The sequence below is a fragment of the Phaseolus vulgaris genome, chromosome 3, assembly GCF_000499845.2.
Source record: "Phaseolus vulgaris cultivar G19833 chromosome 3, P. vulgaris v2.0, whole genome shotgun sequence".
Lineage (NCBI taxonomy): Eukaryota > Viridiplantae > Streptophyta > Magnoliopsida > Fabales > Fabaceae > Phaseolus > Phaseolus vulgaris.
Genome location: NC_023757.2, coordinates 1,834,334 through 1,946,878, shown reverse-complemented (window position 1 = coordinate 1,946,878; position 112,545 = coordinate 1,834,334). Strand labels below are relative to the sequence as shown.

Here is a 112,545-nt window from a genome sequence, read left to right as displayed (position 1 = left end):
AAATTTATGCTTTATATCAAATATCAAAGAGTGGAACAATAAAGAGAGTGAGAATCTAGAGTGAATGTAATGAATACAAGTGATGATTAAGTCTTCAAGAACTTGCTTTAAAATTTGCAAAGACCATAGCCATATTAAATGAACTATTCTTTATAGATTTTCAAGTTAAAATAATGTTAATTTCAAGATTAATTGATAAAAAAAATTATCAATTAAAATATACCTAAACATTTCAATAAAGATTCATATTGATTACAATCCTTAAAACATTAAAATTATAACTAAAAACTAAAATTAACTTAAAGATTAATTCTTCACCTTATCTATCATCAAATTGGTTAGAAATATCAAATCAATTAGCACAAATTTAGTTGAATCTTCAATTTCAACAAAATTTCCCATATTTAAAGAAGAGGGTTTGTTGAATTTTCAATTTCAACCAACTTTCCCATATTTAAAGAAGAGAGTTGTTGAATCTTCAGTTTCAACAAAGTTCCCATATTTAAGGAAGAGAGTAAAAGAAGAAAAAATATTTTTACTAATATTTATTAAGCACATGGATGAAAATAAAATTAACTCTAGTAACAAGATAAAAAATAAACTGATTATTGATGTGAAAAGATATTATGTTAAATATTTTTTAACATGTTAATAGAGTTAACAAATGAAAATAATAAATTCTTAAATTGTTTGTAATTCTTGATAATTTTGTCAATTAAAGATAAGTTTTGTCAGTTAAATGTGCCAGAAAAAAATAGAAGAAAAATTTATTTTTTATTTTAAGTTGTAAAATCACGAATTAAAGCACTGAAAAATATTCCGGTCAACTATCTAATATATCTTAACTGATTAAAAACTCTTTAACAGGGTAAAATAACTAAAACATAACTAATTGAAAATTCATTTTAATTGATTAAAATTTGTAAAAAAATAACTTAAACGTGAAATACCATTTTAATTAATAAAATATGAATTATGTGTTCAGTGCTTTTAATTTAATTTTGTATCACTACATTGAGAATTTAATTTTAATGTATTGTTAATATAAATAATTGAAATATCAAATAATATTAATAATTAAGGTTTGTAATATAATCATTACTACTTATAAATACTAATTGTACTAATTAAATCGAGACGTCGAGAGATAAAAAAAAATGTTAATATATTAAAAAAAAACAATGAAACTAAAATAATATAAGTTAACACTATTACAACTAATAAGCTAAAAACATTAAAATTAAAAATAGATTTAATAAGTGAACAAAATAAAAGTTTAATTAAATTAATAAAACTCGGTGATGAATATTATAAGGCAGTTTCTTCCTTCACTTCCAGATTCAAAAATCCATAATTGAAAAAAATCATTCAAGATCCACCAATCCGTAATAGAAATTAGGCTTATGAATTCAATAATCCGAAAATCAACAATTTATGGAAACTTTGCTTCCGGAACACCCCTCATCCGGAAAGAAACATGATTCACTTTTGGATGGATGAATCCGTAGCATACTCCCATATCTCAAATTCAAATAACAGGTGGAGGTCAATTTTGGGATTTACAAAATTATGGGAGTGCATGAAAATAGGTGATATGTTTGTTTAAAAGGTAAGTAGAGTATTTTTTTTATAATTTAATTAAATTCTAACTTTGTTATTGGAACACATTGGAGGTACATCCACACAATCGGTAATGAGTCTAAATTCAGTAACCGAGAGTAAGCTCATGTCTAGTAAATTATAATCAATATTACTTATTGTATTTTGTAAAAAGTTACCATGTGTAATTTTTGTGTCAAGAAAAATAAAATTCATATATTTACATAATCCAAACGATATTTCAATTTTATTATATGAAATAACAACTTGGAATAAAAAAAAATTACGATAAGTTGTTTGGCTAATTGTTTTTACAAAATTAAAATATCAACAAATTAACAGATACTATAAAAATATATTTTCTTAAAAAAATTGTTTCCCAATTACTCTCATCAAACTCAATCACTTGTCATGTCACATCATTATAAGAATCATAAGATCTCAATGAGTATGCAGAAAGGCTTTTAATTTAGGGTTCTTTTCAAAATTTATCATCTTATTCATATCTCCAACAAAATTTAAAGGTATTATATTTAATTATTTAAAGGTATGTATGATATATATTATTCATTCAATTTGAAATACCTTACTCATCTTTATTATTGTTGTTATTGTAATTTGTTTTTTTGTTTTTTTTTTTCTAAAAAGGTGTCAAAGTTCAGTATATATAAAACTTAATGAACTGCAGCATTTGAAAACGAAGTTTTAAGTAATTAATGTATTTGTATTCCTATACTTTTATTGTTTAAATTCTTATAAAAAAATCAATAATAACTTAGGTATTTATTTTCTGAATAATACTAGCCTAATATTAATATATTATTTAATTATTAATTTGAACAGATGACATAGTGATTAGATATTATGTACTCATGTTATATATAAAAATTCATCGTACAAAAAAACCCTCACAACATTACAAACTAACTTAATTTTTGACTTTCTATAGAAAAAAAACTCGTGAAAAAAATAATTATCATCTTATTATTAAAAAAATCTAACATATTCAAGGATAAAGAGTTAAAACTTGTTTTTAAAAATAGAAAAATTAGAAAAAAAAAGTAATTTTATCATAAAAAGCTAATTTATCCATAACTTATTTGACAAAAAATGTTCATATAACGTTTTAAAAAATGATATTTTTGTAGGTTGTATATAAATTACTTTAATTTATAAATATTTGATTTCATGTTTTAAGTTATTTTAAAAATATTCGCGCAAATAGACTTAATCGTAGTATAACAAAATTGATTGAATTTGAAAATTAATTTTTTAATTAATTTTTCGTAAGAAGTAGAAATAAATAATATATTGACGAAATTAAAATAAATAAATAAAATATGAATTTAAACTATATTTTAATTATTTTTTTTATAGAGAAAGATGAGGCCTCACTCCGGCGTAACGTGTGGGAACCTCCAGTTTCAACTCTTGGCTCAGAGCCTGCCACGTCAATGCAAAACAAGACACAAAAAGTTGCGTGTTCTTTTCTTTCACGATTTGTTTATTTATTATTTTTGAACGTTTTGAAGAATTTTATCCTTATTTCTTATTTTCTAATCTTAATTTCGTAATATAATATAAGTTTAATTAAGGTTTTAATACTTTATAAATTTGTATATTTTTAATTAAAATATTCTTTAATTTTTTTGTTTTAATGAGTATTTAAAATATTTTGTATTTTTATTTATTTAGTCTGTTATTTAATTTGTATGACATGATTGGTATTTGATATTGTTTCTCCAAAATTATGAATATAAATTTTATTACACTGTTAGTTAATAAAACATAGTTTTAAAGACCATTATCACGAAAGTTAAGAAATGAGAAAATCGAAAATTACACTTTTCTTTTCCCTTTTTCTTTTCAAGTTTATAGTTTTGAATTCACTTTACACTGAATTTGAACTTTCTACACCCAAACAACGATTCCTATTCTCGCTTCTTCCCAATGTCATCGCCGGTGGCCACCGCGGTCAGCGCCGCCGCGCCGTACGACCGCGCGAAAGCGCTGAAGGAGTTCGACGAAACCAGGGTCGGAGTCAAAGGTTTGGTCGATTCGGGAATCAAGGCTGTCCCCCCTATCTTCGTTCACCCGCCCGAAACCTTAGCGGAGCTAAAGCGCGGGTCCGAATCCGAATCAGCGCCGGAGATTCCCACGGTGGACCTGGCCGCCATGCAGGAGTCGCGCGCCGCCGTGGTGGAGCAGGTTCGGCAGGCGGCGAGCACGGTGGGGTTCTTCCAGGTGATCAACCACGGTGTCCCGGAGCAGGTACTCCGGCGAACTCTGGCGGCGGTGAAGGCGTTCCACGAGCAGCCGGCGGAGGCCAGGGTGCCGGTGTATCGTAGGGAGGTGGGGAAGGTATCATACCTTTCCAACGTGGATCTCTTCCAATCAAAAGCTGCCAGCTGGCGTGACACAATTCAGGTAACTAATACTTGATCTTTGGTATCATATGCTATTAAAAAATTAATATTAATATACAATAAATTAATATTAAAGAGATTTTTCTATTTTTGTAAATTTAAAGTGAATTAAAGATTTGTGTAAGATTAATATTTTTAATTACTACAAAAACTGAAATATCAAGAATTTTAATTTCTGGATGACTCTTACCATCGCGTCTAAACGGGAAAAGCCTTCTGATCATAATTCACCGTAAATAATAAGTCTACGATATTTAGTAATAATTATCTTAAATATTTATCAAAATTATTTTTTAATAGTTAGCAATATATTGGTATTCATTAATGCAAAATTTGTAATTAAAATTAATTTAAATCGGTTGGCACAAGTATTAGGCTCGTGTTTTTTGGACCACTTGGTTGAAATTTTAATTATGTTCTTTTATTCATAAAATAAATCATGTTGAGGGAAGATTAAATGTATATTTAATTAATAATTTATATTTAAATAATTAATTTCTGAAACAAGAGAAATTAAATTATAGTTTATGAAACACAATTTTAGATTCATGCAATTTTTTATAGGCTAAATTACAATTTATTTTTTAATAAACACCTTTTTTTTTATTTAATCTTCATATATTTAAAACTTGCAATTTTTAAAAAATTGATAATAATTGAATTAAAGTTACAAACTTTTTAATAATGTCACAACAAATATTGTGTGACCGAAATCACTTTTAATAAATAAAATAAGAACCAAAAGTAAAATTTAACCTTTTTACAAGCCTCGAAAGTTTATTATTTAAACTTTCTGTCTAAAAAGGCACACAAAATATTTATTTTTTACATAATATAATATTTTTTGGAAAACATTTAAAATTAATCGGCATTGAAAATAAATAAATTGTATGAAATGATAAAATAAATGAGTTTTTATTTTTATTTTGCAGATGAGAATGGGGCCCATAGCCGTTGATCACAGCGAGATTCCCGAGGTGTGCAGAGAAGAGGTGGTGGAGTGGGATAAGGAGGTGGTGCGTGTGTCACGTGTGTTGTATGAGTTGCTGAGTGAGGGGCTGGGATTGGGTGCGGAGAGGTTCAGGGAGATGGGTTTGGGTGAAGGAAGAGTTATGGTGGGACATTATTACCCGTTTTGCCCTCAGCCTGATCTAACGGTGGGTCTTAATTCGCATGCTGATCCAGGGGCTCTTACGGTGTTGCTGCAGGACCATATTGGGGGCTTGCAGGTTGAGACCCCACAGGGTTGGATCCATGTCAAGCCTCAGCCTCAAGCTTTGGTTATTAACATTGGAGATTTCCTTCAGGTTTCATATTTAATTTTATTTAATTAATATATAATAATAATAGTTTAATTAATTAAAGCCTTGTGTCACTTAATTCTTGTGCTTGTGCTTATGATGATGATGATGGATGTTTCATGTGGGTCAATAATAATTTGAAACATCTTAAAATTTGGGAATCACATTATTTTTAATCCTTCCAAGATTATTTATCTAAAGTATTTATTTTAAAATCGTCAAAGATCACTCTATTTGAGGTTTCAGACACACATTTGAGTTCCTTAGTTGTGAAGGGGGATAATATCGTTAGGATCAATCATTATATTTGAGGTTCCAAAGACACATCCTCGACCTCGTTCCCTTAGTCCTCGAGGATCATTCTCACATCATTTAAGTATTGAAGTCAATGACACTTTAAACACACTTTTCTTTCTTAACCCATTGAGACACCTTTTTAAGGACAAAATCATGAAGGAGTATCGAATTTCAAAGCGGACAATACCTCAGATGGAGCAGACAATGTTTCGAATGGAGTTTGATCTAGCAATGTCTCAGTAGATTTAAAATCGAAACAAATGGTATTTTAAGACTGGGTGTAATATTTTTGAGAATAAAAATAATAGATTATTAGTGGTTTTAATTTTGAAGAGTATGCATTTGACAGACAAAGGGAAATAAAGTAATTAGAATTTAGATTTTGAAGCAAGGTCATGAAATGATCTTGTTAACTTAGCATCAACTTGACTTTTATAATTTTGTGAACATATTATTAGAACCATTTATAACTGCAAGAATAATTTTGGTTAAATTTGAAGGTTTACAAGGTTATATATGCAGGAATTATTGTATGACATTCCTTGTTTTGATCTCTCCCATTCATCATTTTGTGTGTCAGATAATTTCTAACGAGACATATAAGAGTGCTCATCACCGAGTGTTAGCCAATCATTGTAATGAGGCTAGAGTCTCAATTGCTGTTTTCCTCAACCCAAGTGACAGAGAGAGACTTTTTGGACCATTGCCAGAGCTAACATCAACAAAGAAACCAGCCCTTTACAGGAACTTCACTCTCCATGAATTTATGATCAGGTTCTCCAAGAAAGAGTTGGATGGTAAATCACTCACAAATTTCTTCAGACAATGATGAACACACACTTAGCACACCTATTAATTTCTGGTTGTATATTCTATGTTAAAAATATTTTAAGTACTTATTTAAAAAGGTTGATGTGATATGATGATATTTTATGCTAATTAGGTGGTTGATGAATTGAAGCAATAATTGTTCCTCCCCCATTTCATGATATGCTCTAGTTTTAGTAACTCATATAAGACATTTTCCAACTCAAATGAATTTATGGGTTCTTTTTATATGATGTCTAACTTTTCATTCTTACTTATGGACTGAAATTGGTACTTGGATTTCTAACTAAATGTTGTCATCTTGTTCATACTTCTCTTAAGATAGGTAAGGAATTCTAATGGCTATTGTAATCCTGTTGCATGTTGCAAGCCAAGTGTATATGCTTCAGTGTTGGCAACAAACTTGCTAATTTATGTAACTTTTTTTAGCACTTTTACAAGACAAGAAAGTGCTTTTCTATAGATTAAAATTATTTAATGTATAAATTATAAACTTTAATGATGTTGTAGAATGTTTTAATATTTCGGAAAATGTTAGAATGTTTCAGAGGGTTCTAGAAAAAACAATGATGTGGTTGTAACTATTTTCTGATATACTTTAGGAGATATTGTAACTTCTTTTACATATTTTGGGTAAGAGTCATTTAAAAGATATTGTAACTTTTTTTACATATCTTGGGTAAGAGTGAACATTGAGATACTTAAAAAAGTACTTGAAAATGACGAATCTCTATACATCTGGAAATTTGTAGACAAAGTTTTCTATAAATATTTGTTGGTGAACATTTTTCTAAATTAAAATTAATTAATTTTCAATTAATAAGAGACTATAAATGTCATTTCGAGTGAGAAATTTAATTTTTTTGGGACTGGTGGTCAAATATAAAACATCTTTATAACTTTCTCTTTTTTATAACTCTCTCCTTTTGGATTGCAGTTTTTTCTATTTACATATTTTGGGTTGTAAAATTTCCAGTTTTGCAATGTGAAATATTTTTCTAAAAAAATATATTTTAAATTATAGAATTTGAAATATTTTTCATTTTTAGATTCAAAATACCTTTTTAAAATCTATAATGTATTTTTTTTTAATTTACACATTATGATTCTATGGACTCTGTAGAGTACAAAATATTTTTCAAATTCTACAATTTAAAATGTATTTATTTTAGAAAAAACACATTTTGGTTTTTATAATCTGAAATGTATTTTTTTGGAAAAAATATATTTTGGTTTATAAAATTTGAAAGGTGTTTGGATTTGGAAATATCTCATAAATTTTATAATTTAAAGTAAAAAACTTCAATAGAATAAAAAATATTTTTGATATTTAAAAAAATATGTAATTGAAGGTAGGAAGAAGCTATGAAGGTACCAGAAGAAACAGTTCAAAAGTCATGGCACCTCAAATATTCAATAATGTATGTAGCATTGATTGAATAAAATTGATTAAAAGTCATAATCACAAAGTTGAATATACTCTAACCTTTCCATGCCTTCACCAACCCCTTCTTCCCTTGTTAATACATTCTTTTATTCTATGGTCAAAATTCTATCACCCAAATAGGAAATTCTATATTTTTAAAAAAGTTTAAATATATTCCATTTCACTTACTTTTATTTTTAATTTTTAATATTCAAATATTTTGTTTGAACAAGAAAATTCTAGTTTATTATTTTTTTGAATTGAGTATTTTAATTATTACTAAATAAAAAATATTAAATACAAAAATTATCATCAAATAATATTGGAAATATTGTTCATAAAATATGAAAAGTAGCTACTAAAAATTCCAATAGAAGTTTTTTGGCTAACATCTAAATAAAACCCCACTAACATCAAACATCTATGGATAAATAGTTATAACTTGATTTGATGATAAATCATTTTAATAATATTAATTTGAAACTAATCCTTGTCAATAAAGCTAAAAATCTTGACTTACATTGACTATAAAAAATCTTATTTTCATTGATAGTCATTTTAATATTAGCTATAATTGACATTAGTAAAAAAAATAATCATAAATTACATCCACATCAACTACATCAATCCTAACTAAGATCTATTCAAAATAATTCTAATTGATGTTAATAAAAAAAATCGTATTTAACATCACTTGCAAAACACCACTTTATAAGAAAAGTAAACACAAAGATATAAAACTAGCATGCATCAGTCAAACCAATGATGTGCCACACCACAGATTAAAAAAAAAAAGAAGAAACTTGGAAACCTCAGAAACAGATGCTAACGCAAACCCTCGCTGCTTCGTCTTTTGCGCCACCAATACCTCCATTTTAGTGAATCACATAAAATATTAGTGAAACTAAGTGTGTAAAACTCACATGAGAGAAGTACCTATGTCAGTTAAAACTTCAGATGATATAGTGAATAAGTTTCTATAACGATTTTATAATAAACATGTACGAGTCCGATCCAATACATGAATTAATAATATAACATACGTGGCAAGAAAACTGTTATATAGTTTGCGTTGAATGAGTTGTACTTCGAATACACTCTCATGATTTTAAGAAGTCACTACACACGACCTACACACGTCTTAATAAACTGATTATCTGACCCACACGAAGGAGGTCCAGGTCAACCTATAAATAAGACTTCTGAAGAGGGAAAATGTACGTTTTTCATATCCTAAGATAACAAACTAATCACTAGCACTGACTTGAACGACGAAGTGCAATCGCAGATACCCATCCACCGACCAACGGAGCACACACGTAGGAGAAGAACAACTTTAAAAAATTCAGAAACTACCGACACAACAGCAAATTGTATATCAAGTGAATAAACATTACTTAGGTTCCCACATCCACACATAGAAAACAAATATAACATATACTTATTATATCAGTTATATTTTAAAATTTATATTTATTAAAAAATGCCATTGTGTAACATTTTATGATAGGTGGAATACGTAAGCTGTCATTGTTTCCAGCGAAAGATGAGACCTCACTCCAGCGTAGCGTGTGGGAACTTCCGGTTTCAACTTTTGGCTCAAAGCCTGCCACGTCAATGCAAAACAATAGTTGCGTGATCTTTTCTTTCACCATTTCTTTATTTTTTTTATTTATTATTTTTTAACGTTTTAAAGAATTTGATCCTTATTTCTTATTTTCTAATCTTAATTTCGTAATATAATATAAGTTTAACTGAGGTTTTACTACTTTATAAATTTGTATATTTTTAATTAAAATGTTCTTTAAATTTTTTGTTTTCATGAGTATTTAAACTATTTTGTTTTTGTATTTATTTAGCCTGTTGTTTAATTTGTATGACATGGTTGGTATTTGATATTGTTCCTCCAAATTATGAATATAAATTTTATTACACTGTTAGTTAATAAAACATAGTTTTTAAGAATTTCAAATCCTAACTCCAAATAAAATAATAATATTATTGGTATTAAGACTCGTAGTGGGAAAGTTCTTCATCCTCTTTCAGTTAGATGGGAATTTCCTTCACCAGGCTGGGTTAAAATTAACACTGATGGGGCTGCTAGGGGTATCCTGGACTTGCTACTTGTGGAGGTATTTTCCGTGGGAGTATGGGAGAATTTATTGGTGCTTTTTCAGGGTTTCTTGAAATTCAAACTGCTTTGGTTGCTGAGTTTTATGGAGTTATACATGCTATGGAGGAAGCTCAGAAGATGGGACTTACTAATGTTTGGCTTGAATGTGATTCTGTCTTGGTTTGTGCTGCGTTTACTGCTAGGACTACTGTTCCGTGGATGCTTCGTAATCGATGGAATACTTGTCTTAATTTCTGTAGGACAATCAGGTTTAGGGTTACTCGTATTTTTCGTGAGGGAAATGCATGTGCTGATAAGTTGGCTAATTTAGGGTTCATTCATAGACAATCATTTCATTGGTATAATAGACTTCCATCTAGTCTGTTCTTAGAATTCTTTATGAATAGGTATAGTCTACCTATGTATCGTTTTTGTTAACATGTGGGTTTTGGTCTAGTCCCCCCATATTTTTGTATTTTCTTTTTTTTTCCTTTTTTTTAATAATACTTTTTTCATGTGATGGCAGATGATTGTTGTTACTTGAGATGTCAGCCTAGCTGAGATGTCAAGTTGCATAGGGATGCCTAACATGAAAATTTTCATTAAAAAAAAAAAAAACATAGTTTTTAAGACCATTACCACGAAAGTTAACAAATGAGAAAATCGAAAATTACACTTTTCTTTTCAAGTTTTAAATAGATATATTACTTTATTTATAACCACTACTAAGTTGAATTAATTTCCATGACTGTTTTTTATACACTTTTTTTTATTAATTTATTCTTTCTGTTTTTATATTCATTATCTAACTTTTTTAGGACAATTACTTTTCATTATAATAATAATAATAATTATATTAATTATCTTTTATTTTCATAAAAGAAGATAAACATATAAGCATGCCTCTGTTTTCCATAGTTTCCAAGAAAGTGGACTCACATATCTTATTTTATTTAATAATTATAATATTGATTAAAATTTAAATAAAAATTTAAAAGTTAAAGTTTAAAAATACAAAAAAATTGAAACATTTAATTAATTCATATTAAAAATATGAAAATGTTATATTATAAATAATTATATGTAAACAAATTATGAAATTATATTTTAATAGATTTAAGTACAATAAATTTAATAAATCTGATTTTCTAAAGTTGATATCAGAAGTCAATATCTTTGAATGGTTAAATTCAAATATTCTTATCACTTACGTTACATAACTACAATTTCATTTTCTATTAAGATATTATGTTTTCTTTGTTAAATACTTGTATTTATAAGGTTTTCAACCTCAAGTGAAAAAAAATCAACTTATTAGTTAAACGATATAGTTAAATTGTTCAATACTAAACTCAAGTAAAAAAAAATAAACTTATTAGTTAAACGATATAGTTAAATTGTTCAATACTAAACTCTATTAATAATATTTTTAGTTTGAGAAGTTTCATAATATATACGTATAAGAGTATTTTTTAACTTAAATTTATATAAATTTTATATCGAATTTATGGAACACTTGGAAGTCTCATCACTAACCGACTAAATTCGTTATGTTTATATAAATAAGAGCGCAAAAACCATTTAAAAAACCATTTAAAAAAAAGAAAAAAAAAACACAATCTTTCCCTTAATTTCAACCCATTTAAAAAAAAATCTATTATAATCTTTTTCTATTGGTATTTTTTTTTCACCTTATAAAAAATTCAACACTCCAAAAATATCATATAAGACAAAATTTATATTTTTGTAGTGTTAGGTAACCAATAATAGTTTATCATTTTAATTAAATATAATTTGTTATTTCATATTTTAATTTTGAGTCGTGTAAATAAAGAAATATAATTGGAATAAAAAAAAGACCAGAACTAGTGAAGTTTCTTGACTAATCTATTTTTGTTATTTATTTGTTGAACCGCATCAGAAAACTGCACTTTATAGTTTTCAATTCACTTTACACTGAATTTGAACTTTCTACACACAAACAACGATTCCTATTCTCGCTTCTTCCCAATGTCATCGCCGGTGGCCACCGCGCTCAGCGCCGCCCCGCCATACGACCGCGCGAAAGCGGTGAAGGAATTCGACGAAACCAAGGTCGGAGTCAAAGGTTTGGTCGATTCGGGAATCAAGGCTATCCCCCCTATCTTCGTTCACCCGCCCGAAACCTTAGCGGAGCTGAAGCGCGGGTCCGAATCCGAATCAGCGCCGGAGATTCCCACGGTAGACCTGGCCGCCGTGCAGGGGTCGCGCGCCGCCGTGGTGGAGCAGATTCGACAGGCGGCCAGCACGGTGGGGTTCTTCCAGGTGATCAACCACGGCGTCCCGGAGCAGGTACTCCGGCGAACTCTGGCGGCGGTGAAGGCGTTCCACGAGCAGCCCGCGGAGGCCAGGGTGCCGGTGTACCGTAGGGAGGTGGGGAAGGGCGTATCTTACATTTCCAACGTGGATCTCTTCCAATCAAAAGCTGCCAGCTGGCGTGACACAATTCAGGTAACTAATACTTGATCTTTGGTATCATATGCTATTAAAAAAATTAATATTAATATACAATTAATTAATATTAAAGAGATTTTTTTATTTTTGTAAATTTAAAGTGAATTAAAAATTTGTGCAAGATTAATATTTTTTATTACTACCAAAACTGAAATATACCATGAATTTTAATTTCTCGGTGGGAATAGCCTTCTGATCATAATTCACCATAAATAATAAATTTACGATATTTAGTAATAACTATTTTAAATATTAATACGAATTTTATAATTAAAATTAATATTAAAATAAATATTTTCATTGTTGTCTTGGCTTGAGCACCTTAATTAAGTGATTCTATAGTATTTTTATCTGGATTCAGTAGGCATATTTTGAAGTTTGTTTAGTAAGAACACCTCTCTACTCTGAATCATATTTAATTCGTTTTTCATTGCCGATAAAAATAAAAAATAAAAAATAAAATAAATATGAATTTTTTATTTTATTTTGCAGTTAAGAATGGGGCCCACAGCCGTTGATCCTATCGAGATTCCCGAGGTGTGCAGAGAAGAGGTGGTGGAGTGGGATAAGGAAGTGGTGCGTGTTTCGAGTGTGTTGTATGAGTTGCTGAGTGAGGGGCTGGGATTGGGTGCGGAGAGGTTCAGGGAGATGGGTTTGGGAGAAGGAAGAATTATGGTGGGCCATTATTACCCGTTTTGCCCTCAGCCTGATCTAACGGTGGGTCTTAATTCGCATGCTGATCCAGGGGCTCTTACGGTGTTGCTGCAGGACCATATTGGGGGCTTGCAGGTTGAGACCCCACAGGGTTGGATCCATGTGAAGCCTCAGCCTCAAGCTTTGGTTATTAACATTGGAGATTTCCTTCAGGTTCATATTTTATTTTATTTTGTTCATATATAATAATAATTGTTTAATTAAATAAACCCTTGTGTCACTTAATTTTTGTGCTTATCATGATGTATCTTTCATGTGGGTCAATAATTTGAAACAAACACTTTGAGAATTACATTATTTTTAATCCTTTCAAGATTATTTATTTAAAATATTTACTTTAAAATATTATGGTCTCCTTGCTATATGTTAATTATTTTCACATTGCTTATTCTCGTATCGTTTAAGAGTCAAAATTAATGATACTCACACAAGACATAAATGGTATGATATTTTAAGATAAGATAATATTTTTGAAAATGAAAATAATAGATTATTAGTGATCTTAATTTTGAAGAGAATGCATTTGACAGACAAAAAGAAGGAAAGTAATTTAATTAAATTTTACATTTTGAAGCAAGGTTATGAAATTAATTTGTTAACTTAGCACCAACTTGACTTTTATAATTTTGTAAACATATTATTAGAACCATTTATAACTTCAAGAAAAACTTTGGTTAAATTTGAAGGTCTACCAGGTTATATATGTAGGAATTGTTTTATGACATCCCTTTTTCTGATCTTTCATATTCATTATTTTGTGTTTCAGATAATTTCTAACGAAGCATATAAGAGTGCTCATCATCGAGTGTTAGCTAATCATTGTAATGAGGCTAGAGTCTCAGTAGCTGTTTTCCTCAACCCAAGTGACAGGGAGAGACTCTTTGGACCATTGCCAGAGTTAACATCAACTGAGAAACCCGCCCTTTACAGGAACTTCACTTTCCATGAATTTATGACCAGATTCTTCAAGAAAGAGTTGGATGGAAAATCACTCACAAATTTCTTCAGGCAGTGATGAACACACACTTAGCACCTATAATTTCTGGTTGTATATGTCAATGTTAAAAACATTTTAAGTATTGATTTAAAAAGGTTGATGTGATATGATGATATTTTAAACTAATTAGTTTGTGAATAAAAGGTTAAAGGTGGTTGATGAATTGAAACAATAATGGTTCCTCCCTCACTTATGATATACTCTAGTTTTAGTAACACATATTAGACATTTTTCAACTCAAATGAATTTATGATTTTTTTTTGTTTTTTTTTTAAATAAAAATTTTTATTTTAGTTATTATTATGTAATTTGACATTTCAGCTATGTTGACACCTCAAGTGACAATAATCATTTGTCATGAAAAAAAATATTATTAAAAAAGATTGGAAAATTAGACCAAAACTCATATGTTAACAAAAACGATACATAGATAGACTATACCTATTCATAAAGAATTTTTGTTTTTTTTATATGATGTCTAACTTTTTCATTCTTATTTTGACTTAAATTGGTATTGGATTTCTAACTAAACATTGTGTCATCTTGTTCATACTTCTGGTTATTGTGATCCTATATTGCATGTTGCAAGCCAAGTGTATATGTTTCAGTGTTGGTAACAAACTAGTTAATTTATAAAACTTCTTTTAGAATTTTTACAAGACAAGAAAGTGCTTTTCTATAGATTAAAATTATTTAAGGTATAAATTAGAAACTTTATTGAGGTTGTAGAATGCTTTAATATTTTGGAAAGCCTTAGAATGTTTCATAAGGTTCTAGAAAAAACAATGATGTGGTTGTAACTATTTTCTTATGTACTTTAGAAGATATTGAAACTTCTTTTTACATATTTTGGTAAGAGTGAACATTCAAATACTTAAAAAAGTACTTGAAAATGATGAATCTCTATACAATTGGAAATTTGTTAGGCAAAATTTTCTATAAATATTTTTGGGAGAACATTTTTTTAAAATTTAAATTAATTGATGTATAAATTAATTTATAATTTTTTAATAAGAGACTATAAATGTCTTTCGAGTGAGAAATTTAATTTTTCATCTTTAATGTGTGGTGTCAAATATAAAACATCTTTATAACTTTCTCTTCTTTTATTGGGTTAATAATTTTCATGAAACATGGTGATGAGACTCTTTCTTCTTAAACCTCCATAGCTTCTTCTAACATTGTTATATTTCAGACGAAAAAATTATTTTATTTTTAAAATTTTTGGAATGTATTTTCTAAATTTTATAATTTAGAATGTAATTTTTCTTATTTACTCTGGATTATAAGAAATCCAAAAATATTTATTTTAAATATATTATGAATTATAGAATTTAAAATATATTTTCAAATATAAAAATACTTTCTAGATTTTATAATTTCTGAATGAATTTTTTTTTAATTTATATATCTGGATTGTAGTTATGGACTACAATTCAGAATATATTTTTTCTTAAATAAAATAAATTCAAATTCAAGATTATGGAATTTAAAATGTATTTTTTAATTTAAAAATACCTTTCATATTTAATAATTTGGAATATTCTTTTAAAAAAAACACATTTTAGTTTATAGAATTATGAAAGTTTTTTTTTTAAAATAAAACCTTTCATGTTTAATGTATTTTTTCGTAATCATTATGCAACTTAGACATATATCAGTTATGCTTACACTAAGTAACAACAATTATTTTTCATCACATGAAAAAAATATTATTAAAAAAGAAAAAGAAAGAAAATATGATAAATTAGATCAAAACGCATATATTAACAAAAACGATACATATTCATAAATAATTCTAAGAATATACTAGATGTATTATACCAATGAAAAAATTCTCTATGAATAAATTATATTGTCAACTTATCAACACACGCATTCCTTTCACGAAAAATATGAGTAACCCTAAATCTGATTTTTCCACAGTAATTAAGACAAGTATTTCATCGATTACGAAACATCCAAAGAACATTGGTCATAACCATAAACGCAACACAAACCAAAGCAAAATCACATTCTAGTCAGACATTAGAAAGCCCCATCTTTTGAGTTTTCTCCATAGCATGTATAACCCCATAAAACTCAGCAACCAGAGCAGTCTGAACTTCAAGAAACGCAGAGAAAGTTTCAATAAATTTCCCTATACTTCCATGAAAAATACCTTAACAAGTAACCAGACCGGGATATTTAAAAATATTTTATAAATTCTATAATTCAGAGTTTTTTCAAATTATTATTTAGAAATTAAATATTTTAATAAAATATAACATATTTTTGATATTTTAAAGAATGAGATTGATATTATTTAAAAAAAAACATTAATAAAATAAAATATATTTTTGATATTTTAAGAATTATGAGATTGAAGGTAGGAAGAAGCTTTGAAGAAACTATGATGGTAGAAGAAGAAGCAGTCCAAAAGTCATGTCAACTCAAATATATTCAATAATGTATGTTGTAGCATTGATTGAATAAAATTGCTTAAAAGTCATATATTCAGAAAGTTGAATATACTCTAACCTTTCCATGCCTTCACCAAAACGTTCTTCCCTTGTTAACACATTCTTTTATTCTATGCTCAAAATTCTATCACCCAAATAGAAAATTCAAGTTTATTATTTTTTTGAATTGAGTATTTTAATTATTACTTAATAAAAAATATTAAATACAAAAATTATCGTCAAATAATATTAGAAATATTGTTCATAAAATAATTCTAGCAGATTAAAAATAGCTACTAAAAATTTCAATAGAAGTTTTTTTGGCTAACATCTAAATAAAACCCCACTAAATATCAAACATCTATGAATAAATAGTTATAACTTGATTTGATGATAAATCATTTTAATAATATTAATTTGAAACTAATCCTTGTCAATAAAGCTAAAAATCTTGACTTACATTGACTATAAAAAAATCTTATTTTCATTGATCGTCATTTTAATATTAGCTATGAATTAGTTTTCATGACTATTTTTTATACACTATTTTTATTAATTTATTCTCTCTGTTTTTATATTCATTAGTTAACTTTTTTAGGATAATTACATTTCATTGTAATAACAATAATTATATTAATTATCTTTTATTATCATAAAAAAATAAACATATAGGCACGCCTTTTATTTCCCTAGTTTCTAACAAAGTGGACTAACTTATTATTTTATTTACTAATTATAATATTGATTAAAATTTAAAGAATTAAATTTTAAAATACAAAAAAATTGAAACCTTTAATTAATACATAATAAAAACATGAACAAATTATTCTATGAATTAGTATATATAAATAAATTATGAAATTATAGTTTAGTAGATTTAAGTACGATAAATTTGATAGATATAAAGTCAATATCTTTAACTGGTTGAATTCAAATATTTTTATCACTCACGTTACAGAACTACAATTTTATTTTCTAGTAAGATATTATGTTTTCTTTGATAAGTATTTATATTTATAGAGCTTTCAACCTCCATAAATAAGGTTAAGGTTAAGTAAAAAAATCAACTTATTATTAGTTATACATGATATAGTTAAATTGTTAAATATTAAACTCTATTAATAATATTCTTACTTCGAGAAGTTCATAATGGATATACTTATAAAAGTGCTTTTAGCTTAATTTCATATAAACTCTATTATAAAAATTATTTTTCTATTGGTATTTTCTTTCTCACCTTATAAAAAATTCAACATTCTAAAAACATCCTATAAGGCCAAATTTATATTATTTTAGTGTTAGGTAACTGATAACATCACTGTAATTTGAATATTCTTCTGAAGAAATATAGTATTATTAAAATTAATTATTACATTTGAAATATTATTTGTTTTAAAGGTTAGTGTTGTTCGATAAATTAAAGAAAAATATATATTTAAATTCTTATTAACCTTTAATCTGATTTAAGATTTTTTATAAATATGTATAATTTATTTATATATTATTTTATTTAATATAAAGATTTTGATCTAATCATTTCATATTTTTTATTTTTATATATATATTTTTTAATAATATATTTTTTATGTAATAATAAATAATTATGGTTACTTGATATATTTTAATAAGAAAAAAAACCTGTTGAATAAAAAAATGACTAGAATTAGTGAAGTTTCTTGACTAATATATTTTTGTTATTTAATTTTTGTGCCAAATCAGAAAACTGCACTTTATAGTTTTCAATTCACTTTGCACTGAATTTGAACTTTCTACACTCAAACAACGATTCCTATTCTCGCCTCTTCCCAATGTCATCGCCGGTGGCCACCGCTGTCAGCGCCGCCGCGCCGTACAACCGCGCGAAAGCGGTGAAGGAGTTCGAAGAAACCAAGGTCGGAGTCAAAGGTTTGGTCGATTCTGGGATCAAGGCCATCCCCCCTATCTTCGTTCACCCGCCCAAAACCTTAGCGGAGCTGAAGCGCGGGTTCGAATCCGAATCTGCGCCGGAGATTCCCACGGTTGACCTGGCCGCCGTGCAGGGGTCGCGCGCCGCCGTGGTGGAGCGGGTTCGGCAGGCGGCGAGCACGGTGGGGTTCTTCCAGGTGATCAACCACGGCGTCCCGGAGCAGGTACTCCGGCGAACTCTGGCGGCGGTGAAGGCGTTCCACGAGCAGCCCGCGGAGGACAGAGTGCCTGTGTACCGTAGAGAGATGGGGAAGGGCGTATCGTACATTTCCAACGTGGATCTCTTCCAATCAAAAGCTGCCAGCTGGCGTGACACAATACGAGTAACTAACGAAATTTTAATTCTATTAATACTTGAAATTAATATTAATATACAATTAATTATTATGAAAGAGATTTTTATTTTATTTTTGTAAATTTAAAGTGAATTAATTTTTTTTGTGTAAGATTAATATTTTTTATTACTTCTAAAAACTGAAATATATGAAGAATTTTAATTTCTCGGTGACTTTCAGCATAGCGTCAAAAACGGGAAACGCCTTCTAATCACTATTCACCATAAATAATAAATCTACGATATTTAGTAATAATTATCTTAAATATTATATCAAAACTATTTTTTATTAGTTAATAATATATTGGTATTCTGTATTCATTAATCTTCACCAAAGATTAAGTAATACAAAATTTGTAATTAAAAATAATTTAAATCGGTTGACGCATTAGGACTCGTGTTCCTGGGACCACTTGGTTCAAGTTTTAATTATGTTCTTTTATTCATAAAATAAATCATGTTGAGGAAAGATTAAATGTATATTTAATTAATAATTTTAATTTAAATAATTAATTTTTGAAACAAGAGAAATTAGGTTATAGTTTATAAAACAAAATTTTAGATTCATGCAATTTTCGATAGGCTAAATTGCAATTTATTTTTTAATTTTTTATTTGTGATTTAGTCTCTTTAATATTTAGTTACCGAAATCACGTATAAAAAATAAAATAACAACTAAAACTAAAATTTAACCTTTTTACAAGCCTCGAAAGTACTAATTAATATTTGGTGTTTATTATTTAAAATTTCTGTCTAAAAAGGCACACAGACTATTTTTTTAACTTTAAATAATATAAATTTTTGGAAAACATTTAAACTTAATCGGCATTGAAAATAAATAAATTGTATGAAATCATAAAATAAATATGAGTTTTAATTTTGATTTTGCAGATAAGAATGGGGCCCACAGCCGTTGATCCCAGGGAGATTCCCGAGATGTGCAGAGAAGAGGTGGTGGAGTGGAATAAGGAGGTGGTGCGTGTTTCGAGTGTGTTGTTTGAGTTGCTGAGTGAGGGGCTGGGATTGGGTGCGGAGAGGTTCAGGGAGATGGGTTTGGGGGAAGGAAGAGGTATGGTGGGGCACTATTACCCGTTTTGCCCTCAGCCTGATCTAACGGTGGGTCTCAATTCACATACTGATCCAGGGGCTCTTACGGTGTTGCTGCAGGACCATATTGGGGGCTTGCAGGTTGAGACTCCAGATGGTTGGATCCATGTGAAGCCTCAGCCTCAAGCTTTGGTTATTAACATTGGAGATTTCCTTCAGGTTCATATTTTATTTTATTTTGTTCATATATAATAATAATTGTTTAATTAAATAAAGCCTTGTTTCACTTAATTTTTGTGCTTATGATGATGGATGTTTCATGTGGGTCAATAATTTGAAACATCTTAAAACACTTGAGAATTACATTATTTTTAATCCTTTCATCATTATTTATCTAAAATATTTACTTTAAAATGTTATGGTCAAGTTGGTGAAGTTGGTGGTTAGTTGGTTTAATAGAATGAAAATAATAGATTATTAGTGGTCTTAATTTTGAAGAGAATGCATTTGACAAACAAAAAGAACGGAATTAAATTAATTAGAATTAAGATTTTGAAGCAAAGTTATGAAATCAATTTGTTAACTTAGCATCAACGTGACTTTTATGATTTTGTAAACATATTATTTGAACCATTTATAACTTCAAGAAAAACTTTGGTTAAATTTGAAGGTCTACCAGGTTATATATGTAGGAATTGTTTTATGACATCCCTTTTTCTGATCTTTCATATTCATTATTTTGTGTTTCAGATAATTTCTAACGAAGCATATAAGAGTGCTCATCATCGAGTGTTAGCTAATCATTGTAATGAGGCTAGAGTCTCAGTTGCTGTTTTCCTCAATCCAAGTGACAGGGAGAAACTCTTTGGACCATTGCCAGAGCTAACATCAACCGAGAAACCAGCCCTTTACAGGAACTTCACTTTCCATGAATTTATGACCAGATTCTTCAAGAAAGAGTTGGATGGTAAATCACTCACAAATTTCTTCAGGCAGTGATGAACACACACTTAGCACCTATAGTTTCTGATTGTATATGTTAAAAACTTTTTAAGTATTGATTTAAAAAGGTTGATGTGATATGATGATATTTTAAACTAATTAGTTTATATTGTGAATAAAAGGTTAAAGGTGGTTGATGAATTGAAACAATAATGGTTCCTCCCTCACTTATGATATACTCTAGTTTTAGTAACACATATTAGACATTTTTCAACTCAAATGAATTTATGATTTTTTTTTAAATAAAAGTTTTTATTTTAGGCATTATTATGCAATTTGACATTTCAGCTATGCTGACACCTCAAGTGACAATAATCATTTGTTATCGTATGAAAAAAATATTATTAAAAAAAAATAAAATTAGACCAAAACTCATATGTTAACAAAAACGATACATAAGTAGATTATATCAATTCATAAAATTTTTCTAAGAATTTATGTTTTTTTTATTTGATGTCTAACTTTTTCATTCTTATTATGACTTAAATTGGTATTGGATCTCTAACTAAACATTGTGTCATCCTATATTGCATGTATATTTTTCAGTGTTGGTAACAAACTAGTTAATTTATAAAACTTCTTTTAGAACTTTTACAAGACAAGAAAGCGCTTTTCTATAGATTAAAATTATTTAAGGTATAAATTAGAAACTTTAATGAGGTTGTAGAATGTTTTAATATTTTGGAAAGCCTTAGAATGTTTCAGAAGGTTCTAGAAAAAACAATGATGTGGTTGTAACTATTTTCTTATGTACTATTTAGAATATATTGAAACTTCTTTTTACATATTTTGGGTAAGAGTGAACATTCAAATACTTAAAAAAGTACTTGAAAATGATGAATCTCTATACACTTAGAATTTTTTTAGACAAAATTTTGTATAAATATTTTTGGGAGAATATTTTTTAAAAATTTAAATTAATTGTTGTATAAATTAATTTATAATTTTTTAATAAGAGATTATAAATATCTTTCGGGTGAGAAAATTAATTTTTTCATCTTTAATGTGTGGAGACTGGTGGTCAAATATAAAACATCTTTATAACTTTCTCTTCTTTTATTGAGTTAATAATTTTCATGAAACATGGTGAGACTCTTTCTTCTTAAACCTTCATAGCTTCTTCTAATCTCTATAGCTTCTTCTAACATTGTTATATTTCAGACGAAAATATTATTTTATTTTTAAAAAATTTGGAATGTATTTTCTAAATTTTACAATTTAAAATGTAATTTTTCTTATTTAGTCTGGAATATAAGTAATCCAAAAATATTGTATTCTTTAAAAAATATATTATGAATTAAAGAATTTAAAATATATTTTCAAATCTAAAAATAATTTATAGATTTTATAATTTTTGAATGTATTTTTTTTTAATTTATATATCTGGATTGTAGTTATGGATTCTACAATTCAGAATATATTTTTTCTAAAATAAAATAAATTCAAGATTATGGAATTCAAAATTTATTCTTTGATTTAGAAATACCTTTCAAATTTAATAATTTGAAATATTTTTTTAAAAAAACACATTTTAGTTTATAAAATTATGAAGATTTTTTTTTTAAATAAAAGTTTTTATGTTAGGCATCCATCTTAGTTATGTTGACATCTCAAGTAATAACAATCATTTGCCATCACATAAAAAAAAATATTATTAAAAAAAAATAAAAAAATATAGGGTGACTAAACTAAAATCTATATATTAACAAAAACGATACATATGTAAACTATATTTATTTATAAAGAATTTTAAAAACATACTAGATAGTAGCTTATTATAACAATGAAAAGATTTTCTATGAATAAATTCTAAATTAGTTAACTTATCAGCCTACGCATTCCCTTCGCGAAAAATATGAGTAAACCTAAATCTAATTTTTTCACAATAATTAAGACAAATATTTCATCGATTAAATCAAAGTAGAATCACATTCTAGCTAAACAAAAGTAAGCCACATCTTTTAAGCTTCCTCCATAGCATGTATAACCCCATAAAACACAACAGGAAGAGCAGTTTGAACTTCAAGAAACTCAGTAAAGCTCCAATAAATTCTCCCATACTCCACGAAAAATACCTCCACAAGTTATTTTATAAATTCTATAATTCAAAGTTTTTTCAAATTATTATTTAGAAATTAAAAAAATTAATAAAATAGAAAATATTTTTGATATTTTAAAAAATGAGATTGATATTATTTAAAAAAAAAACATTAATAGAATAAAATATATTTTTGATATTTTAAGAATTATGAGATTGAAGGTAGGAAGAAACTATGATGGTAGAAGAAGAAACAGTCCAAAATTCAAGGCACCTCAAATATTCAATAATGTATATTGTAGCATTGATTGAATAAAATTGTTTAAAAGTCATATTCAGAAAGTTGAATATACTCTAACCTTTCCATGCCTTCACCAACCCCTTCTTCCCTTGTTAATACATTTTTTTATTCTATGGTCAAAATTCTATATTTTTTAAAAAGTTTAAATATATTCCATTTCACTTACTTTTATTTTTAATTTTTAATATTCAAATATTTTGTTTGAACAAGAAAATTCAAATTTATTACTTTTTGAATTGAGTATTTTAATTATTACTAAATAAAAAATTTAAATACAAAAATTATCGTCAAATAATATTAGAAATATTGTTCATAAAATAATTTTAGCAGATGAAAAATAGCTACTAAAAATTTCAATAGAAGTCTTTTGGCTAACATCTAAATAAAACCCCATTAACATCAAACATCTATGGATAAATAATTTTTAATAATATTAATTTGAAACTAATCATTGTCAATAAAGCTAAAAATCTTGACTTATAAAAAATCTTATTTTCATTGATCGTCATTTTAATATTAGCTATGAATTAGTTTTCATGACTATTTTTTATACACTATTTTTATTAATTTATTCTCTCTGTTTTTATATTCATTAGCTAACTTTTTTAGGATAATTACATTTCATTGTAATAACAATAATTATATTAATTATCTTTTATTATTATCATAAAAAAATATAAACATATAGGCACGCCTTTTATTTCCCTAGTTTCTAACAAAGTGGACTAACATATTATTTTATTTACTAATTATAATATTGATTAAAATTTAAAGAATTAAAGTTTAAAATACAAAAAAATCGAAACCTTTAATTAATACATAATAAAAACACGAACAAATTATTCTATGAATTAGTATATATAAATAAATTATGAAATTATATTTTAGTAGATTTAAGTACGATAAATTTGATAGATATAAAGTCAATATCTTTGACTGGTTGAGTTCAAATATTCTTATCACTCACATTACAGAACTAGAATTTTATTTTCTAGTAAGATATTATGTTTTAGTGTTATTTTATTTTAGTGTTTCAAATAAATTTTATTTTATTTTATTTTCTAGTAAAAATTCAACATTCTAAAAACATCCTATAAGGCCAAATTTATATTATTTTAGTGTTAGGTAACTGATAACATCACTATAATTTGAATATTCTTATGAAGAAATATAGTATTATTAAAATTAATTATTATATTTAAAATATTATTTGTTCTAAAAGTGAGTGTTTTCGATAAATTAAGGAAAAAATATGTATTTAATTTTAATTTGATTTTAGAATTTTTTATGAATATGTTAATTTATTTATATATTATTTTTATTAATATAAAGATTTTGTTCTAATCATTTTATATTTTTATATTTTTTTAATAATATATATTTTTTATGTAATAACAAATAATTATGGTTACTTGACATATTATTTCAAAATGAATATGTAACGCTTTTATATAAGAAAAAAAAACCTGTTGAATAAAAAAATGACTAGAATTAGTGAAGTTTCTTGAGTAATATATTTTTGTTATTTATTTTTTGTGCCGAATCAGAAAAGTGCACTTTATAGTTTTCAATTCACTTTACACTGAATTTGAACTCTCTACACTCAAACAACGATTCCTATTCTCGCCTCTTCCCAATGTCATCACCGGTGGCAACCGCTGTCAGCGCCGCCGCGCCGTACAACCGCGCCAAAGCGGTGAAGGAGTTCGAAGAAACCAAGGTCGGAGTCAAAGGTTTGGTCGATTCGGGAATCAAGGCTATCCCCGCTATCTTCGTTCACCCGCCCGAAACCTTAGCGGAGCTGAAGCGCGGGTTCGAATCCGAATCTGCGCCGGTGATTCCCACGGTGGACCTGGCCGCCGTGCAGGGGTCGCGCGCCGCCGTGGTGGAGCAGGTTCGGCAGGCGGCGAGCACGGTGGGGTTCTTCCAGGTGATCAACCACGGCGTCCCGGAGCAGGTACTCCGGCGAACTCTGGCGGCGGTGAAGGCGTTCCACGAGCAGCCCGCGGAGGACAGGGTGCCGGTGTACCGTAGAGAGATGGGAAAGGGCGTATCGTACTTTTCTAACGTGGATCTCTTCCAATCAAAAGCTGCCAGCTGGCGTGACACAATACTAGTAACTAACGAAATTTTAATTCTATTAATACTTCATCTTTAGTATCACATGTTATTAAAAAAATTAATAGTAATATATAATTAATTATGATGAAAGAGATTTTTTATTTTATTTTTGTAAATTTAAAGTGAATGATTTTTGTGTGTGTAAGATTAAATTTTTTATTACTACTAAAAACTGAAATATATGAGAATTTTAATTTCTCGGTGACTTTCAGCATAGCGTAAGCCTTCTAATCACTATTCACCATAAATAATAAATCTACGATATTTAGTAATAATTATCTTAAATATTATATCAAAACTATTTGTATTAGTTAACAATATATTGGTCTCTTTAATTTTAGTTTCTTTTTTTTATATTTAATCTTCAGATATTTAAAACTTGTTCTAATTTTAAAGTTACAAAATTGATAATAATTGAATTAAAGTTACAAACGTTTTATAACACGTCACAAAAAAAAATTGTTTACCCAAATCGCGTATAAAAAATAAAATAAGAACCAAAACTAAAATTTAACCTTTTTACAAGCCTCGAAAGTGCTAACTAATATTTGGTGTTTATTATTTAAAATTTCTTTCTAAAAAGGCACACAAACTATTTTTTTAACTTTAAATAATATAAATTTTTGGAAAACATTTAAACTTAATCGGCATTGAAAATAAATAAATTGTATTACATCATAAAACAAATATGAGTTTTAATTTTGATTTTGCAGATAAGAATGGGGCCCATAGCCGTTGATCCCAGCGAGATTCCCGAGATGTGCAGAGAAGAGGTGGTGGAGTGGAATAAGGAGGTGGCGCGTGTGTCACGTGTGTTGTTTGAGTTGCTGAGTGAGGGGCTGGGATTGGGTGCGGAGAGGTTCAGGGAGATGGGTTTGGGGGAAGGAAGAGGTATGCTGGGCCATTATTACCCGTTTTGCCCTCAGCCTGATCTAACGGTGGGTCTTAATTCGCATGCTGATCCAGGGGCTCTTACGGTGTTGCTGCAGGACCATATTGGGGGCTTGCAGGTTGAGACCCCACAGGGTTGGATCCATGTCAAGCCTCATCCTCATGCTTTGGTTATTAACATTGGAGATTTCCTTCAGGTCTCATATTTTATTTTATTTAATTCATATATAATAATAATTGTTTAATTAAATAAAGCCCTGTGTCACTTAATTTTTGTGTTTATGATGCCAATAATTTGAAACATCTTTTGAGAATTACATTATTTTTAATCCTTCCAAGATTATTTATCTAAAATATTTACTTTAAAAAGTAGTGTTTTGAGCTTAGGTATAGTTAGAATCAATCTTCAAATTTAAGGATAAAAAACGAATTCTTGTTTTCTTAGTTTTTCAGGGATTTACGTTTATTAATCTCACATTGCTTAGGAGTCGCTTAGGAGTCGAGGTTAATGACGCTTTAAACGCATCTTCCTTTTTTAATCTATTAAGACGACAAAATTGTGAAAGAACACCATGTTTTAATCAGACAATATCTCGAATACGGAGTGTTTCAAGATGTTATCTCTTTGAGTCAAAAAAAATAATATTTTAAGATTGAGTGTAATATTTTTTATGATGAAACAATAGTTTATTAGTGGTCTTAATTTTGAAGAGTATGTATTTGACAGACAAAAAGGAGGGAAATAAGTTGATTATAATTTAGATTATGAAGCAAGTTATGAAATCAACTTGTTAACTTAGCACCAACTTGAGTTTTATGATTTTGTGAACATATTATTAGAATCATTTATAATTGCAAGAAGAATTTTGGTTAAATTTGAAGGTCTAAGGTTATATATGCAGGAATTGTTATATGACATCCCTTCTTGTGATCTCTCATATTCATCATTTTGTGTGTCAGATAATTTCTAACGAAGCATATAAGAGTGTTCATCATCGAGTGTTAGCCAATCATTGTAATGAGGCTAGAGTCTCAGTTGCTGTTTTCTTCAACCCAAGTGACACGGAAAGACTTTTTGGACCATTGCCAGAGCTAACATCAACACAGAAACCAGCCCTTTACAGAAACTTCACTTTCCATGAATTTATGACCAGGTTCTCCAAGAAAGAGTTGGATGGTAAATCACTCACAAATTTCTTCCGGCAGTGATAAACACACACTTAGCACACCTATTAATTTCTGGTTGTATATGCAATGTTAAAAACTTTTTAAGTACTTATTTAAAAAGGTTGATGTGATATGATGATATTTTATGCTAATTATAGTTTGTGAATAAAAGGTTAAAGGTGGTTGATGAATTGAAACAATAATTGTTCCTCCCTCACTTCATGATATGCTTTAGTTTTAGTAAACTCATACCAGACATTTTCCAACTCAAATGAATTTATGGGTTTTTTTATATCATGTCTAACTTTTTCATTCTTAGTCATGGAGTACTTGGATTTCTAACTAAATATGGTTTCTTCTTCCACCTCTATAAATTTTAATATTTTAAAAATATTACTTTGTAATATTTTGGATTATGTAATTTGGAAGTCTTTTTTCAAATTTGTAATTAGCTTCTGGATTATATAATTTAGAAGTCTTTTTTTTTTTTTTTCAAATGTATAATTAATTTATGGATTACATAATCCGAAAGTATAAATTAGCTTCTAAATTATGTAATCGGAAAGCCTTTTTCAAATGCGTGACTGAATTACATAATCTGAAAACTACTCTCAAATTCAGACTTTCGGATTATATAATCTGAAATATCATTTTTTAAAAATATATTTTGGATTATATAATCCATAATTTATTTTCGAATCCAAAATTAACGTTTGGAATATGTAATCCAGAATATGGGATGACACAAGAAAGATAAAAAAAATATTTTTATATATTGTATGAGAATGACAAAATAGGATAGAGATATGCTAGATTAAACAGTCTTGTTCATACTTCTGTTAAGATAGGCAACAAATTGTAATGGTTATTGTAATCCTGTTGCATGTTGCAAGCCAAGTGTATATGCTTCAGTGTTGGCAACAAACTTGCTAATTTATGTAACTTCTTTTAGCACTTTTACAAGACAAGAAAGTGCTTTTCTATAGATTAAAAGTATTTAATGTATAAATTAGAAACTTTAATGAGGTTGTAGATTTTTTAATATTTTAGAAAACCTTAGAATGTTATTTTCTGATATACTTTAGAAGATATTGTAACTTCTTTTTACATATTTTGGGTAAGAGTGAACATTCAAAAACTTAAAAAGGTACTTGAAAATGATGAATCTCTATACACTTGGAAATTTGTTAGACAAAATTTTCTATAAATATTTTTGGGAGAACATTTTTAAAAATTTAAATTAATTGATGTATAAATTAATTTATAATTTTTTAATAAGAGACTATAAATGTCATTCGAGTGAGAAATATAATTTTTTTTTTATCTTTAATGTGTGGGGACTAATATAAAACATCTTTATAACTTTCTCTTCTTTTATAGTGTTAATAATTTTCATGAAACAAGGTCAGACTCTTTCTTCCTGCACCTCCATAGCTGCTCTTAACATTTTTATATAACAAGCGAAGAGTTAAAAATTTTGGAATGTATTTTATATTTTCTTCTTAATTTTATTCTTGAATTTTACAATTTAGAAGGCAGTTTTTACTATTTACACATTCTGGATTGTAAAATTTTCAGATTCTACAATCCCATTTTTTTAATCTAAAAAACATATTTGGATTATAAAATTTAAAATACATTTTCAAATCCAAAAATACCTTCTAAATTTTATAATCTAAAATGTATTTTTTTTAATTTATACAGAATTGTAGAATTTATGGATTCTAAAATCCAAAATATATAATTTTTAAAATAAAAGAAATTTTATATTATAGGATTCAAAATTTATTCCTCATATAGAAATACCTTTCGAATTCTTTTATCTGGAATCTGAAATTTATTTTGTTAAAAAAGAGAGTATATTTTGGTTTATAAAATTTGGAAGGTTTTTGGAATTGAAAATATTTTATAAAATTTTATAATCCAAAGTTTTTCGGATCATTTACTTTAAAATAAAGTTTTAATAAAATAAAGGATATTTTTTATATTTAAAAAAAATATGTGATTTTCGGAGAAACTATGAATGTAGCAGAAGAAGAAGTCCAAAAGTCATGTCAAATCAAATATTCAATAATCTATGTTGTTGATTGAATAAAATTGCTTAAAAGTCATAATCATAAAGTTCAATATATTCTAACCTTTCCATGCCTTCACCAAAACGTTCTTCCCTTGTTAACACATTCTATTATTCTATGGTCAAAATTCTATCACCCAAATAGGAAATTCTATATTTTTAAAAAGTTTAAATATATTCCATTTCACTTACTTTTATTTTTAATTTTTAATATTCAAATATTTTGTTTGAACAAGAAAATTCAAGTTTATTATTTTTTTGAATTGAGTATTTTAATTATTACTAAATAAAAAATATTAAATACAAAAATTATCATCAAATAATATTAGAAATATTGTTCATAAAATAATTTTAGCAGATGAAAAATAGCTACTAAAAATTCCAATAGAAGTTTTTTGGCTAATATCTAAATAAAACCCCACTAACATCAAACATGTATGGATAAATAGTTATAACTTGATTTGATGATAAATAATTTTAATAATATTAATTTGAAACTAATCATTGTCAATAAAGCTAAAAATCTTGACTTACATTGACTATAAAAAATCTTATTTTCATTGATCGTCATTTTAATATTAGCTATGATTGACATTAATAAAAAAATAATCCTAACTTACATCCACATCAACTACATGAATCCTAGCTAAGATCTATTCAAAATAATTCTAATTGATGTTAATAAAAAAATGGTATTTAATATCACTTGGAAAACACCACTTTATAAAAAAAAGTAAACACTAAGATATAAAACTAGCATGCATCAATCAAACCAATGATGTGCCACACCACAGCACAGATTAAAAAAAAAAAGAACACGAACAACTTCAAATTTTAAATAATTAAATTCTTCTCACAGATTCTTAAAATTTCAATTTATTTAACATATTTCTATCCACACAATATATTTTATGAAAATACATTTCATTTTTTTATAAAAATAAATTACAGTTTGAAACTTCTGCATCTAAACATTCTAGTATAAAAAATAAATCTGACATTCTAACCTTATATCAACCTATCCTTTCAGCACAAAAATTATAAAATTCCTCTGAAATATTTTACATATTTTCTTGAACTTAAAACTTTCATGCTTCTTTCAAATATCAAAACTTAGTATTAAAGTTAGTCTTTCTAAATGAATAAATAAAGGGTGGTGATATATTCTACAATACACAATAATAAATATGTACTTGATAAACAAATAAATTAATATTTTAATTATATTTAATTTATTTTTTAATGTAAAATATTATTATATTATTAGAATGGTTTGTCAAATGTATCTTATTTTTTGGTGTAACAATTTTTTTCATAAATAAATGAGTGTGTTATATTGACAACTCTGATTCGGATTATAACTAAAAAGAAAAATTACTTTTCACTGAAATTGAGAATTTTGAGATTGTACTGGTCAAATTAGAGTTGTAAACTGATTTCATTCAATTTATAATTCTTAAACTAACATTTTTCTAAATAAATAGTGTATGTCAATTGTCATATAATTACAATTACAAGCTGTTATTTGAAGTATTGGTTGACAAAAAAACACTTCTACATTGATAATAGTGTAAGGAAATTTAGACTATTCTACAATCCTACCTTCCAATCTTGCCTTTTCCGAACCATTCGTCCATTTCTTCATCATCAGCACTCTGATTATTGGCAGAACAAAACTCATCATCAGTGTCCTGGTTATCTGAAGAACAAAACTCATCATCAGTTTCACTTTGCCATGGAGGCCTTCTCCACTCATTTGGCAACTCACTCTTATATGCCTCTCTCCTTTGTACCTCAGCCAAGTGAGTCTTGCCTCCAACAATAGGAAAATCTATAGGATCATTTGATTTATTTAAGGTCTTGTGATTTTCACTCTTGTCCTCAACAAATCTCCACATATGTGAATCTTTGTTCCTTTTCTTTCTTTCAAAACCCATATGTGTTTCACCACTTCTTTCACCCTGATACGCACCAAAACCAAATTTGCCAATCTTATGGTGGTTTATATCTTCTTGCTGAGGTTGAAGAGAAGAGTTTGAAGCCCTTGATACTATAAGCCGTCTATGGTCACATTTCAGGCAAACCATGTTTCTTCTGAAATTGAGGTAATTGCACCTACACCAACAAGATATCAGTAAGCACGGACACTATACGACATGGACACGGAGATATATATAATATCTAAAATGTAGAACACGTGAATATAAATCTATATATTATATAATTATGAATTATATAAATTGATAATAAAGATTTATGTGCACAAATATGTTTAAGATTTTTTTTTGTAACAGAAAGATGTTTTTCATGACTGGTTCAAAAGAATTTGTTCCTTATTTTTATAATTATAATAAAAATTTATACAATAAGTTGTGTTCTACAAGTGTCGGTATCTGATACATGTGTCCGACACTGACACGCCATTCAAGAAGAGTGTTCGAGCCTCATAGAACAAGTAAATAATAATAAAAAAAACCTGTTCATTTGGCACAGGAACTGAAACAAAATAACAGTATGGTTAAGAAGAACCCACGAGTCACATTGCCATTCACCAGGATTAAGGTGACGATTGGAAGGCCTCTCTTTGCATTGCAAACATTTTGTATTCTTTGCAAAATTCAGGAAATTGCATCTGCAGAAATAAAAAACTGATTTTAATTTAAAATGGAAAATATTAGTGCTATATATACAAACAAACCTACATGATATTAACAGCCATTACATATTGCATATCCAGTCTCCCTTCTTCAAAGGTAAGTGATTGTTTTCCTGCTTCAATTGCTTGATTTTTTCCTCAAAGAGGCTGTCACAGCCCAAGCACCTGATGTTTCTAGCAAAGTTCATGAAATTGCATCTGCCCAATGAAAGATGAAAAGGGAAACATAAACAAGTGCATAAGAAACTGGTACATGATTTAATACAATGAATAATTAGTAGATGGAAACAAAGCTCTACTTGGGGCAAAGCCAGTCCCCTTGCTTCATCATTGCAACATCTATTTTGCCCTTGCCTTGCTGATTGGAATGAACATTTCCCATGACAACCTCTGTGCTGTCTGGAAAATTAGAATTTTCCTCTTTGGTACTGTGCTCTACTATTTCTTTCAGCAGTCTTCTCACTGAATCTTCTACCTTTTTAGTAAGACACGGTTTGTTATCCACTGAACCAGTAATCGGGTCAAGCCCATACGTCAACATAATACGCATAACATCCACTGTTCTTCCACCTTCATCTTCGCGCGCCTTAACGAAAGCCCTTTCACAGTCCCCCCTCAAATTGCAGGAACTGCATACCTGATTGAAGCACCAGTCCATACAAATTATAGTTATTGGTTAAATGTAAAGAACATGTTTTGGATATAGAAGAAAAGAAAGTAGTATAGCATACTCCAAACAAAAGCAAATGATAGTAGAAACTAAGTCACTACTTACATTTCCCTCATCAATACCCACATATGCTCTGAGACGCTTTCCTGAGTTGACCACTTTCCTATCTAAGCTCGGGCATCCAAGTGCCACAGTAACTCCTATATCTTTTCGTGATAGGAATCTGAGTAAAAGCATTAGCAAAATAAGTTCTAGTGAAATTTTCCATTACATGAAGAAGGAATTAAAAACAAAATCCTGATTGACATTAATCCATCAGCAAGGAAGTTACATAAATCCTTAGTCCACACTGGACTTGATATGGTATTACTAAAACCTAGGCTCTATTTTTGGCTACATTATACAGCTTATAAAATCAATTCCAGATATGAGATCTCCATCTGTGGCTATCTAATCCTAAACCATGCTCTATAATAGCTAGCAAGGATGGAAGAAAACCCTCTCATCTTTTCTCATGACTTGAACCAACTCTTTTAGACATGGCATGATCCAACGACTCCTTTAAACAGATTCATGTATCTGATATAATAATGTTTTTCGAAAATTGCCCATGGCATCAAATATGTAATACAAAAAAAGATTTAAATCATGCCTAGGTTCATATTCATTTGGATGTTGTAGATGATATTGAAGTGCTCGTCAACAATAAATGCCCATATGCTTCCCACTCTCCCTTCCAAACAAAGATAAAAAAGCATCAATTCAGCGATGCAGTTTTCTGCAGTAAGAAAAACTACCTACCACATCAATTTCACTCGATACCTACTTCTACATGATTTCTTGTTTTCATGTTATGTTTTTTGTTTGAGTGAGGAGGGAAACCTAGCATTTGCAAAAAATTACGTCCTCATAGCATTAACAATAACCAAGTTTATCCAAAGGGCATCCTAACCTTGCTTGTTTTTTCCTCATTTAACTCACAGACACATAGGGATGGATTCAGAAATAAGTCACTTCCCTTGTAACATTCAATAAACTATAAAAACAATAATGTGCCATCGACAACCTTATCAGCACCGGCTGAAATTTTCAAGAATTGGGTATGAAAATGGTTCAATACACCCTTCTGCACTCCCACTTCATATGTACCAAAAAAATAGTAACATCACAGTGATGAAGGTTATTTAAAGCGTGATCAGAAGGGGCAAGGGGGGAAGTCCAATCTGTTATGACAACAACAAAAGCCTTATTCCACCAGTTGAAATCTGCTACATGAATTGAAGATGCCATTAAACTCGGTTAGAGACCAAGGTCCGAGATTTGTTAACTGAAACTAATTAGTTAGCAGCATTCAGTCTATCAGAATTTTAAACTCAAACACCTTGCATGCATAACCTAAATATCACAGCAAAACTTTTCCCAAACACAACAGATTATAATTAAACACCCAAAAGAAAAATAAAGATTATATTACATTTTGTTTCCTTTTGTGCAAACCCCAAGTATCTTTCACCAAATGGGTCAACCATAATCACTATCCTGAGAAAGTTCTTCTGAGTATGTGTCGATTAACCATGTCATTAGTTAGAATTATCCAAATTATATGAAACAATCAATCCAAAGAACACTACTTTACCTTAAAATATGAAAGTGGTCTCTACCAAAATTGAGGCACGCGGTTCTAATGGCATTGCAATCTTTGGCGTCCAAAGCAGTGTTGCGAAACATGTTTCCCTCTTCGTGAAGAAAGTGTCCCTTGTGGAGCAAGCACTTGATGAGTTGGACCCATTCGGGCCAAGGATGAGAAATCTGAAGCGAGGGTTCTTCTTCGATTCTCCATCTCCACCCAGGGTTTCCCTCCACGCAGGTGGCACTGTGAAACAGCGAAGTGGGCGAGGAACAGAGAAACGTGGGACCCCAACGTCGGCGACAACAACGTTTCCAAAGGTTTCGGAGCATACTGTGGTGGTTCTCACAGTCACAGCAGCTTCACTTCGGCTCCATATACTCTTCCCCGTGCTATCCCAGGTACCTCTATCACTGTATTTCAAAACTCGGGTTTTATTCTAACTATCAAAATTTTAGAAAAGGTTTTAATATTTTTTTTTCATATAATATATGCATTTTACTTCTATTCTTTATAAATTTTGTTTTGTAAATACAAATTTTACTAAATTTTTTTTATAAAAACTATCATGTTAAACATTATTATGAAAACTTTACATCTCAACTAGATGGATAAATCATCAAACTTTTTTCACATCATTTTGGAAGTATTTATGAGGTTTGAGTGCAATCACTTTTTTAAAATCATAACTTTCATTTTTCACCCCTCAGGTAACTAATTATCTACCACCACATAAAACAATATTATTAAAGAAAAAAAAATACAAGTAAATATGAAGACTTGACTAAAACTCATATTAATAAAATTGATACATTACATAGATAACCTATACCTATTCATACAAAAAAAAATAGATGAAAATCTATTATACCAAATGAAATTGATCTCTGTGAATAAATTCTAAGTTAACAAGTTTATCCACGTATAAATTTTACTATTTTAATTCTTGTATGATTCATCAAATAATAATATGATACACCAAATGTGCAGGGAGTTCATAAAGGTATAAATACGGAAAACTTAACTTTACCTAATTAATCTAAATTTATCTGTTTTCTGCCATAGTAATTGTTTTAAATAAATTTATTATAATAATTTTATACATTTTATATGTATATAGTGAGTAGCATAGTATATATTCTTTTTATTTATTCCCATATTTTTTATTCAACAATAGAGAAATATGTTTCAACATATTAAAGGAGAGAAATTACAAAGAAATGTGTTTTCTTTCTCAATAAATGTGTAGGGTTGAAAATCTTTCAGAAAATTTCAAAGGCAAAAACTTCAAATTTAGCTTGCAAGATTTCAAGAAGGCTTAATGTAAAGTTGACAAAACTAAGAAAGTAAGATTGCAATTCCTTCGAAAGCCGTATGAATTTGTTATAATATTTGAACAAGAATCTATTTTTGAGTATTTCAATAGCTATTGATAAACAAAATGAAAGCTCCTGGACAAGTTTGGATGAAAACATTGTTTAAAAGAAATTCTTAAAGAAAATTTCTCCTTGCATCATATCATTAAAGACATGCATCTAATATAAATTTTAAAATCCAACATTCTCTTTGGCTTCATATTTGCTTGTGGTTGTTATATACTCCAGATTTAGATATTCGAAAGGTCATTTTCGTACTTTATTTAAGCTTTCGGATGATCGTATCCATACGTGAGTTATGAGTTATGGATTTCCCTGTCCACAATGGTGTGCTGTAAATGCTATTAAGGATTGAAATCTGAAACTCATTTATGTTTGCTTACGGATCTTGATATCCAGAAGATCATTTATGCAGTTCAGATAAGTTTATGAATGGTTAAATTCGAAAGGGACATATTAGTTCTGGATTTGCATATCCAAAACTTTATGATTTGACTTATGGATAAAATATCCAGAAGACAAAATCTTTTAAATCATTAAAGACAAAATAGATATTTCAGGTAAGTGTGCAAGATATAAATTTATATTAATTTGAATTAATATGGTGCAGGAAAGATCAACCATCCTTAAAACCTTACCTTATCGATTTGATCACATTATTGTTTTGATTAAGGGAATTAAAAATCACTAAAGATAAAGAAGCACATAATTCTTTTTGAACACATAAAAGAGTTGGTACAAGAGAACAACACACTTAAGACTCAAGTCACCAAGAAAGGTGATAAAGAAAGAAATGAAAAATAAAATAAAAGAAAAGATAAAGGGAGGTGATAATGGTGTCTGTTTCTCGAATTTATTTTATATTACATCTGAATTTTAGTTTTTTTTAAGATTCAATATAAAAAAATTATGTCTGAATTTTAGTTTTTTTTTTCAAGATTCAATATAAAAAATTATGTATTACCTTTATTTAAAGAATTCTTATAATTTATTTTATATAAAAAATGAGGAAATATTAATAATTATTATGTTTTATTTTATTTATAAATGAAAAAAATAAGAAGTGAAAAAAAAATGAAGGAAACATAGTTGTTTATATAAATAAAAAATAAAGAGGAAACATAAACTTTCCCACTTGTTTTGATAAGTGAAAAGATAAAAAAAATAAGAATCATATTAATTAAAATGCATTTTTTAATACAACATATTTTCCTAGTATAAACCTATTATTATTTTTTAAAAAAATTATATTATAAAAACTTAGTCAAACGATGAAAAAGAGAGTTTGTTTCCTTTCTATTTTCTTCCAATATGAAAAGAATAAATTATTTTTTTTATGGTGGGATCACATGAAAATAATTAAGTTTTCTCTTTTGTATGTCCCTACTTTTTCAACCAAATTATGAACATTTATTGTTTGTTTCTTATCTCTTTCCTTCCCATCTAAATCAAGAAGTGATTAGATCTATCATTTGGATTGATTGGTTAATTAAAATGTCAACTAATCCCTACGAGAAATAAAAATTAAAAAAAATTTGATTTCTAAATTAATTTCTATTATTTTTTATTGTTTTTAAATAGTTTCTAAATTGGTATTTAATTAGCAACCAAGGTTTTTGCTACCAAATTTAGAAACTAAATAATTGGTAGTTAAAACTTTAGTTGCTAATTAGATACCAATTTAGAAACTATTTAACAATAATAGAAAATAATAGAAACTAATTTAGAAACCAATTTTTTTTTAGTTTCTAAAATGGTCTCTATTTTAGTTCCTATTGTAACTAATTATTTTGGTTTCTAAAAATTGATTTCTATTTCATGATTTTCTTATACTAATTTTCAAATCATAAAAAAAATGGAAAAGTCTATTAAACTCACCATGGGTTGTTGCTGAGTTGTGCAAATTGACTCATATATAGTTTTAAAAACAAAAAATATGGAAAAATAAAATTAAGGTGATAAAAATTCTAGCTGCTAAATAAAAATTAAAGCATTAACTAACAAGATTATCATACCATGTAGTATATTTAACCCAACTATACATAAATCATTTGGAGAATCACTTTCCCTTAAAAGAGAAATTGCTAATGTAGTTCTTCTCACTATTAAGTTTAAATTTAAATATATACACCACAACAACAAAAATTAAATAAAAATTAATTACTCATTATATTAATTAAATTAAATATTATCTTAGAGATTAAAAAAATATAAATATCTAAATTAGTTTTTATTATTAATATATCAACACTTTAACTACCAACTATTTAGATTTTAAAATTGGTACCTAAAGATAGATAATTAAAATATTAATAATAAAAAATAAATTAGACACCAATCATTTTTAATCTCTAAAATAATATCTAATTGACTCACTATAACAATTAATTATTTTTATCTTTACAATTAATTTCTATCTAATGATTTTATACTAATAATATATAGCAAAATATTTGAAAACAATCACTCAATTATTCTCTTTTGGTAAATTTATTTATGTATAACATATATGCATAAATAAATAAATAAAATGTGTGATGGAAATCCCACATCGACTAAAGATTAGAGCCTTTCATTGTATATAACTGAGTGCAAACCTCAACTTCATTAGCTGGTTTTATGGGATTGAGTTAGGCGTAAAGTCCACTTCGTATTAAATTAAATTTAAAATTTATCGTAACAAGATTTATTATTTCTTTTAAACTCTTTCAAAATGTAATTCAATTTTTTGAAATTGAGTTAAATTTATAGTTTACATCAAATATATTTTAGAAGAAATTTCTCACCAAATTGTGTGCATCCAAGAAGAAGAAGAAAAAGAAAGGAATTAATCAAATATTCTAGAGTGTATTATACGAAATACACAATCCATGCAAATGGTAATGCATGAACATTCCAAAAGTCAACTTAACTCGTGTTGACTCTCTCTCTCTATCATACTAGTATTCTATATATACATGGACTTGGTAGTAACTTCTTCCATCGTCACATTCTTCTTCCCCCACTCATTGACTCGGCAAATAATATTTAATAATTAATATCTCTCTATTATTACTACTTTTATTATTTATTTTTTTCATTTCCTTCCACCAATATGCGACAATTACGCGCTTTACAAACGCTTCCACAAGCACCCTTATTACCTATATATATTCTAAACCCTCTAATCTTCATCTTATTCTTCGATTAACGTGTATACAAACCCTAAACCTTAAATCCTAAACATATATACACTTTCTCGTACCTTTCGTATACAATATTCTTATCAGACATACATAGAATACTGTTCTGTGTTTTGCTTTTTCGAGGTTTCTGAAAGTGGAAGTGTTGAAGTTAAGTATGGTTTGCTTGGTGTCTCGAACGGGAAGGGAGATGCAGAGGTACAACAGTAGTGGTGGAAGACAAGTTGTGGGGTGAGTTCATCATTTCAGTTCTTGGTCCTGTTTTTTTTGACGTCTGTTTCTTAATTTTGGGTTTGTTTCTGAAGGTGTTTTGTCGTGAGACTTCATCTGAAGCTGGCATGTGTTTTGGAAGTTTCTCTTTTCCTGAAAAGGAAAGGTGGAAGGGAATGAAACACAAATCAAGCTTTCTAGAGTAGAAAACAAAAGGGTTGTTTTTTATGAATAAAAGCTCAATTTTTTTAGCTTTTTTCCTGGAGTTTTTAGAGGTTTAATAGTTGAATATCTGCATGATACTCTTATTTCTCATTTATCTTTTGTTTTCTTCTACCTGGGTATCTACTAGCTATATGCATGAAGAAACTTTCATTTTAAAGAGAAACTTTAAATGTGGTGAAGTTGTAGGATTTTAGCTTTCTATTTTGTAAAAGTAGGATTTTAGTTTTCTATTTTGTAAATGTTATAAAAATGAACTTTAAACTTAATTCAATTTTATTGTAAAAGTTGCAGAGTGAACTTTAAGTCTAACTCAATTTTACTGTAAAAGTTACGAAGTGAATTTTAACCCTAGTTCAATTTTATAAATTTGGTTATAAGATGAGGTTTACACTCTACCGACCGAGACTACTAATTTTATCCAACAAACTCTTGTTAAAATAACTTTTTAGTATCTTAAACTTATTCCAATGTCTACTTCTGCAGGTGCATACCTTACAGATATAAAGAAGAGAGTGATGGCAATGTGAGCAATGAGTTGGAGGTGCTTTTGGTTAGTTCACAAAAAGGCCAAGCATTAATGTTCCCCAAGGTACTTTTGTCGTTTCTTCCACAAATATACAAATAAATACATTTCATTCACAAACCAATAATATACTTTAATTAACATGATACCCAACAATTTAATCGTTTTATTTCATTTATACTTTTATAGATCGTTAACTTGGGTGACTAATGATTTTTTTTTTTAAAAAGGTTAATTTGACACACGATATTTTTGTAATAGTATGCTAAAAAGTTGAAGGAAAATAATAAACATGTTTTTTGAAAGTATAATTCATATATTTTCAAATTCTAAAACATAAACAATTAATGAGAAATGATTAGTTATTTTTTTTCAAGCCAATTGAGATGTCTCTTTACTAAAACATGTATTTTAGTCCTAAATAGTGATTTCCAGTCCTAAAAAGTATTGTGTTTTTTTTTTTCCTTTCTCTATTGTCTTTTATTTCTATTTTTCTGTTTTTCGTTTTCTAATCACATTTAATCATAATAGTTCTAATCCCGCATATATACCAATTAGCATGATCTCCGCCCCCATCTCTCCTATCTAGGAGTAAATATGAGATCTCTTGTAAAAGCTCAATTCAGAAATAATCCACTCGAGTATGCTAGCGGACTCGACCCATGATCATACAACTTTAAAAGTATGAATACTTTTTTTTCTCTCCAATTGGGTGGTGATTTTTGTTTACATGCATGAATAAAGTTGGTGTTTACTATAACTGAATTTTTTTGCCTCATCTTAATTAATTCATGCATAGTAATATTTAACATAAAATATTTGTGCATTTTAGGGAGGATGGGAGCTCGATGAATCTATAGAAGAAGCAGCTTACAGGGAGTCCTTAGAAGAAGCAGGAGTTACTGGAATAGTTGAGGTACTTTTGAATGTATTTGGAAGATATTTAAATAATTTTTTTCATAGTTTAATTTATAAAAATTATCTCAAATATACTCTTAATTATTTTTTATAAAGTGAAATTAGTTTCTTCTATTAGGTTTAAATATAATTTTAAAGGAAAAAGTGAAAAATTGGTTTGTTTTGATATTGCAGCATGAATTGGGTGAATGGAGCTTCATGAGCAAAAGACATGGCACATACTATGAAGGTCACATGTTTCCTTTGCTAGTCAAAGAAGAACTTGACTTGTGGCCTGAGAAAGATCTAAGAAGAAGAACATGGGTATGTCCAAGAGTTAACTAATAAATATTTCTTTTATTTTTTCTTTTATTTTTTCTTATATTTTTTTTAATAATATTTTTTATATCAGAGTTTTTATAAAAAAAAGTTGTTCAATTTCACTTTCAAAAAATGTATATATAATAGTGAAACACTTATTTTAATATAATGATTATGGTTGCATCATTTTCTAAGATGTTAGTTTAGGTTCTTTGTGACCATGACATGAGTCACCCTCTAAAATGTGTATATTATGCATGGCTTATTAAATAAAACACTTGTTATTCTTTTAAGAAAAATGTATGCATGTATATAATTTTTTTTTATGTGTTTGTTATCACTTTATGCAGATGAGTGTTGATGAAGCTGGAGAAGTTTGTCAGCATTGGTGGATGAAGGAAGCATTAGACATTCTTGTTGAACGACTCACTTTACAGAAGAACAAGAACATATAACTTTAATTATCAGTGAAAATGGATTTAGGGAATTTTCATGTAAAAAAGAGAAGACTGTGTATTTCTACAGAGTTAGTTTGTAATGTTGATCGATTAATAAAAGAATGGAAGTTTCATTTACAAAAGAAAATCTGACACTTGCATGATGTTTGTGAGTATAGAAAAGTACCAAAAATTGAATGTAATTTCTCATAATGTTATCACTTATCTATAATTTTTGTTTGAATTTATTTAGTTAAAAAAACATAATAAATTATTATGAAATATAAATAAATTTTATATTAGTAATTTATAACTAAGAACTTATAATTGAGTTGTGGGCTGATTTATATATCTTAAATATTACATTAAATAAATAGATTAATTATGGTATGATTTATGTATCTTAATGTCATTTGATTTATGTATTTTAAATATTATATTAAATAAATGATTATTGATCTGAATGTTTTTTTATAGCAAGAAATAATAAATAAATATAGATCATTTAATGGGTGATCCAAACTTTATATAAGAAATAAATAAGAAGAAAAATAAGATAGAGTCTGACATCCCAACCTATTTGAACCTCTTAACAAAAGCTATCAACTATCCCTAGACCTTAAAAACAACACAACCAAAGAAGTTCATCATTGACAACATCTAAAGTGCAACAACACATCAAATACCGAAAAACATAAAAACATAGTCAGACTACCAACATTAACCTTCAAAATTAGAGCAACTTCCTGGATTTACCACGAACTCAACAAAAAACCTTAGATATCATTTTTCACATCATTATTGTTGCTGCTTAGAGTCTTTTTATTCTAATGTAAGAGACAAATGTTCCTATTGCATAACCCATTCAAGGGAACAAACTGCTTAAAATCAATCTATAAAACACACAACTTCTTCCTTCTTAAAACAAAGAGTTAGCACTACATACCAAAATAAAAGGAGCAAATATATTTAACAAATTTCATACATATAAAAGGTTTCAAACACCAATCAAAATAAATAAACTTGACATCTTTTTCTTTACTAATAATCTAAATCTGAATTTTTCTTTATGCGGCAAAAAGTAAAATGAGTGTACATACCATCAATTTATTTTTTTTACTTTTTAGATAGAAATTTGTGGGTGCATTCATTAGTTTGGAAGTTGTTTCAGTCATGCCATCATGTTCCTTTTGTGTTTTGAAACCTGAAAATAACCTAATTTATAAATGGGTTATGTTTTAGGTAATTCATTTTATATGTTTTACTTATTTGTTTATTACTATATTGACTATTACACTTTTCAACGCTAAGCTAACTTATCTTAGCTTTTGCGCCAACCAAAACTTGTGCAATGATTGATGAATCACGGAAATGGTCAAATTATTCAAACCTTATTTATTATGTGAACCACATATAATTAATTATAATAGCTTCATATTTTGGTCGGTAAAACAATTTTTTTTTTAATTTATTAAGGTTCATTGAAATCTAATTAATGTTGATCTATATATCCTTACAACACTTTAAAATTTAGTAAGAGAAAATCTTTTTATAATGGCATAATTTATAAGAAATAAGTGTTTCTTTTTGTGCTTTAAAAAATTCTTCAGAAATTGGTAAAAAAAGGTTATCTTTTATTAAAATAAATTAAAAATTCAGTAGTATAAGAGAAATTTTATTGTGAAAATTAACTTTAATTTACTTTTTAAGATCTTAAACCAATTTCTTTTAATGAAAAATTTAATCAACAATAAAAATTTAATCAAGTTAAATCACAAATGTCCAACACTTATAAAAAAATAGAATAAAACTTAACCAATGTAAAAAAAACGCATCCATACATATTATTTTTAAAATCTTATATCTCTATCTTCATATTTATTTAATGATTTTTATTCATAAGTGTGAAATCTTAAATCCTAAATCCTAAATTTTAAACTACAACTTTTATAAAATCTAGATCTTAATCTTATTTTTCTAAAAAAATATCTTTGTATTGTAGAAATGGAGAAAAAATATATATTTTTTCACTTGTTCAGTGGCAGTTGGTTTATGGAAGTGGTTTAAAGGAATAAGTGATATGCTAGTTTTAACTGTAAACTTCTTGTTTTAAACACATTTAAATAAATTCATTTCTAATTGATATTATTTTAATTTTTAAATTAGATAATCAAATTTATTAAATTTTATTTTTTAATAAAGTATTTTAATGATCACAAAATTTAAAAATATTAAATATTAAACAATTAGTAATAATTAAGAAAATATTAATATTGATTTTCTTAATTCATCCAGTTGATTTTATTTTTTAGTTAAAATTTGTTAAGATTTTTTCAAATACCATTTACAAAGTTTTTTATATTTTAATATCGGTTGAAGTTATTTTCAATTAATATCAACTATAAATAATAGAAACAAAAAAATCCTAGCAAACTATTGTTGGTATCAATGATAAAAAATAATAACTATAGTCATAAAAAAATATAAGAACAACAGAATGTCAAAAAAATTAAATTAGTTTACACAAAGAAAAAAAAAGTCTCTTTCACGTTGACCCGAGAGAAGCCTAATATTTTAATTGAGGAAGAACACTATATAATATAAAAATAAGTTCTAACAATATAAATAGAAGTCTAATCGTCATCAATTCAAAAGTGATACTTTTAATGTTAACAAAATTAAACTGAAAAGAAAACATAAAAAAGAAAAAAAAAATATTTCAAAAGAAATTTAATATTAAATAATTCAATTACTTTCATACAATTTTAAAATTTTGTAATAAAATAACATATTTGATTATAAATCATTTCAAATTCTCTATAAATTAATAATTCATTCTCTTTAAGACATTATTAATATTCTTTCATTATTTTAACGCACTATTAATATTCTTTATTCATATATATTATCATGGAAATTAATAAATAATAATTTCTACAATTTTTTTCATTTAATTTTCTATCTTTCTTTATTTTTTTAATAATATAATTTTTTATGTAATCGTTTCGTGTCAGCCTGAATAAGATATAAGTTTTATAATAATATTTAATATAAAAGTTTTTATAAAAAAAATAAAAAAAATAAAATAAGCAGTAACTGCCAATTTTTGTATAGAATGTGTCAACATGCACTAATTATAACCAATGGAATCTGTGGTCAATTTGGTCAACATCTGTCAACCGTGTAAAAAGTGGTGTTTATAAACGCGTAAAATTATAATTAGAAAATTAATTTTAATTATAATTTTGTGTCAGAAATTATACTTAATTCATATAAATATGTTTCGATTTTTTTACTTTCTTTTAAAAAATTTATAAATGAGATAAATTTTGATGTATCTGTGTTGGAGATTCTATATTGACTAGAGATTAGAGTTTTTCATCTTTCACAAAATCGACTCATAGGTTTGAGATTGCACCCACTTATATACAATGAAATGTCTTTATCTCTAGTCGATGTGGAATCTCCAACAATCTGAAAAATGAATTAGAAATAATGACTGGTACCCACTCAATTTGACTCTACATAAGAATATTCTTGGAAATTTTTAAACATAAAATTTTCCAAGGTTGTCTCATTGTGTTTTCTGAATTCAATTATGTGAATTTTTCAAAGGTAATCTTCATCTATTGGATCCTTCTTATTTTAGGAAAGTTCCAAGAAAAAAATACACATAATTTTTGGAGGCTATCTTGGTTAATTAGGGTTCATGAGTCAAAGTACATGAACAGTTCTTCAAATTTATAACTCCTTCAAATTGCAGATATTTTAGTTTAATCAATTAAACTTACAACTTAAATGAGTTCTATAGCAGGTTAATTCTCTGGAAATTTTACAATTTTATGTAAAAATATATAAGACTAACTCTACAATAAAATTATTAATTTTAAAGAAAAATAATAATTTAATTAACTCTATTTTAAAGTTAGATTCATGTACATATACCATATTTAATTGAATTTTTTTTATATATTTAAAACGTCAAAGTGAAAGATATTTAAGGTTAAAAATAATTCCAGTTAATAATTTGATTGAAAAGTTTAATAGCATTCAATGTATTTTATTAATTTACAATTTAATAAAATTATGTAATATAATCTGCTTTTAAATTTAATTTTATAAGGAATGAAAATGACTTTAATGAATGTGACATCATTCTTTTTAGTGTTCATACAAAGTTCATTTCTGTCTATAAATTGAAATCATGAAACATGTTTGAAGAAACATAAAACCTTCTTCTCTTTCTCTTTTTATATATCAAAATATTGCAATTTAGGAGATATGTCAAATCCCTCATTCACATTTGCATTTTTGTTTGTCTTTCTTGCAATAGCAGCTTCTCAAGGTATTTGTTACAATTGATATTATATTTAGTATTAAACTAACATTAATTTAGTGAAGTTTCTTAGTCCATTTTTGTCACTTCATTTTGTATGTGCAGGGTAATTCATTTTGTATGTGTAGGGCAAGTAATATTTTTTTTTTCAATTAAAGGTTTGATCTACTGCTAAATATCTTTTTACTTGATTTTTTTTTCAGTTTGGTGTCTGAATTTTTTTTTTTTTAATTCGAAAGTCTGGAATCCGTCATTTGTCTGATTTCAATCTAGTTGGTGTTTGTTTGATTGTGTGTTGTTTATACCCCTTTATGAGTTTGGGTTTGTTGGATGAGAAGTAGGGGTGGCAATGCGGGTTGGCCCGTCCCGCATAGGCCTGCTCCGCATAGAATTTGTGAGCTGATTTTTGTAGTCTGTTCCGCATGAGGGTTGGTCCGCATAAGAAATATTTATTAAAAAATTATTTTTTTAAATAAAAATTTTGAATTTTTTTATTTATTTAGATGCATTAGGTAAATGGTTTCATAATATTATTTTCATGAAACATGCGTAGTAAGATGCTATTAAAAATTTCAGAATGTAAAATATGAGGCTACATGAAGAAAATATGAGGGTGTAGAAAAAAAATTATACATTTTAAAGTTATGCGGGTCAACCCGCCCCGCACTTGACCCGCGCAAGCTGCGGGTTATGTGGGGGGATTAAGCGGGCCAGCAGGTTGAAATGAGCAACCTGCCTCGCGTTTTTTTCAGTGGGCCAGCCTGCATGACTTGTCCCACTTTGCCACCTCCTAGTGAGAAGTGTTTGTGTTTATGTTTTGTGTAAGGGTTAGATCACTCTTGAAGTGGTTCTTATTTGTTTTTTTTTATAAAGAAAAATTCTTATTTTTTTTGCAAATATAAGGAAAAAATTCTTAATTTTTTTGCTGATAAAGGAAAAAATCTTAATTTTTTTTTGCTGATAAAGGAAAGATTCGTAATTTTTTTTGCTGATAAAGGAAAGATTTGTAATTTTTTTCTGATAAAGGAAAAATTCGTAACATTTTTGCTGATAAAGGAAAAATTCTTAATTTTTTTCCTGATGAAGAAAAAAATCTTAATTTTTTTTCTGATAAAGGAAAATTCTTAATTATTTGCTGATAAAAAGAATCTAACTCATTAGTCTGACCTAAATCACCTTAGAGTATAATTTAAATTATTATATAATATTTAAAAAATATAAATACACAATTATATTTAATTTAAATTATAAATATTTAAAAATTGATGTAAAAGTAACCACATTATCATTTATCATTTGATCTAATTACAAAATTAATTAATCAATTAGAACTAAAATATATTCATTTACGACCATATATATATATATATATATATATTAGTGATATTCACAAGTTTTAAAAGTATAGATGTAAGATTTCAGGTGTTTCACCTTCAAAGACAACAAGAACAGACACAATAGCTGTTGATCAGGATCAATGTTTTGTTGATAAAGATTGCATCCAAATCCTTCCCCTTTTGGGTTGTCCTAGAGAATCAGTTCGTTGTGTTGCTATCAATGGAGAAAGAAAGTGTCAATGCAATTTCAGAAAAGGAGGATCAGGTATAACAATTCAAATTTAACAAAATACACATCTTCTTAATGAAGTAGTTTTTCTTCAACATTCTTTCATTCAAGCTTCTTATTGTATTTATTTTCCAGTTAACTTTCTAATATTGTAGGTGATATTTTGCGAATTTTATTAACTAAATTTAAAAGTTGAGTTAGAGATAACCTTATTTATTGAGATGATATTATACCTGTGTGGAAAGAGGGTCCCGGGTAGTAGATGCCGCCAGGTGTACAATTGTTAATGTGTCGATGGTTTTAAGATTCCTTTGAGTCTCCTTCTCATCATGTTGGTATTAGGTCGATCATGCTAGTATTCGGGTGGTAGGGATACTTGCGATTGCACTCCGACGCTTAAGAGTCAGTGCTAGGATTTTAAATGTGTTATCGTAGAATATAAAAAAAACACATATCTAATTCTTCTTTTGATAGTTCTATTTATATTATTGTTTATCTTAATAATATGTTATAGATCAACTATTAACTGATGTGTAACGATTCCTTAATGTTTTATCCGTTACCCACTAAATAAAAACACTCATTAAATAAAAACAAAGTTGTTAAGATGAATAGTAGAAAAAATGTTTATATATTAAATATTGAATTATAATAGTTGTAACACATTTAATTTTGCAGGTGTTTCATCTAGGAATAAACCAAGATATCCATGTTCTATCCATGTTCAAAAACCCAAGATTGCATTGCTTACCCTCCGGAACTTTGTCATGGATTAGCAGGAGCTTTTTGTTATCGGGGTAATTGTGTTTGTGGATAAGAACGAACAACCAACAACTCAAACATTTTCAACATGTATTTTGAGGTTGTAATAAATAAAAACTCAATAAGATTGAACGTGTCTCAATAATAATGATCATGCATTGAATTAATGTACGAAAGTGAAGAACAAATGCGTCTCTTGTTATTTTTAATTATAATTTTTAATTCTGTGCTAGTCTTGCAAAGTTATAATGCATGAAAACTCATGAAAATCCTCTTTCTCTGATTTAAAAAAGTTTTTAAGAAAAAGGTAACAGTAGATTAAGATTAATGCCACAATTTCATGCAATATTAACAAATAATTAAAAATTAATTTCACTAAAAAAAATCAGTTTTACACCCAAACAAAAGAGAATTGAAGTTGAAGATTTCCAACTCGACTCAAGATTAAAATATATTAATATTTTATAATATAAGAAATTAATATATAAATAAGTACAAACTTGACTTATAATCACTGAATCAGTTTTATGAGATTGAATTATAGTTCAGTTTTATGAGATTGAATTATAGTATTGAATTATAGTTAAGTTATAGTTAAAGTCCACCTCTTAAGTAGTTTTAAGAAGTTTTATGAAAAGAAACCCAAATTTATTTGGCCATGAAATGGACATTACATTAGACAAGAAGATAAACACAGGTAACGAAATCAAACGTCACACGTTATCCACAATGGTTCTGCAAACTCAGCCTTCAACTTATCCCAATTCTCACCTTCACCATCACCATCCACGTGGCACAACACCAAATCTCCATTGTGCCACGTGGGCGTTCCATTCTCATAGGCATTACACGTCAGCCTCCTCAACCCACTCCCATCAACCCTCACCACGTACAGATCCCCGTACGGCTGAAACTGGTTCGGCAACCCTATCGGCTCCGCCGTCACGCCGCCCAAGTTCGCCGTGAAAACCAGCCACTCTCCGTCGCCGCTGAAGCTCACGTGATTTAACCTCTCCCTCCCACCCTCCACCCCCATCGCCACCTCCACCCTCCGCAACCCACTCCCGTCGGGCCTCACCAAATAAATCCCAAACACCTCGCTGTTCTTCGGCTCATGCCTGTTCGACGAAAACGCTATCAAATCCCCTTTCGGGGACCAGCACGGCATCGTATCGATCCACGCCCCCTCCGTCAACCTCCGTATCCCGCCGTTAAACTCCCCCTCAACGCCGTCCACTATGTACAAATTCTTGTGCCCCGACCTCCCTGACCGGAACACCACGCTCTTCCCGTCAGGGGAACACGCCGGAAAAGCGTTGTTCCCGGTCTCCTCTCTCGTCAGAATCGTCAGCTTAAACGGAACCTCTTCACGGTCGTCTGTGAAATGAACCGGGTCGAATTCAATACGACCGATTTGCACCGTTTTGGAAACGGACTCGAAGATTGGACCGATGGAGGTGTATATCACGTTTTCCGTTGGGCTCCACGCGTTGTGAAAGCACGTCCTTCCTTTGAGTAAAGTCCATCGTTGAGAACCGTTTGATCGAACGACTTTCACTCCGCCGGTGGCCTCTAAGGTGTGGTTGAAAGCGATGAAATCGCCGTCGGGGGAGAAGCTAGGAAACGAACCGTTAAGCCTGAGTAACTGTAAGTCGCGAACCGGAGAGTGAACTTTATCGAGGTGTGGATATTTCGACTCGCCCTGAGTTGACTCGCCTCTGAATCGGTGGTACCCGAGTTGGCTGGAGTCCAGTGAGACGAACGGGTTGTAGTGGTGGAAATTAGGGTTTATATCTTCGGTAATTCGTTGGAACGTTTGCGATTCCAGATCGAAAATCTCCACGTGGCGGAAACCGCTCTCTTTGCGGCGAGTTGCGACGGCGATGCGCTTTCCGTCGTGGAAAGCTGCCGGAGTGAAACAGTGCAACCCCGGCGGCGTCACGCGAATCGGCGAGCACGAGTTTTCCGATATAGGTACCTCATCCGAATCGTTTAAATTGACGCGGAAGATGCTCCACCATCCATCGTCGGCGATTTTGTGGAAGAATACCGTTGAATCTCGCGACCACGTTGGCCAGCCCCCGCGTTCGCTCACAGTGACTCGTTTTCCAGGGTCAGCCTCGGGGAAAACGACAATCTCCGTTTGTAGTTCGCGGAAATCGTTGGTCTGCCAACGGCGGGAGCGGTAAGACGCGACGGCAAGGAATTTCCCGGTGAGGGACACGGCGGGGCTGTAGTCCACCTCGCCAGGCGGGGTGAGTCTAGTAACTGTGGCGGCGGTGGCGCCCTCCTCAACGGCGGAGGAGTAAACGGCGCTCCAGCTGGTGAAAACCTCATCAGGTTGGTGGTGAGTGGAAACGAAGTAGAGGTTTCCATTTCTGATGATGGGGCGATCGAGGAAGAGAGCGTTGGGGAGAAACGATAGAGGCTGGGGTTTGTTATCGGGTCGGGTAATGTAGAAGCGGGGCGAGCCGGTTCGTTCGGAGACGAAGACGACGTCGTTTTGGTGACTGATGAATTGCGCGTTGAAGTTAATTGAAAGGCCGTCAGTGAGGCGGTGGTCGGTGGAGGCGTGAGGCGGAGGGCGGTGGCGGTGGAGGTCGACGGAGAAGACGTCGAAACCGTATTGGGGTCTTCCGACGGTGTTAAATACGACGGTTCCGGGAGGTGGCAACATTGGAAGTGAGTGAGTGAAGTGAAGTTTGGGTGTGGATTTAAAAGTGTTGGTTTTGCACTTTATGCGTCTGCCATGACGTACGATTCTCAACATTCTCAGTACCCAACTTTGATTTGTTGAACTTTGAAGACTCTCAAAAGCTACAAACGAATAATTGAACTCATCTCACCGTTCCCACGTGCTTCACATCATTCCGCACAGAATCCATAATCCTTTTAATAACTTTTTTTTAGTGGGTTTTTTTTTTATTAATTTGTCACTTTGTTATACAAATTGTTCTTGGTTTAGTGGGATTAAAGTCATTTATCTCGGTCGATTTTATTTTATTTTATTTTGTATGAGATATTTGAATGTTTAAGTGAGATTTCAGTGTATTTTATATGTTTTTAATTATGTATTTTATATGTTTTAATATAAATGATGAGGTATTTTATTTTTTTTGTCCATTTATATGATGATATTAGGTAGAATTAAGACTTTAAATCATGATTAAGAATATATTAATTAATATTTAATCACTGATTTAGTCTTGTTAATTTTGTATTTATGTATAATAAACTTAGTTGTATCGATAGATCATAAACGGATACTGATAATTCTAATAGGAAGATAAATTGTTTAGATTTTTTTCCAAAAGTGATACGTTTCAAAAATAATATTTGAAATGAATTCTGGAGAATTTTATTTTTCCAAATAGGATAGATCACTCTCTTGTGTAAATTCTTTTACTCAAATACATCTAAAACATTTCTTTTCTTATAATGTTAAATAATGTTAATAGAGTGGATTTATCTAAAAATATAGATTAATATATACATATAACGTAATTTATTTTATAAATATAAATACATCATGTATTTAATAAAAAATAATTTCCACTAGGATAAAAAGGTGTAATTATATTATATTATATTCTTACACTGATTATACATCAACCTATTATTCTTCCAAATCGATTATGTATTAGAACCAGATTATAAGCTATAACTCAAAGCGTAATAATACAATTAAATAATAACCATAATAATAATAAGAATAAGAATAATATTTAAGTTAGCCAATAATGTTCTAATAAAGTTTTAAATTACTTGTAGAATTAATAATGATTATGAATATGTTAATAATAAATGAAATTGAACTCCTTTTCTTCTATTTTTTGTTTAAGAGTGTGAAATGGAGAGATTCTTCTTAGAATGTAAGAGTGAAGAGAGCTTAATTTTATTTGTCTTGGTTGAAAGAGAGAGCTTCAAGTGTTTGATTTGAAGACGTTTTTGGTTGTTCCTATTAACGTGGACACCATCAACATTATCTACATCTTACAGCTGTATCACACTTGTTCCTTTTAAGGTTCACTCTACTACTGTTTCCAATATTGTGTTTGTTTACATTGCTCCATTGTTTATAAAGATGGAAATGTGAGTGACGTCGTTGTTTGAAGATGTGAGTGAAGAAAAGTGTAAAATGTTGATTATATCTTCAGGATAATTGATTATGGTGGTTTTTTCAGTTGGTTGGTAGTCGATTATATAGTGTTTTTGAAGAATTTCATAATAATTATGATGTATTTTTAAATTGAATAATTATCAAATAAAGTACAATTTAAACTGCACTTAATTTCGTTTAGTTACCCAATCGTTTGTTGGACTAGAATTGTATTGGTATGACCGACACCTACCATTCAAGACTCATTGGATGTATCCATCTTTGAGTCTGGGGGGCAACTGTACCGGTATGGGCGAGACCGAGATTCGGTCTCCCTAACCGAGATGCGGTTTATTTGACCGAAACAAGGGAATTCTGATCGAGCCCAGGGAACTTGGTCGAGACTAGGGAAACATGATCGAGACAAGGGAACCCGGCCGAGACAAGGGAAATCACCACGGACGGCCCAACCGACCGACACATAAATCCATTAACACTCAAACCAATGTCAGTGAAGCTAATCTGTCATTAAGGATAGGTAATACATCCATAAGTGTGATCCATTCCACTAATCAGGCTCAATAAGGTAAGCACATTAAAATAATATAAATAGCACACATCCCAAGGAGAAAGGTACGTCATTTATTATTGTGCATCTACCCGAATACTGATCACCCGCTTTGTTGACTTGAGCGTTAGAGTGCCTTCCGCAGGTACCCCCATTCGGTGTTCACCCGAGACCAAGAGCCAAAGGAGAAGCACAAAGACAAGAAGAACCTCAATCAAGCACCCAACAACCTGCTCGATCGAAAGAGGAAGACGAAGACTTCAATAGTTCTCTAAGTCCCATCTCTCTATTAGGAACAAAAATAAATATTGTGTTTAGCATGATTTGATACATAAAAATATATTTTCCACTTAGTTATTTAAGCATACAATTAAAATAAAATAAAATAAATTGTTGAAGTTTGATCCAAAATAGGTCATTATGTTTAAATTGAGGAGTATCATTCTTGTAGAACCAACCATTCTTTGAATCCCAAGGGAATTCTCACCAGAAGAAACATGGTCTTCTTTGTTTTCTTTGACCCATTTTCTGATTGTGACCTTCTCACTTCGAATTTGTGAGACAACTTGGGATTCGACCTATTCCATGTTTGCTACTCTCCTTTGTATCACAACTTTCTTAATTGACTAGTTTGAAGCATTTTAATGAATGTGTAAATGAAATTCCCTTCCTTTGGCTAGGGAATCTTTACACTAATGCTGCAAAAAGATCACATGTATTATTTTCAAGAGGTCTCTATTTTAAGGTGGTTTAAGCTTTTTAGTTGAAAATTTGGTTACACATAATTTGTAGAAATCCTTGAAATAGGAAATGAGGTGTTCACAAACACTAGAGCAAAGTTAGTATATACCACATCACACACTTTATGTCAGATAAAAATATGACGAAAAAATGCATAGTGAATTTTTTTAAAAATAAGTGGAACTTTTTTACATAAGAGACTTTGGTGTTGTGTGCATTTTTCATATTTTCAACAACATATTATTGTGTTAAGTTGTTATCATAGTCCCTTTTTTAGGGTTTTTGTTGAGCCATCGGGAATAAAAAAAAATGGGAGATTTATGTCTTCCACATTTATGTCGAATTCTTACTTAACATTACAAACATTTTACATTGAATTACATCCAACGTTTTTGCTTTAGATGAAAACTCAAGTCTTAAGTGAATTAATTAATTTTAGGAGCATATAATGGATAAAAATGGGCTAATTTGTTACCTCTATTGAAATTGATTGAAAATCTTGTTATTCCATTATTGAGTAATATTTCATTCTCTCGTGATTGGTGATTTGTGCTTTAAGAGCTCTATCAGTAATTTCCCTACACTCTTTCGTTTTGTTGCTGCAAATCATTCATTATTATTATTATCATAATCTGCTACAACATACGACCATCTTCGTCATGTGACATATAGTGTTCCTTCAACCTCTCACTCTCAGTTAATTTGTGCATAATTTGTGTTTTGTATCCTACATTTTAGAGATTATATATATTTTTGCATAATTTGTATCCTACATTTTAGAAATTATATATATTTTTGCCTCGATTATTCCCGTGTCAATGCCATAAAACATCAATGTTGCGTTTAAATCATAAAACGTGAATGAAGAAAGTGAGGAAACTGAATCGAGTTTGAAAGACGAAGGAAACAGCTATGCAGAGACAGAATCTGATATGAAGGAATCGAATCAGCGTATTTAATTTCCCCGAAACTGAGTGATAAACAGAAAAAAGAAACAACTAATGGAAACACACGCACACGCATCTATCCACGTTGATTTGTCGAGGGAAAAAATTGGTGGAAAAATCAGAATTAATTCTTCCCCTTCAAAGTAGATACAAAAGAGAGGGGAAGAATTAGTTCTGATCTTTCCAAATAAACTAACGAAAACGAAACAAAATCAGAGACAAAAAATTTAAGAAAAAAAAAGAAAGAAACCTTTTGATTTGATGAGTGCAACATGTTTATTAAATTTTATTTGTTCCCTGTCATCATGATCTTAAACTCCTCGAAATTTATCATGCCGTTGCCGTCACCGTCGACGCCGGCGATCATCCTGTGGCACTCGTCGAGGGAGCACTCGTCGCCGAGGCTGGCCATGACCATGTGCAGCTCCTCCGCGGTGATGGAGCCGTTGCCGTCGATGTCAAAAATGGAAAACGCCTCTTTGAGATTCTCGAGAACCTCGTCGGGCTCCACGCCCTTGGTGTTCAACTCGATGAACTCCTGCAAGTTGATGTGGCCGTCGCCGTCGCAGTCGATTTCCTGGATCATTCTGGAAACCTCCTCCTCGGTGGCGTGCTGGCCGAGGCACTTCATCATGGAGCCGAGCTCCGACGAGGAGATTCTTCCGTCGCCGTTGGTGTCGAACTTTCTGAAGACGTATTCCAACTCGACGGTGACGGGGGCGCGTGAGTGGTTGTGCATGAACGATAGTGATAACGATGAGGATGGAAGCGATGACGGTGGTGACGATGAAGATGATGTGTTGGATAAGGTTGAGGTTGTCTTGGGCAGTTTCTTCTTCTTGCCGAAGAGAGATCTGAGACCCATGGTTGTGGTTTGAGTTTTGGACGCTTGGTGGAAACAAACGCCGAAGAAACTGAGAGAAAGAAGTCCTTCTTGTGAAGAGAGAAGAATCTGTGAATGTTATTATTGGAAAGGAAAGAGGAGTGGCTGGTTTTTGTTTTTCTATATTAACAACCATTCCTGCGCGATTCAAGCACTTCGATCCATCAATACCATTCTTAGATCAATTATCATCATTTTCTTTCTTATTCACTCTAATTTCAGTATCCAAACCGGAGAAAACAATTAAAGGTGGTGATATTTTAACATCACAATCAAACAAAAAAAACATGTACTTGGTGAAACAATATAATATTTTAATTATATTTAACTTATTATTAAAAATATACATTATGAAAAATATTATTTTCACACCCACTTTTTGCATTGCTCCAAATTACACCTTTCAAATGATAGAGGTTATAAAGTGTAAAAAGATATTTTTGTCATTTGAAAATGTGTAATTTGGAGCAAGAGGTGTCAAATTATCATTGCTCTTCCAGTATATAACATTCTTTCTTGGTCTAAAACTTCAATTTTTATATGAAATTACAAAAATATCATTTTTTATATCATTAATTAAAGGTTGTACAGTGGAGCAAATTGTCATATATCATTCCTCTGTATTATTTTAAGAAAAATGGTTTTTTTTATCTCATGCTCCACCTTACACCCCACTAAATATTAATAATATTTTAATTTTTTTAATTTTGAAAATTATTTTAACATTTTACATTTTGCTTATATTTTCATTAAAAGGATTTTTTCATTTTTAATTTTTTTTATTACAAATATTAATATTTTGTTGTGGGTGTAAAGTGAATAGGGTGTCAAAATATCATTACTCTTATTTTAATTTAAAATATTATAATATTATTGTAATAAAAATATTTTTTTACATCCATACTCCACACTACAACCCGACTTTAAAAAAAATATGTTATTTTTTAACAAAATATCATCGCTAATCTCAAAATATGTTATTTTTTTAACAAAATATCATCGCTAACCTCAAAAGTACTAAATTATGTAAAAGTTACATGAACAAAATATTTTGTTAATATTTATAACACCTTACATATATGATATTATAATATAATTTTATAGTATAATATCTTTATAAATTGAAGACTTCCTTCCTTTGTATTTGTAATAATTTACTTATTTTAATAATAATTTATGTAAAATTTAATTATGCATTTAAGTATATGTTTAACCATTTTTATATTTTTTTAATTTGATAATTCATAAGTAATTGGACCTCTATTTGAATTACATTCTTGATAGGTTTCAACCGTTTCAACAAAAAACAATCAATTTTAAAAAAAACACATAACGACTGTTTTTATTAAATCTATTCTTGAATTTAAATATAAATTATTATCTTTTATTTAATTTAATATTATGATGACGATTTCAATGTAATCCATCATTATTGTTGGACATTTATAACGATGGTTATGTTTGAAAGTGTAGTTATAATGTCAAAAAGTAACAACAAATTTAATAGTGATATTAATAATTAATTTATAATGACACCTCAATTTACTAAAAAAAACAAAATCATTGTGGAAAGCTGTTGTCAAAGTTATGTTTACAAAAATTGAAAGTTAGTGACCCTTTGCTTATTGAAACATGAGACATTTGGAACCATTATATATAATACTATTATCTTCTACTATATCTCTAACTCACTCTTCTTTTTCTTTTTCTTTTGCTCCTACAATTTAAATAAAATTGAAGAATTAAAAATTAATGAAAAAGAATTATGTGGAGGAAGAAAAAATATACCCTTCATTGTGATTTGTTTCTTCATTATTATTTGGATATTTTATCCTTTCCATAATGAAGAAAAACACTTTTGAGTCCATGATTCTTCTTTTTTTTTTAATCTTACAATTAAATATAGTTAATTTAACATTCAAAATAGAAAATATTAATTAATATAATGAAGGTAATAATAAATATTATAAATTAAGATAATAATGTATTAATTAATGTAATTAAGGCAATCATGAATTTTAAAATAATATAATTGGACTATTTTTTGATGAATAATTAAATTAAGTAATATATTAATTATTTTCTATAAATAAGATAATTATACGTAATACATTTAAATCTTTAGTAGGTTATGAAAAATAAATTTTATAATATATTTTTTAAATGTCACTACTTTTATTCTTCATAAACTATTTTTTAAAAGGGTAATTACATATAATTTTTTTTATTTTATATGATATAATAATTTATGTATTTATAAAGAATGATTATTAGTAAAATATAGTACAAAAAATATTTTATTTATTAACTTTGAGTTCTTAATTGTAAAACAAGAAAAGAAAAATTATTATTTTTATATTAAAAATATTTTTTTTATATATCACCATCAACAATCCTATTAAATATTAAATATATATTGAGTTGTTTTATTTATTTTCATTGGAGCTAAAGTTATTGGTCTTCTAATAAAAAATAAATCAATAAGATAAATTTATTTAATGATAAAATTTATAATAAAGTGAAATTTTAAATATGATTAAACAATCAGACCAAAATTAAGTATGATAATGTTTGTGAGTTTTCTTCAAGATAGTGAAATGATGAAATTGTAGTTTGCATTTTTATTTATTTTTATTTGAATATCTTCTATTGATGATAAATACTATTGTGAAAATGTGAAAACATCAAGAATTGTAGAATTTTAAAAAAAATAAAAATTGTGTTGGTAAATTTAAAAGTTTCATCTAGTCTCTTCTTATAATTATTTATGGATATTAATAGTCTTATGTATACATTTTGTTAATATATGAGTTTTGATTTATGCGATGAAAAATGATAGTTGATTACTTGAAATAACCTCAGCTAAAATTTCAAATTAGATAATGATATAATATAAAAAAAATTATTTGAAAAATTTAAATTATTTTAGAATAGGGTTATGTTAACAACTATTAGAAGGAGTTAAGAGATTATCTAAAAGAAGAAAACTCTAAAGAAAAGTTTTTGAGGAATCAAATTTTGATGAAGAGAATAGCTATAAGAGGAGAAGGTTATGATAATGGAGGAATTATGCTTACATAGAAACAAACAAGACTAACACTCACATGCATTCTCTGTGCAACACGACCCCACCATCCCAAAACCAAACAAATAAATACCAAATAACGTGTCTTTGCCAACTTCTCATCCTTCTTCCACTTAGATACTTCTCATCTCTTCTCTTCTTCCTTCACTCTTGCTTCTCTTTCTGTCTCTATCTCTTTTTCTTCACACCATATCAACCTTAAACCCCAAAACACAACAGGGTTCAGAAGAAGTGAAAGTTGAATACTTTGTAGTGCAGGTGCAGGAGGAGGGTGTTATGGACTCCAAGGCGATGACTTTCATAACCCACCAAGCCATTTTCAACGCGGTTCGATGTGGGGACCTTGAAGGGCTCAAGGAGAAGCTGAAGAATTGCATGGGTGAGGTCTCATCAGAAGGGGTCATTTCTGAGGTGATGTCTATGCAGAACGATGCAGGAGAAACTTTGTTGTATATAGCTGCTGAGATTGGTCATCTTGAGGTGTTCAGCTTCTTGCTTGGTTTGTGTGACTTGGAGGTGCGGAAGATCAGGGCCAACTCTGATATGAACGCCTTTCACATCGCAGCCAAAAGTGGCCATTTGGGTAGGTTTTTCCTTTTGGTTCTTTAGTTTCGTTTTCCACTTTTCAGCTCTTAAATTGGGTGTGTGTCATTTCTTGGAGTTGGTTATGGATTTTGCTGTTGAAGGATTGTTGAATCAATTCACTATAAACCCATTCTAAAAAAATGAGATTGGTTGTTTTGTTTGATGGTATTTATGCATTTAGCTCCCTTGATTCGCAGCTTTTGAAGTTAGAGGAAATTCAAAAGGGTAGAAATCTTCTTCTTTTTTTCTGATAAATCTGTGAACATCACCCTAATCCAAATATGATAGCACTTATTCCCAGTAATCAATTTTGAATGGGGAATTTTCTGAACAAACATGGTAATGGCAGTCTTCCAATGTAAAGATTCCCAGGGATGGAAAACAGTGCATCACTCACTAGCATCAGCCAAAGTCTTCATAAAGGTTTTGCAAGACTTACTTATCCAAAATGAGGCAAACCCATATTCAAATGTTGCGAAGTGGAGTGTTTAAGAATTTTGGTTTACCTTTTCAACCTCGATATATAACATTATGGAATACACCTTCCAGACCTCACATTCCATCTTCAAGGAGGCATTTTTCCTTTCTTTCATTTTTCAACATATTATCATCAACTAGAAAGATCAAATATTATACTAGAACCATGAATTGCTACATATATGCCTTATTTGATATTGATTTTATTCTCTCTTTAGGTAGTCTTTTAAATTGATCATGTTCACCATGAATGTCATAGGTCAAATTATAGCACATCTTGTAGAATTTCAGGATAGTAGCTATAGTTTGATTACTAAACGTGTAACACTATCAAATTCCTCGCTACAATTTATGTTATGGTATTTATAGGTCCTAAAATGGGAAAAGAACCAATGTTGGGAAGTCTCCCTCTCTGACTCTTAGATTAGTCTCTCATTTATGGGTGAAGGGTACTGAGGGAAACAAACAAAAGTGCAAATATTGAGACAAAGGGAGAATTGTCATATTGCAATTAACTTCACTGCTACGATGATGAATATAAGGATTTCAATTCTGATATATTTGACTGTCAATCTTTGTCCAGATATTGTAAAGGAAATTTTGAGCACTTGGCCTGAGGTTTGTAAGATATGCAACTCCTCTAACACTAGTCCCCTATATCTTGCTGCTGTTCACGATCATTTGGATGTGGTGAATGCAATATTGGATGTTGATGTGAGTTCAATGATGATAGTAAGGAAAAACGGCAAAACTGCATTGCATAATGCTGCTAGGTATGGCATCCTTCGCATTGTAAACGCACTGATTGCCCGTGATTCTGGAATAGTCTGCATCAAAGATAGAAAGGGTCAAACTGCATTACATATGGCTGTCAAAGGACAAAGTACTTCGGTGGTGGAAGAGATATTACAAGCTGATCTTACGATATTGAATGAACGAGATAAGAAGGGAAACACTGCTCTTCACATGGCTACCCGGAAAGCCCGTTCACAGGTCAATTGAGCCACATAGTTGATTTCCTTTATTCTGAGCTTTCTGCAGTTTTAGAATAAATTGGTCCATCTAATCTTTCATGATGTTATGATTATGTTAGCTTCTTAGTCTTCTTGACCATAAACAGAATAAGGTCGCATTTCTCTCTTGCACAGTATCCTGAATCAGCATGTATTCTTGCATTTGCTCATTATTCTTGAGAATAAATGCTCAGTTTGACTTAGCTCATGCTGATATTTGTCTTTTCAGAAACTTAGTTTCAGGCTTTTCGGAATAGTTTAATGGATATAACATGATAAGAATGATAGGGAGTTTTGTTAAAGGTACAGGGTTCTGCTTCTACTGTAAAAGTATGGTTCATTCTGTATCAAAGCATTTTTCAAACCATAAACTACCTGATACTTGTAATCAATATTTGTTTATACCCTTTAAAGAGATTGTTGATGCTTCAGTTTGCAATAGCAGGACATATTTTCTTGATGCCCTGCACTCAGGTGTGTTAATAATGGTATGCTGCAAAATCTAGTTCAAGGAGAAGCAATTCAGACATCTATTAATAAACTCTAGTCATAGATGACCTGGCAAGGGATTTTAGCCTTGTGATTTTGTATGCTAGTAAAACAGTAACAATAAAATAGCACCACACTGCAATCTTGGATTTTCAGGAATGGCCTGTGCAACCTTAACTCGTTTGTTTATCTCCAAATTGTCCCTGTGCATGTTTGTTTTAATGTTTAAGGCTTCTGGACCCAAGTCAAACAGAAATCTGTAGCTTCTACATCATTTATTTGTATTTGACGCAATTTTGTTAGACAACTGTGTGTACATAACACAAAACCAAGCACGCAGTTCATGTGATAAGAAGTGAGTTTCATTTGCACTCATACTCTACAACCTGATATAATAGAAAAAATACATGTACAGTTGTTTTTGCTTTCAAAGTTGTAGCAAGCCTCTCTTGCAATGAATTGTCTTGTCTCTACTCACACATGGTTCTTCTTATTTCAGATAGTGAGCCTCTTGTTAATCTACACAGCTATAGATGTCAATGCCATCAATAATCAGAAGGAAACAGCCTTGGATTTGGCAGATAAACTGCCATATGGAGATTCATCTTTGGAAATCAAGGAGGCCCTTACAGAATGTGGTGCCAAACATGCCAGGCATATTGGGAAAGTGAATGAAGCCATGGAACTAAAAAGAGCTGTGAGTGATATAAAACACGAGGTGCAATCACAGCTTATACAGAATGAAAAGACTCGCAGACGAGTTTCTGGTATTGCGAAGGAATTGCAGAAAATTCATAGAGAGGCAGTGCAGAACACCATCAATTCTGTCACAGTAGTATCCGTCCTCATTGGCTCAATAGCATTCATGGCCCTATTCAGCTTACCAGGTCAATATCGAAAGAAGCAACCGGAGGCAGGAGAGGCAAACATAGCCGATGATGTTGCCTTCAGTGCTTTCTGCCTTTTGAATGCTACAGCTCTTTTCATTTCTCTTGCAGTTGTTGTTGTTCAAATCACTTTGGTGGCTTGGGATACAAGGGCTCAAAGGCAGGTTGTGTCAGTGATTAACAAGCTTATGTGGGCTGCATGTTCTTGCACTTGTGGGGCTTTTCTTGCTATATGCTTTGTGGTGGTTGGAGAGGAAACATGGCTTGCTATTGGTGTCACCCTTTTAGGAGCACCAATTCTACTTGGCACTCTAGCATACTTGTGCTACTTTGTTTTTAGGAGACGTTTCGGACTCCGTGGTGATTCCCAGAGACTGGTCAAGAGACCAAGTGGAAGCAAATCTTTCTCATGGTCTTACTCAGTAAACATATCAGATGCAGATGATTATGATTCTGATCATGAGAAGATATATGCTCTGTGAGTGAGTTTGTTAACTTAAGTTGAGTTGATATCCTTCCACCCATGTGGAAAGTGAAATCTTTACTCACTAGGATTCAGCTGCTTAATCTGCAGTTGGCTAGAAAGCCTTACACAAGAAAGTTGGTTTGATATGCTGATATATGAGACTGATAATCAGAATCAGTGTAGATTTTTGTACATGGAAATAAAAATATCTTGTTTGAGGCTTATATCCAGCTCTGGATTTTTGAAAATGGTTCTGCTCCTTAATTTGGATTGTGTTAGAGTTTAATTTGATGACTTGAAGTTTCTCTGCTATGAAGTTGATATGGAAAGAAAGTTATTTAGAACTTTAATTTGGTAATTGTGTGTTCAAATTTTGTTGGACAAGAAAGATATCACTTATAAGGTGCACCAACTCCAACGTGAACATCAGACGTGTCATAGATACTTATATATATCATGTCAAAAATCTAAATCAAAAGTTAAGATTTAAGGGTAGTTAAGTTTTTTAGTTCTTATTTCGTTATGATTCTTGCAAAATAGAATACCAAGGAACTTATCTTATATAGTGAAATCCTTTGAAAATATGTTTCCCAAAAAATGTTACAAACCTTGAATATTTGGTTAACATTTCTTGATAAAAGTGTATGAGAAGTGTTTAGTTAGGAATATTGTTTTACTCACGCTTTAAACTTGTTATAATAGTCTTGGTTGATTGAACATAACCTTTGGGGATAAAATGGCATTCTTCGAATTTCTACTTAAATTTAGTAAATTGAATTTGTTATATTCACTAACCAATATTTAACCATGCGCTAACCTTTTTGCATAGGGATTTTTTCTCAACACCATAAATATTAAATTTCTCACTTTGTCCACCTAATTTATAAAAAAAAAGCGTGAAATTCAAAAGTTATTCTTTTTCATGAAAAAAAATATCAAATTGCGCAATCAAGAAGTGAAAAATAATTTCTAAATTGTGTAATTCAATTAACTTTCAAATTGAATACAATCCATAACATTTTCTTTCTTAAATCTATCAATGATACAAAAGAAGGGTAACAACGATGACAAAAAAAGGATAGTGACGGCAAAGGATGGAGGCGATTAGGGGGAGTTCATTCTTTTAACCATTCTTTTAATACATTTTTCTGAAATATACTTTCTAAAATTTATTTTGAAACACAAGAATAAGATAAGATTTTCGAAACAAGATTTCCAAAATAAAATTTCCAGAACACATAAAATACATTATGAAACAAACTTTCTTGAATATATCTTTCAGTATAAGTTTTCTGAAACAAACTTTCGGAGCATATTTCATGTATTCCAAAAAAAGCTTTTCAAAACAATATTTGTTTTGCTCTTCTTCTACAATGATGATGGTGCAGCGACAGCAACAATAGTGGTAGGATGCAATGAGGGAGAAGCAGATGGAGGGTAATTTGATCAATCTCACCCAATTGTGCGGGTGCAAGTTCAAAAATGGGGAGTGCAAGAAGTAATAGCCAAAGTCAACCGAAAGTAAATCAGTGAACAGTGATGAACTCAACAATCATGGAAGGACTGTTTCTTCCTGCACCTCCATATCTTCTTCTGGCACCTCCATACACAACATGAAAATACATTTTTATCCTTCTTGTACCACCCCCATAGAATAACTTCCGGATTATGTAATCCGAAAATGCATTTGAAAAAAGACTTCCGGATTACATAATCCGAAAGTTAAAAAAAACTTCCAGATTATGTAATCCGAAAAGTAATCATACTTCTGAAAAAAGACTTCTGGATTATATAATCCGGAAGCTAATTACAAATTTGAAAAATGACTTCTTGATTATGTAATTCGAAATATTATAGAGGGGCATTTTTGGAAATACAAAAATCTATGGAGGTGAGAGAAGAAGGTATGGAGGTGCAGGAAGAAACAGCCTCATGGAAGTTGTATGACAGAGAATATACTTGGATTGTTGGTGAATTACTTTAAAGCAAAGACGAAATTCATAAAAATGGTAATGGCAACCAATTGACCTAAAACTTTGTTATTAAAGATTCAATAAGTAATGATTTATTTATTGTTACTGTTGAAAACCCTATATAAACAAACTAGAAATAAGATTAAATTATAGTAAATAAATATATTAGTATATAAATAGATATAAACTTTAGTTTATAAGTGAAATTGAAGAGTTTCAAATAGAAAATTGTATGTGTTCACCTAAAGTAAACAGATAAACAATCACAGACTTGATGTCATGAAATTAAACCAAATGCTAAAACTGTATACAAATATTGCAGTAGACTTAGCCTAATTGTGCAGTTTCTTCGTGGAAGTAGCTAATTCCTTATTACGTTTGATGAGCATGTAGACAATATATTTTACAAAATAAATTATCACGTTGTACAAAGTCAAAAGAAAACTGTTTCTTCCTCCATCTCCATACTTCTTTTTGTCAAACTCCCATAACTTTTTTATTCCAAAAAATATCCTTCTTTAATATTCCAAAAATTACATAATCCAAAAGTTTTTTTTTCTAAATTCGCAATTAGCTTCTGGATTATGTATCCGGAAGCATTTTGTGATTAGTTTCTAGATTATATAATCCCCCAGAAGTCTTTTCTATACATGGAAAGTTTTTTTTTTTTCCATATACATGATTAGCTTCCGCATGACATAATCTGGAAGTTTTTTCTGAATATGATATTAGCTTCCGGATTATGTAACCCAGAATTTTAAATTGTATATGGGAGTGACACAAAAAGGTATTTTCACATATAGTATGAGATGACAAAAAAAGTATGGAGGTGCAGAAAGCAGCAGCCCAAAAGAATAGCCTAGGAAAAGCCCAGGCTTATCTTGAATCATAAACCCAATTTTTAGCATCCCAGCTTCTATAACAAGTGGTAAAACAAGCTACTATAATTTACAATTTTACAGATCATAACCGACCCCTTCAAAGTTCACATACTCTCTAGACAAAGACTTAATGAGCACAAGCAATATTAAATTATAACTGTAGCTTCCCTGGACTTCTCTTTGATGATCTTGAAGGAGGAACATTACGTTCGACAGACTGGGGTCTTCTTGGTTCTTCTTCTCTTTGTGCCTCCTGCAGAATAGCTCAAATAATCACAAACATAATACAGACAAGAGATTATAAATCAGGTACCATCTCTTCCCCTCCATTACCAATATTCTTTCTTCTACGAAATTTTACCCAATAACTTAAGTGAAACACAACATAATATACAAAATCAACATGCAGAATAAAGAGATCAGCAACCTTTGACGATGAAGGGGAAATATTGCGTGACTTTGCCTGTGTTTTGGCAAGCACCCGATGCTTGTGCTGCATTTGCTGAAATTGTTGTAGTCTTGCAGCAAAATTTATTTTATTTCGTGAGCTCCCACCATCTTCGGCTACAACACCATCCTCAATGGTTCGAAATCCATCAGGCACGTTATGAAATTGGTAGGGATCCCCAGAAGGCATTCTCTTCAATTGCTCACCATTAAATGAATATGATGGCACAGCTTTTAAACGAGTTTTTAGTATCTTAAAGGCGGCACTTTGCTGCATAATAATAGTATTAAGAGAGTTAATATACAAACATCAAAGCATGTACTCCAGAAACAATATCATACATTCAACTTACTGACCAGACAAACATATCCAGGAAAAGAATGTTACTGACACAATGCTGAGAAATTCGCAAAAGATACTATCTTTATTAGTTTCTACACAAGAATTACATTTTCTCAATCATTAAAATATGAATCAGGGAAATTTGAAAATAAGGAAATAAAGTACAAATATCTTTAATATCTTTCGATATTTTAGTATTAAAGACACCCTCTCTCAAGTAGGTAAATGAATATCAATCCCTCTCAAGTTGTCTATAAGCTCCTGGAATTTAGTAGTAGAAAGCCCCTTAGTGAGAACATCAATCGGAATCCAACAGGAACATGAGTTTTAACAATAAGACCACTTGTCTAGCTTCTCTCTGATGAAGTGTTCAATATTATGTGTTTCGCAATTGAACTAGATTGTGAGCAATGGCTGACTTGTTATCACAAAATAACTTCATAGGGATCTCAAACTTAATTTTGAGGTCATAAAGATTGATCTCCATCCATAGCCCTTCACATAGAATATCTCTTTTTTAGTTTGTTAATAAACACAATAGTGTTCTTACAAAGCTTTTAAGACATGGAAAATAAATTTGGCAACATTTCAGCACTTCGCAAATTATGGCTCAGATTCTTGTTCTTCTCTTTCGAAGGATATCTTTATATACGTCTTGAAGAAAAGAGTTGTTGCAAATCCTGTTCTGGCCATTGAGTAGCTTCAACTTGTATGAATGTCTTGCTTGCATCTAAGCAGCTTGAACAAAGAAGATGCATTAAATGTTATTCTCTCCTTGAAGCAACATCCTGATAGCTAGAATAACTTAATCCTTTATCAGAGTGCCTTTGCTTGAAGTTGTGTAAAGATGACTTTTCTTGTTGTAGGACTAGGGTGGGTTTCTCCCTCATTTGATATTTCATACCAAAGGACATCTTTCTCTTCAATTTCATAATGGGCTTCTTCTTCATCTATGACCTCACCATTGAATCCTTGGGCATCCACAAAGACAAGAAAAGCAAAAAGTTGAAGACCGACAAAGAATCACTTTGTTTCATGAGAAGTGACATATATGGAACAAATATTCAACGACTTTGAGGATGACAACACTTATACCTCTTTCTATTGGAGGGGCAACCCACACAGACATTTATTTCCCTAATGTCTAACTTACATGATCTAAAGACTATGAAAATGAATGTAATGCAACCAAAAATATGACAGGACAAACTTGACATAAAGGAAGAAGAAACAAAGGACACTCGGAATACAACATGACTAACATCATTTAAGACTAAAGTGGGTAAGGTAACCAATTAATAAGGTATGTAGCTGTAAGGATAGCTAAAGGTATTGAATGAGCGCTTACACTTCATGGACAAGGTAAAAGAGCCAAGAGAATTAATTATGGACAATCAACATCTTCAACAATCAAATCTCCCTTAGGCTATATGTCATGCTCAAGTTGAGATTGTGCAACTGGTGGATCTACTTCATCATGATTTGAGGTAGTGTCATTTACTCATCATTGCATAGCTCCTATGCTTCCTACCCATTAGTTCAAGAACATTGTCCTACTGTGAAGTTTATAATGAGTCTCCATAGTATTCCCTAACCTTTTATAATACAAGCAATACTCCCCACGATAACCCTTCGCAGGTTACTTTTCTTCAAAGGTCAATCCTCTTCCAAAAGCTAACACTAGGTAGGATCTCTTCCTTTGAACCTGTGTTGGAGCTTCCTCCATCAAGCATGACTAATCTTCAACACTTCAAATCAAGGTTATATAACTCGAGAGTCTACGTAAACTCATGAGAGCTTTGTAAACTCGTAAGAGTTTACTTCACATGAAAATTAAATTTTTTCCAACCGATACGCATTGCCTTAATATCCCCAATTAAAACAAAATTTTCCTAATTAACAAATGTCCCCAATCTATTACCCTAATCTTCCTAATTAAACCAAAATTTCTCCAATTAAAACATTTCTCCAATTTGGCTGCCCTAATATTAATATCTCTAATTAGAAAACAATCTCTAGCAACAACCAAAAATGCACCAGCACCACGAAGAGTCTCACCTAATATCAGATTACCAATGCACGATCAAAACTCACCGCACAATCACGAACGTGACTATCGCACAATCAAAACTAAGACGAAGGTGAGAACGAATGCGATGAACATTACCACGAACAACGAGGTGAGCAACCATGAACAACGATGAGGCGAGCAACCACAAACAACGGCGAGGTGACCACGAATGCGATGAACAACCACAACACAACGACCTCAACCAAAGCGCATTTTGGGTTTAAAAAAAATCCCTCTAGACTCGCCAACTCGGTCACAAACTCGCAAGTTCAAGCGAGTCTACCGAGTTTGCTCCAAAAACGAGTTTGCTTACAAGTTAACTCGCCCAGGGTAAGTATAAACTCGAATGAGTTAACTCGCGAGTTTGATAACCATGCTTCAAATAAAAAGGGAAGCTTCAACTTCCTTAGGATAATATACCCAAACAGGATTGAATTTAGGCCAAGGAGGAATTTAGAGAATTTTCCTCTCTCCACAACCACAACATGCGCAATGGCCTTAGCTTTAGACATCTTCAAACTCTAGTTCTATCCTAACTCTATCCATAATCCATTAAGGATTTCTTGATACTTCAATAGGAAGAGGGCACTAATAAGTACCAAGAACTTGGGGAACCCACCCTCAATGGTTGGCAATTAAGGGAGGAAAACCAACCACTTAAAGACTCTACTGAACATCTCATACTACTCGACGTGGCACTTAGACACCCCATAATACCCAAATTACTATTCAATAGCTTATGTTCTATGAAAATTCCTACTAGCATGCAGCAAAATCCTTCCTCAAAAAGAAGGTTGCACTCAATCCCACATCTCTTACACAAAAGGATAAAACATTTAGTTATGGCTGATTTCCATAACCAAAGAATGCCACACCCAGGTCATAATGAGCGAATCTTCACTGTCTGACCCCTCAAATTTTGGGTGATTTGGGAGAGAACCCCCACCATCAATATGACTCAACCTCAAACGTCCTTTAAGAATTCTTTAAAGGTATTGGCCTTGGCCCCACTATCGTTAATTACAAACAAATAGACCCACCACTACATTGGGAAAATCACTAAGACACAAGACTCAACCATAACTGAAAAACATAGCATACCCAAAATTGGAACTCAAAAAAGTAGTCACAAAAGTTAGAGTAGATCCAGGACAAAATGGAACTGAACTAGATGATACCATCCCTTTGAATGGAATAGATGGTGTCTAACGACCCTATATGTGTGGTCAATGGCAAGTAGGTCTCACAAGAAGTAGGCACATGACCTACACACTGGGAGTAGAAGTGGGTGCAGCAGCAGCCGATCCATTTAAGTTTGCACCCGCAAAACAAATCTGCACTGAAAACAGTCTGCTCATATAGCCCATCTAACTCGGGTCTCATTTTTTTTGCAAACTGCAACCACCATGCAAAACCCAAAGACGATACTGCACAAACTGCAAATCTTCTTTTCCGAACCAAAATATCATTTCTAAACATATCCAAGTGTCCAAAAAATTAAACTTAAATCTGACCAACATGCAGGATATAACAAAGCTCTCCAAGATCAAGAGCTCTGATACCAAGTTGAAAAAAGATTCTGTCTTTATTAATTTGTATCACAAGTATTACTTTTTTTTTTTCACTTATCCTATTAAGAAGAAACAAGATCCCTATGATTGGAAAAAAGGAAACTGTGAAAATAAAGAAATAAAATACTGTTTGGATCCCCCATGATACTATGTTTAGAAGGATATTTAAACGCATCCTATTCATACAAGGAAACTACAACTTCTCAACAGGCAAAATAAATGTTTGCAGATACCTGAGGAAGCAACATCAGGAGACCATACAAAGCCTTGAATAACCAAATATATCTTCCAGGTTCAAGAAGCTGCAAAACAATGAGGAAATGGAAAAATCTAACATGAGGAACAGCACATGAATAGTATAAGGTGCCCATGTCAATAAAGGGCACCACAAAGGATTGAGAACCACATTAAATATTCCTATATATGTTTTTATGTTTATAGAAACAACCAGGCTTTCAAATTACAACTGATGTATTACATCATTTTACCTGTCCTTAAAGGGGAACGCAAACACCCAGTAAAAGGGTTCCACATCACAAAAAATTCTATATGGAGACAATTACAATTGCCACTGTGACAAGTCATGAGAGTGGGGTATAGCACGGTAAATCAACTCCAAAAATGAGATCTGTAATTAAAATTTGATATATAAAAGAGCAAAGCTCTTTCTGAGTATGCACCCTTTGATATTCAATTCACAGAGGTTATTAGTTACAATTACCTTATTTTATATGGAATGCTCATCTTACAGGATAAACAGAGTAAGATAAATAATGAGTAATGCCTATTAGAGAACTCATCCTACTAATATGTTAACCTTCACCTTTTTAAGTTAAAAAAAAAAGACTGCATCAGATGTATTTTTGTTGCTAATAAATGCCTACTAGAGGTTTGATACAAACAAGAACCATTTAGTATTTGGAGTGTCATAAGATAAATGAAAAACTATCATTGGAAAAAAATAATTGCTTATTATTTTAACAAAATAATAATAATAAACATAATCCATCATTTAGGTAAGTTTAGTTTGTTGTTCAGTTTGATAGCCAGTTGTCAGTCTGTTATGTTACTCTCTGTAAGTGACATTAGTACTCTCTAGTTTACCAATGTGATGAACAATTGATCATGTGTCTGCATTCTCTCCTCTTTAGTTTACTCTATCCGAAACGTCCCTCAGTTTCTATTACATATCTATCGTATTTTACCAGACTAAGTACAAAATATATATTGTTACAAGAATAAAAAGATAAAAAATATACAAAAACAGGTTTTAATTATGCACCTGCAATCGAAGATAGGCAAAGATTGGAGTTTCCATCAAGCGGATCAATCTATCCAGTTGGACCAAAAATTTGACATTAATATCCTCCTCCACGAGTGATTGAATCACAGCACTGGCATGTTGGTAAGTCTGTTCAGGAAGAGAAATTTTATTTTACTGAAAAGAAGTTGTGTAATCCAAATATTACAAACACTAGTATCAACAAAAAGAAATTGATTACAATGAGTGTGTGAGGCACTTGTGCACTTGCTACAGAAAGAGAGAAACTTGGAGTGGCAAAAAATAATCAAAATCTCGTTATAGAGACCTACCTGAGCTAAAAAGCATAGACTTATAATTGCCATTGGAGAATGACACCAAGAAGCATACAGAGAATCATATAGGTCTTTCCCAGCAGGAGTTACAAGTGATTGCTTCAAAAGATCTCGAATCTCAGATAATTCTGATGATGTAAGTAAGATCAAATTCAAAGCCTGAAATATTATAGAAAGGGGGAAAATAAATGCAGATGAATACAGCTTCATTACATGCGACAGTTTACCTTCAGACTAAAGAAAAGGAAAAGGAAAAAGAAATACAACAATGGAACAAAAAAGCAACAAAAATTAATAATACTGAAAACAGTATCCTACAACTGTTCATCCCAACATCATCTAGGAAGTTTAAACTTTAACATCAGTTAATAACCTCAATTCCATAAAATAGATTTAAGCCTACATTGTGCATTTTTGATAAAAAAAATGAAAACATTATCCTGACAAATAGCAGAAGCTTTGATCTTTGGAATCTCTAGATTAAAATTCCATTACAGAACAATATATTATTTTCAAAAAGTAAAATCCATCAATTTTGTACTCCAAAGTTATTAGTCACCATATTAGTGTTTTTTATTTTAAGTTTGGGTCAATAATTTAGTCACTAAAAATTAAAACTACCATAATATTATACCTCTAAAGATTTTGTTGCCGATTTAGAGCTTTAAAGATTCAATCTGTCACCCAACTAATCCCACAAGATCTAAAAGTTCATTATATTGGTCGTTATGGAGGACTAAAGTGGTTCAAAAGTGGAATCTTTGAAGGTATAGTTTAATGATAGATTAAAGGAAAAGTCTAAAATGTCACCATATCAGTCTTTTTATGGATGATTAAAGCAGAGTTAAAAAACAATATTTGAGAGATTTAATAAAAACTTAAAGTTTTGGGGACTAATTTTGCAACAAAAAATATCTTTTAAAAACTAATCTGATTTGTTGAAGGTTTAATGTGGTGACGTATACAACTTTGGAGGATCAAATAAAGGGTCTTGGCTGTTAAGCATGAATGCTCAGTAAATCCACATTTTCAAATGAGTGAGATGTGTAAGACTGCATAAAATCCAAATGAATTTCCAAGTAAAAACAAAGAAAAATACACTGCAATCAGTGTTTAGCACTTGGAAAAGTCACAAACCTGAACCATAATTGATGCAAAATCCAAATCAGATTCTCCTTCTAATATTGTAGAAAGTTCTCGATAGACTCTCTCAGCATTCAAAAGAACACAAAGGCGGCGGATTATCAGAGCACCACGCCTGGAATTTATAGTATAAAAGAAAAAAATTAATGAAAGAAAAAGTGGATATCAGTAGTAACATATAGCAAATTATAACTAGAAGAATTCATAGGATAAAGGAAAAGAGCTTACTTCTCCAAAAGAGAATTATCTAATTGGAAATTGTGCACTAGAAAAACAACAAGCTGCCGGAAGTGGAGGGGATCTTTTGCAATGCATGCATGAACATCAAGCACTAGAAGCACAACCTATTTAATATTACCGAATTGAAATGAATCAAGGACAATTCAAATGAATTATTAATTTCCCAAATTACACAAATAGCATACAAGGTAAAGCTATTTTTTTTTTATCCAGTCTAAACTCAAACAATCTTTTAAAAATCAAACCAGAGATGGAAAGAACTAGATGATGTCCAAACTATTGGTCAGATCCCCCCAAGTAATTACTTAATTGGTTTGACCACAAATTGTGGTTTGATCATGATCAAACTATGGTTGAGCCAGATAATGTTCAAACCATAGACGTAGCTGATTCGTGATCCCAACCAGTTTAACTGGATGATTTGATACAATATTTAAACAACTGTTTAACAGTCGAGAGGGCATATACAAGATATCTATATATATGGCCTTCTAAGGAAAACCAGGTATAAACTATTTTCAGGCACAATTTTTCATTTAAAAAAACACTAGAAAGTATTTGTAAGGACATTTTGTTAGAAGTTACTGCTCCTGATCAGCAATTATGTGGGAGAGTTGTAACTGACGAGCTTCCAAAATGAAAAAGTGAAAAATAAAATTTGAATTTTATAGCAACAGAGTTGAGCATTCATCCTTCTGATGTTCTCCAACTTTATAATCTCCCACATTCTCTCTCTCTCTAGAAAACTTCATATCTTAGAGAAATGATGATAGACAATGGCCTAGTACTGGACTTGAGAGAACTATTGGAGGATGGAATGGGAAATGGCAACTGTCAGCTTTTAATCATTATCTGGGTAACTGAAGCATTACCAAACATCATGTTTTCCCTGTATAATATGGCTTGCAGTACCATGATAATTTACCCCTTCCTCCAGAAGGGCATGCGCTGAATGGTCTTGTTCATTTTGTCTGAGAATGTATTGAGAAGGGAGGCTACTGTAGTTAAAAAGGGATTTGAAGTCTTCCCAACCAAGAAAGAAAAAACTGCTTTTCCACTAATATTTATCAGAACAAAGAGTAAATTACAATGAACCCCCTATGATTTTCTCAAATTACACTTCCACCTCCTGCTTTTTCACCATTACAATGACCCCCCTTATTAGGGGGTGTAAGTAAGAGTATGATTCTAAAACTTAAGGGGGTGCATGTATAATGTAAAAAGGAGAGAAAAGATAATTGTTTAAAACAAAGGGGATACTTGAAAAGAATTTTAAAAAAACTAGGGTTTCAGTTTAATTTGAGAAAATCTCAAAGGATGTCATGTCAATATAATTTACTCTAGAACAAATTGTAATGTTTTGACCCATAAATAGTACTCTCTCCAGCCCTTAATATAAAAAGAGCAAATACTTAATTCATCAAGAACGAAAAAATTGGTTTAGTTAATTTTATTCCAAAAATGCCCACAGAACTAAATGATTTAGGTAGTCGTTATATATAACGACACTATACATAACTCGAGATAATTTTTCCGACCAATGAATACATCCACTTGCATAGGGAAATACTGGGTGTTTCATTAATAGATTTCACAATAAATTAAGGACATAAAAGGAGTTTAACTATTAATACACCTGAAAGTGAGTTTATGTTTCTTATAATTGGGACCAAAACTGCACTATTTTGTTTCTTATATATAAAGGGCTAGAGAGAACATTAGATAACAGAATTCCTAGGTCACACACCACACATCTGAGTTAGGTGGTTAGAAACTAAGCATCTCAAACTACTTGTGATTGTTTAAGTTGAAATGACATATATGCACACTATAACTTATCTATGTAATATTTTGGTAAACGCTATAAATGTACAGTTAGAACCACAACTTTATTAGACATTTGCACAAAGATTACAATAAATAAAATTTATGATTTGACGAAAAAACAGAAAAGAAAAAGCTATCACCAGGACACTACCTCGTCAGATGAATCTGAAAGTGCTTTGAGTAGGGTATCAAATATGTCATTCAGAAATATCAAAACCTGATTCAGACAAGGAAAGCCAATAGTAAGCATGGACATAACGAAATCAGACAATTAAAAATATTTCATACAAATTGAAAAGGTAATAATTCAAAAGGGAAGATGTTAACGGGAAAAAAGTTTTGCACAAAAGAAAAGATTGTGAAACTAGAAGGCTCAGATACTACAAGGGACATGGACATGGATACAGCACAAAATGGAAACATAAAATTTTCAAAAATTGCAGGTCATGGCACTGCTATAATATGCATAAATGAGCAGTTTTGTTGGCATCAGTCCTTATAGCTGATTTGAAGCAACTAAAGGTGGATGGCTACTCTTTGGAAGCAAATCATTTTTACTTTGGTATATCCACTATCACAAATACTTTATTTCTCACGAAACAACTTTCCATCTGTAGTTGCTTCAAATTAGCAGTAAAGGATAAGGTTAACAAAACCATAAACCTAATTAGAATGAACATAAACACAAGAGGATTTATTCTAAGAATGAACTTGAATTATTCTAAACATAATTAATTAACTGTTACAATTATCTTAACATTGTAGTATTTCAATCTTTACTGGTACAAAAGTTGTAAAATGCAGGTAAAAATGTTGAGTGCCATGCCATGCTCAACATGATTACACGCTTGAAACATGCACAACACATCATGCCCAATATTTAGAAGTATACTGCTTTCTTGACACTAAACAATAAGTCTGTACTCAAACTTATTTGTGTGTTGTTGAGTGATCAGCCGAAAAAATGTCAAGTGTCCAACATGAATACATGTTTGACACATGTACAACACAACATGGCTACTACTACCCGACAAATAAGTTGGTACAAGCTGTTTTTGAGTGTTTGTTGTGTGATTGTTGTAATTATAAAAATAAGAAATTGATCTTATATATTCAATAATATCTAGATTATACATGTATTATTAGGAATTTTATTTATTCTCATATAATATATTTGTTATTAAAGGATGTCAAAACTCCTCTATTTATCATATTGATTCCTTTTTCTCAATATAAATAAAGCACCAGTGCTATCTCATAATATAGATTTAGCTCTATGTTTCTCTCTTTCTTAGAGTTGAAGGGTGATAAACAAAGAAAAAAGTGGGAGTGGCATAAATGAGGTGTTAAGATGTTTGGCCAGGCTACCGCTACACAAGAAAGGATAGGATATTAAATGATTAAATATGAGATATTAGTGTAGTGCCCATTGAGAATAAGATGACAAAAAATTGGCTAAGATGGTTTGGATATATGCAAAGAAGGCCAATGAAGGCACTTGTGAGGAAAGTAGATCGCGTAGCCTTTAGCCCTGTAAAAAGTGATTGAGGGAGACCAAAAACAAAAATAAAGGGAATTATTAAAAGGAAACTCACACAGTGAATAATTTCCTATATAATTTGGTTTTTAACTTAAATGTGTCATGTGATCCACGTAGAAGACCGCATACAATGGTATAATAATACTATAGTTGTTCTTCATGATAAAGAAAGAAAGTTATTTTATTCAATTGGACTGTCATGACAACATCAAAATTATTTTCAGAATTGAAAGCGCCTGGCTGTTAAAGCTTAGAAAATAAAGATTCCACGACTCATTTTTTTAAGGGTTCCTTTTTTCCAAAAGCTATTTTCAACTTCTGAGGAAAGCAATAAAACAGATTTTTTTTTACATATTTTTCAATTTCTAATTTAAAAAAAAAAACAGAGCTTTCTCTGGAAAAAGCACAGACAAGTATCACCTTAATGCCTAAGACATTTTTTACCGTAAAAAAATTAAATCATGTTAAAAAGTTACAGTAGATCCCTCATTTGTGGAATAACAGAAAGGAAAGCATAATATCATTTGATATTCAAGCATAGGGTAAAATTATAAAAGGAGAAAAATAGCATTAGTTATTGATTTCAGCCAAATAACTTCTATTATTAATCAATAGAAATAAATCTCTGGGCAAACTATAATCAAAGGCTAATAATGGTATAAGACATAAACCACACAATGTTTCTAAAGATTCCTGAAATATCCAAACAGGCATGGAATTGAGAAATATGACAGATTCCAAAGGAGCATATTAAGAGACTAGATTCAGTCCATATATTAATAGCATCCTCAAAAATATAACAAAATAAAAGCTGAATTCAATCAAATCACCTCACTACGATGTCTGGATAAAAGGGTTGATATCCAGTGCAAAGCTTCAATTCGAGTAGCCTCCCATTCATTAGATAGTTGCCTAACCAGTCAAATCATTTCCAAAATCAATCTCCGGTATAATCAGAGCAAATTAGTGCCGGCTAAACTAAACAGACCCTAATCATTTGCCAATATCAGGTATTTTCAAATTGAAAAGCATCCATTTTCCCAGGTTAGAGAAACTACACCTCCTAGCAATGGAGAGGATTGCTCCTACATCAAATGCTTCAGTTGGATCAGCCTTGATTGCACGTAGCTCTTCATTGGTTTCACGAGCAACCTTATACATAAGCCACAAAAGAGTTCTAAACCATTGCTTTCCAGTGCAGGCAACACCAAAATTAAACATCATACAAAACAGAGAATTATAAATTACCAAAAACAAAAGTAAACAAGAGAAAGGAGGGAAAACTCCAGTAAGCCTACCACTCTAATTTTGTCTTCTTTATCAGATATGCAAGGCAAAATGGCTCCAAGAATGTCAGCATAATATGGAACAAGCTGATCTCCACCAAGTTTGACAAACTCATTTATCTGTTAAAACAAGAAAGCACAGTCATTATTTAAGGAAAATAATAATGAACAACAATTCATGATAACTTTGACTAGATGCCAACACTAAACAGAAGTTTGATTTCAATAACTTGTTTAACAAGTCAAAACATTGCAACACAACTCACCCATGTCATAGCTGTTAACCTAGTAAATTCATCTGGAGAACCTGCCCTTTGTACCAGTATTTCCGCCATTCGACCATAATCTACAGACTTCAAGAGTAGCACTGCTTGAGTCAGAAAATGACAAATGAACAAAACATGTTGCTTTTGTTTCAAAATAATAGGTGAAAATGATGCACACTTGTACATCACAGAAAGAAGTCAGCAAAGAGATGAAAACTAAAAAATGCACAGACAGGGGAAAGACAAAAAGATGAAATGAAACAACAGAAAGAAGTCAGCAAAATAGATGAAACCTAAACAATGGGAAGCATATAAAAGCAGAAAATAGCTGTAGTAAACCCAACCAGGAAACTTACGGCAGAAAAACAATGCCCTAAAAGCAGAATTGCAATCTGAATAGATTCAAAAGGCTAGCAACTCCAACGAAAAGGAAAAAAGATACGTTATAAGAAGCCTTACTGGTGAATTTTTAATCTCTTGAAGAAACTCAGAAAGAGCTGAATCAGCCTGTTGACGTATTTCATGACTTGAATCGCTCAGCATATTAAACAAACCTGAGATGTTAATGAAGATTAACTGGTTTACATCGATTTTGTATATAACATGTCAAGAGAATAGAAATGTAAAAACTGCCTCTTCAACTGATACACTTACCATCAAGAAAATCAGGAAGAAAACCCAGCATGTCAATATCTGGGACACTATCCAATACAGTAATCCATCCTACCAAAAACTGACGAACATATGGATTCAATACATTCATGCGCTCCCTCAACAACGGTATAAATTCTTCAATACTGATGATCAAGAGATTAAAATGGGGACCATGAAGTATTAAAAATCAGTCAGAGATCTCTGTATCCACAGCTATGTTGAAATTTAAAACACAACAGGATACAGTCATGCAGAAAAACATATAGGCAGAAGTAAGAAGGTGCACCTGAACTGATCACTTTCGGTTACAATATCCTGTTTCAATAAAGTAACATATAATCATTAGTTAATCAAAAGGGAACACTAATTCAAATCATTATTAGACCAATACCTATTCAGAGAACATCTGATATGTGCAGTTATGCACTCGTGTAAATCTGGCAAAGGATTGTTGGAGTTCAGGAGAAATTTATTATACCTTCACAAGTCGATCTAAAAGATGAGCAGCACTTTGTACATTGGCATCTGAGTCTGCTGAAAGCTTGCATAAGGCATCAAAGATCTGGTTGAAGAATATAATAAAATCTCCTCTCACAACCTAGCATCAAAACACGATTGACATTGGAGAAATGTACATTATAGTATAAATGGTTTATATAGGTAAGCAGAATTGATCCTCACCTTTGCTATGTTGTATAATGCTTCGCAAGCATAATAACGAACTCTACTATCTTGATCAGCAAAAGAATTTAATACAGGGGGCACAATTAGCTGTCAACAATGTATGCACACATCAATTTCATCCCTTTAGGTTTAAATAATCTTTTTTTTAATTAATTAAACCTCATCCTAAAATTTTGACCCATGGTAAGACCAGTTTAACCATAAAAAATGGAACTAGCATCCAAAAGTAATTAGCGTGTTTCATGTCAATAACTACGCTGAAACTACACCAATTATATTCAATTCACTGACACGCTTGAAATTGCAGCTTCATAATGCTATGGTTTTCAAAATGCCTTGTGCTATAGCAAAATTACGGCAAAAGGTCATATTTGAAAAACGTATCCCCGAGAGGGCTTATGGTTCATAGGTCTGAATAGATGAAAATATACACAGTTCTGATGTAACTTATCATATCAAAGTCAGTACCAAGAAGTATCTTACTTTTATTTTAACCATAGGCAGAAAATAACACCATTACCTTTTAATAAATTACCCAAACCCATAATACCAAGATAAAATCAAATAAATCCAAAATTAAAGAGCATCAAAAGGTTGTTTGAGAAATCCATAATTCTTTCCTCGTGTAACAGCAAATTAATCCCAAGTCCAAACAATTAAATGACACAGGTAGCCACAGTAGCTAATATTCTCTCTCTCACACACAGAGCATGTCTATTCTTATCCACTAAATCACAGTAAACACTACCAAGCTTCTAAAAGGTACACCACCCAAAATGAAATTTGGGTAATTTAATCCATGACAAAATAACAAGTGATGGGAACCCCTTACCTCGAGATGCTGAGCAGCTTCAGTGGTCAACCCAACAGTGGCAGCAGCTAAGCTTATCAACCCTCCCTTCAATAAATTAAATTTTAAAAAAATGCTCAAATTATTAAATTAAAACTACAATTAACCCAAATTAAAGATTAAAAAAAACATTATTAGCACTACCTTCCGGTGATTTGCTTGAGGCGAATAAGTAAATTCGTTAGTCAACAAATTGATCACAGCAATTATCCTATCATGATCCCCAGAAGAAGCAAGCTGCTTCACAATCCCCTCAACCTATAACAATAATAATAACACAAAACCCTTTAAAATCACCAATGTACTCAAAACTCACCAAATTGGAAACAACAGAAAAAGAAAGAAACAGAAGTCAATATTCTTTTGAAGAGAAAACAACCTCAAGTGCTGCATTCTTGCGCTTCTCGTAGAGCTTGTCGGCGAGGTTGCGAAGCACGGCGGCCGGAATCACCGATTCGGCCATGGCAACACCTTCGCAATCGAAATTCAAAGAACGAATTGAGAATCAAATTCGTTTGCGGATCTTCTCCTGCTCCAATCGGAACATCCTCCTTTCTTTTCCCTCACGAAACGGAAATCAAGGAGTGCAAATAAAAAATGGCAAGGTTTTCAAGTAGTTTCAATGGCATGGAAATGCGATTGAGTGGGAAAACTGAAAATCGGATCTGAGAAAAACGTAAATTGAAATTGAAATTGAAATTGGAATTGAAACCGAAACCAATAATTCTCTCTCTCCTTCGGTAGTTTTCTATAACTTTTTTTTGCATAGTTCACGTTTTTGTGAGATTGAAATTAATGAGCAGAGAGTGACTAGAGAAGTTGTTCCTAATTGTTGATTTAGATGAAAGAGGAAAAATCACGTAATTTTTGGGTATTGGTATAGTCACTTCTTGTTTTCGCGACACAAAATTTTGTAAATGTATAGTTTACATTTTACAACAAATAAATATAATATAAATATTCTGATTCTATGTTTTGAAAAAAATCTATAAATTCGTTTTTTTCATATAAAAACTTTTCATCTAAAATTTAAAACTTTTTCTACTGATTACGCAAACTTAGGTATGGATAAAAATAATGTAATTGGTAAGAAATACTTCGCTAAATTGATATTTCATATCATAGAGTATAAGGCAATTTCTCCCTACAACACCCAAGATAAAATTTAAAATTCAACATTACTCTTAGTTTTATTTTTGTTTGCGGATGCAAAAATCTAGAAGTGATTGTTATATATTTTGGATTTCGATATCAAAAAAACATTTTCGTATCTCATTTAAGCTTTTAGATGGCCACATCTAGAAGTAAGTTATGAGTTATGGATTTTCATATCCGAAATGGTGTGTTGTAAATGGTGTTGAGGATCAAGATTCGGAATTCATTTATGTTTTTGCTTACGGATCTTGACATCCAGAAAGTTATTTATGCTGTCCAGATAAGCTTATATATGACAAAATCCAGAAGTGACATATTAGTTTTAAACTTATATATTCAGTACTTTGTGATTTGACTTACAGATATAAATATACAAAAGACAAAAAAAATTAAATCATTAAAAACAAAACGAATATTTCATGTCAATATATTAGACAAAAAAAATTAAATCATTAAAAACAAAACGAATATTTCATGTCAATATATTAGGTGCAGATTTGAATTAATATGGTGTAGAGAAAATCAGTCATAGTATAATTACCCAAAAATAAATAAATTTGAATTATAAAAAATTTACATGTATTTATTTTTATATTATTGATCAGCTTCTTTTAATGCCTCATTAAATTATATAGTTTACTTAAAATACACAAATAGTTTGGAATATTATTTTCTACTTTGATAACAATTGTGAATTTGTGATCATAATTGTAAATCTTATTAAGGAGTATTTCTGAACAGTTAAAAGTTAATTTCGAATTATGCATTACTGCATTCTTGATTCTTCAAACCAGATTGTGTTTTTTTCTAAATTGTCTTGCCTAAATATGTAAACTGAAAACTTTTGAACACATTCTAAACGGGTATTTTTCGGGAAGTGTATCATTTTTGTCATTTCACTGTAACTAGAAATGGCACCAAACAATTGCTGTTAAATAATTCAATCAGAATCCCTAAGGCAAAAAGTGGTCATGTTCTCTTCATTTTACTTTAGTATATCAAAAAGAACATAGAATGTATCAAGCTAACAAAAATATTGTTGACAGGGATAAATGCAGAAAAAGAAAATCAAATAAATATTTCATAATCAATTTGAAGATCTAGCTAACAGCAAATGATTTTCAGGAGAAATGCTAGATGGAACAAATTTGACAAGCTTTGCATCCAATCCATGTTTTCTTAACCACATCAACCTCCCCATGTCAATGATCCACTTGCACTTAAATCCCAGTGCTGCTCGCCTATCTGCTTGCATGTCTGAAAGAATGTTTTCAACTCCATTTGCATATCCATCACCTTGCTCCTTTCTGCAGCCAAAACACAACTTTTGATATACCAGTTTCCATGACTTTCAGAAAATCTTATTTTATTGGTAACAATAATTTTTATGCCCAATCTAATGGGTAAAGATATGGAAGGATTACATGAATTGCAAATGTGATATACAGTTGGTAGCATCAGGATCGGAATCATGATTAGCATCTACTGCCCAGCTGGTAAACCATGTAATGGCATGAAAATCTTCTTTTGTCAGCCCCAGATCCAGAAAAAACCTTTTATCTGCAAGGTTACAATTTCAGTCAGCAAGTAACCAAAACTTATCATCAGATCCATAAAGAGGTTTAAATATAAAAAATACAGTATTCACTAGCAAGCCAGAATAAAGTGATTACTTGTATAGTGTTTCCATTGGCAAAGGTGGTGACAACATGTTGCTATAGCTAAACCTCCAAACTTACTGTTAGCAGTGCACTGTTCACTACTATCTTTTCTATATTCAGGAAAGCAGCATCTCAATGTTAAATCTGAAAAAAAGTTGCATAACCATTTATGTTTTCCTCAATTAAACAATCACCTTAAATTTTGGGGCCAGGGCAACACTTATCTAACTAAATTGCCAAAAAGTCACCTGTTGCAGCTCCACATAGATGTTTACCAATGGCCAGAAATGGAACTCCTCGCAAGGACTCAACAGCATTCAAATCTAGATCTTCAACTGTAAAAGTTGGGTGTTATAATTTTCAAGAGCACAAAATTATAGATAAAAAGTAGCTGCAATACAGAATTACGAAGCAGCCGAAGAAGATAGAGAAATTTCTATCAGAGGATTAAGATGTAAGGTTTTATGTTTCATGTGAGAGGCACGTGACTTGTTAATTAAAGGGACTAATAAGTAAATAAATTAAAAAAATGAAGGATAAAACACAAATGGGACTAATGAGAAGCAATTTCCTAATAATAACTGCTATTTGATGGGCCTAACAGAATAATGGGATTTATATTTATATAAACCACTAACGCATAAACAAGGTCCCTTCCCTGACAAGTATGTACGTTTATCTGCCCTATATCCATCAAATAAGAGAGATTGTAGAATAGAGAGTCCAAGGGAGTGAAACCTTGAATCGTCATTCATGTAATTGAATATCTCCATAGAACTATTCAAAGTAAAGGGCCAAAGTAATTCATTTAATCGAATCTACAGAACACTAAAGGGTAATATCTTACACATATTCTATCTTTAATATATTTAAGGACCACTTAATTTTAAGATCTTGTTTTGGTTTTCTATATTATGCAGTTACTAAAAACTGTTAAGTTTTTACATCATATTTTTACATAGGAAACCTTTAAAATGATTACAGCTAAAAACTGACTAGACTCCGTGAGAGAGTTAATAGAACGAAATCTAAATAATTCAACAATGTGCACATGCCATGCCCATAATAAAATATAAAATGCATGGAAATTCAGTATAGTACATGACAAATACATCAAATATATATTGTTTCTTGATATGATGAAAAAAGCATGAGATGAAACAAAATTAGGAAGAGTGTAGATTAAGATAAAAGCACCAAGATCCACAAAAGTTTTCAGAAGAAATGCTGGCTGTAAAGTTATTAAGGAGAAAAATACGAAAGGTGCTAAATTAGCATATATGGTCATACCATGGATATGCCCTTGGCCTACAAACTACGAAGAAAAAACGGCACTTCTTTTCATGCCTGATCATTCTTACCTCAACATAGAGGACAACAAAACTTTTACATGCTTAAGACTAAGAAAACGAATATGTTTAGTTGATTTCCTTAAATAAGTGCATCTTTTGTATTGGGTTTTTATCAAGAGCTTTCAAACGTGAATGCATATGAATCACGTATGCAGAATAGGAGAGGAGGAGGGCGGGGGAATTGTGAGTGAATTCATTTTGAAACATTTGTTTACACTTCAATGAGATTAAATTTACAACTCCAAATCCTGTTATTCACAAATTTTTCATATTCAGTTGAAATACGCAATGTGATTTCTTCAGTAAAGATATCCAAGCAGGCAAACTCAACCACTATAAGTACAACTTCAAAAAATATCTTCTACAACAATAGTTGAGACTCTTACTGTCTATTCTTAAACGCTCTAACATCAAACTCTCATTCTGTCGCAGTGATCGATCAGCCTGGCAATAGCAATGACATGATGTAAATAAACAAGACAGAGATCACTATAAGTTCAAATATCTCCAACATGATTAGAACTCATTGGATATAGGAGCATTTAATGATTATTATTTTTCCAAGTAGCTTATGTCTACCTTCAACTTGTATGACTTTCGCTCAACTAGAAAGACTCGTTGGATTCCATAACAATCTGCAAGCATTTGAGTCAAATATCCTCTGCCAGCTCCAAACTCAATCACTGCAGGCACATCCTCCTCCTTCTCAACTGGTTCCACACACTCAGAAGTCTTCCTTCCAAGAGAATTCTTCAGCAACCCAAAGTTTTCCAAATTTCCCACAATAGATGCCTGTTGCATTATATGTTTCTCTTGAAATGGCAATTTCCTGCAAACAACTCAAGTTACTACATTTTTTTCCTTCTATTTTGGGTTGAAATCAATGTTCCCACTAGTGATTTGACTTTGTTACTCGCAAATGTTTGGTTCCATCAGCAGGACTGATGAATGAAAGTAAGCTTTAAAATAAAGGAAGAACAGATGAGGGGCTTTGTGATTAAGAAACTAGCCACAGGGGAAAAGTAACAAATCAGAGTCCCCAAAAAAATGGTTTTGATATAACTATACAAGGCAATCAGAATTTGACATTAAATAAATTCAGAGGATTTACTAACCTATCTTCAACTCCTCTCTTAATCCATAAGCTGCAAACCTCCGGCATTTGAACTGAGTCCTGAATATCTTTACACAACGACTCGTGAAGAAATTCAATCTTTTCAATCAACTTGCAAAATTCAGGCACACTCATTTCATGAAGAGCATTCCTCTTCATTTCGGAAGAAACTGTATTAGTAGGCAATCTTGAATCATCAACCCCATATGTCTCCTCCTCTCCATCAGAACCAGCATTGATACTCTTTTGATAGAAAGGTTGGACAGACAAGGATTGAACCTGTTTCAGCAATGGACACCGCTTAACATGCCCTTTGAGATTTTGCTCAAGCACCGAGCTACCGAATGTTGAAATAGCAAGAACCAAATGAAGAAAGCTCAAAAATTAGAAGCGTGAACATAAGTTGATACACACAAGAAAGCATGAGAGAGAGAGAGAGAGAGCAAATACTGAGATGGATCTATGGGGCATGGAATCCACTGGCCTTCGGACCTTGAGTTGTGATTTCCACAGAATCTGAGCTCATAAAATTAAAGGGTTAGTGAGTGAAATGAATCAAATTCCATAGAAACAAAGAGATTGACACTTACAAGGAATCATCATTGAGAGGGCAATTTGCACAAAATCTGTTCTTGTTAGGAAGCCAGAAGTTGCAGCGCTTGGTCCTCATAGTACCTCCCTTAACCTAATTAATTCATTCAAAACCTTAAAGAAAGACTTCAATTATAGTTTTAAGAAGCACTCTTCATATCTTAGGAGATTGCATCACCTGCATAACGAAGAAAAGAAACACAAATTAAAAAAAGTCTGTACTCAATAACAAATATATCCAATGCCACATTCATTGCATATATCCAACTACAACACATATAACTATGAATTTGCCTAATTTATACACAAGTTAAGACTACAAATTTAAAGAAGTTACACCAGAGAGCTTTCACTAAACAAATTTCAAATTTTCTTCTTACCCTAAAAAGGATTCTACACGAGATGAAATTCTTCTTCGCTGCGCAAACTGTTTACATTGCAGGGTTTTTCCAAATTTACGCATTTAATGTGTTACTTGAAGAAATACAATGTGATACATAAAGAAAAAAAAAACAATTACTCGTGCATAACCGAACCAGTGTACCCATTTATTTGAATTTTTGAATTTACAAAGAAGGAACACGAGTTAAGAGAAAATTGAAGGTTCGAACACACACCAGAAACGCTGAAGAAATCGACGATAGAAGCTATGCTTCGACTCTGAATCAACACAACAAAGGAAGCTCTGGGCAAATTCAATGTTAGAGGAGACGACGCCGTTTTGTGTATTATGACAACAGAAATAAGACGGTGTGTTCTACATAACCGTGGAATTTAAACTATTAAAAGGGTTAAGTTATTTTATTTTATTTTTAAATTCTTTTTGTTTTTAATCTCTCTTGTTATCTTTAATTTACAACCATTTTAGGAACTTTTGTAAACAAGTTTGAGCTTGTTGTATTAAAAACATAACTTATTGGATTTTTACTTGGAGTAGATATATTTTATAGGTAATGAAAGTTATCCTTAATTTTGTTTATAATGATTTTGGAGTAGGGTTTAGTTTTGCTATTTGATATAATAGTTTTTGTGATGCATAGTTGAATTTTTCACTTTGAAATAATTTGGAATTGTGTTGTTGTTGCTTTTACCTTAATTAAGTATATTTGTTTTTTACTTTTAGTTACAAAGTTGTGTTGTAATGAGATTAATTAGATATTAATATAACAATCATTTTTGTTGGTTTTGTGGGGGCATATTTTAGCTTAAAAAAATTTGTGTTTTGAAGTTTTTAAGGGAGGAAAAGTAAATGATAAAGGAGAACTGGATTAGGCTCCCTTAAGTGAAGCCTAATCAACCTCGATATCATGTTTAAGTGGATAAATGTACATGAAGGTATTTATAGTGGGTCGTATTTGAAGATAGGTATAAAGTTTTTGAAAGGACTTCAAGAAAGTCCAACTATTCATATACAATTGACTTGGTGTCATGTTCATGGCAGTCAAGATGGACACTTGAAAGGAGATAGAGAAAATTGAATATCTAGTTCTTTAAAAAGTATTTGTGAACATAAGTGAAATCCTCGTTAATTAGTTAAGGCTTCATGTAGACTCAATCACTATTAGTGCATGGCTTAAGTGTAATGTACTCGACCATTGCATTAGGACATACACTAAAGGTGGAGACAAACTCTCCCACCTTATCCTTCAAGGTAAACTTGAAGGCATAAAAATCAATCTCCCTGGGTACTTAAGAGGAGTACTTGGAATTGGAGATCGGAAGGAACTTGTCCTTCTTTACCTTCTTGGCCATGTTTAGCCCAGAAGAATCTCCAACATCTTGGGAAGGGGCCTTGCGCTTGGCCAGAGCGAGGCTAGCCTATTCTTCCCTAACACAACAACATCCATCATTGCCACGAAGGGGATGATCTTGGGAATGAGTTCCTTCAAGGCATCCCTTACAATAAAGAATGATTCAATATGAATCGAGAAATATTCTCCAATGGGCGCAACCTCTTTGTGCACGAGAGGACTTTTCTTAGGGGATTGAAAGAAGAAGAAGCCCTCTTTGTGCACGAGAGGACTATTCTTAGGGGATTGGAAGAAGAAGAAGCCAATGAAGAAGAAATAGACGGAGATAAACATACCTAATGAGGAAGTACTACAAATGCAGACACAAACACATGGAATACGAAAGTAAAGAGCAATGAGAGCAAAGAGAAAGAGCACAAGCACACCAACAAAAACAAGCAAAGGAAAAATAACACAATACTTGTTTTTTGTTTTTATAAGCTTATGGAAATCCCTCATTAAACCATACCCTTCATAAAAGCCTTTGAATGAAACACCAATCGCCAAATTGGCGTGGCATCTCAAAAGTACATAACTCATCACTTGGTATAAAACTCCCTCATTAATGCGCATAAGATTTCGATCTTTTCATCATTATATCATATTAGTATTACTTTAATTACCACCTTAATTGCATTTTAATTACATCAAGCTTGGATTGTTGAATCCTAAAGACTCAAACGAGCTGTTTTTGTAATCATGAAGTCCAACCAATGATTAGTCATGAAAACGCTACCTGTTTCTAAGAGGTTGATCCAAATGCAAATAAAGCTAAAGTTCAAAATAAAAACCCAACTACCTAAAAATCGAGTTTCGATTTTGAGAGTTTGTGTATCACCAACACCATTAGACACAAAACATTTAATATCCACTCACAATCATAGATTTAAACCACCTATAGTTAACATATATATCGCTAATACAGAAAATAATTGATCTACGTTTCCATGTAAATCGTCTTTATATTCAATAATTGAATAAGTTACTAAGACATTTATAGGTCAATAAACCTGGAAACTATTTTATCTTATACAAATAATCCACTTTTTTACTTTCAATTATAAAATTCGACAATCCTAATAAGAAAAATTGACTCATTTAAACAAGACAAACAATTATGATTTTAACTTATCATGGGTTATATCAATATATCTTGTTAATATTAACTAATATTCTTAACAATTTACGTTTTGAAAACACATATTTTTTTATATTAAATAATAGTACAAAATTACAATTATATAAAATTTAAAATAAAATATCAAATGATCTGAATAATTTAAAATAAATACAAATATGAAAATGGAGACTCTAAATATTTTGGGGGCAACGTGAAGACAAGACAAATTTGGATGATACTAATGACTGTTTGACACATACAAATCAAAATGTCAGTCTCCAACGTACTCAGGTCATCGAAACTGGTGTCATGGAATCCCGTTCGTGCTATTTTCTCCGTTTCTCTTATTCTTCATCTATACGCACCGTTTGGTTCCGCAAACGCTTAAGCGATCCACAAACGTAGTTCTGTGACGCTAACCTCTTCGACGCGCTTTTGCAGACGGGGAGGCTTCAGCAAACCCTAGCTGGATGCGTGGAGAGGAACGGCGCGGGTCTGCATTCCGGGAAGGTTTCGACGGTGAGGCTGTGGCCCGAGCTCGCTTCCCGAGGCAGGTACTTCGATTTTCGTTCCCGTTCGATTCCCGCCGCCGTCGAGTTCGCTCAGGTCTCGCCGCTCTGCACAACTCTGAGCAAGGACGGGATCCGAATTCGAACCGTGGAGCATTTGCTTTCGGCTTTGGAGGCTTCGGGTGTTGATAACTGCAGGATTGAGATTGAAGGTTTTGATGATGAAGAGAACGACGCTGAGGTAATCGTTGTTGAAACCTCTTTATTATAGACACTGATACGACAATTGGGACACAGACATACTTAAAATCTTTAAGTAGATACATAGACACTGTAATCTTTAAGTAGATACATAGACACTATAATCTTTAAGATATAGATACATGGACACAAATCTTATATATTATATAATTATAAATTATATAAATTAACAATAAAGATTTATGAATACTAAATATGTTTCACTTTTTTTCAGAAAAATGTTTCTCATGCTTCCTTCAAAAACCCTAAAATTTATATAATAAGTTTGAATTTTTAGAAAATTAATGTATTTCACTGATACATACTTGCATACGTGTTCTACAAGTATTGGACAAGTATTGTGTCTGGTACGTGTGTCTGACGGACACAACATTTAAGAAAAGTGTCTGAGTCTGTCTCATAGGTTGAAACATTGTTTGGTTTGTGGAAAGAAGATGAATAACCTGTTAAGTTATTTGTTGAAACATTGAAATATTGAAGAATCGTTCAAATGAATCCAAAAAAGATATAAAGTTGGCTCACTAGTGAAAGTGAATAGGAGGGAGGGATATAGGTGTAGGTTTGAGTTGAGGCTCACTAATGAAAATTAGCATATTAACCATTGACGTTTCTTTATCCAAAAGACAAATGAATCCCCAAAATAAATATTAGTGAAATATATATCAAGCTAAGTATGAAACTGATGGATTCATTTTATGTTTCTCGGATATTCTCCCTTTCTCTGCTTCATCATAAAAATGTTATAGTATTTTGTGCAAAATATTTGTGAATGTTTTTTCTTCCACCCCTTCCGTTCCCCTTTATTGATTTCTTGTACTTTGTATTAGAAAATTATTAGTTTCAATCGTTTCTCATACAGATTCCTATATTTGATGGGTCAGCAAGGGAATGGATGGGAGCAGTGGAAGAAGTTGGTTTAATGGTGGCCACTGATCTTGATGGCAAAAGTGTTGAGAAAATGGCACCACATGTGAATGAACCAGTGTTTGCTTGGAGAAATGATTCTTTTGTTGCTGCATTTCCTTCTGAAACGGTTCAAATAACTTATGGCATCAACTTTCCACAGGTAAAGATAGGTTGACTATGTATTGGGTTGAGATCATAAAAAGTTTCTTGGCATGCCATTTAGAGATTTTTCTCCTGTAAGTTAAAATCAGTTTGTTCACCTCAACTTTTAAGAATCTCTCTCATCTAACTTATCCAGAAGTAGGGGTGTATGAGTTCATTTTAACCCTTTGGTTCATTTTACCTGCATATTTTTCTCCAACGAATACTTTGCAATAAGTTTATCCAGATTGGTGCTATGTGCTTTATGTGCTGCCAAAGCCAATTGTATATCAACCAAAAATTAAAGCAATTGCATGTATCTTGATGCTTTTTCCTTTTAGACTATTGATATTTGCAATTTGTTCCCAAAGAATGTTAGGATACTAATATGCTAATATTTTACATTGAAGTGATTTTTATACAATAAGGTCACATGTCTATGTTTTTAACCTTTGGTAGGTTTGGCATTGAATCCTTTTGCAGGCACCTGATATTGGCTGCCAGTGGTTTTCTACTTCCCCCTTGGATAATTTGGTTTATTCCATGCAGATAGCTTTGTCGAGAACCTTCTGCATTCATGAAGAGGTTAGTTCTGCAGTTCTTCCATTTATAATCTAGTTATTGATATATTGGTTTGTTTCTACTACCATATATAATATAGTGAACAACATCTTAAAATGTAAGATATTACTTGTGCATGGAACTTGAAAATTTGGTGGTAAGTTGAACTGGATATTGAACAACCATGGTTAATCCACGCCAGTGGCATCAACTACAACCAAATGACACCAACATGTTCGATCAAAAGCTGAATTTTCAATTAATCACTGAGTTAATTTTTGGTTTCTTCTGAACTTTTCTTATTATGATTGTAATTGAACTGGATTCATACATTTTAGATTTCAAAAGGTTGTGTTGGTTTTTTACTGTTTACCGCAATCCTACCATCTTTTAAAAATAAAGATAAGAATGCTATTACATCATTAAACATGCCTTAATCCTAACTAGTTTATATTATCTTCTGAACAAAAAGCTGTTTTGTGTTGTATCTATATGTAACCTAGTATCCTAGGGTCTTCTTTTTTTCTCTTTCCTTAAGCTTCTCACCCTTATGTGTGTGTCTCTCTCTATATATATATGTATGTATGTATGAACATAATAGTGAGATCCAAGTTAAGATCTGTTGAACACTTTTGATCTTTAAGTAGTTCTTTTCTTTAACGGTAGTTGTATATGTTTGATAGTATGCACTTAACATTGGATACCCTGGATTAAAATTTCTTTCAGATTGAGCCTATGCGCAATGCTGGACTTATCAAAGGAGGTTCTCTAGAAAATGCCCTTGTATGCAGGTATATACTTTTGCTTCAAGCATGTGCTGATCGAAGCTCAGCTTCATGCTACACATTTGATAACCTATTTTAGTAGAGCAGATAAGTTCATGCAGCATTATTTTAAGAGTAGTTTGAAACAACACATTTTTTGGAAATCCCAGAAATGGTTGTAGTCAACTATATATATAACATTAATGACGTTACTTTAAGATGAAATTAATCTCATTGAATATATACATAAAACTTCGATTCATGATACTCTGGCCAAATGAAATTAAGTTCGTACTAAGGTACAAATTATGTTCGAAAGTTCTATGGGATCTGGGGATACATGAGAAAGTGATGCATTGACGATTTCCATGTTGCCAAATTGTGCTTCTTTGCTTCTATGCTTCTATGATATTCATTGTATAATCAGTACCTTTATTTTTTGCAGTGCCAAGAACGGTTGGTTGAATCCACCTCTGCATTTCAGTGATGAACCATGTCGTCACAAGATCTTAGACCTTATTGGTGATCTCTCCTTGGTTGCTCGGTCTGGGAATCAAGGACTCCCAGTGGCACACATCGTAGCGTACAAGGTGCGTGCCTTTGGTTCTCTCTTCCCTATCTTAAACATTCTCATTTGTTAATTTGACTTTCGCTGTGTCACAATTGATGATGTTGAAATATTTAGAAGTGTTTGTAACTGATAGTATATACAAAACAAAGCATGGTATTAGTGATTTGAATTATGGTCGAGATCTGTGATGTGAATGATTTTTAATGCGATTGGTGTATGGTTGATGCAGGGTGGCCATGCATTGCATACTAATTTGGCTCGCCGCCTGATAGGAATGAGTTGAAAGGCTAACATGTTCATAATGGCTACTGAGAAGCTGTTCTTTTAGGTGGCTTCCTTGCTGGATGCTTCTGAGCTTCTATGCAGCCCAAGCTGAAATTGTTATCTTCAAATGAGAAATTTTTGGTAGATAATTTTTTTTATAGAAACTTTATATTTCAAATTTAAACAATTGTGACTCAATATCTTAGTCTTTTGTCTATATTTTCTACCATGATAATGAATAATTCGGATGAAAGTAGACAGTCTAATTCACACTCTTTAAGAAAGTAAAATTAGTTAATAACATTATCTTTGTTAACCATTGGTCTTTAGGGATGACAAGTGTATCTAACCTTGTGGATAATTTTTGAACTTTTCCTGATTTTGACGGGAAATTCTTGAATGAGTATGAGTAATATATGATTGATTTTTTAAATTGGGTATGTCTAGATTTTCTGGAGTTATAATGAATACTTTAGATGAAAGTAGACAAAATATTAACAGAAAATTTTGGCAGTGTTTCAACATCTTTTTTAGCTAATTCAGAGTCTTTTAAGAATGTAAAATTAGTTAATAATATTATATTTGTTAACCATTTGTATTTATTTAAGGATGACAAATGAATTATGTCCTCTGGGTATTATTTGACCCTATCAGATTTTAATGGGAATTCTGACATTGGGCTGCTTCTTCCTGCACCATAGATTTTCATATTTCCAAAAATCTCCTCTGTAATATTTCGGATTACTTAACCTGGAAGTCATTTTTCAAATTTGTAATTAGTTTCCGGATTATATAATTTGGAAGTCTTTTTTTTTCAGAAGCATGATTACTTCTCGGATTACATAATCCGAAAGTTTTTTGACTTTCGGATTATGTAATCCGGAAGTCTTTTTTCAAATACGTTTCTGGATTACATAATCCGAAAATTATTCTATGGGGGTGACACAAGAAGGATAATAATGTATTTTCATGTTGTGTATGAAGGCGCAGAAGAAGATATGGAGGTGCAGGAAGAAACAGTCCTGACATTGAAGGTGTATAAGTGTGAGGATAGATAATATCCAAATTTTTAATTTGAGTTAAAAAATGATTTTATACTCATTGGTCTCTTGTTTTTCTTACCATATTCGTCCCAATACTTATTTCTAATTTTGTTTTAAATTATTAAAACATTCCTTAGGTAACAAAAAATTTATATTAAGGTCTTTAGTTTCGTAACTTTTTTTTATAGGTTATACATTTGGTAATCTTTACTATTTTTATAAGAACTTAACTGATCTTTTCCTCCCCTTATTAAGAAATAAAAATATCTTTTCATACATGCCAATTGCTTATGTTCTAAAGAATAATAAAAGAGAATTAAAATTGTCTAAGAGATCTACAAACGTAATGAAACATCATCAAAACCTAAAACATAGATAACAAGATAAATTAGTTTAGAGAAAAACATTCTCCAATTGAAAGGTTTAGTAAAACCTAAGCACTCACTAATAAAGTTACAAAATTAAATAAAGTTACAAAATTAAGATTAGGGAGATTGTTATACAAAAAGGGACTTACTTTAGATTGGATTATGATTAGATATAAATATTTTATGGTTATCTATTTTCAAACCAATAACATCTATTTGGAAAAATAATAATTATAAATGGTTTCAAAAAATAAAGAGATAAATTGAGAGAAAGGAGTGCAGAGAGAAATATGTGAGAAAAGAAGAAGCAAGAAGTATTAGAATAAGGAAAGAGAAAAAAAAAATCACTTTTAAATCGATTTCTCACATTTTTTTTAACATTTACATTGATTTTTCTTTTAAATGTTGTCGCGAATCTGTTAAAATAGTATTGTTAGGATCAATCACTGCATTTGAGATATTGTCTGTTATGAAATTTTTGAACTCCATCACGGTTTTGTATTTAAAAGAGTAAGTTGGAGGAGAAAAAAAAATATAAACTATCATTGACCTCGATTGCCTCGATCCCTGAGCGGTATGAGATATATTGGTGATACCGGAACATTTAATTATTATAATATTTTTAAAATTAAAAGAGTTAATATAATGTATATGAAGTATTAGTATAATATTTTCAAACAAATAATGAAAAAGAAAACTACAAAATGATAGAAAGATAGGAAGCATTTTACTTAATTTGGTGAAACTTAAAAAATATACACACTTACTTTATAAATATTCATATACTTTTTTATTTTCAATGTTAAAACTATACAGTACACAACATTTTATAACAAAAACTATTTTCATAATTTTACACACTTTTTTTTTATATTTAATTAGAACTTATTTAAATATTTTAAAACACTTTATTTTAAAATTTTCCTTTCATAAAAAAATACTTTGTTTCAAAGTCACCCTTTCTAATTCCATAATATATTTTTATACAGTAATAAAAAAGTGTGTACAAGAGAAATATACAAATTAATAATAAAACTTTACAATTTTGATATCACTTATATATAAAAGCAAAAACTTGACTTGGACAAAACTCTACATATTGGGACCAATAATTCCATTCTTGCTAAAAAACATTCTTCCTTCATTAATTATGTTTGAAATTACAAAAAACTAAAATTAGAAAATATTATTAAAATATATTTTTGAGTATAAATAAACATTTAAGTTTTTGCTTTTTGTAATTTTTTTTAGTTAATAATAAACTCATATGAGGAAATATAAATAAAAAAATGAAATAATATTTTATTAGGTGAATTGCACCAAAACACACTCCCATTGTTCTGCTGGACTCTCACCTCATCAAACGATTCAACAACCATTCTCTGATCTAACTTTCAACGCAAACTGCACAATCGCTTCCTTCTTCAAATTCATCTTCTTTCTCTCATTCTTCTCTTCAATTTCATCTTCAAAACTCTCATCAATTTTTTATTATTATTATTATTATTTAATAACAACGATAAGAACACTGTTTTCATTCATTCTCACTTTCTGTCATACCTTTTCAATTTCAATTTCAATTTCTGTTATTCAATTATGCAACGCGCTCTCTCTTTCTCTCTCTAGAGAGTTCGGTCTGCCATGTCATCACAAACCGCCGCGGCGGAGGCGCCGCTGCTCCGCAACCGCCAAGACGCGGCCCGAGCGCCTGCGCTGGCGCTCCTCCTCGGCCGCGCCGGCCGCCGAGGGCCATCCATGCTGGTGCGGGAGACGGCGGCGCGCGAGCTCGAGGAGCGCCGCGCGGACTGGGGCTACTCCAAGCCGGTGGTGGCGCTCGACATGTCGTGGAACATGGCGTTCGTCGTCGTCTCGGTGGTGATGCTCGCATGCACCACCGGCGAGCGGCCGAACTCGCCGATCCGCGTGTGGATCGTGGGGTACGGGCTGCAGTGCCTTGTGCATGTGGTGCTCGTCTGGGTAGAGTACCGGCGCCGTAGCCGGAGAGACTCGCGCCGCGGCCAGGGGGCGCGGGACTTGGAGAGCCAAGCCGGAAGTGACAACGATGATGGCGGCAACGACAGCGACAGCGATGACGGTGATGGGAGCTCTGGCAATTCGTCTCGCTCCCGGTGCGTTCAATTCAATTGAATTTTGTTCGTGTTGAGCTGAGTTATTCTGTTTTTGTGGAATTGTTTCTGTTTTTTGGATGTTATGGTTTTGGCTTTCAATTCAATTTTGTTTGTGTTGAGCTGAGTTATTCCGTTTTTATGGAATTGTTCCTTTTTTGGATGTTCTGGTTTTGACTTTCAATTTCGTAATTTGATGTCTGAGTGGGTTCAACTCAATTTTATTAGATTGTAGAGGTTTGATTTTAGTAAGCAGGGTTTTTCTTTTTCAATTAATGATTTTTTTTTTCATTTTTTTTCAACTGTTTGGATGCTAGGGTTTTGAGTTCGAATTTTGAACTTTGGAAAAAATTATGCATTCTGGGGTGCTTTGGTGAAGTTAGTGCTTGTGTTATGTTGTGGAGGAAAAGGGTAGTTGTTTTTGTGCCGGTTTGGTTTAGTAGATACGAACTGGGAGTGAGTTGAAGTTGCAGGGTCAGATGAAAATTGTTGTATTGTACCTTTGTCATGTTTATACACTGCTGTTTAAGATTCTATTAGGTAGTCTAGTAAAGTTAATCTAAGAAATTTTCAAATGTTATGCTTTGGTTTATGATTCAGGGTTATGTAATTTTTTGTGATTGGACTTGATAGGATTGACATAGTGCCGTGAAGAGGCGTATTGATTACAAAATTTGGTTTGCTAGAGGTAGTGAACTACAAATGTGAAAATGTTTTATTCATTAGTTAGGTTGATCTGGATGAGTGAAGGGTGATGAGTGGGGTATGTGTTTGTCTAATATCATAACTTGGACAATACTAGTGATAAAAACTGGTCCAGGTTCAGCGGACAATGAACATTGTTTATTGATGAAAAGAAAGAACACAATTTTCCTGGATATTTGAGAGATCCAGTACTGTCCTTTGCTGCAATACCGACTCTCCAACTGACTAGCCACTCCTCTCAACACCTCTTCCTATTATAAGGCAACGCTATTTATTTCTCTTATCTTAACTATTCTAGCTCGCAACTACCCAAGCCTAATAATTACTCTACTAATTAACTTAGCTAACTGAAGGGATTACCTTATCTATCAATACATCTCCGTAAAGTTTCATCTTGTCCTCTAGTTGAATAGCCTGAGGCTGCTGAAAGGCATCCCCTCCCAACTGATCGAAGCCTGGTGACCAAGCCTACCCCACCCAGCAACTCAAAATAGCTTTCACTCCTCCTGGACCAAACACTAATATTTGAATGCCCCAATGCTCGTCCAATGCTCTGTCTTCTGCAGCATTTTTGGCCATGAAAAAGGAACATTGTGGCAAGCAGCTGTTGATGAGACATATCATAGTCCCTTTTCTGTTCTGGTTCACTGATGTTTGCTTCTTCTCCAAAGTTGTTATCCACCTTCAAATGTTTATCTTTGTTTTGTCTTCTAGTTCTTAATTCAGAATGTTTCTCCTGATTCTCTACCCTCTGTTTCTCCCTGCTCATCGTGTTCTTTCATTCCTCTAGATCTTGCTTCTCCACTTGTTTTTTGTTGGATATCTCCTTCTTGGGAGGTTTCCTTTTCCTAGAACTCTGGTTTCTTCTGCAACAATTTTCTGATTTCCTCATTTCTTGCCTTCAGTTGTTGATTCTATTCTCTTTAATTATTCATCTTCTTTATGTTTTCTTGCTGCATTTGTGATCACTTTCTACTTTCACATCACTGTTCTTGGCTTTTCTCTTGAACTTCATTTCCACATTCTTGCTCCTCATTCTCTTAATCTTGTAGACAAATCCAAACTCCACCAGGTTGCAACTTGGTTGTTCTCTTTACATGAAACCCACCATTCAAGAGCTTTTCCTCTCAATGCAAATGCAACAACCATGATAGTGTTCTTTCTTGTCCCCAAAATAGTGCTCTGCATTGATGTCCACCAGTAGGCATCACTTGATCAAATCTTGGAATTAATTTTGAAGTCATTTTCTTGACAATTCCCCCAAACTCCTGGATCCAAGCTTTAATACCCATTGATAGAAACTGGTTTAGCACACATGCTATTATTGATGAACAACAAAAATGTACAATTTCCCTGGATATTCTTGAGATCTAGGACTCTCCCTAGGCACAATACTAATTCTTCAATCAGCCATTCCTCTCAACACCTCTTCTTATTTATAGGCAACATGCCTTATTTCTCTAATTATTTATTCTAGCTCTCAACTAACTAACTAACTAACTAACACTAATTACTCACTAATTAATTTAACTAACTAAAGGGTTGCCTATCTAGTAGGTATGTAGCTTGCTATCTTTACTGCCTAAGCAAGGGTTGTAAACTATTTAGAATGTGCATCATGGATTTAGCATGTATTATTGTATTGATAATAAATATAGTTTTGGCCCTAACATGTTGAAATGCGAAAGCTCGTCATACCTGTACTGCAGGAATTTGTATATGATATGGCAGCATCCATATGTTTGACACATACATATTTTATTGTCTATTTTGGATTGGCTCGAGCCAACACATGCCAGCACTAGCTAGAGCATCCTCGGTATGAACAAATTACATCACTAGTGAGGACTGTTATGACTTTATGTGGCTTCTTTAGTGCTAAGGAAGGGTTATTCAGCTGTCTTCTCTGGTTGGACTTTGATGATGCAACCCTTTTGTTTAAGCTAATTTGCATTGAATATATATTTTAATTGTTTTCATTTTATTTCTACCTAATTTAAAAGTTGACTAAAACATAACATGTCTTTCAATTTCCTATTGTTTCAATTTTTTTAATATGCATATTGTATAAGGTACTTGTACCCAAGGTTATCAAACTCGAGAATCTATGTAAACTTGTGGGAACTCCATAAATTCGACTCATAAACTCGTAGAAGTTTACTTCGTATGAAAAAAATATTTCAATAATATAATTAATCAAACTACTTAAATCTGAAGTCCACAATACTAATAAAATAACTACATTTCACTTTTTTACCATTCCCATTAATATCTTTCCCGTGTTTCCATCCAATATCTGACCTATCTCCTGAAGTATTTTTGCTTCTACTTTAGTTAGATGAGGATGCATTTGGGTTGCCCTTGGTTGAATTTGATCCACTCCCAGATATACCATAAAAAACATGAATTTAAAAAATGGAATTTCTGAAATTAAAAATTGAATTCAATTGAAAAAAAAAAACTCTAAATATTAGAAAATATTGCTGTAATCTCCCAATATTTTCAATTAAAAAAAAACTCTGCAGATATGGTGCACTGGTGCATGCTTCTCTCTTGCATATATGGCCAAGCAAATAGAACATAGATGTTACAGACATGACCATGATGATCAAAGATCATAGACGACGATGCACCACTTCAATCGGAACATAGACGACGAGCAGAGGCGAATGCGAGTGAGAGAACCCGATCAACCACGATTGAAACATAGACACACCATCACGAAGAATGTGAACACAAACCCTAACCCGATCAACCCAGTTGAGTTTCTTTGATTTTTGGGTTCAGAAACGGGGTTGTTTTAGGTTTAAAGAAAAAAAACACTTTGAACTCGCCAACTCGGTTATAGAGTTGCAAGTTCAACTGAGTTCACAACTAGTTTACTGAGTCTATTCCAAAAACGAGTTTGTTTATGAGTCAACTCACTCCCTCGAACAAGTTAACTTGTGAGTTTGATAACCATGCTTGTACCTGTACATTTGAAACAACTCAAAACTTAGTATTTAATGGACTTGGTTTACTGAGATGGTATAGGAATCTCTTTGATTAAGTAGAGTAGTGTTCAATCCTTCCTTATTGCCACATTTCATTAATTAATTTACTTTTAGCTCAAGTTTTGGATGGATTGATATTTTGTAAGACATAAGATCATTTATGGGCTTGTACTTAATGACAAGTTTATAGAAGAGTTGTTTCCCTAAAGGAGGTTTTGTGTCATGGGCTTCTTGAAGATATTGGAGTATGCTATATTTATATAGCTTACATTCTTTCAACATTAATTGATACAGGAGTGACCAAGTTAGCTAATAAAATGTTGCTTTCCTTTATAATGTTTGAGGCTATATAGGCAGTGAACTTTTCACTACTTTACATTGTGGGTATACTTAGCTGTGGGTTTTCATTTGTCGTGCTGTCCCCCACCCCTCATGTTACCTGTACGTTTTTGCATGCAATTGCTATTAATTTTCACTATTTCCCCCTTTATATCAGCCTTCTGGAATAAAAAAATTAAGTATTCTTGCAATTGTTTATTCTGTTATTAACTGTGATAGGTTCATCCTTGGACCTAATTAATATGTGATAGAGCAATAGTTGTTCTTTTTCTGCTGAAAGCTTGAGTACTATTAAGCCTCCAAGCATGGGTAGATATAAAATAGTATAAATTGCTGTCGCTATTATGTTGTATACTAAAAGAGGATTAGTCACGATAGTTGATAAAAAGTTTGTTAGTAAATGTCTGGTAATATTGAAAGAATTTATGGTTTTCAAATAGGTTTCAGTAAATGGAATCCTTCCGTTGATATTTTTTGCTCAGAAGTTTTACCTGACATGGTGTACTGTAATGTGAGGGCTAACCACGGCCCACATGAGAGAACTATTATTATCTTTGGGAAAAGGAATAAGATGTCTGTACTTATCTTAAATACCCTGGCTGATGAAGCATGTTAATCTACTATAGTCTTATATGTTGTTAGGCTTATTAGTATCATATCATACTTTTTAATATTATATTATATTATACTTGATACTTCTTTGGGCTGTATTATATAATTAATTAATATTTGATGACACCAAATTTTGATTATTTACAACACAGGTTCACAAAACGATGTGAATCATTAAATACTGGAGTTTCATTCCTTTGGTGGATAGTGGGCTTTTACTGGGTTGTCTCTGGTGGTGATATACTTCTGCAAGATGCCCCACGATTGTACTGGTAAGCCTTTATTTCAACTTCTAAAATAATGTTTGTATATTAGTTTTAATATCCTGATATCTATCTATACATGTTGACTCATATACGGATGATATTTGCTTTATGTTCGGGTACCTGAACAATGCATACACATATAAGTATGTGTGCTCGGGGATTCCACATTCAAGATCAAAAAGAATTAAGCATTACGAATTATTTTAAATCCCCATTAATCCTAATTTTTAACATTTTTCAATATTAAAAATTTCAAACACATTTTTATATTGTATTTTTATTTTTTATTTCCTGTAAAATAATCTATCAATTAAACCAATATTTTCTTTAAATATTATTAATTTACATTTTCTTTTGCATATATTCATGAATACTCGAATGTTCTGATACTTGCTAATTCTTTTTGACAAATTGTTTGCTGAATTTTGTTAATCTTGCTAGCATTAATGACAAAAATCTGTTTTTGTAATTCTACAGGTTGGCTGTTGTCTTTCTGGCATTTGATGTCTTTTTCGCCATCTTTTGTGTTGTCTTGGCGTGCTTGATTGGTATTGCTCTTTGTTGTTGTTTACCCTGCATCATTGCTATCCTCTATGCGGTTGCAGGACAGGTATGAATAAAACATATTTTAGACGGACTAAAATATTTCATAGTTGTGTTGTGAACCTTCTAATATTTCTCCTTTTGTTCTGGAATAACACAGGAAGGTGCGTCAGAAGCAGATCTTAGCATACTTCAAAAATACAGATTTCGAATACCAAGCAATGAGGATAAGTCCAGTGGTGGAGGTGGATCAATGGTTCCCATAGAAACCAGCAGTGCTTACTTGGCAACTGAACGAATACTTTTACCAGAGGATGCGGTATGCTCTTCTCAAATGCTATTTATTTTTGTCCCACATTCATCACTTCTATGAAATAGAAATTGCTGGTTATTTGATTTTCTATTTCGGTCAATGCACAAAGATTTGTACTGGTTATTTGATAAGTGTAGACTTTGACACTTATCAAAGATGAAGTCACCAAGGAAATATTAAACGGGTGAAATTTACTTGCATAAATGGTTTTAGTGAAGATTTTGCTGAACTATTCTTGAGAGGAATCTAGTTGAAGATGTATGTAGGCTTGAGCTCTTCTAGTATGTTGCTTAGTGTCTTTTTTGTTATTATTATTCAAGATTCCAGCTTGTCTATCCCTTAAAGAATAAATTTCCTTCATTAGATAAAACATCATTTACCTTAAAATCGAAACCTTCATCTGTGGACTGTAAAAATATGGTCTGCTAAGATTCAACTTTCCATTTTCAGGAGCCTATTTTATTAATATTTGCTGTTGTTTTTCAGGAATGCTGTATTTGCCTCTGTTCATACGAGGACGGAGCAGAGCTCCATGCTCTTCCTTGCAACCATCACTTTCATTCTTCATGCATAGTGAAATGGCTGAAGATGAATGCCACTTGTCCTCTCTGCAAGTACAATATTCTCAAGGGAAATGAACAAGTGTGACAGAAAAGTGAAGAACCTACCAAGTACCAACTGCATCTTTCAACAGCTCTTGTTTATTATGTGTATATAGTTTTAAAACAAAACTCGCTGTGTTTTGATCGTTGGTTCGTTTTATCTGTTTCTGTAGAGAAAAGATAGCATTTATTTATGAATAAGTTAACTAGTGTAGTCTACTTGGCATTCACTTGAAACTTGTCCACTTTATGAATTGTTTATTACTTTTCTGACGGAAACTGGTTGAGTAATCATAGCTTTTGTTCATTTTTTGTGTGTTAAATGAATCCTTTTATTTGTGTAAATTCGGTTCAGGTATCGTATATGAACCTTTCATCCTATTTAATGTAAAGTTTGCTGTAAGTTTCTTGGTTACGCTAAAACTACTCAGAAAGAATGCTACCCATCGAATTACACGATTTTCATATTCAGAATAAAAAGGTTGAAAGGAAGAGGTCTTATTTAATGTAAATATTTAGAAAAATGTAGGAACTGTACTATGCTATTTGTAGGATGTTAATTGATGCGGTTTTGCTACCAACATTATATTAAAAAGGGTAAAAATTAAAAACAAAATGATAAAATATTTTAAATTTTGATTTTTTTTTTCAAGTGAATTCGTATAAGCCAACTTCACTCTTAAAATAAGTTCTCTTTTATCGGCCTTATAATAGAGTGGGTTGGAAAAAACTTTAACTATCAAAGTTTACATATAAAGTGGGAGAATTAACTCTTAAATACTTTTTAGAATTAAATAAATTGATCCCTACATAATTTTACATTAATTATAAAATGTTCTTAAATTAATTTTTATTATTGGTAACTTAATTGGAAGGTTAGGATCCTCCAATTTGTTCAAGTGAGTCGATATAATCTAACTTAGTACAATGTGAATCCGACTCGATTCAATGTTAAGTGGGTCTGTCATGGTTTGACTCTACTTGGTGTAACATAGACCAAACTAACATGAGTCTGATTATTCTCAATCCATTGTGGTCTCGACACAATTTGACCTGCCATGAGTTTGACTCGACTTGGGCTGACTTATGATGACTTGACTCGGCTTGACCTGGACCAACTTGACTCGATTTGATATGGGTTCGACCTAACTCAACTCAATGTGGGTGAATTGATTGAGCCTGGGGTGAAATAAACTCAACTTGAACGAAAAATCAAGGTGGGCTTGACTTAACGTGGGTCTAACTCAATTTGACTCGATTTAACTTGATCAACATGGATCCAACCCAGATTGGCCCATGAGTCTCATCATGGCTTGACTTCCCTAAAACTACATTCAGTTCGATCTAGACCCAATAGATGTTATGAACCTTTTTTAAATATTTCTCATTTCAATAAAAAATTCAATGTTAATATTTCTTTATTTTATTTAGTGATCCCTTATTAAGATTTTTTCTACATTAATTATACTTATTATTTGATTATAGAAAACTAAAGTTGTTCACATAAAAAAAAAAGAGGAAAAAAGAGACACTTTTATTGTATTATTCACTTCTATATATTTGAACCATGAACCATTCACAATATTATTTAGGCCAGAAATATCCTATAAGTTCTTGAATTTTACAACCTTAAAAAATAAATTTATTTAAAAGGTTTCATCCAGTAGAATCATTCACTTCTCCCTCTCTTTATTGTTCCTCAAAACAAATTACCTGCAAAATTGAATAATTTTAATGTTAATAAAAATAAATAAAATAAAGCCTTTAATATGAAAGACATAAGTGGAAAATAAATGGCAAAAACAATTACTTTTTTAATTTAGACTTTTGATAATTTTTCATAATTTGAAATGATGATGATGAAATATAATATCCAAGCTTGTTAAGAGGATTACATGCTTCTAAGAATGATAACGATGTTTTAAACATCAGTAAGAGAGTGAAATTAAGTAAATGGGTATCATAAACCAAATAATTAAAATTAGTTAAAAATAACTTCATATTAATTTATAATATTATTAGTATTTACCTTTTTAAAAATGTTGTATTCAAAATGGTCTTTTTTTTTGTTAAATATCACCAAACGACGTTAAGTGGTGCTTATGTGGCAGACACGTGTAAGTTACGTAAATTGTGCCTACATTAGTGAATACTGAATTAGGGTTTAGGTTATTCAAATTGGGGATTTCAAATTTCTGATTTAGGGTTTCTGATACGCAGGGGAACAATCCTCGAAACCCTAAATCAGAAATTCGAAATCCCCAATTTGAATAACTTAAACCCTAATTCAGTATTCACCAAAATAATGTAAGCAACCAAATTGAATTTTTTAAAAATCACTGTACCAAATTGACTATTGACTATAAATATAGGGACGAAAAAAAGTAATTAAATCTTATTTATATAAAAAAATATTATTAAAGAAAAACATAAGAAAAAACTTACAATATATTTAATTGAAAAAAAAAACTTTTGTATTATTAATTAAGTTATAATTTAGATTTGAATACCTGATTTGTTGTTTATACATTACAAACGCAATATCCATCAATGCAAGACAATAGTATTCGATCACAAGGTAAAGATTTGGAGTGGGCATAACAATCTTCTATTTTTTGACATGCAACTACCACTACACTTGCCTTTGCTTCCCTTGAAATTGAATGCCCTACAACACATATTTGCATCTTCTTAATACAATTTTATATGACAAAAAAATAATATTTTTCATTGAAGAACATGAGAAGAAAAAAATAATAATGATTTTCATTGAAGAACATGAGAAGAAAAAAAGAACTTTGATTGAAGAAGAAGGGATGAAATACCATTACAAACTTGCATGGCAAGAACTACAAACAAAAGTGATAATATGAATGAATTCTTTGACATCTCTTCCAATCTTCAATCTCAAGATATAATGACCAAATTTGAAACTCTTAGAATTTGTTATGATAATTTTGTGAATGTTCATCCTTAACTATTTATAGGAGAGAATGGGCTTCTTAACATTATTGCAAAATTATAAAATGGAATCTTAATTTAATGTAGTTTAATGTTATGATATTACATATTAAATTGTTAAAATAATTTGAACTTTATTGCTTCTTACATATCAAACTTATTTAATATAATCTAATAATATATTATAGTGGGGAAAGAGTAAGACTTCAAATGTTTTTAATTAATACTAGAAGAAACATGTTAATATTAAAAATTAAATAAAAAATGTCAATTAAACTAAAATAGTGTATCTGTAATTTTTATTTTTATAATTTATATATAATTATGTTTAATATTAAAAATTAAATAAAATATGTCAATTAAATCAAATAATAAAAAGAGATAAAAATTATAATTTTTGAGATAAATATATGAAGAAAAAAAATTGCTTCACGTCCTAAGAAGGTTATCACGTCTGCTTTTACGAAATTACAGTTTATTAGTCTTTTAAAAAAACAGTTTTCATTTAATTATAATAATAATTAGTTAAAAAATAGAAAATGACTGAAATATCCACACAAAAAAGCACTCCTCCACCTCTCTTTCTCATCCTCCACCCGTATACCAAATGTTTTATAAAAAAATAGAAAATGGCGCAATGTCCATGATAATGAAATAAAATCAAATATTAATATAAGAATAAAATAGAAAAATAATTAAGAGCAGTTAAAGAGAATAATCTCCTTTATATATAGGTATAGATATCAATATCTAATATTTACTATCATTTTTTTTATTAACCATATTAGATTAACTTAAAAATAGAAAATATTAATGAATAAAATTAAAGTAACAACAAAATTTTTAAATTAAAATAATTATATTTTTAATATGTAAAATAATTAAATAATTTATTTATTATTTAACATTATAACATCATAAAAATCGATATACCATTAACTATTTCAATATATAAAGATTCAATGAGAAGTTATTTTTACCGTTCTAGTTTAGTACATATGACTTGCACACTCAATTTACTCCATTAACTCTTTCATTATATGGTATATTTATCTATCTGACTTAGAATGTCATTAGAATTTGAATATCTCTCAAATTCCTTAACTTATTACTTGTGACATCTCAACATTAAAACCTTGGTAACTATTAACGCATACAAATCTTCATAGTAATGTCATATCTTCTAATTACTCATCATCATCATGCACACCAATGAATTCATCAATCACCCTTAATGATTCATAAATCTTTTATAAAATATGTCAAAATACGTCATATCTCACATTATTAAATTCGTATCAACTTTAAATCTTAAAAAAAAACATCTCAGATAGTCTCTAACATAAATTGAAAAATTAAAGAAATTACAAAGAAAATTGAGTTTACTTTATTTCAAAAATAATGGGATGGATGTATTTCTTATAATATTATCATTAAGAACGTTTGCTTTAGAAGAGTCTAGATGTGACCGTTGGGTGCTTTGAGGTATGAAGTGACTTCTTGTTCTTCTTTGATTGTTAACCGAACGACTTTAATGCTTTTGATATTTTCAGTAGTTGTTTGAATGTCTCTATTGATACTTGTATAGTTTTAACAATGAATTGAAATGAAATCGAATTAGTGTGATTGATATTTGGATTTGTATGATAGTGTTTTGAGTGAAAAAAAAAAACTAAATTAATTATGAATTACTAACCAAATTAGTTCTTCTTATATCAGAACTTTATTTCAAAAGCTTACATTTGCATGTGTTTTTTGTGTATGAACTGCGATGATGATTATATTATGTACGTGAACAAATATTTGTATAGTTGCAAGAGTGAGATCTAAAGAGGAATTCAAGAATGATGATTTTTTTTATTTCATGTGAACTAATCAAGTTTATATTTGGTTTGATGTTCAGTTTTGGAGTGTTATAGATTGAAAGTACTTGTCCTTTTTGTAATCCTTCTTTTTCTTCAAACTAGTTTTAAATATGTAATTGTACAAGGCTAATTATCACTAAACAACACTCAACCCAATTAAAATAGTCTAGGTGGGATTTGAAAATTTTACCATAAAAATTTTGTATTTTAAAATTAAGTGGGATTGTGAAAACATCTGAAAATATATTCAATCAACACAAATTTTATTAAATATTTGTGGGTTTTATGAAGAAAATCGAGGGTTAATATTTATTCATTCATTCAATTATCTTTTTATAATAACTTTTCTGCAAATGTATTAAATTAAGATAGATGTTATGAACCCTTTTTAAATATTTATCGTTTCATTACAAAATTCAGTGCTAATATTTCTTTATTTGATTTAATAATCTTTTATAAGAACTTTTCTACATTAATAATACCTTTATTTGATTATAGAAAACTAAAAATGTTGACATAAAAAAAGGAAAAAAAAAGAGACACTTTTATATATTTGAATCAACCATTCACAATATTATTTTGGCCAGAAATTTCCTATCACTACAACCTTAAAATAATACATTTATTTAAAAAGTTTCATCAAACTCCTACTCCTGCCTCTCTAATTGCTTCCCTGCAAAATTTATATACCAAATTAAGTAAATAGAATGAAATATTATATACCAAATAATTAAAATTAGTTAAAAATAACGATATTAATTTATAATACTATAAACATTCACCTTAATAAGAATAAATAGTATTAGAAGTTGACACTCAAATATTATATGTTTAGTTAATCTATATATTATAAAAAAATTCAAGTTAAATATCACTATAAAATCTGAAATTTCAATTAGGTTGAAATTTTAGGATTCAATAATCATCATTAGATGAAAATATATTATTAAAAAAAATAGAAATACGATATATTTAATTATAAAGAAAATCTTTGATATTATTAATTAATTTAAATTTGAATACCTGAATTATTGTTTATGATTACAAACGCAATATCCCTCGTAGCAAGAAACTATTGTTGCATCACAAGCTATAGCACCCATGTGTGTATAACAATCTTGTATTTCTTGGCATGGCACTAACTCTATATCACTTTCCTTTGAAAATGAATGTCCTATAACACATAATAATAATAATTTATATGAGAAAAAAATAATAATTTTCATTGAAGAACATGAGAAGAAAAAAAGAACTTTGATTGAAGAAGAAGGGGTGAAATACCATAACAAGTTTCCATGGCAAGAGCTACAAACAAAAGTGATAATATGAATGAGTTCTTTGACATCTTTTCCAAACTTTAATCTCAAAATATAATTATCAAATTTGAAACTCTTAAAATTTGTTATGATAATTTTGTGATTGTTCATTCTTAGATATTTATAGGAGAGGATGGGCTTCTTAACATTATTGCAAAATTATAAAATGAGATCTTAATTTATTTTCGGCAAATGCTTCCTACACCCAATCATTTTTAACCTGCACCCAACATATTTTTTTAATTTCCAAAAAGACCCTTTATTCTGGAAATAAAAATTCGGAATTGAAAATAATATATTCTGGAAAAATAAATCCGGAATTGATTATTGAGTTTCAGAAATAAAAATCCAGAAAGAAAAATTAAAATTCTATTTCAAAAAAAATATTCAGAATTGAAAATAATACATTCTGGAAAAAAAAATCTGAAAAAGAGATTATTGTATTTTAGAAATAAAAATCCGAAAAAAAAATGAAAAATCCATTTCAGATAAAAAATCAGTAATATAAAATTTGGTTCTGGAAAGGAAAATCCAGAACCCATATTTTGGAATTTTTTTGACAGTTTCGTCTTTTTCACTGAAATCGGATGTAGTGACATGGTGCAGGAAGCAATTGCCTGCCTTTATTTTCTGTGAATCTCATTTTGTCAAATATTTGTAACACATTTTACCGTTTTTACTTCAAAGTATATTTTCAAAATCCAAATTTTCAATAGCATTAACCATATGTTGGATCAAATTTAATGTAGTTTAATATTATGTTATTAAATATTAAATTATTAACGTAATTTGAACTTTATTGCTTCTTACAAATCAAATTTATTTAATATAATATAATAATATAATATATAATATATTATACATAACTGGTAAAGAATAAGACTTCGAATATTTTTAATTAATATATCGATTTTTAATGAAAAATAATAATTAAAATATTTTATTTAATATGTCATATTTAAATTATTAAAACATTTATTTATTTTACTTAATTTAATAAATAAATAGCTTAACTAGTCTCAAACTTGTATTTATGATATATTATTAAAAAAAAATATAAGTTGTAAATATCTAATATATTTACTGACTCAAAGAATAATTAAAATAATAATTAGAATGAAGAGGAATTTACTCTTCATTTGTAACTTCTGTTTTTATTCACTTTAAATCTTTATAAATTACTTTCAATTCTTACTTATTTTCTACTTAAAAGAATTTATTACTTGCATAACTATACACCGTATTTAAATGTCACGTGTTGATTTATTTTTTTTAAAATCTTGAGCGAAAAGAAAAAGTTTCAGAAAAATTAATAATTAAAATAAAAAACATTAAATTATAACTTATTTAAATAATATTTAATGACGATTTTTTTATATTTCATATTCATATTTCACTCCTAAGTATATATTAAAATTACAACAATTTTAATATTATAATTATTTTATATATGTCCAGTAAAAAAGAAGAAAGAAGAATAGTTGCACTAAGATTAATGATGTTAATAAATAAAATTTTATTAGGTTAAATTTAATCGAATTGTTTACCTATAACTCAATTAAAATAGTCTAGGTGGGATTTGAAAATTTTACCATAAAAAATTATATTTTTAATATAAAGTTATTTAAGTGGGATTGTCAAAACTTCTGAAAATGTATTCAAAACATAAAATTTACTAAATATTTGTGGGTTTTATGAAGAAAATTGAGGGTTAATATTTATTTATTCATTCAATTATCTTTTTATAATAACTTTTCTGTATTATTTGTACCATTATTTGAATACAGAAAACTAAAAAATGTGCACATAAAGGAAAAAAAAACACCTTTTATCATTCACTTTTATATATTTCAGTCATGAACCACATATTTTGATCACAATATTATTTAGGATATAACTATATCCTTGAATCTTACAACCTTAAAACACATCTATTTTAAATGTTTCATTAATTAGAATCATTCACTCCTGCTTCTGTTATTGCTCCCCTTGAAAACAAATTACCTGCAAACATGAATAATTTTAATGTTAATAAAATAAAATTAAATAAAACATTTATTTAATGTGGAAGATATAAGTAGAAAATAAATAAAATAACACTTTTGAATTTAGGCTCTGATAAATTTTCATAGTTTGAAATCTAATATCCAAAATTGTTTAGAGAATTTGATACTTTTAGAAAAATATTTAAAATTAATTTATGTTAAAAAAAGTAATTGATGCATATTTGAACAATAATTATACAAGTAAAATTGAATTAATGGGATGAAATATTACATATAAAATAATTAAAATAATATAGAACACGGAGATACGGAATACGGACACACAAATTTATATATTATATAATTATGAATTATATAAATTCACAATAAATATTTATATGCACTAAGTATGTTTCAGTTTTTGTTGGGGGCAGAAAGATGTTTTTCATGACTGGTTCAAAAAGATTTGATTTTTATTTTCATAATCATAATAAAAATTTATATAATAAATTTTAGTTTTAGAAAATTAATGTATTTTTTTTTAAAATTATGTTAGATCTGTGTTAGAATTGTCAGAAATCCAATAAATATTTTTTGAATCAGACACTTCACTAATACGTGTCCTATGATCCTATGAGTGTCGATGTCCGATACGTGTGTCTGACACAGACACGTCATCTAAGAGGAGGGTTCAAACTTCATAACAATCTACTATCGAACTTTTCTTATTAGATAAAAAAAACATTCGTAATTAACTATTTCAATAAATTTTTAGTACAAGTATTTATAGAGTCTAAAATTAAAACTTGAAAAAAAAATATTAATTTCATCGTATTATAAAAAATATATTTAACCCAATTTGAATACCTGATTTCTTCTCTGCATGATCACAAATGCAATTTCCATCGTAGCATGAAACTACTGATGCATCGCAAGGTAGAGTGCGAATTAATCGAACACAATCCTTGTGTGTACGACATGGAGCTATAATTATAGTCACTCCCTCTGTATTTGATTCCCCTGAAAATTAATTACCAACAAATTTAATTCTATCTTTTTAATAAAACTATATATTAAAAAAATAACATTCAATAAGAAAGGATAAATAAATAACCAATACCATAACAAACTTCCACAGCAAAAATTACAAATAAAAGAGCTAATATAAATGAATTCTTCCTCATATCTTTTTTCCAACAATCTCAATATATAATCAACAAATTTCAAATTCAGATGTTTGTTATGATAATTTGGTGCTTCTTAAAGTAAAAAAACTTGATCCTTTTATAGAAGAGAATAAGTTCTTTAACCTTGCAAAATTCATAAATTTAATGGATTTTATATTACATAATTTTTAAGTCCTATTTTTATGTCACACTTAATAATATTAAAAATATATTTTTATAATTAAAAAAGTCCGAAAAAAGTTGATCCTTTTATGGAAGATACATAATTTTTAAGCCCTATTTTTATCTCACACTTATTAATATTAAACAAATATTTTTATAATTAAAAATGCCCTAATATAAACATCCAAAACTTTCTTTACATTTAATTAAAATAAATACGTTATTTAATGTAGTTCGATATTGCATTGTAACAGGGTAAACAAAAAAAAAAAGAAGATAAAGAAGAAAAAGCCAAACCCTTGCCCCCACACACACACGAAACTCTTTCTCTTTCTCTCTCCATCTCTCCCTTCTACCTTCTCTCTAAATTTCTCACTCTATACCTCATCTATTTTAGAATCTAATCATACCACGCTGTAGCAGA

At 30.5% G+C, this 112,545-nt stretch overlaps 14 protein-coding genes and 1 long non-coding RNA gene across 17 annotated transcripts; 9 read left to right on the top strand and 6 right to left on the bottom strand.

Moving 5' to 3' along the window:
- The first annotated feature begins 3,101 nt into the window (after positions 1–3,101).
- Positions 3,102–6,562, top strand: LOC137806177 (1-aminocyclopropane-1-carboxylate oxidase homolog 4-like). Its single transcript, XM_068606162.1, has 3 exons — positions 3,102–4,026; positions 4,958–5,332; positions 6,204–6,562. Exons 1-3 carry the CDS (start codon positions 3,550–3,552, stop codon positions 6,450–6,452), a joined length of 1,101 nt encoding a protein of 366 aa, XP_068462263.1. The 5' UTR covers positions 3,102–3,549; the 3' UTR covers positions 6,453–6,562.
- Positions 6,563–11,668: 5,106 nt separating this feature from the next.
- LOC137806174 (1-aminocyclopropane-1-carboxylate oxidase homolog 4-like) lies at positions 11,669–14,369 on the top strand. The gene is made up of 3 exons (XM_068606159.1): positions 11,669–12,480; positions 12,976–13,350; positions 13,964–14,369. Exons 1-3 carry the CDS (start codon positions 12,001–12,003, stop codon positions 14,210–14,212), a joined length of 1,104 nt encoding a protein of 367 aa, XP_068462260.1. The 5' UTR covers positions 11,669–12,000; the 3' UTR covers positions 14,213–14,369.
- Positions 14,370–18,282: 3,913 nt separating this feature from the next.
- LOC137806176 (1-aminocyclopropane-1-carboxylate oxidase homolog 4-like) lies at positions 18,283–21,136 on the top strand. The gene is made up of 3 exons (XM_068606161.1): positions 18,283–18,923; positions 19,826–20,200; positions 20,732–21,136. The coding sequence occupies exons 1-3, from the start codon at positions 18,444–18,446 to the stop codon at positions 20,978–20,980; spliced, it is 1,104 nt and encodes a 367-aa protein (XP_068462262.1). The 5' UTR covers positions 18,283–18,443; the 3' UTR covers positions 20,981–21,136.
- Positions 21,137–24,797: 3,661 nt separating this feature from the next.
- LOC137806175 (1-aminocyclopropane-1-carboxylate oxidase homolog 4-like) lies at positions 24,798–27,653 on the top strand. Its single transcript, XM_068606160.1, has 3 exons — positions 24,798–25,438; positions 26,157–26,531; positions 27,295–27,653. Exons 1-3 carry the CDS (start codon positions 24,959–24,961, stop codon positions 27,541–27,543), a joined length of 1,104 nt encoding a protein of 367 aa, XP_068462261.1. The 5' UTR covers positions 24,798–24,958; the 3' UTR covers positions 27,544–27,653.
- A 3,353-nt stretch (positions 27,654–31,006) lies between these two features.
- LOC137806173 (uncharacterized) lies at positions 31,007–34,969 on the bottom strand. 2 transcript variants are annotated; one of them, XM_068606157.1, is made up of 6 exons: positions 34,538–34,969; positions 33,007–33,124; positions 32,531–32,868; positions 32,298–32,429; positions 32,052–32,207; positions 31,007–31,690 (listed from the first exon to the last, which is right to left on the bottom strand). In XM_068606157.1, exons 1-6 carry the CDS (start codon positions 34,858–34,860, stop codon positions 31,174–31,176), a joined length of 1,584 nt encoding a protein of 527 aa, XP_068462258.1. In that variant the 5' UTR covers positions 34,861–34,969; the 3' UTR covers positions 31,007–31,173. The 2 variants fall into 2 exon arrangements, with proteins under 2 accessions (XP_068462258.1, XP_068462259.1); XM_068606158.1 differs by having other exon boundaries at positions 32,109–32,207.
- A 4,107-nt stretch (positions 34,970–39,076) lies between these two features.
- On the top strand, positions 39,077–41,847 carry LOC137806171 (nudix hydrolase 18, mitochondrial-like). Its single transcript, XM_068606155.1, has 5 exons — positions 39,077–39,317; positions 40,005–40,110; positions 40,877–40,960; positions 41,137–41,265; positions 41,613–41,847. Exons 1-5 carry the CDS (start codon positions 39,244–39,246, stop codon positions 41,715–41,717), a joined length of 498 nt encoding a protein of 165 aa, XP_068462256.1. The 5' UTR covers positions 39,077–39,243; the 3' UTR covers positions 41,718–41,847.
- Positions 41,848–45,927: 4,080 nt separating this feature from the next.
- On the top strand, positions 45,928–48,511 carry LOC137806172 (uncharacterized). The gene is made up of 3 exons (XM_068606156.1): positions 45,928–46,044; positions 47,458–47,637; positions 48,280–48,511. The coding sequence occupies exons 1-3, from the start codon at positions 45,981–45,983 to the stop codon at positions 48,375–48,377; spliced, it is 342 nt and encodes a 113-aa protein (XP_068462257.1). The 5' UTR covers positions 45,928–45,980; the 3' UTR covers positions 48,378–48,511.
- Positions 48,512–48,989: 478 nt separating this feature from the next.
- LOC137806170 (uncharacterized) lies at positions 48,990–51,480 on the bottom strand. Its single transcript, XM_068606154.1, has one exon. The coding sequence runs from the start codon at positions 51,131–51,133 to the stop codon at positions 49,070–49,072; it is 2,064 nt and encodes a 687-aa protein (XP_068462255.1). The 5' UTR covers positions 51,134–51,480; the 3' UTR covers positions 48,990–49,069.
- Positions 51,481–54,770: 3,290 nt separating this feature from the next.
- Positions 54,771–55,816, bottom strand: LOC137805748 (probable calcium-binding protein CML25). The gene has a single exon (XM_068605674.1). The coding sequence runs from the start codon at positions 55,581–55,583 to the stop codon at positions 55,005–55,007; it is 579 nt and encodes a 192-aa protein (XP_068461775.1). The 5' UTR covers positions 55,584–55,816; the 3' UTR covers positions 54,771–55,004.
- A 2,854-nt stretch (positions 55,817–58,670) lies between these two features.
- On the top strand, positions 58,671–62,833 carry LOC137806169 (ankyrin repeat-containing protein At2g01680-like). Its single transcript, XM_068606153.1, has 3 exons — positions 58,671–59,269; positions 60,332–60,741; positions 61,750–62,833. The coding sequence occupies exons 1-3, from the start codon at positions 58,963–58,965 to the stop codon at positions 62,617–62,619; spliced, it is 1,587 nt and encodes a 528-aa protein (XP_068462254.1). The 5' UTR covers positions 58,671–58,962; the 3' UTR covers positions 62,620–62,833.
- Positions 62,834–64,832: 1,999 nt separating this feature from the next.
- LOC137806165 (protein VAC14 homolog) lies at positions 64,833–80,898 on the bottom strand. Its single transcript, XM_068606148.1, has 20 exons — positions 80,355–80,898; positions 80,120–80,233; positions 79,958–80,023; positions 79,123–79,212; positions 78,920–79,039; positions 78,728–78,756; positions 78,442–78,584; positions 78,247–78,341; positions 77,788–77,874; positions 77,534–77,641; positions 77,296–77,387; positions 77,066–77,147; positions 74,847–74,912; positions 72,857–72,972; positions 72,623–72,743; positions 71,483–71,644; positions 71,172–71,300; positions 70,123–70,191; positions 65,885–66,175; positions 64,833–65,710 (listed from the first exon to the last, which is right to left on the bottom strand). Exons 1-20 carry the CDS (start codon positions 80,436–80,438, stop codon positions 65,609–65,611), a joined length of 2,166 nt encoding a protein of 721 aa, XP_068462249.1. The 5' UTR covers positions 80,439–80,898; the 3' UTR covers positions 64,833–65,608.
- Positions 80,899–82,084: 1,186 nt separating this feature from the next.
- On the bottom strand, positions 82,085–86,607 carry LOC137806163 (uncharacterized). 2 transcript variants are annotated; one of them, XM_068606146.1, is made up of 10 exons: positions 86,466–86,607; positions 85,848–86,026; positions 85,708–85,773; positions 85,259–85,594; positions 84,723–84,972; positions 84,530–84,587; positions 83,040–83,126; positions 82,804–82,935; positions 82,555–82,690; positions 82,085–82,437 (listed from the first exon to the last, which is right to left on the bottom strand). In XM_068606146.1, the coding sequence occupies exons 2-10, from the start codon at positions 85,925–85,927 to the stop codon at positions 82,218–82,220; spliced, it is 1,365 nt and encodes a 454-aa protein (XP_068462247.1). In that variant the 5' UTR covers positions 85,928–86,026; positions 86,466–86,607; the 3' UTR covers positions 82,085–82,217. The 2 variants fall into 2 exon arrangements, with proteins under 2 accessions (XP_068462247.1, XP_068462248.1); XM_068606147.1 differs by having other exon boundaries at positions 86,229–86,602.
- A 2,337-nt stretch (positions 86,608–88,944) lies between these two features.
- LOC137806168 (probable UDP-3-O-acyl-N-acetylglucosamine deacetylase 1, mitochondrial) lies at positions 88,945–93,172 on the top strand. Its single transcript, XM_068606152.1, has 7 exons — positions 88,945–89,077; positions 89,200–89,508; positions 90,388–90,594; positions 91,059–91,160; positions 91,863–91,927; positions 92,346–92,490; positions 92,701–93,172. Exons 1-7 carry the CDS (start codon positions 89,027–89,029, stop codon positions 92,752–92,754), a joined length of 933 nt encoding a protein of 310 aa, XP_068462253.1. The 5' UTR covers positions 88,945–89,026; the 3' UTR covers positions 92,755–93,172.
- Positions 93,173–95,453: 2,281 nt separating this feature from the next.
- Positions 95,454–102,968, top strand: LOC137806167 (E3 ubiquitin protein ligase RIE1-like). Its single transcript, XM_068606151.1, has 5 exons — positions 95,454–96,275; positions 101,074–101,193; positions 101,665–101,797; positions 101,891–102,049; positions 102,530–102,968. Exons 1-5 carry the CDS (start codon positions 95,788–95,790, stop codon positions 102,689–102,691), a joined length of 1,062 nt encoding a protein of 353 aa, XP_068462252.1. The 5' UTR covers positions 95,454–95,787; the 3' UTR covers positions 102,692–102,968.
- A 7,788-nt stretch (positions 102,969–110,756) lies between these two features.
- On the bottom strand, positions 110,757–111,952 carry LOC137805747 (uncharacterized). Its single transcript, XR_011080232.1, has 3 exons — positions 111,893–111,952; positions 111,640–111,792; positions 110,757–110,791 (listed from the first exon to the last, which is right to left on the bottom strand). It is a non-coding gene; the product is annotated as an uncharacterized lncRNA (long non-coding RNA).
- Positions 111,953–112,545: the final 593 nt, after the last annotated feature.

What these genes read in the sequence shown, in the direction of transcription:
- LOC137806177 (XM_068606162.1), top strand. Translation starts at nt 3,550, where the DNA reads ATGTCATCGCCGGTGGCCACCGCGGTCAGCGCCGCCGCGCCGTACGAC. An exon ending in GCTGGCGTGACACAATTCAG is followed by an intron (nt 4,027 to 4,957) that starts GTAACTAATACT and finishes TTTATTTTGCAG; the next exon opens with ATGAGAATGGGGCCCATAGC. An exon ending in ACATTGGAGATTTCCTTCAG is followed by an intron (nt 5,333 to 6,203) that starts GTTTCATATTTA and finishes TTTGTGTGTCAG; the next exon opens with ATAATTTCTAACGAGACATA.
- LOC137806174 (XM_068606159.1), top strand. Translation starts at nt 12,001, where the DNA reads ATGTCATCGCCGGTGGCCACCGCGCTCAGCGCCGCCCCGCCATACGAC. An exon ending in GCTGGCGTGACACAATTCAG is followed by an intron (nt 12,481 to 12,975) that starts GTAACTAATACT and finishes TTTATTTTGCAG; the next exon opens with TTAAGAATGGGGCCCACAGC. An exon ending in ACATTGGAGATTTCCTTCAG is followed by an intron (nt 13,351 to 13,963) that starts GTTCATATTTTA and finishes TTTGTGTTTCAG; the next exon opens with ATAATTTCTAACGAAGCATA.
- LOC137806176 (XM_068606161.1), top strand. Translation starts at nt 18,444, where the DNA reads ATGTCATCGCCGGTGGCCACCGCTGTCAGCGCCGCCGCGCCGTACAAC. An exon ending in GCTGGCGTGACACAATACGA is followed by an intron (nt 18,924 to 19,825) that starts GTAACTAACGAA and finishes TTGATTTTGCAG; the next exon opens with ATAAGAATGGGGCCCACAGC. An exon ending in ACATTGGAGATTTCCTTCAG is followed by an intron (nt 20,201 to 20,731) that starts GTTCATATTTTA and finishes TTTGTGTTTCAG; the next exon opens with ATAATTTCTAACGAAGCATA.
- LOC137806175 (XM_068606160.1), top strand. Translation starts at nt 24,959, where the DNA reads ATGTCATCACCGGTGGCAACCGCTGTCAGCGCCGCCGCGCCGTACAAC. An exon ending in GCTGGCGTGACACAATACTA is followed by an intron (nt 25,439 to 26,156) that starts GTAACTAACGAA and finishes TTGATTTTGCAG; the next exon opens with ATAAGAATGGGGCCCATAGC. An exon ending in ACATTGGAGATTTCCTTCAG is followed by an intron (nt 26,532 to 27,294) that starts GTCTCATATTTT and finishes TTTGTGTGTCAG; the next exon opens with ATAATTTCTAACGAAGCATA.
- LOC137806173 (XM_068606157.1), bottom strand. Translation starts at nt 34,860, where the DNA reads ATGCTCCGAAACCTTTGGAAACGTTGTTGTCGCCGACGTTGGGGTCCC. An exon ending in GACCACTTTCATATTTTAAG is followed by an intron (nt 33,125 to 34,537) that starts GTAAAGTAGTGT and finishes GCTTTTACTCAG; the next exon opens with ATTCCTATCACGAAAAGATA. An exon ending in TTCCTGTGCCAAATGAACAG is followed by an intron (nt 31,691 to 32,051) that starts GTTTTTTTTATT and finishes TTGTTGGTGTAG; the next exon opens with GTGCAATTACCTCAATTTCA.
- LOC137806171 (XM_068606155.1), top strand. Translation starts at nt 39,244, where the DNA reads ATGGTTTGCTTGGTGTCTCGAACGGGAAGGGAGATGCAGAGGTACAAC. An exon ending in AAGCATTAATGTTCCCCAAG is followed by an intron (nt 40,111 to 40,876) that starts GTACTTTTGTCG and finishes TGTGCATTTTAG; the next exon opens with GGAGGATGGGAGCTCGATGA. An exon ending in ATCTAAGAAGAAGAACATGG is followed by an intron (nt 41,266 to 41,612) that starts GTATGTCCAAGA and finishes CACTTTATGCAG; the next exon opens with ATGAGTGTTGATGAAGCTGG.
- LOC137806172 (XM_068606156.1), top strand. Translation starts at nt 45,981, where the DNA reads ATGTCAAATCCCTCATTCACATTTGCATTTTTGTTTGTCTTTCTTGCA. An exon ending in TGCAATAGCAGCTTCTCAAG is followed by an intron (nt 46,045 to 47,457) that starts GTATTTGTTACA and finishes GTAAGATTTCAG; the next exon opens with GTGTTTCACCTTCAAAGACA. An exon ending in TTTCAGAAAAGGAGGATCAG is followed by an intron (nt 47,638 to 48,279) that starts GTATAACAATTC and finishes TTAATTTTGCAG; the next exon opens with GTGTTTCATCTAGGAATAAA.
- LOC137806170 (XM_068606154.1), bottom strand. Translation starts at nt 51,133, where the DNA reads ATGTTGAGAATCGTACGTCATGGCAGACGCATAAAGTGCAAAACCAAC.
- LOC137805748 (XM_068605674.1), bottom strand. Translation starts at nt 55,583, where the DNA reads ATGGGTCTCAGATCTCTCTTCGGCAAGAAGAAGAAACTGCCCAAGACA.
- LOC137806169 (XM_068606153.1), top strand. Translation starts at nt 58,963, where the DNA reads ATGGACTCCAAGGCGATGACTTTCATAACCCACCAAGCCATTTTCAAC. An exon ending in AGCCAAAAGTGGCCATTTGG is followed by an intron (nt 59,270 to 60,331) that starts GTAGGTTTTTCC and finishes ATCTTTGTCCAG; the next exon opens with ATATTGTAAAGGAAATTTTG. An exon ending in CCCGGAAAGCCCGTTCACAG is followed by an intron (nt 60,742 to 61,749) that starts GTCAATTGAGCC and finishes TTCTTATTTCAG; the next exon opens with ATAGTGAGCCTCTTGTTAAT.
- LOC137806165 (XM_068606148.1), bottom strand. Translation starts at nt 80,438, where the DNA reads ATGGCCGAATCGGTGATTCCGGCCGCCGTGCTTCGCAACCTCGCCGAC. An exon ending in GCAAGAATGCAGCACTTGAG is followed by an intron (nt 80,234 to 80,354) that starts GTTGTTTTCTCT and finishes TTATTGTTATAG; the next exon opens with GTTGAGGGGATTGTGAAGCA. An exon ending in GTCTATGCTTTTTAGCTCAG is followed by an intron (nt 71,301 to 71,482) that starts GTAGGTCTCTAT and finishes CTTCCTGAACAG; the next exon opens with ACTTACCAACATGCCAGTGC.
- LOC137806163 (XM_068606146.1), bottom strand. Translation starts at nt 85,927, where the DNA reads ATGAGGACCAAGCGCTGCAACTTCTGGCTTCCTAACAAGAACAGATTT. An exon ending in AAGAGAGGAGTTGAAGATAG is followed by an intron (nt 84,973 to 85,258) that starts GTTAGTAAATCC and finishes AGTTGTTTGCAG; the next exon opens with GAAATTGCCATTTCAAGAGA. An exon ending in ATATCACATTTGCAATTCAT is followed by an intron (nt 82,438 to 82,554) that starts GTAATCCTTCCA and finishes TTTTGGCTGCAG; the next exon opens with AAAGGAGCAAGGTGATGGAT.
- LOC137806168 (XM_068606152.1), top strand. Translation starts at nt 89,027, where the DNA reads ATGTCAGTCTCCAACGTACTCAGGTCATCGAAACTGGTGTCATGGAAT. An exon ending in ATGAAGAGAACGACGCTGAG is followed by an intron (nt 89,509 to 90,387) that starts GTAATCGTTGTT and finishes TTTCTCATACAG; the next exon opens with ATTCCTATATTTGATGGGTC. An exon ending in CACACATCGTAGCGTACAAG is followed by an intron (nt 92,491 to 92,700) that starts GTGCGTGCCTTT and finishes TGGTTGATGCAG; the next exon opens with GGTGGCCATGCATTGCATAC.
- LOC137806167 (XM_068606151.1), top strand. Translation starts at nt 95,788, where the DNA reads ATGTCATCACAAACCGCCGCGGCGGAGGCGCCGCTGCTCCGCAACCGC. An exon ending in GATGCCCCACGATTGTACTG is followed by an intron (nt 101,194 to 101,664) that starts GTAAGCCTTTAT and finishes GTAATTCTACAG; the next exon opens with GTTGGCTGTTGTCTTTCTGG. An exon ending in TCTATGCGGTTGCAGGACAG is followed by an intron (nt 101,798 to 101,890) that starts GTATGAATAAAA and finishes GGAATAACACAG; the next exon opens with GAAGGTGCGTCAGAAGCAGA.